The 108213-nt window shown below is 35.5% G+C and overlaps 6 protein-coding genes and 1 long non-coding RNA gene across 20 annotated transcripts; 3 read left to right on the top strand and 4 right to left on the bottom strand.

The window, feature by feature from the left end:
• Positions 1–16345: 16345 nt before the first annotated feature.
• Positions 16346–25716, bottom strand: LOC128674997 (uncharacterized). Of its 2 annotated transcripts, XM_053754043.2 has the most exons (7): positions 25499–25712; positions 25192–25206; positions 23994–24111; positions 21675–21783; positions 20178–20336; positions 19510–19617; positions 16349–16970 (listed from the first exon to the last, which is right to left on the bottom strand). In XM_053754043.2, the coding sequence occupies exons 1-7, from the start codon at positions 25569–25571 to the stop codon at positions 16890–16892; spliced, it is 663 nt and encodes a 220-aa protein (XP_053610018.1). In that variant the 5' UTR covers positions 25572–25712; the 3' UTR covers positions 16349–16889. The 2 variants fall into 2 exon arrangements, with proteins under 2 accessions (XP_053610019.1, XP_053610018.1); XM_053754044.2 differs by lacking the exon at positions 19510–19617 and having other exon boundaries at positions 16346–16970; positions 25499–25716.
• Positions 25717–28967: 3251 nt separating this feature from the next.
• On the top strand, positions 28968–32922 carry LOC128674860 (RNA-binding protein with serine-rich domain 1-A-like). Its single transcript, XM_053753823.2, has 7 exons — positions 28968–29082; positions 29184–29294; positions 29531–29668; positions 29776–29919; positions 30133–30374; positions 31610–31727; positions 32666–32922. Coding segments are annotated over exons 1-7 (873 nt in total). The 5' UTR covers positions 28968–29080; the 3' UTR covers positions 32784–32922.
• A 759-nt stretch (positions 32923–33681) lies between these two features.
• Positions 33682–38352, bottom strand: Rad17. The gene is made up of 10 exons (XM_053753822.2): positions 38184–38352; positions 37859–37951; positions 37215–37515; positions 36714–36879; positions 36496–36624; positions 36190–36371; positions 35952–36110; positions 35109–35299; positions 34191–34312; positions 33682–33828 (listed from the first exon to the last, which is right to left on the bottom strand). The coding sequence occupies exons 1-10, from the start codon at positions 38199–38201 to the stop codon at positions 33726–33728; spliced, it is 1464 nt and encodes a 487-aa protein (XP_053609797.1). The 5' UTR covers positions 38202–38352; the 3' UTR covers positions 33682–33725.
• Positions 38353–39658: 1306 nt separating this feature from the next.
• Positions 39659–41231, top strand: LOC128674535 (NADH-quinone oxidoreductase subunit B 2-like). The gene is made up of 4 exons (XM_053753122.1): positions 39659–39801; positions 39910–40221; positions 40698–40886; positions 41003–41231. Exons 2-4 carry the CDS (start codon positions 39917–39919, stop codon positions 41139–41141), a joined length of 633 nt encoding a protein of 210 aa, XP_053609097.1. The 5' UTR covers positions 39659–39801; positions 39910–39916; the 3' UTR covers positions 41142–41231.
• Positions 41232–43076: 1845 nt separating this feature from the next.
• LOC128674533 (fibrosin-1-like protein) lies at positions 43077–98773 on the bottom strand. 6 transcript variants are annotated; one of them, XM_053753117.1, is made up of 16 exons: positions 98114–98773; positions 86600–86722; positions 79435–79554; positions 78841–78876; positions 77073–77099; positions 52127–52186; positions 50044–51648; positions 49342–49490; positions 48910–49006; positions 48265–48452; positions 47938–48053; positions 47567–47733; positions 47099–47230; positions 46092–46148; positions 45017–45248; positions 43077–44778 (listed from the first exon to the last, which is right to left on the bottom strand). In XM_053753117.1, the coding sequence occupies exons 1-16, from the start codon at positions 98351–98353 to the stop codon at positions 44147–44149; spliced, it is 3981 nt and encodes a 1326-aa protein (XP_053609092.1). In that variant the 5' UTR covers positions 98354–98773; the 3' UTR covers positions 43077–44146. The 6 variants fall into 6 exon arrangements, with proteins under 6 accessions (XP_053609092.1, XP_053609093.1, XP_053609095.1 ...); XM_053753118.1 differs by having other exon boundaries at positions 48910–49003; positions 98114–98772; XM_053753120.1 differs by lacking the exon at positions 46092–46148.
• On the top strand, positions 81982–104832 carry Vkor (Vitamin-K epoxide reductase). 8 transcript variants are annotated; one of them, XM_053753123.1, is made up of 5 exons: positions 99184–99339; positions 99507–99632; positions 101065–101249; positions 102021–102118; positions 104079–104832. In XM_053753123.1, the coding sequence occupies exons 2-5, from the start codon at positions 99597–99599 to the stop codon at positions 104279–104281; spliced, it is 522 nt and encodes a 173-aa protein (XP_053609098.1). In that variant the 5' UTR covers positions 99184–99339; positions 99507–99596; the 3' UTR covers positions 104282–104832. The 8 variants fall into 8 exon arrangements, with proteins under 8 accessions (XP_053609101.1, XP_053609106.1, XP_053609104.1 ...); XM_053753125.1 differs by having other exon boundaries at positions 99184–99425; XM_064436303.1 differs by having other exon boundaries at positions 99186–99425; positions 99507–99636.
• LOC128674537 (uncharacterized) lies at positions 104221–105265 on the bottom strand. The gene is made up of 3 exons (XR_008405169.1): positions 104933–105265; positions 104632–104751; positions 104221–104343 (listed from the first exon to the last, which is right to left on the bottom strand). It is a non-coding gene; the product is annotated as an uncharacterized LOC128674537 (long non-coding RNA).
• Positions 105266–108213: the final 2948 nt, after the last annotated feature.

Genomic DNA, 108213 nt, shown 5'->3' with positions numbered 1-108213 from the left:
GAGTACGTATAATTTTGAAATGTAGCAATTATAATGATACAAGCAGATGTGATGACTTGAAACGAAACATAATTTATTGGAGAAGTTGAGCCGACGTCATAATCATGCGATCAAATGTCAAATTTTCACTTGCGAAGGTGTGAAGACCCCGGACTAAAATATATCATGATCAAGACACTTTCTTACAGTGTCAATGCTCCCGGTTCTGTGGTTGTTTTTCTATTCTAAATTTGTACCTGTATTAATTATTGTTCGTTAATTACACACAATCATTGAAACTTCTTAAAATTACAAATGACTGAGTATACTGTGGTACTAAAATAATGATTATCGTTCACGGTACGGTATAATTACCAACTTCGTGGCATCACAGCCCCGAATGCAACAGGAAATACGCGAAGATGAGAGAAACACGAACACAATATCATCTATCACAGTGTCATCAAATCAAAATTAAATCATTTATTCAGAAATTAGGCCTTCACAGGCACTTTTTCACGTCATATTCTAAATTAAATTATGTTTACCAAAGCTACAAACTACTAGCATTTCGGAACGACCACTGCTTGGTCCCTATTATGCCAGAAGGGCTTATCATTTTTTAAATATAAATTTATGTATATTTTTTTATCAGTAATATAACAATGACCATGTACTTTATTGTGTACTTAACACAATAAAGTACATGGTCAAAAGGTATACTGAAACATATTATGATTGTGATCAAGTGCTGATGAAAGGAAAATATATATACCTATATATATGTATAATTAACCAAACAAAAAAAAACTTTTAATTAAAGATCGAGCTGACCAGTTCCCCCCCGGCAGCACCCGTTCACGAGTTGACGCGTGAGTCAGCCATCGCGAAGCTCAACCACAATAGAGGGAACCTCCCGACCCGATCCACGACGCCGCCACCGGTTTGACCATTTGAGTGTGCATGACATACTCATCTTCAGGTACCGATATCCATAGTCAATATTATTGTTCAAAATAGGGACATAAATTGTTATCTTTTTAAAACCTACGTTAAAACGTCATTTCTGTGGTAGTTAGTACTGAATAGCAGCAAATTAGTAGCGGATTGAGGGCCGGGACACGCTCCATAAACAGACTAGCAACGCGGCGTCATCCCTAAACTCGCCTATTGTTGACTAACTTTAGGTCATTTTGTACAAAATTACACCATAGATCATGATTATTTCATAAAACTGTGTGAAGACTTAACTAGAACTAAAATTTTGAGGGTATATGAAGACAAATCGGAGACAATATCAAAAACTATAATAGATTTTTATTTTTGGCGGTTATATAGAATAAACATAACCGCGGTATTACAGAATATAGGAGCGACATATCTTCATACATTTCTTAGTGTCGTGAAAGATCTGTCTTCTTTTTGTGGGAGCATCACACCTCTCTCTACTTAAACATTTATGCTTAGTTTCAGAGTAAAAATAAACTACCTACCACCAGTAGAATATGTAAATGTCGCAATAAGCAGCAACAGTCATGTTGATCATAAGTGGGTGTTCAAAATTTTATTACGCAGCTCTTTGTGTCGAGAATTCATTTAGCAATCAGTTTACAGGAATTTTGTTACCATTAATGTACTAATAAAGTCTTCGCTCGTGTTGTTATAGTATATCTCCAGGTAATAGTCCTTTTGTGAGATGAATGGTGACTTGGTGTACTTATGTGAAAATTAAGTTTAAAATATCCCAAAGCATTGTATGGATTCATACGGTCCACTATCTGACTCGTACTCGTGATTCATATTTGTTTCGAGTAGTAATAAAACTGAACAGTTACGAACCGAGCCTCCCCAGTAAGTAATTTATAATGGGTTGTGAGTGCTTTTAAAGGGTGCCTTCAGAGCTGTAGTGACTGCCTACGTGAGCTGAGCAAAGAACCGCCATTATTTTATACGTTCTGACTTCTAATTTAACATGTCAACATTTCTGATACCAAAGATAAAAAATACTAAAGGCTACCCAAATGAGATAGAACATTTCCATACAACTTCCCGGTCCATCTTATACAAAGCGGCAGATTGGGCCTTGTAAACCTAGTGCCTAGTGAAGAAGTCATAGTTAATAAGATTAATTTGTAAAATTTCTGCAATGTATGTAAACCTATCTTGTAAAATATTATACTTATTGCAGCAAATAAATTCATTTTATCTTTATATCTAAACCGGTCACACGGTGAACGATATAAAATATATTAGCTCTTTATCCCGTTTCTTACCGTGTATTTCTAATACGCATTTCTCTTCCTTGTATGAGCGAAACAAAAGATATGATGAAGTCTATATTTTTCTCTGACTGCAGCTGATATATATTTATATATATATTTTTATATTTAAAACTGTTTCAGTGAAAATTTGTCACGCAGCCAATTGCTTACCATTACGCGAGTTAGTAAACACATGTTTGTTTACGCTACTGCCATGAAATCTAATTTCGTGCTTCTTGCTTTGCCGGATTGTTTTTATGAAAAAGATACATATATTCATTTGGTCAAACACAAAAAGGAATAAGTTGTGTAATCTATCTATTATGTATAGTATCTCCACCAAAGGAAGTGGAAGGCTGAGGAAGCAGCCGGGAATACTCCAAAATTTCCTTCAGTTGCAGATCCGTTGATAATCATAATAGAAAAAGTAATTATATGAGACCAATCCAATTTTTTCAAGATTACATTTTTTTTTAATGGCTTAGGTATCTTCACCGAACCTGTAATGTTTAGTACGGAAAATTATATTGTATATGATACTTATCCAAAGTTGTTGTTCTTTATTCAATGTTCTAAGTTTTCTTATGAAGTTGTAAAGAAGAGAAAAGCTTCGAGGTAATGCGCAGTATATCACAAAATATTGTGGTACTTAGATCCAATATGTAAACAAATTTATTTTGACTGATCTATCAAAACTTGCTATGATTAGGAACTACAACGCAACACGGTAACACATTAGTTATAGATTTTTAAAATATTTGAAATCTTAAATATTTTCACCATTTGGAAATCGGCAAGTATGCACAATAATTTGTCAAATAAACGTATCCATAGATGAAGCATCATCGCAGTGTACACTTTGTAGATCTATGTAACTATGTTATGGACCTTTTTTACTTGGATTTTTATCCTACCTAACCAATATTATAAATGCGAAATTTAGTTTGTCTGTTAATTCTTCACGCTTTATGTGCTTAATCTTCTTAAAACTTTACATGCATGTAGTTTAAAAAACTGAGAAATATATGTTTTCGTAGGAAATAAACGCGGGCGAAAGCTAATTCGTAGCTCGATGAAGCAGAAGAGATTACTAAATAAACAAATGACAGCTAATTTATCATCAATTAAATTATAAGATAAACTTGTTTAGAACACGCTATGAAGCCATTTGGGCTTCAAATGACTAAAATATCATTACGAGATTTCCGATTGTAATTTATTAAATAAACTTTTGTCAAGATTTAATTCCAATCAATCAAACAAATTAATGTCTTATGACTGAATGTGTTTTTGTCATTATTTCATAGTAACAACGATTCTCTGACAAATTTTAATTTAAGAGTAATGACATAGCTAGCTTTTGCCCACGGGAACAGACAGACAGACTTTCGCATTATAATATTAGTATGGATTTACTTCACACTGCCTTACTTGGTACGGCGGGAATTTTTAAATTAAATGGCACAACTACCAGTGTAGATCACTGCATCATCAGGTAAATAGATGGTTGAACACCCTAGATTAGACCATTAATTTTCGTAGCTAGTTATCAACACAGAGTCTACTAATGGCAATAAAATAAATCGCATCTATATCACAACTACAAGTCGCATTGGGTTCCATCGATCATGGTCTTATTGAGTCCATTACAAGCCACTTTAGCATTTACGACGTGTAAAAACGCTTCTCTCATGCCTCCATTGGGGTCCTGCGGGATATTAGAGATTTATTCCCCTTTGCACTTCATTATTTAATTACTATTAAATTTACTAACAATTTAAGTAAAAACAAAAAAAACATAAGTCATCTGTGTGAATTTCTTTATGTGCGTCCCCTTGCCTGAGCCCCTAATAAATCTTGGATAAAAGTTATAATAAGACTCCTTGACACAAATAAGCTTTTATACTTTTGGGCCTCGGGGAAATAAAATAAATCCACTGCTATTTACATTCAAGAAAACTAGGCGGAAAGCCGAGATCAGTTACATTTGCAATAGTTAGGTATATCTGCTACTAATGATTGATTTACATTATTGACACGGCATTCCGTTCATTTCAATGAGTAAGGTACTTATAGAAAACTTCAGCGATTTTCTTTCTACACACACCATGTGCACAGTATTAAAATGCCGTGTGCATACACGGCCATGACATGACTAAATTCTATTTACTCATTCAATTTTGTACCTCTTACGGTACGGTGTTCACAATATTCAGTACAGCTAGGAATTGTTCTATGATGTCGCGAATAATGGCTAATAAAAACTAAATGCTTACGGCACTAAAATTTAAAAGGTTATTTTTATGTCATAAAGTCGTGCAACTGATTGATAACAGTTTTTATTAATCTGTATTATCATGTTCATTAAGCCGTAAAGTATCTATATCACGCATTTATTACGCAACATCTGAATTTAAAAAATTGGGATTGTACATGCTAAGCAATAGATCTAAACAGTAATTTGGGCTTTTCAATTACAATAAAGACCACAGGACTGGTTTGATATATAATTATGAAGAATCAATTGCATATACTTACTATGAGTATAATAATGAGTGCACGAGGAAATCTAAGGAAGAAAGAATACAGCCTGGATTATCTTAAAGGATACTTTGTCCCGATTTTTTGAGTAGTGGATTCACGTAGCTCGGCTTAATGTATCATGTCGTGTCCATAATTCCAGATTGTTGTTTACAAATAAAGGTACTGTCTCTGAGGAATTTAAAGTAATTACAAATGAAGGTCAATTTGTTTTGACAATTATAAACCTAATCCAAAATTATATCTGAGCAATATAACTTATATATCAGGTCCCTGCGGAATGAGTCGATTGCCAATAAAGCATTTTAGGGTAACCTAGAAGTTAATTGACTTGCTGTGAATCTAATTAAGGACTATATAATAATTAAACCTAGTTATAGTATTGTGAATAAACATAAACTCAGTATTTTGGATAGTTCTAAAAGAAACATTGTTGATCAGTCAATTTATAAGAGATAAAAAAAAGTTGTACATATTTTTTGACACGGATTTTATTGGAAACCAACTCAGTCTCATCATTCAAATCTGCTCATATCTGGACAGTGAATAAAAAAATTGCACTGTATATGTAAAATTATCTTACTTTTATGATATTTATCAGAGAGTAAACATTAATTTTAAACAACTTACATAATTGTTTATGTGATGATGAAAGGTATGCCATTCGTACGATATTATGTTCAAATAGCTACCTACCTATTATATTTTAAAGAATATTTATCTCAATAAGGTACAGTTTAAAAATGTATCGTCGTGAACCGAATTGTAAAATATGAAATATCTGAGAGTGGAAGCGACAGGAAAGGGTTCAGTCCATTGCTGTCTTATCTATGGCTAGCGTCCGCTATCTTCGAAATATCAAAGCTTTTGTGGCATATGATAGAATAATATTACGATCTCAAGTATGCTTAGACGGTTTTGTAAGCTTTTACTGAAAGATCAAGTTTTGTTGCTGGAAAGCATTTTCACAAAATTATGGATAAGGCGAGATAGCGATGTTTAACTTTACTAAAAAAGGTTCGTTACACTTTCATTCCAATATCTGGCAGCGAATGGCAATGGTAATATGTCTTGCCTGAAATTTGTATCTCCATCTTCCATAATAAATATCCAACCATGATAATGACATAAAAATCCTTCCTACTACAGTCATACATATTTATTATATATATAATAAATATATATGAGTAGTAGGAAGGATATGTAGAAAAATAAATAGATACATAGAATAAATATATATGACTGTAGAGAATTTCGTCGAAGAAAATAAGCCTATTTTTTTTTTCGGTCTTCATGGCCGAGTTAAGTATTCTTATCATTTTGTATAGCAATTTGTCGTCACCCGGCCATCACGTGTCGTCCGGCAGGTGAAGGAGATCGCTTCACTCAATCTGCGACGAGATCGGATGACTGCAGCCTTCTGCGAGTAATTGAAACTGAATACCGCCATCAATAAATAATACCAACCTTGGTTTGGATTCTATGTTTTGGGTGGCGCCACTGCGCACGTTATTTGTCGGGTCCGTGTAAACAAATCATAAAAAATATCTCTAATAATAATTATGACATTAAAAAATACTAATTGTACCGGATTCGACCAGATATGTACCATGGTTATCAAAGATGTCGCTCACATCATTAGCGCAGTACTAAGCCACGTTATCAATATTATTATACAAAAAGGTGAATTTCCAAATAAACTAAAAATATCATTAGTAAGACCTTTATTTAAGAAAAATGAAAAATATCTGGTAAGCAATTATAGACCATTAGCTTTAGGATCGATCTTTTCCAAAATTATTGAAAAGGTAATAAACAAGCAATTTTATGATTTTTTTGAGTCGAATGATGTATTCTCACAGCAGCAATATGGGTTTAGACCTAATAAATCTATAAACCTTGCTATTTACGACTTTTTATACAAAACAATGACTGAAGTTGATAAAAGGAGGCCCTGTATAGGATTGTTCATGGACATGTCATTGGCGTTCGATCGTGTCGACCATAATATTCTGTTGGATAAGTTATATCATTATGGTATTAGAGGCAATGCTTACCAACTTATCAAATCTTATCTCACAGATAGACAACAAATAACGCAAATTGACAGAATTTGTGTGAGGACAAAAACGGAGTCAAAATATTACTCTGATTGCAGAAAGGTTCCTAGAGGTGTCCCACAGGGTAGTGTTTTGGGCCCATTGCTGTTTTTGATTTATATCAATGATCTCCCTCTAATAACAAAACACCATGTTACACTCTTTGCGGACGATAGCACTATATTATTTAAAAGTGATAATATTGAAAGCACAAATTCGGAAATCATACATACCTTGACATTAATAACTAATTGGCTGAATAATAATAAATTAAAATTAAATATTAACAAGACTAAATTAATAAATTTTAAACAGAGACATAAGAATAATAAAAAAATTGACATTCCATTCCTTAATCAAAATATCTCTGAAATTGAAGTTACCAAATTCCTAGGACTGTATATTGACAATAAATTAAATTGGAAATCACAAATCGATTATCTGTGCAAACGTTTGAGACAATTCTCTTATGCTCTCTTTAGACTTCAAAAAATAGTTAATCTTAATACTGTTCTTACGGCTTATCACGCCTACGTCAATTCAACATTACGATATGGTGTTATGTTCTGGGGTAATGCCACTGAAAAAGAATTTATTTTCAAGGCTCAAAAACGTTGCATCCGATCTATTTTCCAACTCCAACAAACAGACACGTGCGTGCCATTTTTTAAAAAATTTAAGTTATTAACATTACCCTGCATGTATATATTTGAGTGTGCTGTTTTTGTGCATACACACAAAGATAAATTCTCGTTTTATACGCGGGCTCGTAATAATTCAACCAAAATAGCGTTAGCTGTCTGTAATACAGCTTTGATGCATAAAAGCGTATTTAGAAGAGCACCTGAAATATACAATAACTTACCTAACTCTTTAAAATCAGCAAGTTTAAAAATATTTAAGAAAGACCTTCATAAGCTACTTGTTGAGAAATGTTATTACAAACTAGAGGATTTCTTGGAGGACAAGCTCTAAGTTTCTGAGTACATTACATTTAACTTGATTATTTTAAATAATGTTGTCTTTTATATTTTGTACGCCACTAGGCAGAATACAGAGCACTTTCTATGTTTATTAACAACACTTTTATACCTGTATTTACAAATAAATATTTTTGATTTGATTTGATTTGAACCTTTACACCTTGTCGTGACAACTGGTAAGTAGTAGGTACTAGGATACATAGGTGGTAGACTAGATCATTTATATACCAAACGCTTGGTCGTTTTGATTTGTTGTTCATAAGGTAATATGAAATCCATACTTCCATACTAGTAGTAATTATAAATGTAATGTGTTCGTTTGTCCTCGTCTTTCACATTGAAACGGAACAATTTTATAATGGGTAGAAATTTCTTCACAAAATATACATACAAGTAACATAAAACATAACGTAAAACTTAAGCTAGATATTTTGTGAAGACTGGTGCTTGAAATAGGCTGAAACAGTCTGTCACACAAGACACCAGGCCTCACCTCCTAGATATACAAGCGTACATATTGTGAGTAACAAGAACAGGTGATAAATATATATATATATATATATATACTCATATACACATACATATTCATACACATATACACATACATATTCATACACATATACGCATACATAATAAAATACATAAACCTACATATACGTACTTGAATCTTTAAAGTGATTAAAGATGTAAGATATAATAAATTATGTTGTAGTTACGCATATTATGTCATTGCAGTCAAGAGGTGATGAATTTCGTATTCATCTAGCTGCAATAGATAATCACGGGTGGAGCCGCGGCGAAAAGTTTATTTATTATAAATCCAAATCAATTAGGAAGGCATCTGTTTTTATAATTACATATTTCTTATTTATACTATAACTAACATTTCTGCGCTTCAGCATTCCCGGCAAGTACATATTTTAAGGTTTTTGAACCTTAGTCAAAAGCAGTCGAGACATTTCTATAACAAAAGGCAAAATATTCGAGATGATTTTACGCTCATTTTCACTCCTTTATAATAATCATCTATGAAATCGTTGATAAAATCGCACACATTCAAAATTAATAAATATTTCCTCCATAGTTCCAGGTAGACGTAACATGTTTTCCATTTTTTATCCAATAGTTTTAAACAATATATAGTAATTGCAGCAAGACCCTACAAATCAATTGTCTCACAATTACTTAGGTCTAGTCTATCCTGGATAAGCAAGACCCGCATCTGAACGGGTCAATGTCTGCTCGAGAAGTTAGCTCACACAATCCTAGACTCAGTTCGTTTCCTTTTCTATGCTTATTGAACGACGTTGCTAAATCGAGAAACTTCATGAAACTATACTGGAAAAAGCTCTCAGTATATTTGAAAAGTTTACATGGGGTACGAAGACCAACTCACTTTATTTTAAAGAAATCCATACAGGGAAAGACTTGTTTCTAACAACCCTACAGCTGTGATGAGGAAAAAAATATGTTCCAAAACCATATTATAATTGAATGGAATTGGCCAAATAAGAATTATCTATTTTTGAATTTAAATAGTTAAGCGTATCAAGTAATGTCAGTCTCATGGTGATTATAGGTATTACAAGAAAAGCAAAAACTAAACAATTATTACTAAAGGTACTTATTAAAACGAAGATTTTTCTTTCTTTGTGGAACATCAAGTTTTTATTTTTTTAATATTGAAATTTAATAATGTCATTTTACTTGTTCTATAATTGCCAGGATACTAGCAAACAAGTTAATTTATACATTAAATGAGTGTTATTTGAAGCGCGAAAATAATGATCTTTCCTTTGTTCTAGTTTTAGGTATTCCTTTGTTCTAGTGATTTCATAAAATGGATGACACCTTCGAAAAATTTTATAATTAATTATATTTAAGCACGCGTCGCGTTGAATTATATTACAATTAAAAAATAAAATAATACGTTACCTAATATATGTCAAGTACTACTCCAACGAACCAACATTATCTTCGTTCATTAGTGAAACAGGTGCGCACAAAATATAACCGAGTTGAAATTATGTTAAGGTGAAGTTACTCATGCTGAGCTGTGTGAATTGATGACTTTAATGGTATCTTAAAAGTTTAGTTGTATTCTTTTAATTAATTATTATTATTAGTAGATTAGTAACCAAGGGCTGTAAGGCATCAATTGCAGCCCGCATATTTAGGTCGCAGCCGCAGCATATTTAGGTTGTAGTTCGAGGGTGCAATTGATGCTTACACCCGAGCTAACTACTCTGCTTTACATCTTGATTGTTAGGTAAGTAGAAAAAACGTAATTATAAATAAATCCCAAAAAACAACAATATTTAAAATAAGTTTTCTATTCCCGCCTTTTTTCCTTAAAAAGAACCAAGTAAAGAACTTTTTAATTTTTTAAAGAACGAAATTGAGCTTCGCCGTTCGATACCTATTTAAAATTAATTTATTTATATGAAGACAAGGCTGAATTGCGAATCAACAACCTCTTTAATCATTGGGCTGAATGCATGATGTCTATTGCTAGTATGATGAGAGCGAACTTTTTGAAAGAGTGAAGTGTTTTTTAAATTACTTACCGCCCCAGGGCTTTTCTAGCTACATTATTACCCTAGAGCGCTAATTGGTCACTTGCAAGCCCCGTTTGGGGGTAATAAGGACCTACTTACCGAACATGAGAGATGTAAATATTATTTAGTGCCTTAAATACAGTTGACGCCTCAAGCAATATATTATCACTACTTGAAATTCTATATACGCTTGAAATTCTATATACATATGCTTGGAATTTAATGAACATTCCAGAACAATTTTGATTTGTGAAAAAATATACTAATGACCAAATATCAGCATCAGATTTTACCTCAATCAAATAAAAAAAACAGTAAATATACCACATACAATACCATTGGAGCAATTATTTTGAAAATAGATAGAAAATAAGTAAAATAATAATTAGTTGCCTTTGAAAACATGAAAAATATCATTGATCAGTATTAAACATAATAATACCTAACTACAATTTGTAATGAAATGATCTAATCTACTTTTATCTATAGAAGCCAAACCTGAGATTTGAATGGAACAAGCTTGTGAGACATGTTTCTTTACCCTTAATTAACCATAATTATCCTAAATCAAAAAACCCACAGAAAAGATTCAAGTTTTGCCGAATCCATTCAAAGAAGAACGTGACTGTGGAAGTTCTTTCTAATATTTTCTCTGTCTCTTGTATTGACCTGTAAAGAAGAAAATCTATATAAGCCAATGTTAAAATAAACGAATGCTTTAGCTTATAGTTAGGTACCTATTACTCTATAGTTGAATATTGATACTAAGTAGGCTCCTGTTCGAACATCCTTGCATATTATAAATCTGCCGCGTCTGCCTGTCTATCTCCGATAAACTCAAAAACTGCTGCACGGATTTTCATGGTTTTTGTGTGGTTTTCACCAATATAAGTTTTGGTATATATATCGTTTATTATGTTTTTAACCTAGCGAAACCGGGACGGGCCGCTAGTGAAATGTTTAGGCTGGAAATACTTTAAGATTCAAAGTAGCCAACGGGCAAGTGATACCCATAAAAAAACAATTAGACAGTCCTAAATACTTCTAATTAAAATTACGTAAAATTACTTGCTTTCGAAGTACGAATTTTAATTATATATTTTTCCTTTCGGAACGCGCGAGCGAATCGGCCAGTTTCACACCTTATGATTAACATTTGAACACGGACAATTAGGTTCTATATTCAAAGTCAACTCTCCGTGAATTCGAGTTACCTTCGCAATTTCACGTCCGCGCAGTGCAGCCATTCGGCCTGTAATTACAGACCTAATTTCCTATTGCCAACACTAGAAAGCAACTTCGTGTAGGTACAACCTACACACCTAAGCTTTCAAATGAGAAAATTTAAATATTTAACAACATTATGAAAACTTCTCTGTTTTTAGTAGGTAAATATTTAAAATAAAAATAATTTACATTCTGTACTATTTATTAGTGTATACTAAGAACTATGCGCTGTTTTGTCGGCAGAGGGGTATAGGATAGGGGTAATCAAGGCTTTTGATACATGGTAAACTTACTATATTGCCGATTTTAACAAAAAATATTTCAGAATCATTTTAAAAATCCTATTAAATTTTTTCGTAAAAGTTCGCACAGATATTTTAGTTAGAAACAGCCACGTTTCACACTGCACATTTGATTTGACTACTGATACAATTTTAAAATATAATAAGTTAGCTACGCAGTTTGAACAACAGGCAAAGCTGACATGAAAAAGCGAACTCAACAAATTGGAAGTGGTAAGTATAATTATAGTAACCATCATTTGTTAAAGGACAGGGGTCACGAAAATTCAAAACGATTCCTTAATTAATTTTCATGTTGACGCAAAATACGTTTACGTTATACTACGTTTGGATGTTCGTCGATATAAATAGGCATAGAAAATATGAAAAGGATGCTTGATTTAACGCCGCTTTTCTAGCCGGTTGTAAAATCACATACGATTTTTTAAAATTTTAAGGGGTTTAATTTTTTTAAATTATCAAAGTTTTTAAATTTAAATTTAATTTTTAATTTTATTTTTTTTACACTGAACCCGCGGCCTTCGCGGTTTCACAACCAGCAGAGATGAGAGAGATTACAAATGCGAAAGTTTGTAAGAATATATGTGTGTATGTTTACACTTTCACACGAAATCTACTGGATGGATTATTATTAAATTTGGCAGGTACACGGATAGAATAAAGCACAGGGTATTTATCTCGAAATTCCCTCGGAAGCGAAGCCCCGGGGCGCAGCTAGTTATTCTATATAGGTACTTAAAATAAGTAAATACGCAGTTATTCCTGCGTCCATGAGCGTCCAGGTTAGTACATTTTTCCTCAGCAACAAAAAGTAGGGATGAAACAAAAATATTAAAAACATAAAAGAATTGAAAACAAAAGAATTCAGCAAAACAAAAGTAATAACATTGAAACCGAATTGTTTTCTTTCAGGAAACGGTACCTCTTTCTATTGCTTCTCTATATTTATGTAAATGTTTGCCAATTATAATGGGACAGATTTTAATTAGTTGAACTTCATTATAATAATAGATGAATGGGTTATACCATAGTTCTTTTATCTATGGATAACCTATATATAATAATATACATAGGTTTATACCTGTAGGTTGGTTTGCATAAACCAACCTAGGTATAAACCTAGGTATACCACATCAGGTATATACCTACTACTGTACATACTGATGTGATATCAACTCTAAAGATGCCCATCTTTAGATATTTTTAATTTATAAGTATTAATAAGTTATTTTTAAGGTAGTTTAATTGAATGGTTAAATATATTGTCAATTTTTTATATAGACAATATTGCACGGGGGAATAAAGAGAGTGTACTTGAAAATTAATAAATACTAGCTAATGCAGCCCGCGGCTTCGCCGGTGAATTTCCATGGGAAAATTTCTTTTCCGAAAAAGAATTTTTTGTTTACATGTTTTTCATCCTCGGGGATTTCGGAGATTACAAAGCTAATTTCGGATTTACAATATTATAGTTTAGAATTAGGATAGGTTTATCCTAATCCTAAGTATTTTTGAAAAAGAAAAAAACATATTACAGAATTTATTTTTGTAATGTGTGTTCTACGACAAATCAACTTGTAACTTGCAGCTAAGATTAAATTATAAATGTGAAAGTGTGTTTGTTTGTCCTCCTTTTACGCTAACACGGAGCAATGGATTGAAGTGGACGAAAGTTGAAGAGGACATAGGCTACTTTTGCCGCGGGTGTAGTCGCCGGTCGCCGACAAGAGTAGTTTTGAATATTTTATCTAACTGCATTTTATTGTTAAGATAAATTGAAACCAACGAAATAGATTTACTGTCGTCCAGAGATTATGAAATATGTACTTACTTTGATGAGACATGCATCATCCAAGCAATGGGATATGAGATGGAAATAATCTGAAACGGCGTTTAATTTTCTTTGCATAATGAAAATCTACTCGTAAATCAATTGATATGAGATTTCATTTTAAAACGTTGGAGCATATGAAAATTATTATTTGTTTAGACATTGATATTATTTATTTATATCATAACTATGTCCATTTACTATATTCTCCATAGACCATATTTTCGTTGACATAACAAAATACTTCAATTTAATTTGATAATCAATGTATAGGTAAAAAATTGCTGATGAAAGTTATCAATGCAGAAAGTTGCCAATGCCTGCTTGGTGTCATAAAAACTAAATTAAAAATATAAGAAATGAATCCCCGAAGATGCTGGCACCCTCCCATCTGCTAGAAAAGAATTTGCTTGGCGCAATTTTTAATTCGGACGGTATATTTCGGTTGAAATTAGTTATATCGAAGATTCTGCTAGATCAAAGATTCAGCCGTTTGGCTGCTACGATGCGACGGACAGACATACAGATACACACACACGTCAAACCTTCTGTCGTTGGGGTTAAAAAGCCGGAGTCGCATTGTTTCCAGAGAGCACTGACGCGCGGCGCGAGGTACCTATTCGCTTGTTTCACGACACTTTTGTTCGTTTGCATAAAAGAAACCGACACTTGACAAGGAATGAAATAGCCATAGAGCCTTCGTAGTGCCAGCATTATACTCCCTTCTACTAAAAGTTTCTAATATGGAAACTGAACTGACTAATCAAAAGCATTTTTAGTACCCTGATAATGTAGGTACTATAGATAAAGGAATTAGCATCGTCAGAAATGTAACTTTAGTGACATACTGGTTTCAGATTGTGGACGCTCAACACTAATTTGGTAACTGCTGAAACTAGCATATTATTATCATATTAGTATGGAATAGTTTGAGTTGTCAGTGGCATAAAATGGTATTTAAAAAATCGCATAACGCTAGATATTTTTGTATGCATTATTTATACATTTATAAGTATCTGGCGTTTTGCGATTTTTTATTTTTTTACATAAATCAGTAGGTAATTTAGCATAAATACATTATTACATATATTTTTTTATATTACTTATTACTAGATGATATTTTTGTAAACGTCTCATTTACTGAAATGTTATTATATACCTACCCACCAATTTTCTAAAGTCGCACCATCTATCGACTCTGCTCAAGCTTATTTCACGACACTCAAGACTGAATTACATCAGACTGAACGACTATCATCCGAACCTTCAGTAAACAAGCTTTTGAAAATCTCCAACAGATGGCGAAGGGTTGATAACGAAAGAAATTCGAGAAAATCTGTGTGGTGTCTAACTTTTGTTTTTCTTTTTTGTTGATCTATGCGTGACAATAAATTCTTTATCTCGGTAAGAAACAAAGATTTAAAGAGCTCGACCCCATTGCTACTTTGCGCTCCGTTGTCCTCTGTTCAACGCAGAAGTTAAATGGAGTTTAGACGTCGATAAAAGTCAATTTCAAAACCTCTAGAAAGCAACGGCGCATATTGGAGCCGCACGCATCACTACGAAGCAATGGGGCCTGACTACAGTAAGCTGTACATAGTAATTGATCTGAAACTTTATAATTTAACTCTCATAGAAAAATTAAACAAGGAAGTAAATAGATACATTACCTTAAAAGTGATAATTTAGCACCGATAGCATTTCCTTTCTTAAAGTGATTGCGTCGCGACACTCCGTGAATCCCCAAGCGGTCGATCTCGATCGGTCTCCTTCTGTTCCACTTTATATTTAGAGGTTAGAGACTACTTTTGTATGAAGAAATGCGCGCTCTTTAAATGTTACCAACATGATTAAATATTATTTCCGATCTTTAAAATGTTACCAACATGATAAAAATAAAATTGTACATTATGTATGCTCGTTCATTTTTTGGTTACATTGGCATCTTGGGCTTGGATAATTGGTCCAATCGACTTGTACACAGGATTGCATCATACATTGCGTGAAACAAATAAACCGTTTATAAAATAATTTTATTTTTTTGATATTTAGAAAATGAAACCATCGTTTACAAAACTATAAAATAAAATTTGATTGCAAGATTTTTTTTGCGAAATAATTTTGCGATTTATAGACGCCATTTTTTTCGGAAGCGCCACTGGGTAATCATTTTGACATTTTGTCATGTTTTTCGGTTTTAAAAAACGTAATCTTAAATTCAATCTTGCTTTTGGCACCTACATAAGTATAATATTTTAATCATATTTGCTTTCATTAAAGTGAAAATGTTACAAAATGTTATTTTCCAATTCCACATTTCGATAGTCTATACCTATATACATTTCTCTCTCTCTCATCTGAGCGTCTTCCCGATATATTCCTCACCTCAGCCGTTGAGCGTCGGACAGACCCAGGGTCCGCTTTCCTACTCTTTCTCTTCGTCTCTATTTCGCACAGTCGTCAGTTACTGTCGGTCGCATCCCTGGTTGTCAGTTACTGTATAATCCTACCTTCTTCATAGCTACTATTCCATCGATCGTGTGAAGGTATAAAATGATTGGTCAGTATTTGTAAAACAATATTTTAATTAATATGTTTGATAACTCAGAGCCTTAACAATGGTAAGGAAATTGTACAAAAATCGCGTCGCTGTGTTCTGGAAAATTAACAAAACTGTTGGTTTACTTATTGCCAGTTATTGCAAGTAGTTTCCATGTCAATACATGGGTGTTTTTTTTATTTAGCATTATTCTGTCTTCTCTCGAATTCCTTCAAAATGGGACTCTGGGCAGAAAGAGTCTTGTAGTAGTCATCCATGTTGCGAAAATATCCGTTCCATGGCTCAGATACATACCATTTAGGTGCCGAGAGAGCATCAATTCTCAATCATCAATGTTAATACTTATTCGAATAGTACATAAATATCTAATCTGCGGAGTTAACATTTACAGAACCTGGATAACATCATCAGTTTAAAAATAAAATGATAAGACTTTTTTTTCGATGTGACGTAAACATGCTGTTGAAGTCAATATATCGCGGTGTAACAATTAGCATCAGAAAACATATAAGTAAAGATCGCCGTATAAAGTAAAACGTGATTTAGGTCTAGAAGCAGGTGACCGCGTTGAAGTAGCAACGCAGGACGCGCCCGCGTCCTCCGCCCTGCCCGCGCCTCTGCAGACCACTCTGCAAACAAACCAGAAACAAAAATGAACCATAAACCATATGTTTACCTAAATAAGGAAATTAGAAATTCATTGTTAAGTAAAAAATATAGCATAATTTCGACATTACTCATTTCATATTGAAATTTCATATTTGTATTATGAGGGTGGTTTACAAATATTATGTGTTTGATAATAAAAATATATAAATGCTAACGACGTGACCATGAAGTAATAGAACAAATAACATCCGCCGACAATTCCGTCGCAATATTAGTCCTGTTTCATGCCCGTGTTTGAAACGTGCAGCTCCACAAAATACCAAATCACAGAGAAGGATATCCCTGGCAGACAACGCTTAAAGCTACCTAGTTAGCTTAACGCTAAAGCGTTAGCCACGAGAAAATGAATGAAACACACACAACTTTCTTAGCAATTATAATGGAGTAGTGCAAAGGCACTACTCCATTATAATTGCCACGTTCAAGTATCGCTAGATTCATAAATCGTTAAAATAAATCTTTAGAAGTTGATCAGAAATCTGCTTAATGTGGTGGTATTACAGCATCTTTGAATACGAGAATTAGCCAACAGATTATAGGAAATCGAACTTTTTGACGTTGGTTTTATGTAAAAGCAGAAACAGTGCTTAGGAAAAAAAGTAGAAAACTGATAAAGTGAACTTCGATTGCGTAAGAATCAGGCCCCTGGTCGCTATTGTTTGACATGAAACTGAAACTTTCCAATTTGGTCAAATATCCTTGAAATTCATTAATATTGCGCTATTTAATAGATCATTTCCTAATATAAAGAGCCAGCTACCTCCCTGTAAGCTATGTTTAGTTTCCGCGCGCTCCTGTATGTTTCTCCCGCTACGTAATGCCGCGCTTGTTGTGGCACGGTAGTTAAAGCCTTTCAAGTATTATTACCGACGTGTGCACCGACTTAACGAAAAATGTTTAATGTTTCCCTGAAATAATAAATATATAATCTTCAAAACAAATTATGGTTATAATTAGAATGTTAGCCGTCAATTAAAACGAAAATCCCATAGGTAGACTGGTAGACCCTTAATTTTATTTATGAAATAAACATAAACTGAAATGTTTAAGTGAACACTCAAACGCTAATTTGAAAGCTACTCCAAAATGCTCGATGATTATATATCATAATTATCAAGAATAATGTTTCACACTTATTTTAATAATTTGAATTGATAAAAAATTAAATGGCATACATTACATTAACCTCTAGTAACCTTCCACCTGCTTGTAAAAAAAATATATCCCGAATTAAAGTTTACAATAGATCAATTTATGTTTTACAATGTATACAAGGGAAATAAGGTTAAGACAAGGGAGATTTATAAAACAAATAATTGTTGTCAATACTGCGTTAATTTAACTTTGGTAATAAGTTTCGAGTTTTTAACAAAAGATAAACAGTTGGATGGGATATCTGCGAAGAGCGAATGATGGCCTACTTCTGATGTAAGTACTCACTGATATACTGAATGTGGGTGTGTGTGCGAGTAACCTCTAAAAAAACGTGGTGTGGTGACACGTACAGCTGACTGTGTATGAATATCTCCTATTTTCAGTAGTAGGGGAATATGACCTCAGCATAAGTTTTACTTAGTTAATTTACAGTTACTTTGTAGCCAATAATTTGTTCCTTTTGTTAGAGTATAAAACTTTTATTCATATAAAAGTTTGTTTGATTAAAAGTTTATCCTTACATATGATAAAACAAAGTCCTCTGCCGCGTCTGTCTGCTCGAGATAAACTCAAAAATTACTGCACAGATTTTCATGCGTTTTTCACCAATATTAAGATGTAGGTAGGTGTATGATTAATTATATTTTACCCGAGCGAAGCCGGGACAGGCCGCTAGTACAATAATAAAAGTTTAATACCCTATGTTAAAATACCTTTAAAAAACACAGTTCTTTATTAACCTGTGTTATTTAAGACCTTTTCCTTACTTTAGCTAACTTTATTAGAAAAAAATAAGAAATACAGAGGTAATAATAAAACAATATACATCAATACTCGTTCGGGTCATTAATTTTTAATCATGATCGGCATATGCGGTTTAGCCTTGAAAGCGTGATAGACACATTTTCGCATCTTATAACATTAATAATGTGAATATAGATATCGAGAAATTGCGAATTATAAAACTGACACAGGCAACAGGCGTACCTAGTTATATTAGACCATATGTACGTATAGAATTACTTAAGGTTTCGTAATTGTGTAGAAGTTGTAGAATAGAAAAGTAGTAGGAAGTAGTAGTATAGATAGTAACCTATATAGTGTTCGTATGATAGTTTATTTTGTGATAGTCAATAGGTTAACTCGAGAGTGCGATTGTGACAATGTGATTTATTTAAGAATAAACTTTCAAACTAAAAAATATATATTAATTGTTCTTTGTTAATTTTTGATTTTACGAAATAGTTCAACGATACGTAGAACTTTTCAGATTTTCAGATTTTTTTCAGATTTTGTGGGAGGTCTGTTTGGTACGCACTCAAAGCTATAGAAAACCATAATCACCGTGTCACCATCGTTGTCATGCGCGACCTTGAGAGCGGGCGCCGAAGACGGGACATCGCGCTCGGCGAAAGCAAAGCTCAAGGGCTGCACCTCCTCGTAATGTTCCCTCTGCAATGACCAATACACTACAGTATGCTTACTTGCTTGTGCTTATGTGTTCTCACTGTTGGCCACTCGGAAGATGTCAATCCGGTGGATTTAACTTAGTGCTAACTTTGGTACATACAATTAGGAAGATATTAAAAACAAAACATCATATGTGCGGGCAAATATATGACAAAATCTGCCAGACTTGCTAACGCTTTCTGTAAGTGCATTAAAATAAGTAAAGGTACACGGTAGCAAATTATTTGGCATTCAGTTTTTCAATTGGGATAAAGTGCAGTAAAATGACAGACCAAGTGAATTGTGTGCAGCTTCCGTTGTATTAAAGTGATATTGTTACCATGTCCTGGTCGATGCGGAGCGGCATGGTGCGCGGCCATTCCCTGCTCTCCTGCAGCGGCTGTCCTCTATGTGCTGTGCACTATGACTGGTTGCTGCAACACGTTACCATGTCCCTACCGTCCTCCAGGTCAAGTGGAGCGGATCGGTGCTCGGCCACTCCCTGCCATACTGCAGCCGGATGTCCTCTCTGTACACTATGATATGTTGCTGCAACACGTTACCATGTCCCCGCCGTTCTCAAGGTCGATGCGGAGCGGCTCGGTGCGCGGCCACTCCCTGCTCTCCTTCACCTGACTGTCCTCGTGAAGAGCTTTTTGCAGAGCGATCAGCAACCGGTCCAGGACGAGCGCGGCTCGCTTTTGTGGCACTATGATCTTTTCCTAAGTAAAAGACAAAAACTTTTACACTGTTACTACCTTTTATAGACTAGATTTGATCAGTATAATAGGTATTTGTATCAAATTCTGTATGTTAAGGCATACTTTTAGCCTAATTTTACAACGATTAAAAAAAGTAAAATGACGAACATAATAACACGTAATTGAGGTTACTGAGAATAGTCGCAGTCAACTTCTTAGAGAAATGGGTGCGTCATATCGTAAACAAATTAAACGTCGTATAAACTTTATCTAATCAATTTTTTTCATCGACTAATGTCCGTGACGATACCCGGAACTAAAAATGACGTACAAGTTACGTCAAAAATGTAATAACAAAACAAACATGAACTGTTTGACGTATGTAATAGTTTGAATAATTTGACAAAAGTGTTACTGAGCTAAAATTTGAACTGAGCCAATAGAGAATTTAATTTTGATTTGATTATATTTTATGTTGAAGAAGTCTTTTGTTCATTGTTTTTATACTTTATTTAACTTATATGTAGATATTTAGTAAATTTGCCACAGACACTATAGCAATAACAAATACAGTCTGAAACTACTATATTATAAACACAATATTAAACTAATTAGTGAGCTGCAGCAAGGTAAAGGCCATAACTCCGTGAGCTTTCTGCACGTAAGTATATACGATATATAACACCTATAACCTGCATGGGTATACATTTGTGTGTTTTATGTAGATCTGTCAAAATATTTTTAATACCACAGATTACATTTCCAGCAGATTTAATGTGGGAAGTAGATTTCCAAAGAATTTTAAATAATATATTTTAACACGTCAAATGTATGCTATGTACATAAACAATATATATATATATATATATATATATATATATATATATATATATATATATATATATATATATATATATATATATATATATATATATATATATATATATATATATATATATATATATATAATAGCTTTTGCCCGCTGTTTCGCCCGCATGATTTCTCACGGGAGGGGAGCAGTTATATTTCCGGTGTAAAAAAAAAGGGAAAAAAGGTACCCTATGTCCTTTTCCGTACTTAAAACTATATGTATTCAAAATTTCAAGAAAATCGGTTCAGTAGATAGAGCGTAACGAGGCAACAAATAAACTTACTTTCGCATATATATACACAACACACTATATATATATCACTGTATAGAGCTATGGCTCACTTGCTGTCCTGTCCAACTGCCCCACATCCTGAATTATAGAGGACTTGAACCAGGCCATCGACAGAGCGATCGGATCGTTGCCACATACGGCGGTCGATCATCTTTTGTATAGCTATTCCGAGTCAATAAGAAGAATAAAAAGTTACCGAGTTATCCTGGAAGCTGGAGGAGGGCGCGGCGAGGGCCGTGGTGAGCGCCACCAGAAGCAACGGGAGCGAGCCACACATCATCTGCTGCTGCTCATCACACACCAACCTGCAGATATATGCTTTATGAACGTTATTTAATATTACTGAGGGAAAATGATACAAATGCCCTCGAGCGAGGAAGTAATTGCAAGCACTATTTATTATATTTTTATACCGCGAGTTCGGTATCAGGTCGATGACAAAATATAGGCAAATGGTTAAAAATATATCGCTAAAAATATTTATTTTATTACGATTATGTAGCATTTTCTACGATCTTTGTAGCGCCAGATACGATCTTCGTAGCGCTTGCTACGACATTCGTAGTGCTTGCTACGACATTCGTAGTGCTTGCTACGACATTCGTAGTGCTTGGTACGACATTCGTAGTGCTTGGTACGACATTCGTAGTGCTTGGTACGACATTCGTAGTGCTTGCTACGACATTCGTAGTGCTTGCTACGACATTCGTAGTGCTTGGTACGACGTTTTTTGTATTCGCTACGTTCCTCGTAGCAATCATGCTCGAAGTTCGTAGATACTTTATTAACTAAAGCAATGTCGATATTTTTATTTTGAATTACACAATAAATCAAGATATAACGTAAACAATAATTAAACGAAATGTCTTAAAAGTTCTATAAGTAGTTATTTATCTATTTTACTTTACTATCATTGTTCTTATCATGATCTTCGACAATAAAACACGTCTCTAAAATTGGCAAGATCAGATAACGTCATCAAAGTATTTGCAAGGGATCGCTGAATTGAGCCTGTGTCCAGCATTTGAGCTCTACTGACAGGGCTGACACACTAGTAAATATTGAAACTCTACGGTTGGATAAATTTGTTTCCAATGCCTCATTACATTGTTTTCTCGTTATTTTTCAGTACAATAATAAAGAAATAAATATATTTTAAAATAAAGTGATTCAGACTTTCGATGTCTTCGAAACTAGATGCAAAAAAATCTTTTAATAAATGTTTATTTAAAATTCTTATTTTATAGTTGGGATTACTTGGGATCTACATCCGTCATAGTTTAATTTCAGTCGATATCAGGGCGCGGGAGTAAAATTGCTATGATTGATTGACGGGTAATTTTTTTCCCAATATGCTACAGTTCTATTATAGAATTGTATATAGAGCAATGAGAGGATAGAACTTCAATCCTAAGTAAGTTACATAAAAATCAATGATTTATTTATGACTTATCAATAATGAAAAAATAGATAAAATAAATATTTATTTTGTTCAGTGTTTGTTTTTTTCTATGAAACAAACCACCCTTACCCTTAGTAATGTCATAAAAAATCGACGTACTATTGACAAAAAGTATCCTTGTTTAGTTGGAAATTAGCGAACGCAATCAATTAAATTACAGCGATTAATAGATCTCAAAAAGCTTGCATAAGCTACACCCGACGCGAGGTCGCGCATATTGTTACATATTTTGTACTTAATTTGAGTGCCAATAAGTTAGGTACGTAATATGTATGTTTTGAACACTAATATGACGTGTGGTAATGAATAACGTGAAAAATAAGGTAAAGTGTGTATTTAAACACTACTCATATGCAAAATGCAGGTACTTTAGAGACCAATTTCAACTGAGATTCTTCCGTTTTAGTTTGGCCGTTGTGAGACTTTTTGACGTTTTAACTAAATCATACAAACATATTTATAACAATGTTTAGTTATTTTCTATTAATATTTTGTTAACTCGGCAAGGATCTTAATAGGTTACGCTCCCGGGCGCTTAGCTCTCGTGGGAAAAATGTAATAAAACTACTCTATGTTACTCAGAAATAAATTAGCTTAATTGGTAGCATTTCAGAAATCGGTTGAGTAGAAGAGAAAGTGTTTATTAATTTATATGTAGCTATTAACAATTTGCTTTTGTAATCTAATACAACACGATATTGTATGTAGATACTTAACACAGAAGTATTTTATTACTTACGTAAATAAATTTAAAGCAATTAAATTAATTGTGTAAAATACATCAATATTACTCAAAAGTTTAAAAAAACAATCCCTCGCGTTTTCTGCTGTATGTGACCTAATTCTCGGTAATTTAGATAACTAGTGTAAATATGAGTTAATTAATAAATTTATAGTATTCACAAAGTTCTAAAACAATCTTGACGATGAGTGGTCATGGACAAGGTATATAATTTCACTATAATCAATTTTAAACAAGTTGTCGTCACCAAACATACAGCCATGTTAATCATATTTTTGAAAAAATAAAAGTAATGACAAAAGCTAACTCACACAATGAGTATCCAGAGAGCGTCTCGTTGCAAGTAGAATGTTAGGCGTCCGGTGCACGAGTGCGGAGCGCGTGGCGAACGATAGTAATGCGGACCGCGCCGCTCAGCCGCTTTATAAGGCTTTTCGCACACGGGTCGTAAGCGTAGTTGTCTCGTGCGCGTATCGTAATTACGCTACGTGTACGAGACGCGGAGTGTTCTGCAAACGAATCGTAGCGTAGACGTATATCTTTATAGAAACGGGATACCCTGGTCGTAATAGCGATGGTGGAATATTCCAGGCAGGACGCCTTGGACAGTGGATACAAAATAATAATAATAATCTTCCTGATGACTTTTATTTACCCCACGATGATAGTGGCTCTACATTTCCTTATTATTTTGTAGCCGATAATGCATTTCCGTTGAAAAGAAATATATTAAGACCATATCCACTACGTAATATATGCAATAAAAAAAGAATAACTACAGACTAAGTCGTGGGCGGAAAAACATCGAGTGTGCTTTTGGAATGATGACCCAAAAATTTCAAGTGTTGATGACGCCAATTAGACGCAAAAATTATGATACAATAAACAATATAATTAAATGTGTCTGTGTACTTCACAATTTTATACGAAAAAGTGAAGGAGTTGATTACGAAATCAACCAAACTGAAGATCGTAATAACGCTGATGATAACATACAAATACATATTCCTGAACATAATGAACATCTTCACGTTGACAGAAATTCATCACCCCACCAGCTGAGGGATTATTTAACAAATTATTTTTTAAAACCCAATAATTCTCTTCCATGGCAGTGGCGGCATTGTGTATAATTAATTTGAATTGAATAAAAAAATTTGTTTACATACCTGTCCAGTTCATTTTTGAGCATATTTCTGCCCAAGCTTTCTCTGTTACATCTTTCCTTGAGTAATCACTCAAGGAATGATTGTAGAGGCAAGGAAATTTTTCCACTAGGCCCACAAATTCTATAATTTTGCCAGTATTCATCTTGAAAAATTTTTCTACGCTTCCTTTTGTTACGCCAGTACGCTACGACTATCGTAATGACACGAATACCTCATACAATACGCTGCAACACCGCATCGTGTGCGGACTTGTTTGAACATGTTCCTGCTCGTATTGCTCTCGTACTACGCGCGTCCTACGATACGCTTACGATACGACGCCGTGTGCGAAGGGGGTAAGCCTTGCCAGCCGAGCCTACGGACGATACCCTATTTTCATTCCTTGAGAAATATTTTCCTGTGCACGCTGATGTTCGACTGAATTATTTTTTGTTTCATTTATCAACAATTTAAAACTGAAATTTTCTGACGGTTTCTTATATTTTTACTAAGTACTCATGAAAACTCGAGGAAATTTGACGTATGATACAATGAAATGTTTTATTTAAATTTATTTAAAATAACGTCACGGAACTAATTAGATATGTTTTTATATATAAATATCCAATGAGATAAGAGATAGTAATTGCAATTTCCATTTTACGTACACAACCAAGAAAATAAAACTGTTTCTCTTTGTTGCAACTGAAGCTGTAGCGGGATTAGGCTTAACGTTTTCATTTTAATTTATTAACTAATAGAGTAAAGATAAAGATGTTGATAGTTGCAACCACCTCTGTTTGCACTCGTAAGAGATTTTAGTGTTCTAAATAGACCTTTGTAAAACCCAAATAAAACGTTTAAATGAGTTATTGTGAATAGATTTTTACAAATTATTCCACATATAAATGTTAGACATAAATCTAGTAAGGCTATTTTGAGATATTGATTTTCAGGTTGGTAGATTGAGTGGTCTATGTAAGTCACCACTACTTTCTCAATATCGATTTCTATTTTTTTTATTATTTTGTCCTTTACACACTACACGTCAAAACTAATCCTAATCATAAATATTCCTAAACCCAATCATATTATTAATGTGAAAGTAGAGTTTGTGTATCTTCAGCTTTATCTACTCAACCAATACTATTGAAATTACGCATAGGTATACCTATAGTACGGAAAAGGAGAAGGTTAAGTTTCACATCCGAAAACCTGCTGTTCTCATTGGCATACACATCAGTTCATCAGTTATAGTTCTAAAATAGTTGTGAACTTGAATAGTTCGGAACTCTAAGGTCTAATCACAAATATCAAGTTATATTGTGATTACTTACCTATATACCTGTGATTCATAAAAAATATACTCTAAGCTAAAATATGTTTTGTCTCTTTCTGAACAATTTCAAGTATGTAAGTAAAGTGCGATCGTGACAAAACATATTTTGGCTTAGAGAATGTTTTAACTTTTATTATGAATAACAGGGTTAGTCATTAAAGCTGTTTGCTCCCGCGTTGATAATCCCGGATTAGTGTACAACATTATCATTGTATCGTAATAATAAATATAGCTCGATAATAGTTATTGAAAATTATTCATCGATATACCGCCATAAAGGCGGTATATCGAATAAGGATTATAGTTATCACTCAATTTGACCCACGCAATTGTAAAAAAAAACCTATGCTTCTTTACCTGACAACATCCGTAAGTACTTCCAAAATTATAATATATATATATATATATATATATATATATATATATACAACACTCACTGATCATGAAATCTCGAAACTACTAAGCTGATAAAGATGAATTACTAGGAGGCTTATTACTAAGACTTTTAGAAGACTCAAACCGTTTTGAGCGCTGTGGCCGCGCACTCATTACAATTTTTCAAATTTTGACAAAAACAAGCATTACAGCGCATTCGCAGCGGTCGAAGCGCTCTGAGAAACACCTTTGGAAGGACGGTCTGAGAAACACCTTTGGAAGGACGCTCTGAGAAACACCAAAGAATTTTGGAAAATTACTACCCCATATTGGTTAAATTGGGGCTGCAAGTTTGTATGGAACTTAATTACATTCCTGTGGAGGCAAAATAGCGGGCGGAAGCTAGATGAAACCTCATTATTTATTAATTATAGATTTAAGTTTATGGTTAATAAAAAAGAGGACGTGACACGTAGTCGAAAATAAAACCGGAAATGTTGTAACGGAAGTGGAACAAGTTGCAGGAAACGGGACGAGACACGTATCGTGAAACGATACATGTAGGTACTTAACGGCAAAAGTGACGGAACTTTTATCAGTCCTACCGAATATGCGATAAATTGACCCAGATTTCACTATGTTTAGGAAGGATATAAAGCGGGCGAAGCCGCAAGCAAAAGCTAATAACATAATAAATGCGAAAGTCTTACTGCTTGTTCAACTTTCACGGCTAAACCGCTGGACCGATTTCCTTGAAATTTGGTATTCATCTATTAAAGCCCCGTTTAAACATATGCTTTTTCTCAAAATTCTACAACCTAATGATTATACTGATGAGTGTGATTTTGTATGAAAATACACTCAAAAGAAAAGTAGAATTTCTTTTTTAAAAGGGAAATTTAAAAATGTATCGGCAGTTATCAGCGACATAGGTGGAGTGGGCGGTTCTAGCAAACTCAACAAGGGAGCGCAGCGGCTCTAATGTGGCGGCTGTGTCGCCCAGCATGGGGGCTATAGCTGATCATTTGGGCCACTCAGCGGCTACTAGCATTAAAGAGTGATTACCGGCCTACGTGCTTCGGGATTGTGTCGGATTCGATCGCCTAAAAATATACCTATTGTAACTCTTTGTGTCTTTAAAAGGGAGTTCTCACTGCATGTTTTCATAATTTATAAATATCATACAAAATCAAAAATATTTATTTCAATCGTTAAATACCTTTTCATTAAAAAAGTTAAAGCATACTTTAAGCTAAAATAGGTATGTTTATAATATTTGCTATTGGTACCGGGCAAAGGCGCCCAGGCATTTCACAGTTTGATGTGTGCATTTGACGACAATTCTCGCCAATCGAAGAAAATTCACATTCGAAAAAAAAATTCGAAACTAGAACGTTTTTCCAACTTATACTCGTAATACTCACATAGTGGCGGCGCAAGATCATAATTTTATGTGGGCAAAACATGTACCTACTTTTTGCGAGGTCCTCTACTCGCAAAGTGAAAATTCCTCGCGAGCACTTTTTTCGGCGCATTCATGGCTTTTACATAAATCTCAGTGGCACGAGCCACCTCTGACCACGAGGCCATAGACTGTGGCCCACATAGCCCTCGCCCTACGCCCGCGCCGCCTCTTTATTCGCAATCGAAAAGTTATGTCGTCCTACAATCGAAATTCGCTCGCACGCTTCGAGTGCCAATATAACCAAAGTTATATATACTATACTCGAATTTTGAAGATCACATAACTATCACATGAAAAGTGTCATAGGTAGTAAGTTTGTTGTTAGTTATTTTATTTATTAGATACCGATAAGGTGAACTATCACATTTACCAAGAAAAGGAGCCCAATATTGTATGAATATAAAATTAATGAAAGTCCACTAGAACGAGTACCTAGTAACGAGGGACAAAAGATGACAACGCTCTGTCTCGTTTTAATACACATATCTTTTTTGTATAAGCGAAATAAAAGTTATGGCGAGGCCATAGCTATGGCCTCTAGTTTTTCAAGACCTAATTTGCCGTTTTATATGAGATAGAATAAATAATAAAAAAAAAATCTTTTTATCTTTATCTACATAATTTTGTTATTTGTCCCAAGCATATGGGCGGTTCCCCTTTTTGGCTCGTATATTTATTCCCTTTTTGAGAAAAATGTAGACATGCTCAAATCTTTTGTATCGATCATACAAAAAGTGAAACGCGCATTAGAAGTAACGCGGTTTTACAATGCCTATATTGACACTTTGTATGAGATAGGCCGTGAAATTATATAAAAATGTTCTGTCTACCTATCTAAGATCAAGGAAATCCATCTCGAAGTCAGTAGCTCGTTGTCTACAGGATTTCTTTGTCTTTACTTTTTGGCAAAAATGCTCAGCCAACGAGCAAATATGTTCTACTCCAATACGTCAAACGAAAAAATGACAGTGACAAATAAATTAAAAAATATACCTACACCACCGACGCGGCTTGCCGAAAAGAGCTGTGAAAAAGGGATAATTTGTGTTGGTTTTGCAATTTGTTACTGAAATGTAAGTGTATTCATTAAATTATCCGTATTTAAATACTGCTGTCGTTGTATACATATTTTTATATAGAAATAAGTAATAAATTATCCATTGCAATGTTTTAGGGCGCGGAATAAATCACCTTCAGCTGCGTCGGATAAGGAGAAAAAGAAACCTAAGGAAAATAAAAAGAAAAAGGGCGATTCAGGATCTAGTAGCAGTGAAAGTAGCGGCAGGTAAAAATTATTTACGTTTTGAACAGGTTACAGAACCATATCAAGAATTGTGATGCTTTATAGGTTAGGTTTGAAGTTAATATTTTGAAAACTACGGCGTCATGCATACTGTTTCAAACGAGTAAATTTATTATTGGCACTATTTACATAAGCGTGATAGTTCATTTCGGTATTCCACTTTACTGTCCTACTTGAAACAATAGTTATGAATGGATATATTAAACTTGATTTTTCAGTTCATCTGAGAGCAGCTCATCTAGGTCATCGTCCAGATCCTCTTCAAGCAGTTCTGGAAGCTCCTCCCGATCCTCATCATCCTCGAGTTCTTCTAGCAGCACCAGTAGCAACAATGATCGTTCCAGGCCCAAAAAGAAGTAAGTTGGAATAAGAAGTATATTAACTTGTGTAACATTCTCATCTTGTTTGTATGGTTATGTTGTAATTAATATATTTTGATATTTCTAATTGTTGATTAATGTAGGACCTCGCCTAACAAGAGCCCCCTCAAGGATCGCCGTGAAGCAGACAGAGAGAAAATAAGGGACAGGTCACCATTAGGAGATAAGAAAAAATTGTCAGTGCCCTCTACAAATGATAAATCAAAGAGCAAAGATAAACATGAGAGGTAAATAAAATGAATTTAAAATTTATATCATTTTACTATTTTACATCAAAATTAAAAATGAATTGGCCTGATGATGAAATATCTACTTACATTGTGGATTTCTTCACTACACCTTGTTTTTTCTTATAAGTCTAATTAAGTAAACAATCTTACCATGTCTACTCATGATAACTTGAACTTCTTTGAAAAAGTCATATTTTTTGTGTATAATAGGTCCCCAGGGCGCAAAAAACGTGAGCGTTCTCCACCACCAAGGCCGACCAGGATTCATATTGGCAGATTGACTCTGAATGTATCTCGAGAACATATACATGAGATATTTTCTACCTATGGCTCTGTTAAAGCTGTGGAGTTCCCTATGGATAGACTACATCCTCACAATGGGCGGGGATATGCATATGTGGAGTTCAGCAATCCTGATGAAACAGAGAATGCTATGAAGCACATGGATGGAGGTAATATAATATGTACAGTACGAGCAGATGGGTTATCAGTCTTTTCATACTGGGACCATTTCACTCAATTCCCCATAACCCCTAATGGGGTGCAGGATGCCTGCGGGCTTACTATGATCTCTTAACGCGATCCACTTTACGACCTAAACTGAACTGCATCGCAAATTCGTACCATTGACTTAATTTTTTGTATGAATGTGATTCATTTTAGGTTCCTAAATTGAACAGAGTTGCATTGGAATCATTCTGTAATTGTGAAGCGGTGGTCCACTAAATCTATCTATACCTTTACAGAATCTGAGTAACTGTCCTAGAATATAATATGTTTTAAAACTCGACTCTCAGGCACTTGATTTAAATGTTTCTGCGTATGATGCAACAGTGGTGGCTATGAGCTATTTAACTGAATTGCTATGGAAATGGAGACAGAGCTAAATTTGGCACAAAATGAGTTTTGGGACAAAGTGTGCTGGTGCGCCACCAGCTTTCTAGCGCCGCCATTATAGTGTTTTTTTTTTAATTGGTTTATCTTTTAATTATTAGCAAAACACAAGTATCACAGTAGATTATGCTACACTAGTTAAAGGGTATTATTTGAAAGTTGTACAATAATTGTTTCAGTAAATAGTGCCAAATGTGTCCAATAAAAAACCATAATACTTTGTAAATAAAATCACCAATGTAAACTTATCTTACTGCAAGCATAATTCTTGTGGTTTTTAACAAATATCAAATGCACCCTGATTTATTAGAATAGCAGAGGTACATGAAATCATGAATATGCCCATGGTTAAGGCTGAAGTGGTTCTCATGGTGCCAGCTATATCAAACGACTACAGAAGCACTCAAACCAGCTGGCGGTGCAACTCTCTATCCCGGAAACCTTGCGCCGTCTTAAAAACGCCGGGATATCTTTGACTAGGATCCACTGGGAGCAGCACCTCGCACGCCTGGATGCTCACAACCCATTTACTTATAGTCAGGAAAAACTGATTGCATATGTTGCTCAAAAAAAAAAAAATTTTTTGTTTTCGTTATAATCATAATTTATGTTTGCTCAAAAACATGGTATAAAGAAGTAGAAATAAAAAATAGATGTATGAATTAAAAGAAACTAATAAAAATGTAAAAATGTGATGGCGACATTGTCTTATGACTAGGCTAACTTTGTGTAGGTTAGCCTAGTTAAGGTTAAGATAATGAACAATTGTAGTTAAAATTTTGTTCGATTTTAGGTCAGATCGACGGGCAGGAGATCACGGCGGCGCCGGTGCTGGTGCCGACGCGGCCGCGGCGGCCGTCGCCGCGTCCGCCGCCGCGACACGCGCCTCTGCGACGACACTCGCCGCCCAGGTCAGACATGTCACATGCTTCTTATCTACCTTCACTTGACTCTCTCATCTTCGTGTATACATGTATATCTATATGTATCATTGACACTATATAGATATACAACTCTTCTTTGCTCTTCCTCTATCCTTAATTTACCCTTTCTAAGTAAACAAAATCAGAGTTGATGTTATCAAATGTAATGTTTATTCAGATTTTCACTTAGTTTTTTCTACTTGACTTCTCAATGACGACCTCGGTGACGCAGTGGTAAAGTGCTTGCCTCCGAACTGAGAGGTCCCGGGTTTCTCCGGTCGGATCATGATGGACAATGATCTTTTTCTGATTGGCGCCACAAGGAAATAAAAAATGCAATGACGATTCGAGTGTCCGCCGAGAAATTATATCTATCAAACTCGAAATTATACGCACATAGGAGCTTTTGGATTTTCAATTCGAATAGAACAATAAATTTTTCTTTTGCCTTAAAGGTAGTAAGGTAAGGAAAAGCTATGCCTTCCCGAAAACGATCGATTTGACGACCTCGGTGGCACAGTGGTAAAGTTCTTGCCTCTGAATCGAGAGGTCCCGGTTTCGATCCCCGGTCGGGTCATGATGGAAAATGATCTTTTTCTGTTAGGCCCGGGTCTTGGATGTTTATCTATATGTGTATTTGTTATAAAATATAGTATCGTTGAGTTAGTATCCCATAACACAAGTCTCGAACTTACTTTGGGGCTAGCTCTGTGTGATTTATCCTAATATATTTATTTATTTTGATAAAATTTGGCATGGAATAGCAGCTAATGACCAGGTCAAATATGGCTAAATATTTTTGTAATATCGACAGTTAGTAATAATTAAATACAGTGTTCTTATGTTGGAGGCCAAGACTAGAGCAGTAATAGTAATAAAACAAGAACTGTCTATATAGTATTGGTAACGACATGAGCGGTCCGCAGGTACCGGCGCCGCAGCCCCGCGCGGCGCCGCTCACCGCCGCGCCGGCGCCGCTCGCGCTCGCCGCGCGCCGCCCCGCGCCGCCGCCGCTCCAGGTCCTCCTCCTCCTCCTCCCGCTAACACACACCACACATCTCGCCAAAACCACCTCACGTCCGCAAGGCTTTTTTCACACACAACTAATTTCGGGATGTCAAACTGCTGTAGGTCTTCCCTAAGGCAAGTCACTTTTGGTTTATCTATTTTCAAAAGGCCGATCTTTATCTTTATCATGCAGTCGGAAATCGCCACAATTGGTTGCTTTTACATAGAGGCAGAACGTGGCGCGCTATTTTATATACTTATTGTAAATTGTGCTTTCATAATCGCATACATTCGTTTGTACAATATGTGTGTGAAAATCGTCTAAAGTGACGTTCAAAAATTGTTTTCTCAGTACCTGCTATTCCGAGAAATATGTGCTGTTACTACTTTATTTGCACAAACTCCATATAAAGGTCTGAAAACTTTGAAATTGACCAACATGATACTGTGTGTTAATCATGTCAAACTGATAATACAGAGTTGATATCTCGCTCCACACTCACACTCCATTCCAGCTTCTGCGGTAAGTATAGCCCCCATTACCTACATAACAATACATGCATAACATATTTGTTTGCCAGCCTCATCAATAAATTTCAGGTAAGTATAGTAGTCTAGAAATAAAGAGTTGTCTGATATTGTTCCATAATATTAATGGCACATTTCTGTTATAAAAGCTTGCAAAATGGGAACGGAACGAGTGCGTGAATTGTGAAAAAAGACAAATGACTCGAGTGTGAAGTGCTATGTATTTACGCGTATTATTAATGTAATTTCCTAGAGGACGCTTGACATTGTCAATAAACTGTAATGGTAAATTAATTTATTTTGTTTTTATTCTCAGATCCAAAGATCCCGTTTCCATTACCAAATAATATCCCTGAATCTCCTGCTGCTTGACAAACGTTTGTCATCATAAATTAAGCAAGAAATGGAAGATTCAAATGTTTATTTTTATTAAATAAGTACTTGTTCTTCTTAAGTTTTACTTGATATCAATTTACAATATGTTTGGTAATCTGCAACTAATACTTTTCCTTTGTATAAAAAATTAGGTTCTAGTCCTAATTCATGAGGTGACCTGTAACAATGCAAATTTTCATAAGTTACACGGGTAAAATATACTCAATCTTCTTATCGAGTGTATTATTGCTAAATCTTAGTGGTAAGTTGTCGCGTACACACTAGCTATTTAACTATATTAGTTTCTTCACCGGAAGTAAGTTCTCATTGAAAACTACCTGTTGAGTTATGGGTATCAATAACTAACAATTAATTATAAATACACAAGACACAAGCGGAACATAATTGCTACAACAACTACTAGCGCCTCTATTGGCGCTATCTAATACCTCCACTATTTTTAATAAATTTCAGACATGTAGTTTATTATACATGTAGGCTATTAAACATTTAATATAATTTAACAACTCAAATACTCACGGATATTGAATTCTCATATTTTTCGGACCTCTCACTGGATTCCAAGCTGACAAAGGCGCCTTATTTGCAAGCATCATCCCTGCTACTACAGTATATAAGCCATATTCTTGGCACATTTTTTCCTAATAAAAAAAGTACATTTCACTCTAAGGATCCCAAAGTTGACGATTCATAACAGTAAAAAAATTCTTAGCAGTGTTATTATATAGATGAACTAGCTGCTCTCGTAGGAATAAAAATATGTTATACCAGGTTATTTTGAAAAGAAAAAACTGTAATAAATGTTTAATTGATAAATATATTAAAAAATATACATATCCCAACTAATATTATTATGTGAATGAAAATTTATTTGTTACTTCACGTTTTATTAACTCAACTAATCTTGGAATAAAAAAATACTATAATAATGGTTATTTTCAAAAGAAAAAACTATAATGTTTAACTGATAAATATATTATAAAAATATACATATCCTAACTAATATTATAATGTGAATGAAAATTAATGTGTTACTTCACGTTTTTCTTATTAATTTATTACTCAACTAATCTTCTTGAAATGTTGCATACATACATGGTAAACACGAAATATATACGTAAAACCATGGCGTAAAACATAGAAACATTTGGCATGTCGCCATTTGGGACTTAAAATGAAAATTAGAATAATTTAACAACAGCTTTTTCTTTTTAATAGTAACACCTACGAGGATTAGGAGGTCGTTCCGAAATCCTAATCCTAGTAGGTTGTAGATTTGAGAAATACTATATTGTTTAACATTTTGAAAAAGTGCCTCCAATTCGACTAGACGCAACAGAAGTTTATAACTTTTCTATAGCAGTCGTACGTCTGCGTAAGTTGAGGTCTAATCTCAGAATAAATGCTTTGACTTGCTATAATGCTAAAATATTTTACCCTCCATTCTGCCAACAAATAGTCTGCGTCGCTAAGCGCTGTAGCAGCCATGACAGCGTGGTCCGCGCAAGAGAAATGAGTTAAGTAGTTCTCTTCCAAAAAGTTGACAAACGAACTTGGTTGGCATAAAAATTGTTCAATAATATCTGAAGGCTTGTGTGTCAACTTCTTAGTTCCATTATCATCAGTAACTGAAAATAAGTTATTTAAGATAAAAGCAGAGTTCGAACATATTTATGGAATTGAACTGTATAGGTACCTACTTAGAAATTGTTGTCTACCTCATTTACATACTATTTTTCTGTCGAATGTCATCATAATCTATAAAATCTGCTAGAAGCGTCAGTATCTATACTATAATACTAGTATATCCGCAATTTGGTTTTACTTCTTTAATCTTAATCTAGTAGTATTATAAGTGCAATAATAGTTGGATTCCTAATTATTAATGCCCAAAGTCATGGTGTGTTAGTTCGATGCTATTTAAGCAATAATAATAATAATTCTAACAATAGGTAGGTATAATAGATTATTATTATATATTTGGGTAGGTACTGCAAAAAATAAACATAATTGTTAAATTTACTAACATATGACACAATAACTATTGTGTCAACAGGTGTCAACTAACCTATTATTACTGTTTTGATTAGGTTTGGTTTAGGCTCCCAAAACCAAACTAGGAAAACAGCCACCTGCCAAAGCGGCGGGTCGGCAATCAAAAAATATTATAATGAGACACAATAGGGTAGTAGAACAACTAAAAATATTTTACATGTTTACAATACATATAATTATCTATATAAAATTATTCTACAGTGATTGTGGAAAACCATAATATACCTTTTGGGTTAAGCACTCTTCCAACGCCATGTAAGATGCTGACAGTTTGATCCTTGCCTATAGATAAAAACTTACTAGAGACTTGCTTTTTCTTTTTCACTACTTTACTTTTAGTGTCCTTTTCAACCAAAATACTTGTCTCTAAATGAGTGTTTGAACCTGAATGCCAAAAAGATATAATATCAGTGAAATGTATATATAAAATATAAAATTTGTAAATGGACAAGACCTTACAGACCTTTCAGACATGCAAAATGTAAATTTAATACTGCTGAACGCACATCCCCTCCAGAGGAATTAACAACACAGTCTATCATATCTGATGTGGGAATATTATAGACAGCAGTATGTTTCTTGCTAATTATTCCTGCAACTCTTTTCAATGCGCCTTTCAGACCAGTCATTGAGATGCCATTGAAACTGAAATATAAACATCAAACAATAAAAGCTCATGCTTGTAGCTATGCTTTCCATTCATACATCAATGTTACTGGTATAAGTTGTAAATAGGTCCAGAAACTCAAAATTTTGAGTAAGTTCTTACACAATTTGTTGAATGTGACATTGCTCCTTCAAACTTGGGGTAAACAGGTGAACTGCAATATTCTTGTTATCTGTATGTGTTTCTGAGCAGATGAATACTAGTGGAGACCGGGCTTTATGCTTGTATTGTCTGAAATTAAAATGGTTATGTCTGAAATTATAGAGATCTCTTTTCACATATGTATACCAAGATTAAACAATTTTACTTTTTGGACTTACTGTAAAATATCGGAAAATTCTGATGGTGTCCTCAAAAAGGTATTTGGAAAATCTTCAACTAAAACTAATTTCCTGTTGTTGTTATCTAATAAAGAAGTGAAGTTGGCAGCATTTATGATAAAATCAAGGAATTTCGAAGACTGTTTCTCTTTGTGTTCAAAATCACCTGAAATACACATATAATAGGTATGTTTGAACTCACTAACAAGCAAAACTGCTCTAATAGTGGTACTCTTGCAACAAAATGAGAATATCAGAAATTATGCACATTTTTTATGTTCCTAAATTTTCATTTTTATAAATTGTGTAGTCTGGTGGTATGTATATGACATCAATCATACATAGCCATAGCTCTGTTTCAGATTATTAAATATGTAGGTACTGATATTTTTAGTACCTCTTATAAAACAAAATAATAACTGCTCTGCCAAAGAGACTAAGCAAGTATTTAAAGATATGGTTATTTTAAAATGGTGAACAGGTAAGATACGGTATTTTTACCATATTCTGAAGGAAGTCCAATATCTAGAGGTGTTATCCATTCTGTAACTTTAATGTTATGTTTTGCTGCTAATGTGCTGACTGTTATTGTTTTACCACATCCTACTGGCCCTGTCAATAACAAAATATCACTCAGATTTTGGTCACAGTGTGACTTTAACCACTCTTCAACTTCCTGGACCTTTTTATTATGAACTGCTAGGTCTTCTACTCTAACAGGATCAAAATTTTTCATCCAATTTTTCCCAATAACATTGCCAAGAATTTTCAATTTCCCATGTTTATTTAGATCAATGGTTTCCTGCAATGTATAAAAATAATTTCTTATGGAATACAGTCAATATTTGAAAATAGATTTTGAAACCTAATGGGGGACCTTTTAGAAAAAAACTCAAATTAATATATCTAGTTTAAGACCTTTTTCATATTTTTAATAAACACAATATTAGTTAGGTAAATTTTGTCCGAAATTTAAGTTACCTATTTCATAGATTTGTGCCTTTTGATTTACTTTGTGCAAAAGAAAGATGAGGTGTTTTTTTGCTTCTGACTACAAATCCCAGTGCGCGACATTAAACTCTAGAGTAGAAAATAGGGATGTCTGGCAATGGTGTTTACATACAAGTATTATGTACATTACTTACTTCTGATGCATCTTTTACAGATTGCTTTGGGATTTCCTTTATCTTTCTTGGAGGCTCATTTTCATCGAAATCAAACGTGCACCATTTACGACCCTAGTTCAAAAATACATTATGTAGGTACCTATGTGCATATATTATTACAATAAATTAAAGATTGTAGAAAATATGAGACAGAGAATTTTTTAAAATTAATTTATTATGCTCCCAGGCAGTGAACAGTGTTTATAGTTACTCAGGATATACAGATTAAATAACTATAATATTTTTAGTTACACTCAGATTTCAATGGATTGAGGATGTTCCACAAGCTGTTTTAGATACCTACCTTTTTTTGAGAAATCATTTTTTTAAATATATAAAATTTACTAAATATATTACAGTGCTATTAACAAATTCATTGAATATTTAGATCATTCAACAAAATAATAAAACTTTTAACAATAAACTATAACACTTCACTCACTCACAAGTCACAAACAAAAATAAAATCAATCAGACACTCGCTTGACACTTCGCTTCGCTTGATTGTTAACGTCAAGCCAGTTTGCATGCTGTCATCAGTGCATAGAATTCTATGATCGATTTTATAGGTAGTTGTAATCGAAATTCGAATTAAGTAGTAGCTACCTACCTACTGTCTGTACTAAGCTTACAATAGGCTACAATTTTAAGCAGAGATAACAAATGCCCTATCTTCCATTTCGCACAAGCAAGAAAGAGATGTGCGTATTTGAAATACTTGAGAGAGCGCTGACGTCATTTGTCTCTCATCATACGTACCGGTCTAATTTGCCGCCATGGAGTACCTTCTCATTCCAAGTCTGCCGCTATGTACGATGCGAGATGAGCTGAAATGGGCTTGGAAGTTGTATGGAAATCTATAGATTAAGAAAGGACCCCGCGCGTGGTGGAACTCTATTTCATTTGGTTACACTGGTTCGTCCTCTTTATAGTTTTCTTGTCTTTGACAAGAAAATGATGTATGGTAGTCACCTCCTAAAAGGGAAACTAAAACTAAAATTTCCTTTTTTAGAGATCGTGACCAGCGAAGCCCTTTCTAAAGTTATGGTAGTGACCCGAGCGCGGGGCGCCTTTCTAAATCTTGTGTGGTCAGTCCACAGACATCATAAGCATATATACCATAGAATTAGTAGGTTATACAGGGGAACTTTGTAGTCGCATCGCATCCCTAGCAGTGTCAGCCATTTTAGTCGACGATTGCAGTTTAGGTATGCACGTTTTTTTTGTAGGTATTTCCAGTCCATATTTTTCTTTGGTAATTGGATTTAGAAAGGCCCCGTGCGCGGTTATTTATCATTTCTTCGTCCTCCATAGATTTCCTCAGATCAAGTGATCAATAAAGTATACGGAAGGTACTTCTCATTTTATTCTTTTTTATTGATCTAATGGTCGTCGGTCCCTGAAAGAGTGACTGACTCACGTAGGTATATGCCATGGAATTAGTAGGTACTCCGTCGAAGTACTTATTAAAAACATGTACGTACCTAAACTTTTGACAGATGTTACCTTAAATAAGCAATAAGTAAAATATGTTTATCCTTGTCGTCAAAAGCAATAACACGGTAGAAAAAAAAAAGAAAAATATATATTTAACGCTCTGTACCATAATTGCTTGATAAATGTATAAATAAAATTCGTATATGTTGACAAAGGCCTCTCCTTAGGTTTCTAATAGATTTAGACTTAGAGAATATAAAGTTTCTATGATGAAAACAAGGATAAGTACCTACGTCGTACAACGGAGTACCTACTAATTCCATTGATGAAAACAATATGAAAACCTGTCACGACTGTCACTGTCAGACTGTCTCCACCTATCAGCTTTGTAATGTATATTTGTTACGTAAAATTGTTAAAAGAAAATTAGTACCTAGGTAATCTAAGAAAAAGTGTTGTTTCAATCGATTGTATGTTTTTATTCTGTAAGTATTATTTCTGATGATTAGTGCCAAAAATGCCCATGGTTTATCTATTTACGTATTTCATTTTTTATATGATTGTTTCTATTTATTTTGTATTCATTGTTGCAGTATAAGTATGCAGGCTATAAAAGCTTTAGGAGTCGCTGCTCCTAAAACTATCCTTTCTGTAGCTAAGAAAGGGGCTCTTGCACCAATTGTAGAGCAAATCCGCCAAACCCATTTGCCAGCACCGAATCCAAATGAAAGGCGCCCATACTCTCCGTTTCAAGATTCGTCTAATATGGCTGAGTATGCTGTGGCGCGCCTAGACGACTTATTGAACTGGGGAAGAAAAGGCTCTATATGGCCCATGACATTTGGTTTGGCATGCTGTGCTGTAGAGATGATGCACATTGCTGCACCACGCTATGACATGGACAGGTATTTTTTTTCTCTGTCAACACGGACCTTTCAAATAGATTATAGTTGCTGGTAATAATAATACTGATATGACTTATTGCACTTTAAATTGTGTTAGATGGATTCTGCTCATCTCAGTAATAAAATTATAAATGTGAAAGATGTTTATCTTTGTGTTTAAATGTGAAATCTGTAGTAGGTCATGTATCTTTTTTGCATGTAATATTTGTGACTGAGATGGGCAGAACCTATCTGAGGATGACCAGGCAACACAGTTGGTCCTGTTTTGCAATTCACTTTTCACTATCAAATCTTTTATTATAGTTTAATACATCAAAATGTACTACATCATCGTCTGCTAACTCTTGTGACCCAGGCTCCTGTGATAATTTCTTATTCGAATTTCTTCTGGAATTTACTTATTGGATAATAATAGTAAAAAGTTTTATAATTTTAATTCTATTTACTTAAAAGTGAAAATTTTATAAAAATTTCAGATATGGTGTTGTGTTCAGAGCATCTCCTCGTCAATCAGATGTCATGATTGTGGCTGGAACACTCACAAACAAAATGGCACCAGCACTGAGAAAAGTTTATGACCAAATGCCAGATCCACGATGGGTTATTTCAATGGGTAGTTGTGCTAATGGTGGTGGATATTATCATTATTCATACTCAGTAGTAAGGTATTTTATCTTTTATATTTCTTAAACATACATATAGTCACACTAGAAAAAAATGTGAACATTAGTGGCAGTGATTAGACTACTTGTATGTATTTTATGATTTATTTTCTTTTTAGAGGATGTGACCGCATTGTTCCTGTCGACATATATGTACCAGGATGTCCTCCATCAGCTGAGGCATTGCTTTATGGAGTCCTCCAACTTCAGAAAAAAGTGAAAAGAATGAAAACCATTCAGATTTGGTACAGAAAGTGAATATTGAATAAATGCATAAATCAATAGACAATTATTTATACTTTGTTGTAATTTAAACCCTTCTGAATACATCTTAGTGCAAGCATTAAATTATTTTTTTATTTATGACACTCAGAAATTAAATTAGACTAATTGAGAAAGTTTCTTCCTGATCCTTGCTTAGGAAAAAAAAAAATCATTTACCCTACGTCACCTGCTTGAATATCGAAACTGCAAGTCCAACTCTTAAATAATATATAATATTTGTACGCAACAATCAAGAAGAAGTTTTACTTAATCAAGGTAGCAAATGTTCGAAAAAATCCCTCACTTTTCCTAACCATTTTTTCAAATTTCCAGGCTAATTCTTCCTCAGCAAGTGTTCATGTTTTATTTGTGAAACTGAAAACCGAAATTATAGTTTACAAATTTACTCTAAAACCATCCTAGTTTTAGTAGGTATCTCAACTAATATTATAAATGCAACAGCAAGTTCGTTACTCTTCACGTATTATCTACTGGACCGGTTATTATGAAATTTGGTACATGGGTAGAAAATAACCTGGAATAACACAATAACCTGGAATAACACAATAACCTGGAATAACACAATAACCTGGAATAACACAATAACCTGGAATAACACAATAACCTGGAATAACACAATAACCTGGAATAACACAATAACCTGGAATAACACAATAACCTGGAATAACATCACATAACATACCTAATATACTTTTCGCCTACGGGAGGGAAGCCCCGGGGCGCAGCTAATATGATAATAATTAGCTATCCAGAAACCTAAGTATTCCAGTACAAGTACGAGGGAATAGACTACCTTTTCTTGATTTTTCCAGAAACTGGACACCCCTTCATCGGTTTCAACAGTACAATTTACGCTTTGAACTTCATCGACCACCACTAGCTTCCGTTGAAGCAAAATATCGTGGGGAAACCTGCATACTGGTTGATTATTATGAACTTGTGTGTGAAATGGAGAAGGCAATGGCAAACCACTCCATTAATAATGCCAAGAAAATTGTTGTGTGTGTTTCATTCCACGTAATGATCACGACCCTCAGCCATGAGGAATACGACTATGAAGATATAATTGGATTTGATTTTACTACCAGCCGCCCGCCTGACGTCAACTCTGTTAGGGAATGCTGTTGCAATCTAGGTATGTGGTTAAGGCTGTGACCCAGTACGACATCCACGGGAGGACATAAATTCTAAAAGCAAAAAAAAGTATGAAATCGAGGGGGCTATATACCTAAAATCAGAGAAAATTATTTAAAAGAATATCTGATGATTGTAAAATTAAGATTTGTTTTTTACTGTAATTGAAATCCCATTAAAAATTTATTTACCTCCTACTAATATTATAAATGCGAAAGTTTGTGAGGATGTATGTGTGTTACTCTTTGACGCAAAATGTACTGAACGGATTGTTATCAAATTTGGTACACGGGTAGAATTATAACTTGGAATAACACATAGGGTAGGTACTTTTTATCCCCAAATTTCCACGGAAGCGAAGCCCCGGGGCGCTGCTAATACCGGACGAAACTATATGACGCGGCCACACTTGGTCTCAGACATTATACTTACTACTATAGCTGGTACTGGATAGCCAATTTTTTTTTTATGCTAAAGCTAGGATAGTTTTAGCACTTTTTCGTAAATTATTTTTTGAATTCAACATAATGGTCCGGAAAGAATTATTAATTCGGATATTTTTCATTGTGCTAAAACTTCAAATAAAACATTGTGTTATGAAAATTTGGAAGTTAATGTATGGATATTTTAAAAAAAGGTTAGGGAAGAGTCAGGGGACTTTTGGGAACATTTGCTGTGGAAAGCAATATTAGGGTGTAATATTGCTTTTCCCATTATATATTGCTGCATAATATATAAGGAATTAAATCAGGTACAAAAAAAATCTTGTTGGTATAAAAATCAAAAGTTTTAATGGTATTTTCTGAATCGCACCAAGCTTTCATTTACTTTTTAGTATACAGAATGATTTTGTCAACTATAATACACTTCTGAGTCGTTCACACTGAGATTATAAGAACACGGACATCTGCTGTGCCTTATGAAACAGATACTAAATCCAATTTGTCTGACTCAATGGCACAGAATGAGTTCCATGGTGCTCCTGATTTTTGATTGCAAATTCATGTCTGGAGATGTTAAGATTTTCAGAATCTAAACAAAAAATATGATTTATGAATATACCTTTTTTACACAAACTTTATCATTACTGTGATAATTAGTAGATCTAATATTATCTGAGACACTACTTTGAAGTCAGACAAAATGTATTTCACAATACAATAATATCACATACTTTTAAATGCATTAAACAAAAATATAAACTGCTATAACAGAATTCTGCACTGATCACTAAAGAGGAGTATAAATAAATAAATAAAACTCCACTGGTACAATAGAAAAACCATTATGAGATTTTAACGGGAGTGTAATTAAACTCCCGATACAATAATAATTTATGGGATTTTTCCTTTGTATGACGTTAAATAAACCAATTCTATATTTTAACACTAATTTACATACTAGTATTTACATTTTATTTATAAGTATATATAAATATGTATAATTATATAGATAGTGATTCCAATAATCCTATCCTCCACATAATCAGCGATTTGATGTATAATTAACTAATAATGGTCACAATAACAACTCGATAGATATTTTCATGTAAATAAACAAGCAGTAGTGTACAGGCCGGCCCGAGCGCACATTGTCCTTGCCCTATATTGCACTTTCAGAGAGTTCTGCCCTCCGTCACTACCGCACTCGGGCGCCGCACCGCTACATCACTACGAGACGGGCGGCCGACGAGATAGCGATCGTCGGACAAGCGACGTTACAATAAATAATTTTCTAAAACGATAATGCAAAACGATATACTTCGAATTAGTCGTATTCTCACTCGCGACGTCGTTTACACTACTCTATGTACAGTCGGGATCGGCGGTCGCGCCGGATCGTTATCATCGCGGCTCCTCCTTCTTGAGCAGGTCCAGCGGAGCCAACGGCGTCAGCGGCGGGGCCAACGGCGCGAGCGGCGCCAGCGGGGCGTGCGCACCCAGCGGCGGCAGCGGGTGCGGCGGCAGCGGCCGGTGCAGCAGCGGGCCCGCCTTCAGCTGCTGGTGGTGCGCGTACGCGCTCAGCATCTTGGCGCGGTCTTCCTCGGCGCGGATAGTGGCTTCGAGCAGCGGCGCGAAGCGCATGTGCTGCAGCGTGTCGTAGGCGCGGAACGGGTCCCAGGGCGGCGCGTAGAGCGCGGGCGGCGGGCGCGGCGGCTCCTTGCGCTCCTCCTTGGCCGCGTCGGGCACGCCGTTGCGCAGCGGCGAGCGCGCGCGCGCCCGCTCCAGCTCGCGCTCGCGCTCGCGCGCCTTGCGCCGTTCGCGCTCGTCGCGGTCGCGGCGCTCGCGCTCGTCGCGCTCGCGGCGCGCGCGCTCGTCGTGGTCGCGCGGCGCGCCGGGCCTGGCGCGCCACGCGTCGTGCAGCGCCAGCGGCGACGGCGGCACGCCGTGCAGCGCCGCGGGCCCGTACGCCGACAGACCGAACCCGCCCGCGCCGGGGAACGCTGCGCCGCCGTACCGACCGAACGGCGATACTCCTGAAATTACATATATTTTATTAGTCGACATTTAATCCCCTAAGTTCATCCCCCTAGTCTTTTATTTATTTTGCAATAGTAACAATGCCGCCCTCACTACTATTTGACGGTTGAAATGTATGAATGAGAGTGAAACACCCACAAACGATTTGTGTGTGTATACTTGTAACTTGTGTATGTGTATATACTTGAGAAAGGCATACACAACACATAATTTAGATGATAGAAACATACGCACCGAGCGGCGGATGCGGATGGTGGGGATGGTGCGGCAGATAGGGCGGCAGGTCGTAGGGCGAGCGGTAGGCGGGCGGCGGCGCGGGCGCAGGGAAGGCGCGCAGCTTGTCCTTGTCCGCGCCCGCGCCCGCCCCCGCCCCCGCCCCCGCCCCCGCGCCGCCCTTCTCCTTCTGCTGGTGGTTGTAGATCTCCCACGCGATCCGCACGTGCATCGCGTTCCATTTACCAGTTTTCTGTTCGCAAACGATTACATCATAATGATTATAAATATAAAGAAAGAACTTTGGATATTTTAGTATGTAATTAAATGCGTTTCTAGTTAACCATAGCAAATTTTGAATCGTCCTTAATATCAATTCATAAAATACAGTTAAATATTTTTATTCTCAATGACAGTAAAAAACAGAATAGTGCAGCAATCCTAATAGAATGCATCACAAGTAGCATGCATATTGTGTGAATTAAATGTACATTTACATAATCTCCAAACCTAAACATACTTTGTATAAATAAAAATATATTCGAGCACGGTGACCAATGATGATAAGGCAGTTATATTTTAAAGTAAGTTTTTTAATACCGAGACAAAACTGAGCCGCTTCTGTTCAAATAAACTTTGCCGCAAAATTAACAATGAACCTTTGTGTTTGTTTTTTTTTTCTATTTCGCGTCGGATTGAGCTGATTTTTGGTGTCCAGACAGTAGGAAAGCTGGAGTGGCAGGCTACTTTTTGCGGCCGGAGCTATATAACCCAACATAAACTAGCGGTTCCAATAACTGCATACATATTGCTTAGGGGCTTAAACTTGTCGGCTTTTAGGTCTGATAAAAATGTATCTGCTATAAAAAAATATATCAAAAATTTGTATGTTTATTTGTTTGAACATGTTGATCTGAAACTGTTGGTCGGAATTTAAAAAATATTTCTGTATCTAAAAAACAAGGCTGTAGGCAATTTTTAAATTTTAGTTATACAGAATTGATGTTTACTGCCAACATGAAAGGCAGTGCAGCACGATATCCGCAAGGTTTGGCGAGCATGCAGCGAGAATGGCATGAAGTGGTGAGGAACCTACCGCGTGGTTGGGGCGGGGCGGAGGTTTAGCGGGGTCGCTGGCCGCCGACACTACGGGCTGTTAAACACGCAAATGTTAATGATCACGAAGCAACACTAATGTACCGCATAGGTAGGGCTTTCATATTCAACACTTCACATGGATTTCGCTATTCGTTTGTTTTAGCGAACACATGTTATTATTGTATAATGAAGAGGAGGAAAAACTATACGGTTTTGTTATTTTTAAATCTCGATGTCGAATTTCCATCCACCAAATAAATAATAAGATTGTTACTTGGCTTTAAAACTTTTAAATTTATTTCCATATGTATACTTATAATATATCTCAATACTATAGATAAAAAACAGAGAAACTAGTTAAATTTTGCAATTGGATCTATCTTTTATTATTACTACATAAGTTTGAATGTAGTATATTATATCAGTGAATAGGCGGTATTGGTGCATATATACATATATATTTAATTTTATACATTTTCAAATATACTGTGAACTGTTTAATATTTTGCCCTGTGGAACCAAGCATAAAGCTAGTGTCTAAGAAAATGCTCTGAAGAAAAACTATACATACTTTCTAGTACCAAAAGATTATAATTATCAACATGAAGAAAATTAATAAAAGGATAAAGTCAAGAAATTAGATTTAAAAGAAATAACAAAACTTTAGTCTCTAATTTACTACAGATGGATAATGATTGATGATGTAGGAGATATTGTGAGTGTGAATTAATTAATTAGTGTGTAACTTCTAATTTACATCCTAGATCCAATCAGAGCAAAAAAATTTACATACATCTAAGCCAAAATATGGTAGTTTTATTATTTTATTCATTAAAAAATCAATCGTATTTAATAAATGTCAAATAATGAAAAGTGACATTGGGATACAAAACATTTAAAACGGCTTAATACGCGATTGATGTTTTATGAATAGGATTTATTTTCGTCGACGGAGTCAGTGACAATATCACCAGTCGCAGCTTATATGATTATGGTCCACATTACCTTGGGGGCGTAGGTGGTGAGGGGTGCGGGAGGCACGTAGGGCGCGGGGGGGTGCAGCAGACTGGAGGAGTACGGGTAGCCCAGCCCCAGCCCGCCGCGGTACAGCGGAGACATCTTGTTCACGTCGTTGAACTGGAATTTTACGACGGAAATTGTTATTTGGCGCACTCCCCGGTACACTAACACTATTTTGATAGAGTCGAATACTGACGTCTGTGGTCCTATATCAGATACATTTTCTGTTAAAAAGTACATAAAACAATGGCAATAACTAATTTGTTTCGTATGTGCCATCGGCCTGCAGCTTAGTATTACATTTGACAATCTATTTGTTCGCTGCGTACGGAGTGAGCATGATGGAAAGTACATCAACCGATAGAATCCACATTGTAAATAATGTGAAGTCAAGTTTTTACAGATAAATAATGTATGTGTTTGCGGCGGAGTTATTGGGGAGGCTGTACTGACCACTCGCAGCTGGTGCGGATGGTGCTGGTGCGGCGGATGCTGGTGCACATGCGTGTGCTGGTGCTGGTGGTGATGCATCTCCGTGCGCACGGCGGCCACGCCCAGCCCGCCCGCCGCCGCCAGGAACCGGTTGTCCAGCTCGCGGCGCAGCAGGTCTGCGCCCGGACCTAGAATATTATGCCACATGTATTATTTTATGTAATAAACTATTTTTTAATTGTAACGTGTACGTTTTCTTAGTAATAAGAGGCGAAGAGAAATGTACAAACGAAAGCGAAGTGACGGACCGTGATGGTATGTTTATTAATGGTATGAAGATCATATAAATTTAAAGATATCTTCATAAAACCTAATGAAATAAAAAAACTTACTAGTTTGAAAGAGCGACTCTGCAGAGAATGGATTGGGGTTGGGGGGCGGTAGAGGAGCACCGAACAGTGGCGGTGCCGGCGCAAATCCGCTCGCGCGCTCTGACCCCGCCGTTCGCCTGCAAATACACACATAATACGATTTCGTTACTAAAAAAATATTTATCTCATTATTATAACATTTTAATTCACTTCTTTTCACACAGTACAGACGCGGGTGGACCGCGTCCTATTATATTATTCGTAAAGATAAGAAAAAGATCAGAATAAATATTCCGATGGCGAATAAAACGTAATAACAACATTTTAAACAGCGTGTTGAATACTCACGTTACCCCCCAGTGCGCGGGCGGTTTAGCGCTGGAGCTGATGCTGGGTACAGTGGGCACGGGCGCGAGCGAGTGGGTGAGGTGCGACGGCGTAGGTGCGGCCGGCGTCGGCGTCGGAGCCAGCGGCGCGCCCAGCGACGGCACCAGCGGCGGCGCCAGCGGGGCGCCTAGGCTGCCAGTCAGAGGAGCCTGTAAAAACACAATATTATATTTTAATACAAGCTTTTATTTACATTCACACTTATGTGGATATTTTTAAGACGATTTCTAAGTGGGTGTTAACACTTTTTGTCCTATATTTGATGTACACTGCACGCCTTAAGCAATTGTTAGTAGAGTGAGTGCCTTTGTGATCTTATACAGCTCGTTCTACTTAGTTTAATTTCACACTTTGCTTCAGTTTCGAGGCCATTTTATGATGAGCATGACCTGATGGTGACTCCTCAATGGTGAACTGCCATTGCACGGATATAAAATGTTTTTCAGGCATACACAGTACACACTGCGTCAAGATATCTCAGGTGACAATAAAATCTTGTGGTGTGGATGAGATTAAAAAAAACGCATATCTCTGAAGAAAAATTAGATATAACTACTATCATTCTGTAAATCAAAAGGTAATTTGGACGAAAAATGACTATCTGACCGCGAGCGGTGCGACGAGCGGCGGCGCGAGCGGGGCCACCAGCGAGGCGCTCGACGCTGAGGCCGGCGTGCTGCGCGACAGACTGCTGATGTTGCTGCTGAAACCAACCCAAGGCACGCTTTACAATGCTATACTGTTTTGCAGGAATAATGCTGACACCTGTGTCTAATGCAGTTTTATTTCTCGCTCTCTCATCTAAATGTGATCCTGGTTGCATTTTAGGTTCTAACGTCTTGAAACACAGACTCAGCTTAGAAAACTTTACAATTTTGAAGATTCAGCTGTGCTTTACGACCGGGCGCCTGTCTAATGCTATCGTTGCCGCATAGCTCTCAAAGCTTCCAAGGTCCCTCAGTCATTTAGTGCTCTTATAGCTAAACTAACATCACTCGAATATGAATGACTGAATGATAAATGTGCGATATATTTCACCTGAAGCTCTCGCGCTCCCGGTTGGGGCTGTGTCCGCGCGGGGAGTATGAGATAGGGGCGTGTGTGGCGCCGGTGGACCCGGGGGTGTGGGGCCGCACACCTTTGGGGGTCTTCGGGGCCACCAGCGGCGACGCGGCCAGGCTCGTGCGCTGTAACAAGAACCATGTACAAATGGATAAGATTATAGACATCAAATTTCTGTAGTTGGTTGAATGTAGGTATTTACAATAATGTATTGGTAATAACATTCAGTCCTTAGCCCTGTTATGGCGTTATGGTTATAGTGTCAAATATAAAAAAAACCTAAGTAATATAAAAATACAATTTATAATTAATATTAGCAAATATATATAATACCTACATAATTCAAAATAATCATAATTCATAATTTAACACATATTTTTATAACTTAAGAATTCTTCTTTATTATAATAACATTTGTCAATATTTTTTTAGCTTTAATTTTAAAATATAGTATCTCATTCTATCGAATAATTAAAGAATAGTTTAACAGGATACTTAATTTTAAACCCGGACAATATATACGTGTTGGGGCACTATACTGATTCAAATAAAATTCTAAAGAATTTTTAAACAAACAAAATTAGATTCATTGTGTGGAAATTTTTAAGTCGTTCGTTGTGATTTGATTGATATTGATTAATGAGAAAGGCCTTTTGTTATAAAATAAAACTTGCTTACCGTATCGGCCGTATTTCTCGGTGATGCCGCAGCTGGCGGAAGGTAGGGACTATGCTGTAACGAGGAAGCGTAAGGCGCATAAAGAGGATAAGTTGCACTGGAATAAACAGCTGGAGGAGGGAAGCCATTGGAAGAGAGGGTCGCATTCACAGTTGGGACGTCAGACCTTGCCGGTAGTTCCGCAGAAGACACGATTGGCTGCCTTGAGTCTATCACTGGGGGAGCCAATGGGTGACTACTACCACTTGACACGGGAGGTATTATAGCAGGTGCCAAACTTGTGGTAGGAGACGTGTCCACGTGATTTATTGATGGATGCAAAGAAATTGGAGGACCTAATGGATTTATTGGAGGATGTTGTGGTAAACTGAGACCAGGATGTTTAAGACTCGATGTGAAACTTGAAATTGTACTTGTCGTTGCGGCTAAAGAGAGCGGAGGTCCGATATGATTAGGTGTGGAAGTAAGTAACGGGTTAGGAGGAACCATCGCCAAATGGTTCTGTTGCGTTATAATGGAATGGCTGTTTATAGGATGGCTCAGGTGCGTAGCGGTTGATGGGTTCGCCGAGGAAATTTGCATGTGATTTGGCGTAATATGATTTGAAACACTAAACGGCGCGAGATGAGGCGGTCGATTCGTATAGACAGATTGAACGGAATGTTTCTGTAAACTTGGTTGACTCTGATAAGGTGTGTGGCTGTGAATACTGGAACTTATAGTCGAGTTTACATGACTAGACCCGATAGACGGGGGAGGATAGGGGCGGGAGGAGGGCGCGGCAGGAGAGGCGGGCCGCGCTCCCGCCTGACTCGGAAGACAGCTCGGGATCGCCGGCGCACTCGAGTGCGGCGGCACACTCGGCGGGACTCCATTCACTCGGCTCGGGAAAGAGGTAGGAACAGCGGGGTGAGCGGCAGCGGAGGGGGGCACGTTCCGGACGTCGTGACCGGGCATGACGGGGTGCGGCTGCGAGTGCGGCACGCGGCTCGGGAGACTAGGAAGAGACGCCTGCGTGGTGGCGGGCAGCGCGGCGGGCGGCCGCGGCGCGTGGTGCGCGTGCAGGTCCAGCGGCGCCGGCGGCGGCTCAGCCGGCTCGGTCCGCGTCTCGTGGTTGGTGTGACGGTAGTCGGGCAGTGCGGCCGCCGCGTGCGACTGGTAGGCGGTGTGCGAGGGGAACAGCGGCGAAGGGGCGGGCGGCGCCGGAGGGGCGGGCGTCGGGCTGTCGGCGGCGGCGCGAGCGCCGGGCTGCAGCTTGTTGTTACTCGCGGGCCGTTCGGGCGTGTCTGGGCCGGCGGCTCCCACGGGCCGGGCCGGGATCTGAGTGGCGGCATGTCCATCTAACGTGGGGATATGGGCGCCGTTGGGTCGGTGTGGAGTGTCAGCTCGGAAGGGTGGCGGCGGCAGCGCGGGCGGTGGCAGAGCGGCGGGCGCGGGAGAAGGCGCGGGCTGCGGCAGTGGCGCGGGCGCGGGGCTGGCGCTCCCGCCGACGGGCGCTCGCGACAAAGCGAGTGCGCCACCGCTGCCACCCCTTGCGACCAGCTCGTTCTTGCCACCACCGCCACCCGCGCCGGTCACCCGGAATAGTGATCCAGCTTCAGACGCCTGTAAATATACATGACCAGTCTTACTTAATACTTCGAGACAGCTTATGACGTCATAGTATTGTCACATGTGCGAGATAACCAAGAGTTTATTTGTCAAATTATTGCTACGGCTGACATGTACGTGTACGGCAGGGCTCCCAATAATCCTTAGGAATTGGTAGGGTAAACACATATATCATATTTCACATTGGAACAAGTTGCAGGAGTCTTCTTTAAAGGATGCTTGTGCCAGGAGTATGTGTCAGAAGACTATGTTCTTTCATAAAATAATTAAATACTTGTTTACCAAATATACTGTTTATAAAAGATATATCCCTATTACTCACATCTCTTAGTGGTTGAGTAAGAAAGACTTTTACATTAATAACACATTGTATTGTGTATTGTTCCTTCTTGTCTGTGATGCAGTGGAGAGAGCATAAATAAATTCCTTTAGTTACATAAAGTCCACTACGTCAAAATGAGTTGAAACTTACATCTTCCATTGATGCATCGTGATATCTTGGTGATGCATTCCTACTATTTTCAGGGCTCGCCTGTAACAAAGAAAAATAATTTATGTAAGGAGACTGCATGGTTAGTCAAATTCTAATTTCTAATACTCTGTGTTTTTAATAATAACAAAGCATGGTGGGATTATGTCTGTTTAATATCGACATAAAACTTAAATAATATAAAAGGTTTATTTTAATATGATAACTGTGTATAAGTTTAAAATTAGCACCACGACAACATTATTAGCCGATATTGCGATATTATTAGTGACTGATAAAGCTTCGATGAAGTGGCAAAGCCGGGTGGTAATCTTTAACCTTTTATTGGTGTCACAATAGTTTGTGGTGTCGAGCGCCAGTGTTGGCACGGCCCGTATAATGTTCACATTACAATTCATAGTTTGTTTGTACCTATTGTTCTAAGTTCTAATTTAACACAATGACCGCCCACGGGCTTTTAATATTCATCAAATACATATGCAATCACGGCTAACACAAAGAAATGCCAATGAGATATAAAAATGCAATACGAACATAGTTGACTAGTTTGTAGATGTAGGAAACAACAAAAAAAATAAATTATTGTTTTGTTTGAGTTATGTTTATTGTCCTACAAACAAGTCATAAGAACAAAGTTATTATTAAAGTGCCACCGCTGGCCAAAACTTATCTAAGTTTTATCATAGATTTAATTATTTTAGGTATTTTTTTTTATTCAGGATGTTCATATGAGTATAAAATAAGAGAATTGTTTTGAAGTCAAGTCGACATGTCTTCAAGTTGTTTAAATATGTTAGAGATATGTGTGAACAAACATGTCTGAAATAGAATAAAACTGATGGTCTGCTACGAAACTAAAAATCTGTTCAGAAATTTAATCACCAGGGCAAAGTAATCGTTTCTTATGATTCACAACAATGTGGAAGTCAACACACACGTAAAGTGCTGAAAAAAATTTTTACTGCTTTGCGGAGTCATTTATCACGATATCAGTAAGAATATTTTCTAATGTCAAAAAGCAGCGTCAAATCAAAATCAAAATTAAATCATTTATTCAGAAATTAGGCCTTCACAGGCACTTTTCCACGTCGTATTCTAAATTAAATGATGTTTACCAAAACTACAAACTACTAGCATTTCGGAACGACCACTGCTGAGAAGAAATGCCGAAACTCATTCAAACAGTGTTTGTCCCTATTATGCCAGCAGGGCTTACCATTTTTTAAATATAAATTTATGTAAATTTTTTATCAGTAATATAACAATGTACACAATAAAGTACATGGTCAAAAGGTATGCTGAAACATAAGGAATATATATTAACCAAACAAAAAAAAAACTTAATAAAAGATCGAGCTGACCAGTTCCCCCCGGCAGCATCCGTTCACGAGTTCAAAAGCTTGCGGATCTGCAGTATTTAGGGAAGTATATTAGATAGTAGGATAGTAATTACTGAGGGACGGTAATTACTATCCTACTATCTACGGGAGGGATTGACGATCAAACGAGAAAGATTAAACTACTTAAGTAACCATCCACATGTTATCGACATACCATTGTCTCGTTTATCTATTTTATAACTGTGCCAAAGTAATATTAAAAGATACCTAATTTGTGAACTTTTAACCATATACATTTATTTTCATATATATATTAAGTAATACAATTAGCCTAACAATCCAACAAAACATATTTTTTACATTCCTTTAAAAGGCTACAAAAAAGGAGGAAGGAGCAAAGGGCACAATGAAGTTACTGTAATTTCCACTCGATAAAGCTTTTCAAGATTTTCAGAATCTACTAAATACAGAAGTGGCCGGAAGAAATAGTCAATCGATCGTTTTGAGGGAACAAATCGTTTCGGGAGCGTTCCGGCAATTGAATGTTTAGCCTTATCCGGTGGGGGTGGGTCGTCGCCTCGCAACAATGGAGTGATAAATCAAGTATGGGTCGCGCGTGCCGAACGTCCGCTCTTTTCTGCATAAAAGACATTCAAAGACACCGCATAAACGCACTTCTGACCATCTGCGTTTGTGTCCTATTGGCAATTGATAAACAGTTAAGTGTTGTTAAATTATCTTGAGTAGGTGAATACATTTCTGCTAAGTATAAACCATTCATTGCAATGCAATATGATTGATTTTATATTTTGATTGACAGTCAATTTAGATTTAAAATTTTTTTTCTGATGGGAAAATTTAATTTGGGATTTTACCCGGGTAAATTCACAATCATTGCGTTACTTCCCAAAAATCTGGGAAGAAAGGATTACATCGTTTTAGAGATTAACTTAGGAAACTAAGATTTGATCCTGCCCATGGACCTTATTGATTGATGTCATAAAAATATAGCTGTGATAGCGCTAATTACAAAGATCAAATCTCTTTTACAAAAGCAGATAAGTATAATACACTTATCTCCGTAAAAGTAAGTAAATACATATTCTTTCATAATTTACGAACTATTTCACAACTTAATATTAAGAATAAAAGTCCAAGAAAAACACTTAAGCATCAATTTTAAATAATAGTAAGGGAAAAAACCAGGGTAGAATAAATACATAAATATATTAGAACAAATCACACAGATTGAGCTAGCCCCAAAGTAAGTTCTAGACTTGTGTTATGGGATACTAACTCAACGATACTATAATTTATAACATATATTGATAAACATCCAAGACCCGTGCCAAACAGAAAAAGATCATTTTCCAACATGATCCGACTGGGGATCGAACCCGGGACCTCTCGGTTCAGAGGTAAGCACTTTACCACTTCGCCACCGATTGAAAGAAGATAGAATGATAGATAGAAAGTTGGAGGATTGATCTTCTCGAGAAAATACCGGGAGAAAACCATCCCTAGTTCTGTATAATCCAACTGATAAACCCCCTAAAACGATTGAATGTAGATATTTTATTTCATTTAGTAATTTTCCATATATATTATTGAAGTTCACTAATTCAATATGAAAGATTTTTGTACACACGTTTTTTGTCCGAATTCGACCATAATTTCAGAACTATCCCGTCTATCACTAGCGTTGAATCTTGGCAAGTTATCAAAACTGAAAACGTTACAGAAAATGCATAATAATCAGTGAGATATTAGCATGATGAGTGATGTCGTGTCGGCAAATAATAACTGTCTGTGTCCATGGCCCGTGCCGTCGTCATGCGCCTCCCGACAGAAACACGCGCGTCTCTAAATAATCCAGCTATAAAAATAAACGTTCGCATTAGTCAACGCTGTCAAAATAAAACTACGAATATTTACATAGTCTAAAATAAATGCAGAGTATCTTTTGTGCAGATTTATTTACTGACTTGAGAAAATTATTTTTTGATGTAAATAGCCATTTGTTAAATCGCTTTTACAGTTAGTAATAAAACGTTGTTGGGTTTCTTTAGCTGTGTTCTTAATTTTATACGCGAACATTTAGAAATGGTTAATAACTTTTTAAATAAATTAACTTTGAAATTTCTGAATTAATTATATTGAAATTACGAATTCAAAACAGATAGCGAAGCATAATCTCGCGATCCCAGCCTCGGGGCCGTTTCGCCTGCCTCCACACCCGCTGTTACGAAGCGGGGAGATCCGGAAAAAATGGCGTGATAGCTTTTCGCCCCTCATTCGAATTTCTAATACTTCCACAAACTTTTAATAGGATCGGACTTAAAATTCAAAGAAAATTTCGTCTCGAGGTAAAGTTCAAACAGCGTCTTGTGATCATAGCCTGCGGTGACTTTGTTTTAGCAGCGAGCAGTTAAAATTAAAATCCTATCCTACTAATATTACAAACGCAAAAGTTTCAACTGTATGTAATACTATCTCGCCTGTTTACCGTGGAGGTAGATATATAGAGGTAACTAATTTCCTTTTGACTCAAGTACATCATTTTTAATTCGTTACGCCTAAATTGTTGTAATGAACATAACGCAATCCAAGCTAATGCAACCCGCTCGGAAATACTTGAAATAAAGATTTTCTAAATAAAATTATTTATGACAAGAGATGTTTTATTCAATTATACTAACGCAAAGATGAGAATATAAAGATGTTTTTGAATGTTGTTATATGTAATCGATTCAGGTAGGAATAACAAAGAGTCACCCTTATAAATGTTATGTATAAGGGCGCAGACTCCTCGCGTGCGGATATTACATTGAGTTCGCCTTACTCTATGAATAATTCATACAACTTCAGTAATTTATAGCATAAATCTACTTTTCGCATTCGGTAGTCGTTTCTGTCGGTCATCAGTTTGGTACTTTACAGATGGATAAAATGTTATTGTCAAAGTGGTAATTTTTAAACAAGAGTTAGTCCATCAAGTAATACAATTACACTATTAAGTAATTCTGTTATTTGACGTAAAATGTTACATCTCGAATGAATTACAAATCCTGATCCAATTATTTGTAATAATTTATGAATAAATATTAATTCAACTTACGGTAAACGCACACAAGCCAAAGCAAAATTTTGCTACTCTCCGGTCATAATATTTTCCCGTAAAAATTTATAGGAGTAGTCGTAATATTAAGCCTAAGTATTAAAAATCAAATGACGCTCTGTTCATGGCCCGAATTTGAGCAGCATACTAAAGGGCAGGAATGACAATCGCGCATACTAACAAGACACAGACATCACATTACCAATTTCATCACCCAGCAATAAATGCCGATACCACCTTTAACTAAACTTAAATAAGTTTTTTTTTTAAGTTTATAATGTGTATTTGTTCATTATGTAATATTGATTAAAAACATAAAAAACCATGTAAGTAGTAATTCGAATTGTAATGTATTATAATAATAACTAGGTTGTCCTTTAGATAACCACCCAAATATTCGCAGCAGGTTTGATTCACACATTCCCAAAAATGTACTTAATTTTGAAATATGTTAACATGGCACTTTGAAACTAAACAAAATAATTAAATAATACATGAAACACAGGTCATAACAACAGTGTAAATTAATCACCAGTAGCTATTTAAATAAAGCTAATCCGAGGCAATTAAAATCGTAAGCAACCAATAAATAAAATCCATTAGGCATGTTGAACTTCTGAGCTTCTGACTATATATACATACTGCATAGAATTTAATCAGAAGTTGTTCTACACTAATCTAAAGAATTCTGTATCTTCACCTGGAATTTATCAAATGATGTCTAAATCACAAACAATTGAATAGATTTGTATCGTTTTTGCCATCTAATATATGGCATATTGTTCAATGTTTTATGTCGCTAAAGTACGGGGATAGTCAAATTTGAATCAAAAATTAAACGTTCAATTTTTGATTCAAATCAATAAAGTAATACTATAAACAACGCCGTTCAAATGTTACATAAACTCTTTTAACATATCATAAATATCTATTTCACATGGTAATAAAATTAGTAACCAGTTTTTTGTTTATAATCACATTCACTAGTGAAGTGAAGTCTATCTTTAACTACTTAATTGGTCCATAATTTGGTAAATTAAAGACGCGGCAGCTCTCTTATCAGATTAAATGTTAATATTCATAATTACATAGTCAAACCTGTTTCAAGTATATTTAAATCGCAATATCGGATAAAGACGTAATTTACATTCAATTAACATAAAATATTGTATAATCATTAGTTTCAATTTGTTGTCGAGTCGAATAGAACTTCGTGTTCCGGAACTCTATAAGTGACATGTTTTCATATATTTTTTATGTTAATTTAGTTTTGATATTGTACTAGATTAGTGCAACAAAACAAAGAGTTCTGGTTTATTATACTTATTTAAATATAGTGTATGAATGAAATATAAGGTGATTATTAACCTAGTTATAGCGGACAATAAAAAATAAAATTAACAGCTGAGTGGTAAGAACTATAATTATGCCGTTGGTTTAGTGGCTATAAACATTCCGGCGGAATAGTAGTGTAATAGCAGTAAAAGCGACGTGTTTGCGTTTCGGATATATCGTGACTTGATATAATAACGATTCCATTAATTTTTCAATGTAGACTACGTGTAAATTTAACTAGAATTCCACTGCATGTTGTTCCAATTTTTGTTTCAGTTAATAAATCATTCACTGTGAATAGCAGGCATTTTAACTTGGTATCCACCGCTTCATTTAATTAGTTTTTATGAAAGTGGCTAAATTATCTAAGTGTGCCTTATTTTTTAAATGTCCTAATCTCCAATGCGACAACCAAACTCATGATAATCTGGACAGATATCTCTAATTCCCCTAAGGATTTAAAGCCCCTGGGAGCAGCTAGAATTCATTAGGCCTTAAAGATTCGTTTGTTCGATTTCTTCACTGTAAATTCGGACATTTCTTTCTATAAAAAGTACCTGTTGTTGTATGTCATCCTTGCTAGTGTTTCTCTTATTGCTGTCCTTTTCTGTTTTGATAGACGTAATCTTCTCGTTCTTGCTTGTCACTGCGTTCGTTTCCGGCTTTTGTTTGATGCCTTTTTTCTTGCTTTCTTTTTTGCCACTGCTCTCAGCATTGCTTTTAAGTGAATCTTTGATCCTCACTATGGTAACTTCTTTTAACTACACTCACGTATTAAAATAATTTCACTTTAAAACAGTCTTTGCACGTAAAATCTTGTTTGTATTTTTTTATTATCGTCACGTTATCACTTTCACAAGGTTTCTCACAGTAACAAAAACAAAGTAAACTTTGGTATTATGGTAACAGACAACAGACTTGTCACAATCCCTGTTTTATCACTGCAATCCTTGGACACTGAAATCCAGAGTACTGCATCCGGTGTCGCGTCGTGTTATAGGGCTTACGTCCCATACGGAATAAAAATAAAGCTCGTTCGCGAGAGGTGAGACAAAGAGCGTTGAAACTCATGAAACGTGTACGAAGTGCCCAGCGCACGGGGCGTAAATGCCGCGCGGCGGTCGTCGTCCGTAGAGACCAGAGACAGCCCCCCCCACACCTCGCGCACGCGCCGCCGCCCGCCCGCCCAACATACCGCCTTGACGAGCATTCCACACTACACATGTACAGCTTTATGCATACAATACACGACGACATGCTTGATTCTTTGTTATACAACAATTAATAATTTCTTAATAAACCTATATTTCAGTTTGATCTTACCATTCAATTTTTCAGTTAAACGAGATATGGGTTTGACATTAAATTACATACAAGTAAATATACAAGTGTACAATTTTGACGACCTCCGTGGCTTAATGGTCATCATGCCCGACTGCTACAGTGGAGGTCCCGGGTTCGAATCCCGGTCAGGTCAACATGAAAAATGATCTTTTTCAGATTGACCTGGGTCTTGGATGTTTATCTATATATGTATATGTTATAGAATATAGTATCGTTGAGTTAGTATCCCATAACACAAGTTTCGAACTTACTTTGGGGCTAACTCAATCTGTGTCATTTGTCCCTATTTATTTATTATTTATTTATTATTTATTATTAATTTCTTCGTAACAATACTATCCTCTGAAACTACCAGTCGGATTTGAAATAAAAAATTGTGTTTATAAATGTAATTATCATAACACAATTTAGGCTGGTCTACAAAAATTATCACGAGAGCAAAGCCGGGCACTGCTAAATATCATTGATGTATGTCAAAGAATCTCATACAATCATAGATGAAATCTGATATGTATCAGTATTCTGCTTCATGTATACAACAATATTTCCAGACATTTATCATATATTGGTATTAAAATTTAAGCTCATTGGGATGTAATAAATAATGACTGTCTGAGGCAGCTTAATTATGTTTATTAAATACCAATTAAAATGTCATGTGTAATGGGGGATATTTACTGTTCATTCCGAATAAATTCATTATCATTATTTATTCAGTAAATTATAATTTCAGTACTTACATAGTACAGTAGGATATTTGACGCTTCATCGTATTGGAATTTTTGAGTGGTTATCACACACATATATGATGATATGATGAAGGCAGGGTAATGATGTTATTTATCCATTTATTCTGGCAGTCCATCAAGACCTCTTTCAAGAAAAACGCGTAGACCATTAAGTTAAAAATATCAAATGCTCAAGTCAACGCGATCAAAAAATTTGAGACAGAGACAAGAGAGTCTGAACCTCTCGACGATATAGAATCATGAAATTTGGTATGAAGTAATATGAGATAAGAATTTTTCTTCCCATCACATGTTTACCTTTATTTGTAATTAATTTCATACAAAATGAGTGCAGACGCCCACAAGTTCCAAGTTTTGCTGGCTTTTGCCAAATTTTTTAAGATTAGTGCTTATGCGGCCATCTCAAAGCTCTATTTATTTCATTACAATGCTGCCACAAACCACCCAATTTCGTGTACCTACGTAAGTTTCTAGCAATAACACATACGCGAAAAGTCGTAAAACCAACATAAAACGATATATTTATATTCGTTTTATAACTTATTGCTTTACGACTACGATAAATGCAGCCGTTCTGTAGGGCAACCATTACCGGTTGAACACAGTAAACATGGCTCGTTTTGTAATTTCATCGCTAACAGCTAGCTCTTTGTATTGCTACTAAATCAATTATCCCACAAAGCCCAATATACTAGTCAATCACAAATATAATAATGAGAATTGTGGTTTTTCATAGATAATTAAATTGATGTCGCAGATATTTCATGCTATGATAAAATAGGATAAACTATTATGTAAGCAAAATTCGTGACAATGCTATTATTACATATTTGTCGTAATATTACAATTTATGACCGCATGAAGTTGCTAGAACCGACTCCACGATAAACCTACCTTTATATAAGTCTTATAAAATAAAAGAGAAGAATACAAAAGAGAGTAATAAAAGCGCTCCCCACACAAAATATTAATTTGGAATCATTTATTCGAAGGAAAAAATCGGATAAAAGACGACCCCTTATTTTAGAGGGAAAAACTGAAGCGAGGGATAAGCGAGATAAATCTCGGCTTGTCTTCGGTAACCGTACTATAAATGTAAAGAGCAATTTGTAAAATTTTCCCAGAGATGAGTGTTTATTTTGGCAAAGAATTGTGATATCACATAAAATATTAATGTACAATACCAAGGGGAAATTAAAATAACGAACACGAATCTTTTTGGATAAAATCTTTGTGTAAAAAACTGTTCAAAGAAGAACGACGAACGATTCTAGATTCGATTTTAAGAAGAAATTATGCGTTGGATGAACAGATTATCAGATTGATAACGCCTTACTGAATGCATTGCAATTTATAAACACATTTTTAGGCAGACATGAAATATTTTTTAATGTTCAAATCGATATTGATATCTAATAATATTTAATAACTTTATACAAACAAATTGGTTTCATCAATTGCGTCACATTAATAAACCAGTATATTCGCGAGTGCACTCAGTGAACTCAAATGAAAAGTGAGTGAACTCAAATTGTTATTGTAAGCTAACTGTTACTCTAGCTATGCATGAACCGCTGTTCTGCAATTTTTGAAACAATTTAAATATGTATCTAAAATTTTAATAAATTTAAACGCGCCAGTTTTCCCATTCAGAGGGTAAAAGTTTGTATTTTGTAAAATTGAAACGTCCCGAATGGCAGTGAGCCGGAAATTCGCCAGCGAGCGACAGCGCGCTGTTTATTTTTTCCTATCGTTTTCCCACTCTCGTCAGCAAAAGCAATAAAAATGAGTAGAGAAATGTTAAAAACTAATAAAAAAAATTCTACGTCGTAACGTAACGATGTTTGCAACCTATATATTTAGGGAGAGAGAGACAGTATAAAAGGACTTCTCATAAAAGGTTTTTAATTATGCCGTGGGTTTTGTTAGTTTAAAAGGTAGACTAGTTCTAATAGTAAATGTTAATATTAATTTCCAGCAGCAATTAGGCACCGCGGCGTGGGATAGAGGCAGCTCCCGACGTTGATTACGCAGATTGAAATCACTTCGCCCCTCGCAGCTTGTTAATGATGCAATAAAAACGACGCTTATCGATTTAGCCGCCCGTTAAGAACGCTCCAAGGCATTATAATTTATTATCCAAACAAAGTTGCGTTAGGCGATGTAAATGACTATAGTCGGCAGTGGCATTATGTAACGATAAGATTTGTTAACAGCCTGCCTGTGTAGTGACATAAGTAATTAACACTTACAATATAATATATAGTCCACTAGAGTGGTTTACAACGCACTAGAGTTCGACCATGATGAGCGTCTGCGATTCGTATTAGGGCAATAAATTGCGAAACTTGAATGTCAACATTTAAAATACTTATTGAAAGGATTTCGCCAGCATTTTATCGAACGAACAACAACGGGATGAATTTCAATTGAAAGGAGAAAATATTGTAAATCTGACAACGACAAAATTTATTTCAAGCCTCATTCAATTTGCGGAAAATTTATTGTTGGTTGAGGTTTTTTATGCCTCATATTAGTGTATGTAAATTTATATTAAAATTTTGTTTAACATACTAATATGGATAGACACACATACATATGGTATTAGGTATAGGGATGCAAAGCTTTCAGTTGAAGATACTACATACAGACAAGCACCATTTGACGTATATTTGTCTCGAAATGTACTTTAATTTTTTTTAACAAACATCCTGCTTATTAATATTTTCAAAGTATTAAAAAAATATCGTAAAGTTGTACATGACATAGTATCGCTTAAAAGAGAAAGCGACTACGACAGTAAAAATTTGAAAGTGTTACTTAGACAATGAAAGAGGACATGCATAACAAAGAGACAACGAGTAATGCACTAGTCATACAAACGAACATGCGACTTACGATTGTGCAGTTCGAATTACAATGAGAATATAGGCTACACATAACTGTAGGACAGGAGATAAAATATATTTTATTCGAGAATGAATCGTTAATTTATGAACTTTATATGCTTAATGTAATGTAAAGGTAGGTTTTATAATTCAGTATGGTTCGCATTGTGGCGGTTGCAATCAGTATTTGTGAGAAAGTGAGGGAGTGCGGAAAAGCGGAGAAGCGTCACCGGCACAAAGGATTGCTCGCAGCGCCGGATTTCTCTCAAAGCCGGAGTAATCTCGCTCAGCATGTGTTACGAACCACAATAAAAGTTTCAGTTGCTGTCTTATTTCATATCATGTCTGTTTCTTTTTCTTTTAGGTGTTCACGATTAATAAGCTTTGCGTGTGTTTTCTATAGTTTAAATGTTATAGTTAATTTGAATCCTATTTTTTATTTATTTTAACCTTAGAAAATACAAGCAGTAAAAGCATTATAGGTAGATTCCATGCATACAAGCACTATCAAACAGTCAACCTTCTCATATTTATGGGAAAGAAGTTTCTATGCTGTAAAACAATGCACATAACAAAGTTAATAAAATTACATGAAGAATGAATATTTATTGTATTATATAAGCGGATGGCGAGGCGGCGACAACACTAAGAGGGTGCAGAATTACGGATGCGAGGGAGATGCAGTCGAGGATGCAGCGAGAAGCGACATAAAATTTTCAACGACTGCACCGAGTATCTGACGGCATTATCTAGCCGTTTGCAAGTGCTCTAGCGCTTTTCATATCTTTTGAATAAAAATTCTCCAATGTTACATTGTTTCCATGTGGCTTTTTTCGACCATATGAAGTTTTATGGTGTTCTCTGCGGTTGTTTGCGTTTTGAAACTTGAAAAGAGTAGATAACTGTACATTCCATAACAATAAATATTAATAACTTTAAAGTACCTACTTACTCTCAGTTTGATAATATTGATATTACATATAACTTTTAAAAAGTAAATCCACATAGAGTTACGTTTACACAATGTATAGTACTGTAATAATTTCTATAAAGTATACTTATTTTAATCTTTAAATGTCTATAAATCGATTATGTCAATACACATACATATGTTATAATATAACGGAAATATTTTACAAAGCCCTACAAGTAGTCCTGGCGAAATGTGTAGTTATTGAAAATGTATTTCACAAATATTGGATATAATATTTGCGAGAATATTGTTTGAGAAAGGCCGCATATCGAGTGCTCAAAGGATATCAATGTATGTAAATAAAACAGACGTTCGCCGGAAAAATATATTTCCACAAAAGTGGAACACAGCGATGAAAGGTGGGTTCGTCTTCTGTGCAGGACTTCGTAATTTTAGAAGGAGAACTAAAAAGGAAACCGTAATAGCTTTATAACTCCGCGCAAAAAGAGTAATCAGAGCGTAATAGCGAGTGACAGCAAATATAGCGGCGGCGAACTGTTGGAGTTTGTGAGGCAAAATAGCGGGTTTGGAGAAGAGAGTGGGGACAGGGAGCACTGACAATCTCATTACAAATGTGAATAAATAATAGGTAAGCATTAAGGTCGCGTTTGCCTTAACGGGCGACTGCTGGAGCTGCCTTTGTTGTCGGCGCTGTTTACTGCGCCGGGATTCCGCCCGCCGCCGCAAGCCCAATTTATTCCGCTAATCGAGCGAGCCTCACCTTGCTTGGCTTAAATTAATTAACAACTACTAACCCTCGCCATATAAAATTTACAAATGATCCAAAAGCGAAGATAACGATCGGACCAACTCCTATCTGCAATGCAATCTGCTGCTGCTTAAAGGTGTTATAAGTAACCTACAATTTACAAATCAAGGGTTCAGATAAATATTTTATTACTAGATCGTAATAAAATATTTATTTGGGTTTTACAGGTTATTTGAATTCCAAAGAGATATTCTGTTTGCTTTTTAGTCAACTGAATCAACATGCATTCAGTCTGACTTCAAAGTGTAGCCGATGATATGTGCACGCCCACAGGCCAGGTGGACGGCCTGACATACCGAAGAACGTACTTGGTGAGTCTGCCAACTATGTATGTAGTTCCTGCATCGGTCAAAAGTACTCGTTGACATGTCGGTTATCTGTCATATGTCACGACAAGTTAATCAAAATACTCATACTATTTATGAAGTTAATTATATTTCCCATTTTAGGAATTCCACGCCATGCTTATATCGGACTGGGCGGTTCTTTCTGACGCATGTGGCGAGATTGGAACGCACCTTTTGGGTACCAGACGGCCGCAGAGGAAGAGTTAGACCAAAGAGGAGCGCGAGATGCCCATAAGCGAAAGCAAAGCCAAAAAAATGGTGCTGTATCCGCCCAATGATCTCCCATCGCAAGGGATGTAACGATTCTGCTGAATGATTTGTTAGAATCGTGTTTATTGCGTGTGCAATTATAAAAAGTAGGTAGATTCCGTGAAATGCAATAATCAATTGCATAGACGATTTACAGACATCAACTGATACTCACAGGCTGTTAACTTGCAACTATGTCGTCTACAAAGCGTTATTGCATAAGAGGATTCGGTCAAAGAGATGGAGAATTTCGACGCAAGCTTTGTACGGTAAATTGAATTGAATGTCATACATAACGCATTCCAGGCGTTCAAAGCAAGTGTAATTGCGATCCGGCGGCTCCATTTAAAATGTATCCGTGCAAATCTGCGCTAAACACGGTGATGTAGAGATGAGAGGCGACATGGGAACGCATCTCATCCAGCAGATGCCTGCCGACGTAGCGCACCCATCCACTCGTGTCGCGGAGCAGTGCAAGAGTTGGTCGTTTGCCAGCCGCTTTGTTTTATCGCTGTTGCGAACTTTTTGGCATCTAAACAATGTTTTCATTTAATGATATGGAAAAATCACACTGAATGGTTCAATGTATCATCGTTTATATATATTTTTTTTTAGAAATACACTCGACGGCGAAATCTTACTCTCTTACTCATAAATTGTTTATAGATAATTTGGTTATTTTCTTTATTCTCATTCAAACAACAACAAATAGATTATTATACCTTTACACAACGATTTAATAATTTGTTCCACAATCCCAGGAATTAGGTATTGTTTTGTTAATCAATTTAATAAATGTGTTATCATTTAAATCGATCTATCAATTAAGTCTACAATATGATGAAACAATATCTCACGAAAACATTATTCGAAACATGGTTCCCTTCTCATTTAAACAATGTTCTAATAAATTAAGGTTTCTGTTTAAAGTTGAAACTAATAATTTTAAACGTACTCAATCAAATTGGTAGGCTATTATTTTCGCAGACTTCGCTAATAAAATAATAACGTCGTAAAAACGAGCAACAAACCGAAAGAGATAAAGAGAGAATGTAATAAAAACACTGCAATTTTAGGGGTATTTTGTCGAGGTTATATCCATAAAGCGAGTGGTATGGGGTGGAAACCCGCCCACCCCCACCCGGCCCGCGGCAGGAAGCAATGAATAAACTCAACCGGGAGTTTCTACCTATTTTATTTAATTTCACAATGAAAACGATCATACCATCCTTCACCACTTAGTGGACTTGATTCATCAGATTTATTTTCGTTATTAATGGGTGGTTTGGTAAGGTTGCTTTAGACGACGATTTTTATTGTTATTAATAGTATTATTTACTTATATGTTTGTGAGATGGAACTAGGATAGAATATAACGCTTATAAACAAAAACTATGTTCGGAACGATTTTGTCTTGAACTTGAATCAATGAATTTTTAATGCTGAATCAAAGTTATTTAAGAGTTACTTAACTTAAACAATAAGGTACTTACTTACCTTTGTTAATATTGTGCCAATCTGAAGTATGAAATCAGGAGTAAAATATTCAGATACGAAGCCTGAGCTTGGAAAATATTTCCGCACAACATAAGAGCTGTAAAGCGCTGTAGAACAAAGGTATTAAAGCGAATTTCCAAGCTCTTTCGCTAGGAATACACAGGAAGCGACGCAGCGGCACCGCTAACTCATTTTGTTTGCTTCCCGTATAAAAATGTAGTTTGTTTCAGAGCGTTTGTCGAGGGCACATTCTTTAGCCGTTGTTATTAGTACATTTCTGTCAATCGAATTTGCTTAGTAAATGAATTGTTACTTGTTTTGTAACATTTATAAATTTGCCGAGGTATGCCCATAGTAAATCTGTAGTATAATTTGCTATTAAAGGAAGGTTCACGTATTTCCTTCATTATTACACTTAGCAGTCCGTATGTTATTGATAAATTTTCATAATGAATAGGCATTCCCATTTACATCGTTATCATAACCAAAATAGATAGATATACTGAGCGAAATGGCGAAGAGTAATGAGGCGTTGCATCGTCTCTTCGAGACGCAGTATAAAACAACAAAGTGGTCGACACATCTTGCAAGTGAGTGGAATAATCCGACACGACGAACACTAAAGTGCCGTAGAATACTACTTTAGGGCCCATATAAAATAATGATCTGTCTTCTTGCACGTTATTCGCATACGGTTTATGGCAGGTTATAAAATGGAATTAGAAAACTCGTATGGTGATTTTAGTGCTATTTGAGGGTACCAAACGATGGTAATCAGATAATGACATGAGATTGTTGATTAACATGTCTCACGGGACTAATAAAATAACAATAAACGGAAATGTGTTGAGGGTGCCGGCCGGCAGATATTAAAACGATAAGGGAGTGGTGATATTCATAAGGATTTTAATTTCACCCTTTATGGTAAAGAGGGAGCAAATTAATCTATCACGAAAACTCATTCAGTCATCTTACAAAATATGTTTATTAATATCATGTATTAACAATTTGAGAAGAAGCGTTTAATAAAGAATGAAAGAAGATGAATCCTGATAAACGATACACGCCACAGTCGCCCCGTTTCGATAGCAGAACAGTAAAAAGATAAACATAAGAGGTGAACAAAAAATATCTTCAATGAACTCGAGAGAATGTTCACTGGCAATAATGGCAATACAACACGGGCACTTGCGCCACTAACCACTAACCGGTTCTGCTCGCTCCGATATCCATTAAAAGCTCATTTTAATCTCTTTATGCGTTTTGAATACTAATTGAATTAGCGTAACCGTTCTAGTTACGTCCTTGTGTGGCTTTAAGCGAGCTAACCACTAAAGTTAATTAGGTACACGAGTGATACGCTGAACGAGCAATATAGGGAGATGTTGACAATAGGTATGTTTAATTAATTAATTAATTAATTAATTAATTAATTAATATTAATATAAGTGTAAAATAATAAGCAAGTGTTAAATTTATTTGCATTTATTACAATTTCAATTTATTATATATATTTATTACAATTTCAATTTATTATAAATACTGTTGGTTTGTCAATTGTCCATAAATCGTAGTAATACATTATACTTTATCAATGGCCAGAAACAGAGAGTAAATTATACACCGTGTGCACACGAACACCCATTACTGGACAAATTACTTATTTATTATGACGGGGAGTGAAGTGACGCGCGGCGGAGCGAATGCTCGACGTGAGTTGATATCCAATTAGTGTGGCTACTACGCCAACAACTGACACACAAGTCATAGTCGATGCTATAGTCTTGCTTGCTTCTTACAAGCCTACTACCTAACTAGTAGCTTGTAGAAGCGATTATGACCAAAGCTTTTGCTCATATTATTAGGTTTCATGTTAATTTATCATATTTGGTAGTGCAGATTTACGTAGACAATCTAGGCATTTATTATCTTACAAAGCGTATGTGTTCAATACTTTGTGTTCTTAGCTAAAGTATTCATTGTTTTTTAAAACAACACAATCTTTAACTCTGAATAAGATTGTTACTACCTACTCAATTTAGCACACGGAGAGAAGTGTACACAAAGGCTTAACTTCCTTAACTGCAGCAGATACGTGCTGACAGAGCGCTTTGTAAGTATCTGAAGTCTGGAGAATGAAGTATTCACCCCACATCGCAACGAGCAATTAATGGCAGAGTTCAGAGAGCTGCAGCCGCACGCCCGAACGACTCCGTCTTGCTTGTAATGGGGTGAATCTCTAAAGCAGTGTGAGTGAAGCGGTTCCGTATATTTGAACACCTGTCAGCCCCCTCATCTCTCTACGGGTCGCCTAACTTAGATTACTTTATAATAATCCCCGGTTTACTCCAGACGGAATATATAAATTGGCTGTTGTCGCGATGTTGGCGAATTTATTAATGGCCGCAGAACGGTGGGAAATCATGAAGTGGTGGTTTAAGTGCTTTATCAAGCTGTTGTCGCATGTTTGTTTACCGTATTTACCCATATTACTATAATCAAAGCAAAATTACTACAAAATAACGGCCTCGGAAACTTATAACCGTAGTTTCTCAAGCGATGCACGTTCACCCAGTAATATAAACACTTTATAATTTAATTCAAATGGAAAATAAGTGCAAAGTTCTGTAATACATAAAAAAATGTTTATTAATCTAACAAGAATTCTAGTTATAGCTATTCACTTTGTACCTACAAAAATAACATATATAATATCTCAATTGAATGATCTATAAATGATTACATGTTTTGAGTTACGGAATATGATTAGGGAATCTTCTTTAAAATTTGAGGTGTTAAAGTACCTGACAAGGTCTAATTTCTGAATAAATGATTTGACTTTGACATCGAAATCTGATCAGACTCTTATTTTAGAGTGAATAAAACCAACCAGCTAATAGGAAAACGTGCAATGATACTCGAGGCAATCGAAACTAAGAGGCAATCGGAAGTCGAAAAGTAATCAGGGAGGGATGGCACGCACGCCCGTCAACAACTTAGTAAGTACACCGGGGAAAATCGTTATCTCAGGCCTTCTTGGCGGCATTAGTTACACAACTTTAATTCCTTTAGGAAACATTAAATTAATAAAAGTGAATCAGTTTATTATATTAAACTTACATCAACATCGAAAATTTTATCATCTATCCATGCAAAATACGGATTGTATTCCCCAATATTATTCCCGTAAATCTCTCAAACGTATTTACACGAAAACGCTGTTTAAGAGGATGAAACAAAATGAACAAAGCCCACCGGCTCGTTGGGACTTGTATAAATTATGTATGGTATGTATGTCGGTGGGATCGTGTGGTGTTTCGTGTAACATTCCTGTGAACTTTGCGGGCAGCTAATTACGGGCGAACGGTCGGTCTGGGTCGCGCATACGATGTGCAAATAGCCGACTGGGCTAATCTGCATATCGCGTCGCATGCGCCACCCGCCCTACGTACAACACTCGCATACATAATAATAGAAATTATTTTAGTCTCCTGATCTATCGTTAGTTAATTATGCTTTTTTGATCTTGAGAGCCTTTATTTCTGATACGCTCGTTCATTAAGACTGCCGAGGATTGCGCTGAGCTTTTACTAGTTTTATTTTTTTCTGTGACAGTATATATAGCTCATTTAAATTATAATAATGTAATAAAACGTCTCATTTCTTTTTTGTAAATTAAAACTAACACGTTACCCTAATGCATTCACGTTAACATATATAATACTGGTATTAAGCTACATCAAAACAGAGGAGTTAAACGTGCTACGTATTCAAGCCGCGTTGACATGTGTTTATCAGTAGAGAACTTGGACCGCAGTCGAGCGTGGTGTGCAGTGCAGTGACAAACGGAATCGCAGAGTACATCCTGAGTGAGCTGCTGATCCGTTGAGAGATATCTCGACCTCGAGCGTCGAGTGCTAACACTCACCCGCCTACGGATAATTACGGCCCTTTGACGACGACGCTTTGTCCTACAGCGCTCCGAAAGTGGCAACAATGTTTTTAGCTTTCACAATGTTTGTGTCATATCCGGAAAGTGTTTGACTTTTACAGTCGGACACCAAAATCCATTACAGCATAATAGATGTTACAAAAGATTTAAATAATATAAAAAAGTTATATTTAAATACAGATGCATTTGTGGTTCTGTTTGCGCCGCTTTAAATTAGATATTATCCACGTCAAGCCGGTTAGAGCAGACGACAGAGTAATACGAATCTCTGAAGAAGTTTGCGAGCGAGTAAGCCTGCGGGCGGCGACGGGCCGAGGGGGTTGTGTTATTACGCCCTCTCGGCAACGCAAGGGGTTTCTACTCAGAGACGTACTGTTGCGCGAGATTAAGACGCTCCACACTTCGCTGTTAACGCTCTAGCTTCCGTTCTACTTGTTCTGAATAGGATCAAGTGTGCTCAGTTTCTAATAGACCAAGTTGGAAAAGAGTCTTCATATGAACACTAGATTTGTCTAAGAATGTATCCGCTTTTATCTGCGTGGAATATTGGTCATTCCTATCTCCAAAAAATCCTGTTTATCAATGAGATAGTGAAGCAGATAGTATTTTTATCATTACAAATAGATAAAAGAGTTCACTAACGACTATTATTTATATTCCTAATATCGAATTTACAAATATTTAAATTAAAACTCAGCCCAACACTGTTCAAAAGTAATCAATGTAGGAGACCTTCAGAACAAATTATCTGGTAGGTATGTTATACATAAAGTAAGAAAACATAGAATTTAACAAAGAGAAAAGATACTAAGTAATCATTAATTTCATGCTGTTACATTTCACCACTTCAGTTATAAATATAAGTGTCGAAGAAAAGCCAGATAAGACGACAGAGAAATAAGTTTAACCGAACGGTAGAAAGCATTATCATTGGCTGCGAGCAAGGAACAAAAGAAAATTGTGGAGAGCGAGCGTACCTCTCGTACGCTCGTACTTTATAGGCGCGTAAATATGTTTTATATCCCTCTACTGTCTGTTATACACTGGCGCGCCGCTACCCCATCCCCATCTCGGGCGCCCCCCGTCCGGAGGTTGCCTCGCTCTCGGAAATGCCGAGCTTTAATAAAACATATATTTTTCCGAGCGAGGAAAATACTGGGGAAACTCGCAATTTGTTCTTTCACTTTATGCTCGTTTACAAGACAAAAGTGGAACATTCTAGAAACATTATGTTAATCACATAGTTGTCGTTTATTATTATTCTACTCTATATATAAATATAAAAACTGAGTACAGTTCATTTGAAACGAAAAACATGATATAGGCGTTTTGATGGATGGATGCGTATGTTACTAGATGTGAGGTGAGAAGTCACAAAGCGTGTCGTGGGTGATGTAAGCGTTTGTGTTGTTGATCGGCGTAACTGTGACATTGTAGTAGTTAATGGTGTTGCGGGGACCCTTATCTCGCGTGCCACAACGTCGTCGTGGGTGCGGACGATTTATTGCGGTTCTCGTAGGTATGCCTCACTCGACCCGACGACTTTCGCTAATTATTACAAGCTTTTAATTCCTATCATAAATGTTTCATTTAACGTTTATATCTTGATACTGTCCGAGTTACCCTGCTTAATTTTAATAACTTACTTAAGTGGATTACAAAAGATTTATAATTAAATAGATAAGTAGATTTGTTCATAATTGGTAAATTTATTTACCGAAATGATTTTTTTTATTCAAAGGAAATGAGAGTAAAAAGATTTCCTTTTAAGAAATGAGCAAACGTTGAAAGATGATAAAATAGAGGTAGCGATTAAGATAATGTTGAAAACAAATTTATATTCCGATTCCTTAGAGTAGATTAAATTATTATTTTTTTGTTACTTCTAAACCAATTTCATGCAGAGTAATAAGTGACGTTTAGCAGAGCGAATTGTTTGGGAAGTTGACACGTTTTGGGACGGGATAGGATATCAGCGCACAGTAGCCGACATCCTGCCATAAAATATTATGCCAAACGAAAGAAGCTCTTTCAATTAACCGAGGCAAGTTTGTGTAAGGTAAATCCTGCCAAGAAGCGCCGCTATTGCAACTCCAGATAATAAAGCAGCCGCAAACTTTCTCTCTTTAAATTCCGGCAGGTAAAGTAAATTGCTAGCCTAGATTAACTTGTTGAAATATGCAAAACCACATTTATTACAACATAATCTATTCACAGTAGATATTTAATACTAACAAGGGCTTAGAGAGTGTACATAAAATATGGGTATAAATAACTTATGTCATGGCACAGCTATGATTCAAGAAATGGTTATAAGACGTAAAAAAATAACTTTCTGTATTTTTACAGACATAAATGTAATATTACTGTTCAAATATTAAAGAAAGAGAAACAAAGTTGGCCCTAAAAGGTTGATGTAAACCGATCAGTATTCATGAGCTTATTAATGTGCTCCGTTGTTCCCTCGCCTCATACCTTCCAATGTTGGAGGTACAGATTGCGCGCCTACCGCCCGGTCGCCAGTCACCACCCGCTCTAATCGACCAGAAATGATATGCTCACCTGATGAATGATGATGAGCATTTGCGCTACCCCCTCCACTTGTATCAATGTAATATATCAAATCAAACAACGTGTATAAATACTACATCTTAGTTACCCTTAAGTGACAGCTAAGAGACATTTATCGATATATTCCATTTAATTCTTAATAGATATTTGTATTTAATAAATTAATGGACATGCTCAATCCATAATAATTTTATGTGGATAACGAGTTACTTTAGTTACTATTTCTAAAATAAAATTAATTCAGTTTGTTGCAAGTATTTCGTAATCCAGTTTTATCATGAATAATATTCAAATATAGAGTACAGAAATGTGCAAATGCAATGGCACGCGTATGTGACATATATATATATATATATATATATATATATATATATATATATATATATATATATATATATATATATATATATATATATATATATATATAAAAATATAAATACCTAGGTATGGATTGGATTACAGTGAGCATTTTGGTTGGTTGCCGTAAGCTATAACTTAGTGAATTGTCCGAGGAATATATATATATATATATATATATATAAATATAAATACCTAGGTATGGATTGGATTACAGTGAGCATTTTGGTTGGTTGCCGTAAGCTATAACTTAGTGAATTGTCCGAGGCGGGCAGGCTCGCTCTGCCGGTTGCCGACTGCCGTTACTGCTAAGCTAATAACAGAGTTTACCCGGCACAGAGTTTGTTGAGATTCGTGCTCCAACTATACATAACTACCTCTGTTTTCAGGCCACAAGATCAATTTGCAATATGCAAACCGAGTGGCATTATTATCCTACCATAAAGCCTGAGCATAAAATAGGATCTAATTTTGTCAGCGCATTAAATTTAATGGATTGGGTGCTTATATTTTTTATTATCACAACATTAATTGAGAGTAATACATATCACAAAGCGGATTTAGTTAAGATAATTGTTACTAATATAGTCCTAGTATAGCGATTTCCAAGAAGCAACCTTTTTGCGCAATTTATTCAAACTATTATTTTTAGATATGCGTGATACCTTTTGTACTTATAATTATCACTATATAAAACAAAGTAGCTTCCTCATGTCTGTCTGTCCCTATGTATTTAGATATTTATGCGGGTTTTTTAAATAGCTATAGTGTGATTTCTGAGGAAGGTTTAGATGTATAATTTATTATGGTATTACCCGAGCGAAGCCGGCACGGGCCGCTAGTAAATTATAAAACAAAGTTATATGCCGCGTCTGCCTGTCTATTCACAAGAAATTCAAAAATTACTGCACGGATTTTATGCGATATTCACCAATAGATAGTGTGGTTCCTGAGAATTGTTTAGGTGTATAATTTATTAAGTTTTTTTACACCAAGCCGGCACGGGCCGCTAGTGTATACTAAATAACTCATGTGTGCAACAAAGTATTGTTGTATTGAATTGTTATTATAACTTCAGGCTATTTCAGAAATAATATTACTTATTTCAGTATAAGAATACATTTTGATTTTTGTGTGAAAGAGTTGCTACAATCAATTCTTCGATAAAAATATCTAAGCCTTGCTAATTTTACGCATTACAAAATAAAGAAAACAAACAAATTAAGCAAAACTAACTGTTCTACGTTAAAGCGCATAATTAACGTTTGTTTGTGGCAAGAGAAATCAATGTGAAACACTGCAAGTTGACGTTGTCAGAAGCGGGGCTACAGAAGCGTCTACGTAATTAGCCAAAAGCGACTGGATTTGCATATCAAAGTGGAGGCATAATTGAACCCGGAGAGCAAATAGCCCAAGTGAAATAGGATCGAGTTAGTGGCGTGGCGCAGAGATGAATCTAGCGTGCAATACCTGGCCATGGAAACGCTTCTGCTCCGCTCTTACACCCGAAATAAGCGATTCACTCTTGCCTCTAATATCTTGCGGGGTAATTTAATTAATCTATTACCAGCACAACAACATAGCTGAAACTGATTTCCTCTCAGATATCAATTTATCGACATTATTGTGCCACTCAACATCATAACTCGATTAACGATTAATATGTTTAACAACAGGGTTATAGATGATCCAAATTGTTAATCAATGTTTATTATGGCCATAAAAAATCTAGGTATATTATAAACCTAACTCTTCGGCAAAGACTTCGGTTCTTATAAGATCTGTTGAAAAATTTGCAAAGTAAATGTAATTCTGACATTGTTATATAACATCTCTACATTATATTGCACATATTGAAATCCCTGCAAATAAAAGTCTTTGCGTTTCTAATTTTTTGAATTGGATTTTAAATTAAACGTACTACACGTTAAAATCTTCACTCATTTAAAATGCTATTCTATTCAGCATAACGGGATGGATTGCTTAATAAAATACTTTCATACTTAACGTTCTCTCAGTGGGGAAATTGAGAGAGATAGGGTGGGGTGTTTCGGACGGAGGGAAGTCGGCAGCGAAGCGGCCAGATAATTAGATTAAGAGGAACGTGGACGAGCTCGGGTTGCGGCCGCCTTTGAACAATGCTATCAGTCTTTAAACCTTTCGGATTTGCACGACTGCTGCTGCTGATTGTACTTAAGTTTGCTTTTAGCTTCAAGTCCTTTTTAAATCACACTACATTTTTCGCATTTCTTTTCATAGAAATTTGATTTAAATTATTTGTCGTGGATTTATAATGCTTTCGACATTAGGGTCAAAAATGTCCCATAATTTAACACAATCATGATATAATTTATGTAAGTCAAGTTCAAAGAGCTTCCATATTTTAATCTAATAGATTCACAGCCGCCGCTGAGCTACAGCAAGCAGCGCCAAAGGCGGTGTAATGTATTTAATTACGGGTACTTCCAGACTGCGCCAATCTAGTAATTATGAAACAGAGCAACGACGACGCGTAATCAGCAGCCTTAGCACCATACGAGAGCGCTCGAACTTTGGCTGCTTTTCACATAATTTCACAACCTGTTGACGACGCTGTCAAATTAAATCCATGTGACATGTACAGTAGAATACACTATGAGGAAAGTACATAACATGAAACGTAATAAAACCTGAAAGAAACCAGTAGGGTTTCATCAACTTTGTGATAGTAACAAGCTAATAGTGCGAATTTCTAATCAGATTCGTGCAGCTCATTTCCATAAATAGAATGACAACGATACCAGCCGATTTCTGCGATCAACCAATCTGGAAGACAAGTCTACGAGTACCATTTGATTTAGGTAGCGACATCGATATTTTGCCTCTATTGTATAGAATATCATTTTATAGGAAATAATTCGCGTTCAGTGATATTGTATAATATGTTGTATGGTTTGCGTTGTGATAAATAATCTTATGAAAAAAAAGCAATTATATTATGAAATAGAAATTGAAACAAATAGTTTTGCTGGTCGAGTTAAACAATCCAATTAGAAACTAGGCTGAAGGACTAACTAAACAATTTGTAAACAGGTGTAGAGGACAGTGTCTCGCCCCGCGAGATTAATCACTGCAGCGAGTTCGTCGGTAATAAACCGGGAACGAACAACTTCGCCACTTACATTACACGGACATTTATTTCCAACGCTCTGTTTCAACTTTTACAAAGTTCCTCTCCAAGAAGCGAGGAGTTGAATACTTCAAATTAATTTACGCGACTGGCATCGTCTATTTTTTGAAACACACAAATAACGCACATTTTAGATATATAAATAGCGTATAAAAACTTACTTTTGTAAGTTTATCACCTATTAACAGACATCAAACATAATTGTAGCTTTGTACACGGTAATATAGGTTCGTAAATGTTGCAATTTGGAAAGATAATAATATCACTTACCTTATCGTCGTCGCCTTCACTATCACACTGCAAAAGGAGAAAGTTGTATATTAACAATCAGAATTTGTGTAAATATATATTTTAAGACGGTAAAGACAGAAAAACCGAATTATATTTACTCTGATTATCAATTCTACGGAATTCATTATGGCGTAATTTTTCGACATTTCAGATAAGAAAAACCTACGGATTTTTTCGAAATAGCAAAAATTTTAATTTGATCAAATTAACAAGAGTTTACTTGCTTTTTTTTCATTTTTCAGTTAATTTTTTCAAAAATAAGAATTTCCATTTCAAAAGTACAGATGAATGATCATCATGTACATTTGCGAAATGTAAAAAAACGGTACTGCACCATATATCTTCAGTCAGTGAAAATCAGGTATATATATAATAAAAAAATATTAATTAATATTATATATATTACTATTATAAAACTACTATTATTGATATAAAATATTCTCCATTCTCAGTTCGGCTGTTTGAAAATTGGCAACATTTATGAAATGACAGAATTCCGTGGAATTAAAAATCCGATTTTGATAGGATACATGCATGAAACTAAAAAACGAACAGGATCAACGTTAAACCTATAACGAGAATTGCTGCGATTTTTCATGTTAGATAGAGAACAGCTACACTTAACACTTGTGAAGTGTATTTTGGCATTGACAATGACAAGTCTTCTATAGCATGACATGACTAATGCAACGTGGTAACGGGTAGTTTATTTATCGAAAGAGCTATGCCTGCATCTGTTCTGAGCTTATTTGAATTACGATGAAATCGCATTGCATGAGCATTTGAGCAAGGAGAGTGAAATGTGTAATAATAATAAAATATGAGATAATATTGAATATGTCTTATACTCCGTTTCCATATATATAAGACTCAGATAAATAGTAATGGATAAAGAGCCTATAAGCCACTTCGAAGTCTGCTGTAGTATATTTTTTAACAAGGCTTTTCATCGCAAATGCAATTTATTTGTACTGATGAACATGCAAATGAATGAAACTTATCGTATATGAATTGGATGCATGTAATATACATACATAAGTTGAGCTACACGACACGACAGTAAGTTGAGCTGAGCCTTTAAAAAGTTGTCATATCGAAGCCAGAATGCCACACACAAGTATCAATTTGTTAGAGTTATCACGCACAGCTCGTTTGCATTTACAATACAGTTATCATTTTATCATTTCTCATCAGAACTTTTCGAGTAAACGAATCACGAACTTGTTATTTAAGGTAGTAGTAGTAGAATAAAAAAATATATTTTCTTCGCGAACAAATTTTATTATATTCCACACTATAAGACAAGTAAAAAAACTCAAAGAATTCCAATTCAGATGGGAGAAGAAGACTATCATCGTAACATAAATCGACGAATACGTTAGGTGATATTTACGAGGCAAGTTCGCGCCGAGGGAAACAACAAGGGATCAGACTGAGATATTACAATTTCAAATAAATACAGAACATGAAGTATTCAAGACGGGAGCAGGTAATGTTATGTAGTACGGTGCGGCACCGCCTCGACAAATCCCGTGATTTAGCTGCGATACGCGCCGAATATCGAACAGGGACTATGTGTGTTGCGTGATCAGAGTAAATTTGCAAACGGTAATCGAAAATTATGGCTATTATGACTTACACAACTTTCCGAGGACTAATGTTTGACTTACTTCTATTTGATTTAACATTTAAGGAGGAAGGTGAGCATGCATAAAATCTAGACAAAGACAACAATGAGGATACTTACGATATAGCCTTTTCCGGAACTACAGCGGCTACTGGCCTGTAGGCAGGAGAAAGAAAGCGAACATGTGAGTGGAGTGGAATGATTGGGGGTGGTGAAGTCTATTCCGTCTCGCCCTCAATACCTAAATGGACTGCAGCACTGAAGTTGGTCCGAAAATATTTACGATTTACAAATAATGTTCTAATTGCAGAATTTTATGTTACCTACGACATACCACATTAAATTCAGGTTGCAGGTGAGACGGGATTAAATAGCAACGAAATAGAAGACACAATGTACAATTTATTTTACAATCTAACAGTCAATACGAACACGACATTGAGTGAAATGATTTTGCTCAAGCATGCACTTTGGTGTTTAGCATCTAATTAAAAACTTCAGCCGGCACCAGACTTCAGTGGAATGCGGAATCAAAATAATTTATTTCAGTTTTTATGTAAGGCAAATCATAACTATTGTAAAAAGGCATCTGCTGAAGATTCTGGGCTGGTATAAGTAATTAAACATTTTTTGAAGGATCGATAAGTCGCAATTGGATGTGCTAAAAGAACTTAATTTTTCAAATGGTATACGTGTATTTAAAAAGACACTTACGTCACTAAGACGATCTCGTGAGGAATCAGGATCGCGAGGTGCGACTGAACTGCCTGTGAGCCGTTCTGATGCCCGTCCACTGTCATCCGACGTACCAGCGTCTTGAAGCAGCGTAATACCCTATAAAGTAAACAAATATAATTGTTTCAATTTGACAATAGTAAATTATAGTATTATCGCTTCGCCCCGCGGCTTCCAGTGGTAACTTCGGGATAAAAAGTACCCTATGTGTTATTCCAGGTTATATTCTACCCGCGTATTAAATTTCATAACAATATCTCCAGGATTTTTGCGTGAAAGAGGAACAAACTTACATATATCCTTATAAACTTTCGCATTTAAAATATTAGTAGGATTTGCTTGCACTTTGCACCAAGTTTCATGTATGTGTGTGATATGTTCAAATACACAAACCAAATTGAACAAGTTACAATTCGTATAAGTTCAAACATGTTCAATTGTTATACAACATTACGAATGTCTGAGAATGTTCAGATTATTCAGTCTCGTAAAATTGAGCAGTAACTAGGATATAAGAAAACTTGATAAAGCGGCTTGAAGAGGGCGGCATAACAGCGGACCCATAACGTAACTTGCCCGAGACCCGACAATAAAAAGAGTATTCCATTTATCACATTTCGCGTCTATTTTACGGTAGGGTTCGAAAGGCGCGCTCAAGCAGGGGAAGCGACTGATGCTCAGCGACGAGCGCTCTTCGGGACGCTAAAAGAAAATAAAACGAGTATAACTTCTCTGTAAATGGATAACTCCCCGACCGCCCTCACTCAATGAACTTCCACGCTATTATTACTTGAGAGAAGTTCGCATCCAATTTGAAATCAAATGAATTTAATAACAAGTTTAATTGGCTACATGTTGTATCTTCTTATGATAATAATGTTTTGATCACTAAATTATTATATTTACCTAATTGTCATCAATGGTTATTGATGAACAGAGTTGTAACAATTGCTACTTTATTATACATGAATTTCTGATGTTTTAATTGTTTAGAATTAAAAGTGAATTGAAGGACTCTTTGTATAAATGTTCTTAGATATTTTTATAAAATAACAGCAAATGTATCTTCATGGTTGATTTGAAATTGAAATTCTAGTAGAATCCTACGACTACGAGCGGAGGCCATTACTCGCGGCCGGTTCAGGTAAGTATATAAATGTTGTCGGTTCCGGGAGTGGTCATCGACCGGAACGAAATCTCAAAAAGAGCTGTATCTTCATTGTTACATTGCTAAATTGTTATTTGTTGTACATGTAGATGATGTAATAAATTAAGTAAAATAATAGTTCAGCTTTTAAAAATCATAAAAGGAAATGTAGAGTTGTTAAGTATTCTTCTTTAATTGTATGTGTGCATGTTCTTCACCTTGTTGTAGTTTGTTTATTAAACCTTGATGTTATTTGCCAATTCCAAATAGTCAATCGAAAGATATAACACATTTTTAACTATACGACATACAGTTTATGCGCGATTAGGTCCCCAATTCTATTAAAAGGGATTGCTTTCCGCCACTACATTAGATAAACGAGTCGCGTAGAGTCGCACACATCAATTTAATCCGTCCCGCGTAGGCGAGCAAGGTCCTTTAATCCCGGTCGGGTTGTCGTGTGGGGTTGTAACGCAGGATGTTACCACATAATTACTTTCGCTCATTACAGTTCGCCCCAATTATAATGGACTTTTGTGCGACTTTCCCGCTAAAGTAGGTAACGCTTGGACAGGACGCTTGCTAATGGGCTTTGTTGACAATAGAACAGAACATATACAGTTTGCGAGGCACATTCATATTCTCCTGCTATATTAGACTAAATAAGCAATTGAAATATTTATTGGCTGTAGAAGATAAGAGAGAACATTCAGATAATTCTTGTAATAGTATTGTTAATGGTTAAGTTAGATAGTGTACTAATTAAAATGAAATTAAAAAAATCATCATAGGTATAATTTGCTGCGTAATTGGCATAAATAAATAGGATGTGTTCGCTGTAATGTAAATTCGGGAGGATGTTTCGTCGGGAAAAGATAATGTCACGGAGCCATTTAATGGTTTATGCTAGATCACTAAATCGTATAAAAATTACAATTTTGTTAACTGTACAATTGGTCGAACCAGTGAATCGTTTCTTTATGACAATAGTGGGTTGGTTTGCGGCCGACAACTGGAAGCAGTCGTGCCCGACCGGCGACGCAACCGCTAATTGAAACAACGACCGCGGCTCTACATTACTTATTCATGAGAAGTCCATATGGCGATAAAACGTGACCAACCAGATAAATCATTCAATTAAATTTTTCATGAACATTTGGTACATATAGAACACAGCGAACGCCGTGTGTGCGGCAAAGGAAACCCAAAAGTCTATCACACTACTCTTCGCTACATTTAACTGGTTCATAAATTGCAGATATCAATCGATTTATCTAGTTGTTTATGTTACAGATGGAGTGTTTCTATAACTTTATTTATTTACAACCGGTAGTAAATCTTAAACTACGAGATAAGTGGCGTAATCTTGGAGATTATTTATCAGTATAGTTAGCGGCGGGAGTAGATCAGCGCGGCAAGATGCGGGCGGCAATAAGGTGGCAGGGTGTGGTGTCGGTAAGTGGCGCATTGCATAATTTATTTATGTGTAGGCACGCTGCTCCTTGGTGGAACTTGTCGACGGTGCAGATGTCATGTGATAATTACTTACTACGCACTGATTTACTTTATCAGCTGTACTATACGGTCATAACACAGATTATGTTATGTATGTATTCTCACTCACATAGTAGGCTCACTTAGATCCGAGCCGGAAAAACTGGTAGCATTAGTTTCCGGCATTTCCAAATGGAGTTTGGTCGCTTTCGGATAAAAATGAAGCGGAAACCTGAACAAATGGGACTGTGATTGAATTAGCATTTTCTATAGCGACGTGTCGATCACACCATAATTATTAATTGGTAGCGTTTGCCTTCTTTCATTTCCAAACATAGGTCATTTGCCATTCATCACATGTCTGAAGATTTAATAGCAGTTCCATAGAATGAATAAATGTTTTAATTTAAATGAATTGCCGACAGGGCAGTACACAATGTGTCATCATTACAAAGAGCCATCAATGTCTATCTTACTTTGAATGTATGTAATATCTATCTTTGAATGTTTTTGTATAAACACGTGTTTCCAGTAAATTATTATAATTATATAAACGTAATTTAATATTTAAAAACGGTAGGTTAACTTAAACCCTTGGTCTCAACACTCCTTCTACTTCGAGTAATCTAATACTCTCGTCACAAATAAAACTTAATTATTAGGTAGTCCTAATAAAAAAATATAATTTATCTAATTATAATATTCGTAGTAAAACTCCATATACAATAAATAAGCAATGTCGAATAGACATATAACAATAGTGCTGTCCATATTACTGAGCGCTAAGTAGATAAAGCACAAAATTACATTGTAAAACTAGAAGTTACAAGCAACATACATATAATATCGTAAAGCACACTGTACAGTAACAACGTTTCATATTAGTGACATTGCCAAGACTTTAACATGCAGACTGCATAGTTGTTGCCTGCACAATACGTGAAGTAAATAATTACATTACAACCAACTTCAGAGTATACCAATTTCCCAACCTGGGATTGCGTGTTAGGAATTTGGTTGTTGTCATACATTCTCTGAATTGCAGGTTTACGTGATTTAACACTATACTGGAACTTATTACGAATTAGATCTTTAGATTTACTAGATTACTAGCGAACGACATAACCTAGAAGACATCGGCAGAAGTAAGTGCATTCACATTTGAAATGTAAATTCGGAGAGTACATTAATTTAGGAGCTGAGCATAAATATTATTGAATTTCGCTTTTACATTTACGAGTAAAGAGAACGGGCGAGTTAATTTGGAAACGCTGTCGAAATTTCAATTAAAACTCAATGAGACTTCATTTATCAATAAATCAATTAAAATTTAAAACGAGTATTTTCAAATAAGCATTTCATTGATTTCATGATTCCATTCACATGAATAATTTCCCTTATCGTTTTCTACGACATATTTCGACCCATTTTCATAAATAATGCAAAGCTTTGGATATGAGTTTGTGAGAATGTTTGCAACTCAACCAAGCTAGATTTACTGAAACCATTTCGCTGAATTTAATTTAGTAGGTACACACACAGATTTATATGTATACTTAATAAGTAAATTTTTACATGCTGGCCTTTTTTTGATTTTGCGTTCTTTTCCAATTTTAAAAGTTACTTTTAAAATATATTATAAGGCTTATACAAACTTGCACCCTCTATTTCACCCACTTAAGAGTAAATTTCCGCTCTGTATGATCCATAGGATAAAAGGTTTCCAGAATTATTGTAGACAAACAGTAAAAAAATAAAAGGATTAAATACTAAATATCGACATATTTCCAGTAACCTAAACCTTTTTAGAATTAAATATTGTATTATAGCGACTTAGACAATTTTTTTTGTTATTTTGAAGTTATAGAGACATATGTACTCCAATTATATTTATTTGTATGAATCATTTTGTTATGATTCATATTTTCGTGTCGAATGAGTTAGAAATTTTCAAATGACTATTTTAGAATATCTGAAAGAATAAAGGTTCCTTGCGGTTCCTACAGTTCTGTAAGTTACAGATAAGTGCAAGTGGCGCGCGAGTCTGAACAAACTGCAATATCGTCCGTGCTGGAGAATAAAAAACTATTTGGCGGTGTCAGATCGGTGGCGACTCGCCAACTTTCCACAATAAGGACCGCGTCTCAGAGTCAGTTTGTGTTTACAAGAACGTATAATTTTATGAGGTATACGAAACGTCTTCAAATTCACTTTTGCGAATAATAAATAACGTATAGAACCAATAACATAAAACATCAGTATAAATATTTACAACTGTTACAAAGAATTTGTATAATAGCGAACATTTAATGAATAAAGTTTATCGAAGAAATCGTCAAAACATTACAGGGTTCAATACAAGATAGAGATCAAATACGTTAATGGAAAGCTGAAATGTGTTAGAATGGATTTAACAACAAAAACTAATAAACGATTATGACGAACGAAACGAAACTAAGAAACGACGCCAAACACGTACACAAGGCAAGTGCTAAACTTTCTATTCGTTTTACGTTGATTGTTTAAGGGTTTTAAGGTCGTAATAATTCGTGAAAAGTAGGTTTAGTTACTGCAACATATCAATAAAATTACATAATATACAAAATCCAAATCAATCATCAAACATAAAACGACCACACGAGTACAAGATTAGCCGCGACATATGCACTAAATTCGTAAAAGGTAAAATTACCATACTAGCCGAACAAAACATGCAAAACGATATCCATTTGGACAAAACAGCGTTTACAAAGTAGAAGGTGAAAGTAAATATCAAACAGATGTGCCCTTATGTCGAACTGTTCGATATTGAAGTCGGCATAATTTATTCTTTCGACGTCGGAGTAAGATTTTCCGCTTTATTCGAGCAGCAGTACGAGCGGAGGGAGGCAAATTGGATGGGATTGCGATGTATCTTGGCTGGCGACGGTAAATTGTCGAAATGCACAGGGGAGCATAGAGGGTAAACTGCTTGCATTCCGCCCAGAGAGTTCTTTTGCATTGGAAGAAATATCAACACATGAAGAACTGAGATATTATAAGAACTTTGTGAAAACGGAACCATTCAACGAACGAGTAATATCCGGTTTTCGAAAGTATCATAAGGAAATATAGTAAGAACAAAATTTATTCCCCTACTTTAATTATTGACAATTAGATGTCGCCCGGGGCTTCGCTCCCTTTCAAATAGTGAAAAAAAATAAAAAAATTGAAATCGGTTCGGTAGTTTAGGAGATTAGCCGCCTCAAACATATAAACTCACAAATGCTTACCTTTAAATAGAAGATAGAAGACTATGTATATATATAATAGACAACACTCGTACAGTTCACAAATTTATATATAAACGTAAATGGCTGAATCGGTCCGATCAGTTAAATAATCATGATATTCAATTAAAATCCAAACGTTGGAAATCGTCGACCGACCGATAGCCGCAGCCGGCGGCGACGGCCTGTTAAATAAATAAAGTTTTCATGACTGCCAATACAGAGCTCGATCGCATGCCGCGCCGCATCGATAGATCTATAGACTTTTAATAGCTTTTCATCATGCCAGAAGTGTAATATGTTTTGCGAAATTCTTGACAATATTAATTTATTTCAATTATTTTATTCCTTTTTCAGAAGTAGTTATCGCTTCGTCGCAGAATGTCCCTTTCGCAAAGTGTTAGCGTTGTATAATTTCAATATAAAAATGACGAATAGGCTAGTTCACAATTTTTCTTTTGATGAGTATTCGAAGGCTGTTATATTAATAGAAACATCAGCGAAAAAAATACTGTGATAATGGTGTGAAAAATAAAATCACACATTTCTGGACTCGTCCAAACGCTCCTTAGTAAATGACACGAACAAGTGACGTCACAACTTGCTAATATGTTCGCAAAGAAATATATATTTGTTCGACAGCTGTATTAAATATTACGTTTATGGTGATGATTTCTTACAAAAAGTAGACGTTTTTATAATTTCATACTTTAAAAAAATACGACTTTCCTACCAACTTTAAATCTTCGTATAAATAAATGATCCAGCTGCAATGTCTATTAATTACATATTTTTTTACAATTGTTTGACCTTGTCAAATACTCTATTGTGAAGTCACACACGCGTGTTGGTTTAGCAAGTCGATGATGCCATGTGGCAGCAAGCCGCGTTGACAACTCGAGTGGGGCAGTTTGTGAATTATGCGAGAAAGCGCAGTCCGGAAGAGGCGATGGCTTACAGATTTAGCCTGACTGCATTTAGACATGTGAGATCACCCGACATATTGACTATCACTGTTGTAGTTACGGTAACTATGTATAAAGATAGCTTTTCGTTGTTCTTTCTTATGACACATTAATGGTAATTTTGTTTTCTTAATTTTTAGTTGTTTAATAAAACGTGTATTTATATATAAGTACGACTGTTTTTTTTCCAAATAAAATAAATAAATGAAATAAATCTTGCAAAAGTGTAAAAGATTATGTAAATTATGCAAGATTCTAGCTAGACTCACATGAGAGTTGACATTGTTGGGTGGGTGATTCCGGGCAGGGTCTGCGGCCAACGCAGCCAGCGGGAGCCGTGGCTTTGTTGAAAGCGCGTTGGTGCGAGGTGAGGAAGCACATTTTACGGCAGCCTGAAAAAAAAACTTTTATCAATACCCCTTATAAATGCTACATTTGGTTTTAAACAATTTCTATCATACTTTAACCGTAACGTTTCCGTTTTTCAGTTATTTCGTTAGTTATTTGTGAAATAAAATTAAAAGACTAACAGAAACTTTGTTGTATTTGGTACGTTGCAATAGAGCAGTAAAATTATTAAGGTTTCATCAACTGTTTAATTTAATCATGCTTGCTAGTTTGCATGTTATAGAGCGGTAAAGGACTTATAAACCATGATGTCTAGCCGGCTGGAGTACACAAGTTTATGTATATAAAATACCTAAGGAAAAGTTCTACAAGTAATTCCAGGCTTTGCGAGGGCTCTGGCACGAGCCATTCGAGTATACTAGCGGCGTAGAATAGATAAAAAAACGCATTGTTCTGTATCTCAGTAGGCTAAACAGAGAGGATTTAAACTTTTATTTTATAGCTAACTCAAGAAACCCCATCCTAACCCTAACTAGTAATACTAATAAATGCGAAACTATGTTTGTTACTTCTTACGCACTGTCTACTCAGCCAATTTTCTTGAAATTTTGCATACCTGTTGTTTGAAGTACGGAGAAGGGCATCGGGTAGGACTTTTCATCCCAGAACAATAATATTTCCATGGGAAATTTACGCAAGCAAAGCCGCGGACAAAAGTTAGTTATCTATGTGTTACAGTTAAGTCTTGCTACTTAAATAATAATTGTACTAGCTAGCAAATTTATACTAGCAATGTGGCAATGCGAAACTGAATTTTTCTACGGATCCTTTCGGATCCGGACTGTGTTGCATTCAATATTGACACTATGAGAGCAGTAACGCGATATGCACAGAGTTAATACCGTAACGTAATTAATTCTTCCACTCTGGAGTTTCATTTAAATGTCTAACTGGTTCGTGCTGCACATAACAATGAAGGATACTACGTGACAGCAGCGCGTATTGTATAATTAAGCGTGTCATAGACTGATTTGAAGAGGACCAAGACTCTAAAATGTAAGTCAAATATTTAACATGTACTTTATATAGCATATCCGCTCGAATGATTCGATTCCTTCAATAACCTGCAATATTTGACCGATTAAAAATTCTGAGTATCGTTTGTTTACAAATCTGGTGTCAATATTTGCAAAAATAAAATTTCACAGATCATCAAATAAATCAGATATGACTATTTGCGTTTATAATATAGGTGTATCTATAGAAGTAGCAATTAAGCACTCAGTTAAAAATCGTGTTTGTAAGGGCGACGGAGCACGCGACCACTTTAATTTAAACAAGGGGTCCCGTTCCACTGACACATTTTCGAATGAATACACAAAAAAATGTCCACTGCTCATCACAGGTCGTGAGGGGCGCAGGGGCTTGAAAGGGATGAGAAGGGGAGTCATTACCATAACCATTATGCGATACCTACTCCCCGCCACCGACACGACAACAGAACTAAACGACAGATGCGGCCGCTTGTAAGATCGCATCATAAAAACTGATTACGGCAGCTTTGGTTAATTTTTACGTTTGTTAATAGCATCTAGCTTGAAAGGCAAATAAATACCTGGCTCTACTTTAGAGTAAAGACACGGATTTTTATTTAAACTTTTATTTTTGTACTTTTAGTTTCAATGCATTCTAGTTTAAGTTATAATGTATGTATGCTTAATTTTTATTATTATTTACTGTAGTGATGCCTGGGGCTCCGAAGGAGGTAGGTAAAATGTATTCCATGCTATTTCTACCATCATCGAAATACGTCTATAAACATTTTGTGTGATTGAGTACTCAAGTAACTCGCACAAAAGATAGTCACACACACCACACACATTGAAACATTCCAATTTAATAATAAGTAAGATTATCTAACTCGGATAATAATATTATGTAGCATAATCTAAGAGTCAACTAACATCTGCTCCTGACAGACAAGAAAATGTAAAATGTACGCGGCTAAAACCCTTCTCCAAAAACGTGAGGAAGTCTTATTTCACATTTGTCGTAGCGGAACACAGGTATCATTGGGCTTGTGCTACTTACTAAATATGTCCCAAAAAAAATGGAAACAGACATAGGTACATATTGCGCCGACCCCAGATAATGATGATATGTAATATCTGAGTTACATATCATCATTATCTGTCATCATAGTTTAAAAAATCTAAAGTATTACAGACTAGAAGTTGCTCCCGTGGGAATTTGAGATAAAATATAGCCTATAACAATCTTGGATAATGAACCTTTCTAAAGGTGAAAGAATTTTTGAAATCGGTACGTTTGTTTCGGAGATTACCCGCCTCAAACATACAAATGCTTACCTCTTTATAATAATAGTATAGGTAGGTAGATGTACTTTACGTTACACCTGGTGATAATTTACTTATAAATAGTTGGTCGTAGTGAAGAAGAAAAGAAATAAATTTAATGTTTAGAAAATATAAAAAAAGACAAGGCAAGACATTTATAAGCTTTTGAATACACACAATACAGCCGCGGTTACTGCATTGGGTTTTTAACAAAACGAGTAAATTAGCACGTTGACACTATAAACGTCACATTGCGATGTTTACAAGTCGCCGTCAAGTAATTAGCATCGGTCAATAACATAGTGGCCAGTGAGCCAATAATTGTCACCCGATGGCCGCAAGTGGCTGGCCACGGTCGCGCGCGTCCTACTACTGCCGACAACGCTCATTTACCCTAATTGTTTTACCAACAATCAATTAATCATTAGATCGACAGCAGAACACTGATATTACCATGATGAAAAGTAATAGTGTAACGCCACGCATTATGACCTCTTTAGTCATATCGCGTGCGCGCTGGCATGATTTTTATTTCTTTCAGTCTAAATTCAAAATTTTAAATTATTGTTCCACTTGATATTTTGAAATCACATTTTGACTCATTCATTAACATAACGATATCGGCACGTACCACAGTACGGTGTAATAATTATATATATATATATATATATATATATATATATATATATATATATATATATATATATATATATATATATATATATATATATATATATATAATAAAATATCTTAAATTATTTATAGACCATTGAAAGGTAAGTGTTTTAATAGGTTTCGGAAAAGTGTTCTAAATTCTACAGTGATTTAGTGCTATAGTTTATATTTTTTTATTGTTCACAGGTCTGTATTTTACTTATTAATTATACTATTATACAACTGTTCTGTCTGTCTGAAACTACCGATTTCAAAAATTCTTTCAAAAATAGAAAGGTACATTATTCAAGATTGCTAAGGCTATATTTTATCACAAAAATCCCAAGGGAGCAAAGCCCCGGGGCGCAGCTAGTAATTCATAAAAATAGAAATAGAATTAATTTCTTATTTTCAATATTATTTTGATAAATGAATTAAATAATTCGTTATCTTCAATTTAAATTCCAAGTTGGTAAGGTATCATCGATGCGCAAGGAAATTGCATTCTGTTTTTAATCTGGGAGCCGCTAGCGAGCGACACAGGCGTAAACTTCAATTTGCCTCAGCTGTTTAATTAGCAGCGACACGGCAGGTCATTAATTAAGCCATCAGACAAGCCACGAGTTAGCGAGCCGGGATTATAACTGAACTACTTGCTTAATGAAAGATTATGTTGCTGTATTATTTCCACCAATTCATGCTGGTTATAGCGATTAATATGCTTCACGAGTAATCTGCCAGTGTTTAAAGCAGGTAAATATCTTCTCTTGCTAGGGTAATAAAATGCGTCTCGAAAGTTGTTCTAATCGATAAACTTGAACGGATTTATCCAAGAAACATTCTTATCGATTCTTCGATCACATTAGCTTGCATAGGATAAGTGGTTTTGTGTTTTAGTTTTATTTTTGTATTTCATCGGAAATAACTTTGGGACGACATATACGGTAAATTAGTGTAAATGTGCTGTTATGTCGTCTTGACGACCACGTACTGTGTAGTGCATTTATATTACTTATTCACAAACAATTATTTTCGAGAAGCTTAAAACTTATAAACTTTTAATACATAGTTAAGTCTCTAATCTAACATCGTTTATATGTATTGTATATACAATCAAATAGCGCTAGTAAAAAACAAATTTCAATAAAGCATTGGCAACACACGCTGCAGTAATTGATTTATGAATATCAAATAAAGTAAAGCAAATAAAATCCATTGAATATTCTAAAAGCTCTGCTCACAATTTAATTGAGGGGGGAAATAGTTGAGCGTGAAAACAAATATGAGGGAGGTAATCGAAATGTTTGTAAAGTGGTGTCGCGGAACTCGTCGCGTGTCAGGGACCGATTACCTGTCTCGCCGGCCACGCCACCCCCGCTTGGGAATAAGAATATTTCACTGATATAGCCGGCAGCCAGCGGTCGGACATGCTGACATGACAGGATCAGCTATCATTCCTTTTCGTGTCGTGTTTGTTACACTTATGTCAACAAGGAACATTTGTGATTTAGAAAGCTGAACTATATTTTCGCCTTACGAAAAATCGATAAACAAATAAGAAAGATTTAAATGTTCATAACTTTTAACAAATGTAAAAACTTGAAGAAAAATGGAAGTGGAATTTCCACGATAGCGGAGCGGAGCAGCCACGAATCGCAGCGAATAGAATAAGAAGAGAAATACAAACACCGTATGATTCAAAACATTCAAATAGTTCCGACCATTAGACCACGTAACTTTTATAGAGGTGTATAATGTACCCTAAAGGAAATTATAAATAGTCCTTATTACATTTGTCTTCACACATTAGTCTCTACGTATTTCATTTTTGAAATTTAACTTAAATGCATTCATCAATATAAATATATAGTGTTTTACTGTTTTTTATAGTCTTCCGAAATTAAACTGAGGTTTGGCCGGACTACGCTCCGTAGAGGAGCGATCTATTTTGTAAATCATCGTGCAGGTTTATGCACTAGTTTAAATAAATAACGCCATTGGCGGCTACACGCGTTTCATCTACTATTGTAATAACTTCCTACTAGAGAAGTGAACGCTATTCGACACCGAACACAAGAGATGTCAACGTCTTAACTCAAGTGAGATTTGTCAACAATGTGATTGAGTCACTTTACAATACAAATACTTACGTGAATATATGGTACATAGTACACAGTTTAGACTGTACATCAAATAATAACTAGTAAATTAATAAAATTTCCATTTAAATGTTAAGACATAGTTGTCTTAACATTTATAAATTAGTAGGTACTAACCTACTCAGATCTTTGCGATAAGAAAAGGACCAATGCACTTCAATCGCCATTAGTTACGCGTAAAAACGTTTAACCCGATAAGAAGTGAGAATAGTAGAACCTGAAGCGAGAGGCGGTCTACCTACCGCAACATATTCTCACTGGCACTTGGGAACACTCATCGAGTTTGATCACGATGGCCGGGCGCCGAGTGGGAGCCGCGGTCGATGGTGGCAGATCGCCGAGATATGCCGCGAGCGCTTCAGACCCAGAACCGCCCAACACCGGTCAGGACATAATACCCTGACGTTTGCGAACCTATCCAACATTTTTGCCACTCGACTTGGTTCACTTTGCACATCTTAAAAAGATCCTGCCTGAGGGCGCAAGTACTTAATAATCAAGAAATTAGAATATGGACAAGACAGCTTTTTAAAAGGCCCAATTCCTTGATATTATGAAGCGTCTCACCGCTTCATTTAAATTTTGGCTGTTTAAGATCTTTAAAAAATTATCCTTGCCTTTGTAATAAAATGTTAGAAAGTGCAAAACTACCCCGCAAATGTTTACCTAAAACTCTTTGGTATTAAATTCCGTTAAGCTTATAAAAGAATAGTTAAATTACCAATAAGATCAGCAGCATTTGTAAATGATGAACACTCCAAAATATTTTGTATTCAAACAGCTGTCAGTGAATTGCGAAATTCATAAACCACAATATTATTTAAAAGCGATAACCATTTGGCTCGAGAGATTTGTAATAATTTTCACCCCATTCGAGAAACCGAATACATTGCGGGAAATTCTATGATAAGTAACTTTACCGATTTGGTTGTTCTCGGATAACTTCAAATTATTTTTCTCCAATATTAGTTGTAATGTTATTTTTGGGTACCGTAGAAACATTTTTTTTTTATTGAACCAGAATATAGCATGTGAGTAAGGCTACCTAATGCTTGAGTGAAGGGTAAGGGATTATGTATTTGATCTCCATAAAATATATAACATTTAACTGACTGACTTCCATTCAAGCAGTGGGTTGCACATGCCTTACTTTGTTATTTCATGATTTAGTGTCATAGAATTCGGTACAGATTTTTTTAAAAAGAAAAAATATTTCCCAATTTTTAGTGTAGGTAATGTGTAGGTACAAATAGAAACCATCATCATCTGAATAGATATACATATAATACACAAAAATCGCAATCAATATTTCATTTCTTGTATTTAGCATTCTTTCAAATTAACAAAAAATATTAAATACGATCCAAAAAAAAACGGGGAAATTATTAAACATACATAAAATATATATTCGGATTGTAATTATATACATACATGTATATACTTACAATCGGAAAAAGAACTTCCTCCTTTTTTGGAAGTAGGTTAAAAATGAGACTGGCACATAAGGGCACACACTCAAGTCAATTACTAAAGGCACACATGATCATTCACATTTACAGTTCGTATAAATTGACAACTACTAAACTGCCTACCGCCGTCTATTAATCACGTGATTTTTTTTAGCATTTTTAACCCCAATACCTCTTGGTGTAGTGGTGAGATTTAAGACTAAAAAATAAATCATGTTTATTTTTAATACTACTACTAAAAATAATCCTTTTTAAAAAATATTATCTTACGAAAACATAAAACGTACGTGATATCTTATACCTGGTGATATTTAGTGATTTTTGCAGAAGTGTATCCAACATGATTCTTCAAAGTATACACAGAAGAATCGGCTATATGCTTTGTAAAACAATTCAAATAAATTATTTTCGACGTAGATAAAAAATTTGCCAAATTCTTAGAGCTTTCAGGTCATTAAACCTTCTTCTTCGTATGAAAATAAATTACTTGGTATTTTAAGAAAATCGTCACCTATTCAGTTAATGCCAGAGTTCCATCTTATGACCGTGCAGGATATTTTCTGCAATTTGCAACCCAACTACAACTTCAGATTGGCCAAACAACCTGTAATGACTCTTAACAGTGCTCTTACACCTACTCCGGTCAGTCAGACTAATTAGGTAAACTTTTTATGCTTTTAACAAATCGAACCTGAACTTTTACTTACAAATGGATGGATTATATAAATTTTTAATTTCGTAAACTTCTCGATCTTGATGTAACCGAAATTGACACCAAGATGCGCTGTGCAACTAAACTCAACGTACGACACGTGCTGGTAGTCAATACACAAAACTTCGCGTTTTTAAAAACTCTTCTGCCATAACATTAAACATCATATATACTGTGAGTGTTGAAAATATAAGTGGCGTAACAAAATTCGACGAAGAAGCCAGAGTAAGTGGTAATAAAAGCGAAACGAAGCGGTTTAAAGTTTGCCAGGTAAGTATTTATGTCATAGCTTGCTAACATTGTCCTCCTGGGAACGGTACTAGGGGATGGGTCATAGGGGTGTCTAGAGCCGAGACTCGGTCGGTGCTCCGAGCCTTCGCGGACTGTCTTGCAATCGGAGAATGTAGATTCTGTAGTAACTCATAAGAAAAATAAGACTGAGTTTTTATTGCAATTTTTTAATGTAGAGGTACTAATCACTACAAAACGTGACAGTATAACATACATACGTGAATGTGATGATATGATGGTGACTTAGGTTTAGACCTATTTGTAGAATATTAACCACTAGTGGTTGCTCGTGGCTTCGCTCTCATTGTTGACGGAGACAGTTATTTTCTGGGAAAACTACTGGGCCAATTTTGATTAAATTTGGCACAGAGATAGATTAATCCTTCAGGAGTAATATTGTTTAGCTACTTAATTTATTATGGTTTTACCCGAATGAAGGCAGGACCGCTAGTCCACAAAACTCTTTCAATTTGATGCATAGTTCCGTAGCAAACTAACTGAATGTCGCACAGACAAAAGCAGGAGAGTGATTATGTAAGGGTACCGTTTTTCCCTTTGTACTTAAGGGAAAAACCGGAACCATAAAAATCCAAATACTTGGGTTTTCAGTTTCTTGGATGTTTCCGTAAATAATTGGGATAGGAAGCGCCACAAAACCACGTATAAAAAAAAATTAAACAAAGTACATGGATTGGTTTGCATCGCAGCCCTGCAAAAGCCATATGATATCTACAATATTTCACGCTTGCTAACTTCATTATAAATGCCACATCTAATTTTTCTGGTGCTTTTTAGGTAGGAGGGAGGTTATCAAACTTTTAAAATTACTTTTGGGTAGCTTTCGGTACATACTTTATTCTTCATTTCTAATAAACGAAGTTACGTAATCGTTTCATTTGTTATCATTACAGTATGATTTTCGTCAAAAATAAAACTCAATGACCGATTTAAATTACGATATAATAATAATAATGTGATGTAAGGATATTTATTTTTGAGTACATTATTGACACATGTACCATATATACTTTATTTATATTAGATTCGACTATCTACAAAGACACCACTACATATTCTATTAAATTTTTCTTGTAATTGGAAGGATGAAATAGGTATCTGGAACTGTTTAAAAATTATGCGATTATTATGAAGTGTCGACGCGAGCATTAAGTGCCGGACCGTGAGAAAATCTTTGAACGCCGTAAATAAATTACATGGTTACTTCCCACTGGCCGAAAAACATTTGATGACAGGCTCACGCTCAAATGCATATGACATTTTCTAATATGCAGGGTTGGCAAAAATCAAGATTTATTGAAAAATAATGATATTATAAAGCATAACTTCTTAATTAATCACCATTTTGTAGTTTAATTTTATTGAACAGTTTATTCATATACAAATCGTAGTGATGTAAATTGTCAATTTAACCGAGTTATTTCTTATTAAAACTAACATTGTTATATTAGTTTATAATTTATGTTTAACATTTCAGGTTAACTTAAGCCATACTGTTAACCTGCTTTGCTGATAGGCTTCATCAAAATGGTATCAACAATCAATAAAGATTTATTCAGTCACTTTAACTGAGGCTTGCTAAAGGAAGAGAAAAACATATTTTTCAAAGTGATTAATATTGATTTCAATAATATAAGCTTTTTTACATAGAAATATGCATTTTTTAATATTTGCAAATGAATATTGAGCCACTTTTGTAGCAATATTGCATATTTTAGTTACACTTTCATCAATAGTGCATAGATATTCAAACAGCAATTTAAATAAAAACGATTGTTTCTAGCCTAAAATTCCTATTATTTACTACTTATTGTTCAATAAGTTGTCCAGTAGTTTTTGAGTTTATTCATCATATTGTTTATGCATATTTCACCCTTGCATATGTTTCAAGGTTGGCAGGAAGAAATTACATTAGCGATAAGTTTGCCTTTGCACTCATTATGTTTGAATATCTTGTTGTAACTTATAACTCCTTTGGAGTTTATCTATCTATCTATGTCATGTTTAATTAACAACTTCCAGCATTATCTGAACAGCATGAGACATAAGGAATGTGTCACTTGCTTTAGCCATAAATTATTGTCATAGAAACATATTATATATATATATTACACAAGTTAAAGAATCATTACAACCAGGCCATCATTGCAACTTTGTCTTGTTTTATTGTAAGTTTTTGTTAAAATCTTGGTGACAAAAATAAATTTTATCCCAATCGTAACTAAAATTATAAATGCAAAAGTAAGTTTGTTACCTCTTCACACATGATCTAATTTGGAATTTGGAACATGGGTAGAAAATAACCAGGAATAACATATAGGGTACTTTTAATTCCCACGGGAGCGAAGCCCCGGGGCGCAGCTAGTTTTAAAAAGTTTTAAAAGTGAATGAATTTTGTGCTCTCAGGATTTAAATATACATAAAAAAAAATAAACCCATAAAAGATAAATTTAAATATTTTCTCATGAGTAGCTTTTGTTTTTTTATGGCATAAGATACAGAATGCCACATATGTAGACATAAGGAAATAAACATCTATACATGCATAAGTAAAACTAAAAGTATTAAAAATAGCTGTTCCCTGTAATTCAGCGCAGTGTTTATCATACAAAAGTCCTTTACTGGTTTTTGGGGATAGAAATTGGAGAACTTGGGTCCTTAAGTATAAGTTATCAAATTTCAACAAAATCAGTTCAGCTGTTCAAATGTAACAGATATTCACATTTATAATATTACATATGGATTGGCCAAGTTGGTGTATTTTCAACACAAACTCATTATAAATAGAAATATTAAAACAAGGAGCCATTGTAAGCAGAAATTGCATAAGCATTGCAAACTGCATGTGGTGAATTAAATAGGAGCAAAGGAACCTGTTCAGGCCTATAACATACGCGCGCGCCGCTTCAACGAGCCACAAACGGCAAGCCTGTCGCCATAATTTAAAACGATAGCGCAAAATGTAGTTTTATTGTACATTACGAGACTTCAACATACACAACATATTGCTATTCGAGGACGGCGCGATAAATGAGCACAAACGAGCGAAAGCCACTTAGACCAAATTTACACTTTGTGGGAGACCGCGACTCCGGCCGGCGAGAGCGCTGGCCCCGCTTAGTGGCGCCCGACGTCAGCTGCTCAATATATAGGTAGGTAGGTACTTATACCAATGACTTAACAACCTATAAAACTTACGTTTTAGAAATGCCTTTTACGGACTGATTCTGCTAATTTGCATTACATTATATTGATAGCACGTAGGTGTACTGATCATTAGAAACTTGGTAACTTTAGCATAGCACAGGGATAATTTTAGGTCAATGCACTTTGGAGGCAATGTCCAAAGCCAACACAAGGCAGTTTTACGACATTTTTAGTTACATTTAGCAACAGGAGTAACTTTTTTAGGTCATATTTTCAGGCAATCCATAGGAAATTTTACACGATTACTTAATTATATTGGAATGTTGTGTGGCATAAAATACGTACACATAAAAAACTGCAATCAATAATCATCAGAATAGGATAAATTATAATTGTTAATGCATTTGACATCGGAACTAATGAACCTAAACTTACTGAACGTGTATACAAACTACATTTAAAAATAATCTTCACTAAAATATGAATGTAAACAAATAAGTAGGCAAGTACCTACCTACTTATTGTGTAGGTATTAGCTATCAAAGACCATAAAGTGCTTTGAAATACGTAATTTATGCATGCACACCATTGTTTTTAGATGTATACCCATTTATATGTAGGTACTAACCTCAAGATCTTCGTAGGTGCGAAATGCCATTATGGCGAAACCATCGATGATGTCCTCCTCTCCGAGTGGCTCCCGCGACTTCTTCCGCCTGGCCGGAGGACGAGGCGGCTTTTCTCTCGCCGGAGACTCGTCCTCCCCGCTGTCCCCATCCTTAACTTTAATCTCTCGCTGTGCTTGCATGCGCTGTGCCCGCTCCCTTCGTCTATTTCTCTGATTGCGCTGCTTCACTTCGTTTTCCATCGTTCGCACATTATTCAAATCACCCGACCACCGTGCTTCACTACACTAAAGTCCGCACTACACTTTTATCACACATGGTTATCCGTTGCTTTTATGCCGTGATATTCGACAAAATACAAATCTTACACTGAGAAAAAGACACTTGCCGTTTCCAATGGCGGACCGTACACCGTTGCCGCATTGCAAGTAAAATGGCCGCGTAGCACTTGACGGGCTGGCTTTTTTCACATTCACGTAAACGGAGACATGATTACACTTAAACTAACACGTAATGCTATAAGATTCAACAAGAACTAAGATAATAAAACGTAAAATTAACTTTATACATTATTCTCTGTGTTCAGAATCAGTCAATAGTCAATACAATGAAAGGTGTTTCACGACGCCAACGCTGCGTTGCGGTCGCGATGGTGAACTAACGCAGTGATGCCAACCAAAGCAAACGAACATTCCGCGATATCGGGCGTCATTGGCAATGTGGCGCTTCCTTGCTCTCTTTCTTACAAATATGTATGTCCCTTTCTAAATCAGAAATGATCAAATTGGTAAAGAATATACAGGTTATTATTTACATGCAAAAAATTAATTAATGTGCACAACAAAAAATATTTCTGCTGTAGTAACAATTTTTATATTTTTTAATTTTGTTTCGCACACTACAGAACAAAGAAGAATGTTGCCCGTATTAAATTTTATATTATTTTATTTTTTATGTTGGTATTTGTTATCAGTGCATTGCATTCTTTTCTGTTTTGTCTCTGCTGCTAGCACGCGACTGTTGGTTGCTGGCTGATGGATAATACGAAACCAAAAAAAACAGGTTGCTGGCTGACAGATTTTTGTCAAGTCTGTACGGTCGGAGTAATTATTTCGCCTATTGATTTGAGTAGAAGCAAGCAAACATTGCTCCAGCAAATTGGTAGTCGAAGATCAATCAAAGTACACTTTTACACCTCAAATATAAAATTTTCATAGCTACGAACTAGGTACTTGTTTGCATTATACTTATAAATCTTCTAGTAATGATTTCTGAAGATTTTGTTAAATTATGGTAACAAATACAGATATTTATGTATGTGCTTTACATGTAACTAAATACATATACCTACTTATTAATTTTAACGGGACTTAAATAAAAAAAACTTTATTTCAGATATTAACTCACCACAATGTTTATCCATACTTCCATACTTCCATACTTCCATACTAATATAAAGAGAAAAAAAATGTATTTTTGTTTGTAATGAATAAACACAAAACTACTGGGCAAACTTCAGGAGTAGGTAACTTATGCTACTTTTTTCGGGGCGGGCCGCTGACGTTTCATACGACGCGACGTTGCAGTTGCCGAGGTCGCAACCAAGCAAAATCGCTGTGGGTGGTTCCTCCAATGTCGTCTTTCTACGACATTTTCACACCTCATGCACATTTATTATAAATTAGAGGAGATACGTATGTAGCTGAGATCCATGAATTATTAATGCCATCAGTATCTGAATTTAAAGTCAGTTGAGTGCGTATTATCTACAAGGCAGCTTGTGTTGTTACGAACTCATTATACCTACACGTTATCCATCAGCTGAAGGCCTTATCAATTTGTGATTTAAAGGTGATGATAATACATGTGTTTGTAGTACGATTTTATCGAAAATGTTGACAAATGAAGTGCGTGCGTTATCTATAAGCATAATATAATTTATTCTACTGTGTGACGTAATAAACTGTACCTATGAAATAATATCAACGCGTGACATAATTCATGTTCTACCAGTCTACGGTTGAAATTATTTTTTAAATGATAAAATCGAACCATAAGTTCGCCTAATTTTGCGATATTTTGGATATTATTAATGAATAATCAAAAAATAAATACCTAAATTACGTAATTTCATCGCATTATTTCATTTTTTGTAACGAAGATAAAAATTGTGAATAATGGGAATTCCTACGGTGCCTCCGTAGCATCCATCCGCCCTGGGATTCTGTATTACATAGGGTTATCATCACAGAATTTAGAGTCATCATAAGCAGCGCTAAACAAAAATAAACAAGTCGATCTGCTTCTTTGTAAGCAATACAAAAAACATTTTATGATTGCATTGTTTGTTATTGTTACCTAACAGATAAAGCACTCCACAATATAACAGAACCTATTTTACAAGGTATTGTGCATTTTTCTTTCACTTTATTGATGCTGGTTGGCTTCACCAACTTTACCTCCCGTAATATTAAAGTTGATTTACAAAAGAGCGTGTGAATTGGATCGAAAATAAAAATTGAATTATAAAACTACAGCACTTGACATGTCATAATTTAAGCGTCGAATGCTCTGATACGGATCGTGACTCATAAATTAACACGTTTATTTTAATAAGTTAACCGAATAGGATTAAATTAATTGTGAGGTGTAATTAAAATGAAAATTATGTAATTTACATTTTGTAGTAAAATAATTCAATAGTCTAATGATATAAAAGGGAGATTGCTTTACGCTGGCTTGTTTCTTTATTGCTTGGCTGATTGCATGTGTAAAATAGAATATCCATGGTATAAGTATCTATTTAAAATTTAAATTATGAACCTGTAAAAAATGAAACGTAATTCGTTTGTAAATTAATTAATAAACGTAATTTGTTTTGTGGTTTGTATTACAGTCAATATAGTAACTTTCGAAGCTGAATTTTAATACAAATATATAAATTATAAAATAGGTACCAGCTGTTTCTGCAATGAAGTCTGTGTCTCTGTTGCGTGGCATCACGGCCGTGGCCATCGCTGGCGTGCTGGTGTCCACGTATGCACTGTATGTGGAGATGGCAGTGGAGGCCCGTCCTGGGTACAAGGCGCTATGCGACATTGCTGAGCGCGCCAGCTGCTCCAGGGTGCTCACGTCCGAGTAAGTTGATGAAACTGTTGCTAATTAAAATGAGTTGTTTTCACAAGATTTGCTAAGGGTATTTTCCTCATATACTATGTACGCTAATATTTCTTGTTTAGTATAGGTGTCTGCAACTAGTGTGTAAGGTAAAAAAGCACCCGGCATAAAAAATCTGCTTGCCCCCACTAGCACAGAACCCAGCTACGCCCATGGCTATGGTTTCAAAGAAGACGAAGCTAACTAAATAAACTACCTCGAATAAAATATTATACAAATCACAGCGAAAACCACAACAAACGTTGCTGGAGAATATAGGCAGAGAATTAAACATGATTTGAAAAGCGCAGGTCGCGGAACAAATCACTACATTACATAGCATAAAACAAAGTTGCTTACCACTGTCTATCTGTATGAGTTATAATACATAGTTTAATTAGTAACTTATATTTTTAAAAGTACGCAACAGATTTTGATGCGGTTTTTTAAAATATATAGAGTGATTCAAGAAGGTTCAGGTGTAAAATTTGTTATTTGGTTTTACTTGAGCGAAGCCGGGCCGGGCAGCTAGTAAGAAATAAATCCTTAATTCAAAACGTAAGTAGATATGTAGAGTAGATTATCATATGCGACGGTATCTATGACAGAATAACTTAAGATAGAAAACTTTCACATTTTTTTATAATATGCAAGTATATATTTTTTCTAATTCAAGAGACAAATACTAGAAATAGTAATCTTATCATGTATTTCTTGCTTCTGAAAGACTATATTCAAAACATATTTTTACAGGTATTCAAAGGGCTTTGGATTTATGCCAAAAGAGTCATCACTGGAAGTACCGAATTGTATATTCGGAATATTATTTTATTGCATTATGATATTTTTGGGTAAGTGAAAAAAGCGATAAAAACGATAAATTCATTATAAACTGTGAAGGTACAATTCCGGACTAATTATAAAATATACATTTAAATAACGTTAAGCAAATAGTTACACAAATTTATGAACTATATCGCACCACCTTACTATCTGTGTTTGTGATATGGTTGACAGCTAGCGGCTAGGGAATGATATTTAGCTAGTCCATACTTTGTACATTTTATTATGTAATTGCGTATAAGAATGTCAATTCAGTAAATTATTATATTTGTCGAGCAAATTAGCTCGATTTTAAGCAATTTAGTGTGTTGGTTAGCGGTAATCGTCAGGATATGCGTAGAACTAAACGAATGACGATTTCAGACGATAACTGGGAGTTACCCACAGATAATAAACGCTAATTTGTGACGTTCTACAAGAGAGGTTTATATGATGGAATTGACCAATTTTCCCTGTAATCGTGTGTGTAAAATTGTATACATACATACGTTTAAATGAAAAAGTATATCTGCTACTAGCGTGTTCTATTTAGTCTGTTTACTTGTACACTGTTTGACGTTATTTTTGGTTGTATATACAGTACCACGCAACGATGGTATCTACTAAAAATATTATTTAATTTATATATATCTGTCTGTAGTCCGCGGCTCCACTCGCGGCAAAAAGTAGCCTAAATCACTCTCCAACTATCTCCAAAAAAAATCACCATATTTCAGTACTTCGTTTATCATGAAAGTAGGACAAACAAACACACATTCACATTTAATACTTACTTGTAAGTTATACAAAGTTTTATGTAATGAAGTTTTTCATTCAGCTAGGTGGGTACTTAGTGGTTTTGTTGCTTCGTATATGCGCTGCGTCGCGACATCGTGTCGAGATCGTGACTTCACCGCGAGAAAAATATTGCAAAACAGCGCGGAGCTGCTTAGTCCCCGCTTATTTGGAAGTTCACGAGCGGTGTAACGGTTATCGTAATAGGATTACACTTGTACTCTCGGGAAGTGTGAAGTGGTTGATAATATTTGCAAATCTCATTTACATGTACTGTTTGAGGGAGATTATTTTGTGTACTTTAGATATTTTATTTGCTTTATTGATGTAGTTTACCTGCAAAACAATGATGTGTGTATTAGGCTTTTTAAAAGGGTTAGACGTAATTTTTTTAAAAATTTTGAGGTACGTAAAATGAACGAAAAAAAAACGTACGTACGTACGTACGTAAAAAAAACGTACGACAAAATGAAAAAATAACGTCTGATCTAAGAACAATGACTGGATATATCTAGAATAGATTTTGTATCGATTTAGGAGCACATCCGTGTACGTATCGTGCACATCGAGTTTATCTTGAAATATCTTCGTTTCCCAGTACTGCTAATTTGAAACAACGTTTATTACTCTGATAATTCCGCAAAACTTCTATTCAACTATTATATATTTCCGATGATTATAGTGCGATAATGAAATAAGCCGTGTTGTTATCTGGATTGTTGGCTGACAGAATCCATCAAAATATTTGCTTTCTTAATTAATTCGGAAATTTTCATCATTTCTGTCTTTTATTATTCCGGCGGATTTGCTTGTCGTGCGGTCTAAATGAAAGTTCATTTAACCCTTCGATCCTGGACATTATAAAAACAATTGAACACAATAGGATCGCGTCAGATCGGGCCATTAATTTCGAGCCATTAAGTTTCCCACTGCTGGGAAAAGGTGTAAAGAGTTCTGGTATAAAGTATGTGCCTATTAGAGCGCGGCCCCATTGCTTAGTCGTGTGGTCGTGCTCCGTTGTTTTGACGGTCGTCGACGTACGTAGCATAGAAATTGGATGGAGTTTCGACGCATTTCAACCCACGTTAATGTAAAACAACGGAGCTCAATGGAGCGGCAGCGTAGCAATGGGGCCTGGCTCTTTATTAGTAAATAAATAAGTAAAATAATTAATTAAATATGTGTTTATTTCAGCGACGTTTGATCACAAATTCGCTGTGCGGCTGCAGTTCTTCTTGGCATTAACGTCGGTCACATCCAGTGTATACCTGGCGTATCTTCTTGTCTTTGTTTTACACGATTTTTGTATAGTTTGTGTTTCAACATATTTTATTAATGCAGCCTTAGTTGCATTAGTCTATAAAAAGACTAAATTAGTAACTGCGAAAAATAAATAAAAATGTTCATGAACGTTCAGCGCCATCTAGTGTTCATACCTGGGAACACTGCACAGAGCCATCTGTAAACAGGATTTCTAACTTTTATTATCGTCATCTATTGACACAAATTGTAAATACAATTACAGCCATCTATTGTTGAGTAGCTGCACTAAAATTAAATATAGTTTTTTAATAAGTTGTATAGATGGCGCTTTTCGAAGAAAAATTTTAGTAATTTTTTTCATGAAGTTGTTACGAGAAAACCAGTAGTTGTTAAAATAAAAGCAAAATTGTTTTGCTATATACACAGGGTATTTTTTATTGACTACAAATTTTCACAATATTCTCAGGGTACACGGAATACGTACAATAATTTCAAAATTTTCCATTTCCAAAGAATTGTCTGCTGTTTGCCCAAATTGTATTTTTGATATAGATATCTTTTGCAAGCTCAATATCATCAGTTTCTGTTCACAAAATTCTATGAGCTGAAAAAATATCCTGTATAATGAAAGTATGCTACCAATTTTATTTTGATAAAATCGATTTATAATAAATACTAAAAAATGTATTGTTTCACGGTCCATTTGTTGGGCAGGCATTTCCTTCGCGAGCGTTTATTGCGTACCAAGTAGGTAGGTAATTTATGAACGTGATGACCATATCTACCTTGTACCAGTGCGTCTCCACGTCCAAACGACACTAATGTCCTGACTGTCGATGGCACGATGCGATTGTGGAATGACATGGCGATTGTATTCGAAGACAAACTATATTTCTTGGTTAGATACAATGGATTTACCCCGGGAATTGTCAATAAATTGGTCAAAAACCCAACCACATGGGATATAATAACCAGCCTTGCGCTGTGTTATTTATTTCGGCAAATCAACAGTTTAAAAAAAATAATATTGTAAACATTTTTGTAAGCGATATATAAAGGAGAAGGACGCACGAGAGACTAGACTGTCGACTCACCTGTCGACCGTCAACTTGACAGTGTGGGAGCTCGTCATAAATACCACCAACGCGAATCTCACCGCATGTTCGCATTTAATTGTCTTTGGTAAGTTATTCCAATACAACATTATCTCACAAAGATCACGTCTTCTATGTCACGTCGTATCACGGAAATTCTATTGTTGACTACCTATCAGTTGCCAAGGTGTCCCTTGGTCGCCCCCTCATACGACATTCCCGAAAAGATATGGAATGGTCCCATTTCAGGGCGCTACGCTAATCATATTCTAAGTTTACGGATAAGATTATAAACATGTAGCCGTATAAAATCAAAATCTTTTTATACGTACATGCATGTAGCAATCGAATTTCCTACTCATATGAATCTTCGAATCGTGTAAATACACGATAAATATCAAGTGTATTTATCGAGGGGCCGCGTCGCTGTCACTATGAACAGTTGTCATGTTATGTAATTAACGTGCTTAACTTGTGCACTTTATGTTCATTATGTATACGATGTTCAAATGATGAGGGTCAAAAGCTCAGACTCAAGGTCTGCTAACGTGCAATGGAATGCAGCATACTAAGTGTTCGCAGAATTGATAGGGTGAGAAACACAGATTTACGTGCCAAAACCCGGATCATTGACGTGGGCGCCAACATAGCAAGGCTCAAGTGGAATTGGGCAGGACATGTTTGTCGAATGCCGCCAGAGAGATGGACACAGATCACCACAAATTGGGTTCCCGAAGGGCGCAGGCATCGAGGTAACCACGAACTAGATGGCGGGATGATTTAGACAGGTTCCGGCGTGGTTGGCAACAAATGGCTCAGTATGAAAAAAAATGTATACGATGATATTGAGCCTACCAAGGTCACATTCTTTTATCAATGTCGTTAATTCACCTGATCAGTTGCCCGATTCTCATATAATCGAAGTACCTACTTAATGAATTTTCTTAAATTTTTGTCGATGGTTGTTAGTAATTCTTCAAACGAAAAAGTTCGATCGATGCGTTTGCTCGAACGTTTTAACGGCGATTTTTTTATAAAACAGTGCCAACTATTGTTAAATTTTGTCGAAATGGTGTTTTTGTGTGTTGGTATGTTGTTGTTATTTTTGATGCAAAATCTACTGGACGGATATTGATAAAATATAGCACACTGGTAAAATATACTCTGTTTTTTATCCTAATATACATACGGAAGTGATACCTGGGCGTAGCTAGTACAAAATAAAGTAGCTTTCCACTAACATAAAAAACGTGTTGTGTTTTATTTATTTATAACACTTTTATCACGACCTATATAGGATGTGAAAATTATTTTTATGTTTCATCACAAGTACTTCAATTTTGTTGAAATTTTTTTACTAGTGACAACTGACAATCCGTTTTTGTAAATTCAAATTTTCTGGCTGTCTTAGCAAAACCTTCTAAGTACTTCTTAAGGTTCATATCTATTTATCTATTTATCGCTCACAGTGGACGTAGTAAAACTCATTGTAATAATTTTGATTTATATGACGATGTAGGTTGCAATGAGTATTAATTGTAAATTGTTCGCTAAGTAAACTTGAATGCGAAGATCAGAACATGGACTGAATTTATTATTAACTAGCTGTTGCTCGCGGTCCTGCCCGCGGCAAAAAGTAGCCTGTGCTACTTTCCACCTTTCCAACTACACAAAAAATCACAATAAATCATTGCTCCGTTTTGACGTCAAAGAAGAACAAACAGACAAAAACACTACATTTATAATACTAGTACAGAAGTGTGGATATTTCCATGTGGTCCTACACCAAATGGTTGCATAAAAACTTTAAATCAATGGTAAACATTTTTGCAAAACGATGCTTTTTGTCCGAATATTACCAATATAGTTTAGGACATCTTTGATTAAAATTACTTTTGAATATTATCATTAGTCTAAAACATTACTTTGCTGCTATGTAATTAATCATTACTGAAATATTTAGTAAGTCGATAGGATATCGTTATCGACAAGGCACAATTTATCTTGTTGCCTTTAACAGCATCTAGATTATTCAAAATTAATTAAGGCACATAATTTGCCCTAAATATCTAACTTGGGATTGAATATGTACCCACGCACTTCCAAACTAGTTTTGTATTCAATTACCTAAGGTTTGTTGCTGTTAATGGTTTATGAAATTTAAATATATTCTTGTTAGTAGCGTACTGAATTTAACTGGGCATAATTGTATATGGCCTATATGATCTTCAGAAACATCAGCTGAAAAACAAAATGTGTGAGTATATTAGAATTAAGTACCATCTTGCTGGCATAGTTAGTCAAAAATTCAATGTATCTCTTGGTACCTACATCTTAAGTTGCGACTTGGCTCAATTGGCTGATTGTGGGTGTATTTTTTGCATATCAGCCTACACAGAATATAAATTATAGATTGTAATGGAATATTAAAGTTAAGGCATTGATGGCAGAATATTTTTTTTATGTATTGGTTATCTATATATCAGTCAAGTTATTTTTAAAAATAATTTCATGTGTTCCATATTCATGTGAATCGATTGGCGTGTTAGTTTTATATCATTGTCTCCAAGAATAAGTACTTTCTTTGAACATGTTACCTATAGGTGGAAAAATATTTGTTTATCTTTTCACATTAAGCTTTACTCGGGGCCAGTTAATAGATAGGGACAGATTTATACTAGAAGTGGAAAATCTCGATTTGGCCGTACACGTAATTTCAGAACTATGTTGAAACAAAAAACAAATTAATATTATCCGCTGTTTCGATACCAGAGGGGGACAAAAGCTTCTCTAATTAATTTTTAAATGAATATCTTAAAGTATACCCGCGAAGCTTGTAATAATTATGTGTAATATTTAATGAAAACAGTTTAAAACGATAAAGCCTTACACAATTAAAACAAGTGGATAATGAAACTCAACAACTTTATCATCAATCAATTGGGCTAAACCGTGAAAATGGTATGCAACCG

Source organism: Plodia interpunctella, chromosome 13 (genome assembly GCF_027563975.2).
Source record: "Plodia interpunctella isolate USDA-ARS_2022_Savannah chromosome 13, ilPloInte3.2, whole genome shotgun sequence".
In the NCBI taxonomy this organism is placed as follows: Eukaryota; Metazoa; Arthropoda; class Insecta; order Lepidoptera; family Pyralidae; genus Plodia; species Plodia interpunctella.
The sequence above is the reverse complement of the archived record's forward strand: the minus strand, read 5'-3'. Positions and strand labels throughout refer to the sequence as shown.

Excerpts from the sequence above, each read along its gene's own strand:
- LOC128674997 (XM_053754043.2), bottom strand. The coding sequence starts at position 25,571 with ATGAAAACGTTAAGCCTAATCCCGCTACAGCTTCAGTTGCAACAAAGA. Across the intron at positions 19,618-20,177 it reads TTGAGAACGGCGGGGACATG|AGGGAACATTACGAGGAGGT; the intron begins GTAACGTGTTGC and ends TGGTCATTGCAG. Across the intron at positions 16,971-19,509 it reads ATGACAACGATGGTGACACG|AGTGGTCTGCAGAGGCGCGG; the intron begins GTGATTATGGTT and ends GTTTGTTTGCAG.
- LOC128674860 (XM_053753823.2), top strand. Across the intron at positions 29,920-30,132 it reads AGCAAAGATAAACATGAGAG|GTCCCCAGGGCGCAAAAAAC; the intron begins GTAAATAAAATG and ends TGTGTATAATAG. Across the intron at positions 30,375-31,609 it reads TATGAAGCACATGGATGGAG|GTCAGATCGACGGGCAGGAG; the intron begins GTAATATAATAT and ends GTTCGATTTTAG.
- Rad17 (XM_053753822.2), bottom strand. Across the intron at positions 37,516-37,858 it reads CTGTAAAAGATGCATCAGAA|GAAACCATTGATCTAAATAA; the intron begins GTAAGTAATGTA and ends TATACATTGCAG. Across the intron at positions 34,313-35,108 it reads ATTTGTTGGCAGAATGGAGG|GAAAAAATGTGCCAAGAATA; the intron begins GTAAAATATTTT and ends TTTTTTTATTAG.
- LOC128674535 (XM_053753122.1), top strand. The coding sequence starts at position 39,917 with ATGCAGGCTATAAAAGCTTTAGGAGTCGCTGCTCCTAAAACTATCCTT. Across the intron at positions 40,222-40,697 it reads CCACGCTATGACATGGACAG|ATATGGTGTTGTGTTCAGAG; the intron begins GTATTTTTTTTC and ends TAAAAATTTCAG. Across the intron at positions 40,887-41,002 it reads TATTCATACTCAGTAGTAAG|AGGATGTGACCGCATTGTTC; the intron begins GTATTTTATCTT and ends TTTTCTTTTTAG.
- Vkor (XM_053753126.1), top strand. The coding sequence starts at position 82,022 with ATGCGGGCGGCAATAAGGTGGCAGGGTGTGGTGTCG. Across the intron at positions 101,250-102,020 it reads TCCAGGGTGCTCACGTCCGA|GTATTCAAAGGGCTTTGGAT; the intron begins GTAAGTTGATGA and ends ATATTTTTACAG. Across the intron at positions 102,119-104,078 it reads TTGCATTATGATATTTTTGG|CGACGTTTGATCACAAATTC; the intron begins GTAAGTGAAAAA and ends TGTTTATTTCAG.
- LOC128674533 (XM_053753117.1), bottom strand. The coding sequence starts at position 98,353 with ATGGAAAACGAAGTGAAGCAGCGCAATCAGAGAAATAGACGAAGGGAG. Across the intron at positions 78,877-79,434 it reads CACGAGATCGTCTTAGTGAC|GCCAGTAGCCGCTGTAGTTC; the intron begins GTAAGTGTCTTT and ends TCCTGCCTACAG. Across the intron at positions 49,007-49,341 it reads CGGGAGCGCGAGAGCTTCAG|CAGCAACATCAGCAGTCTGT; the intron begins GTGAAATATATC and ends GGTTGGTTTCAG.